The sequence below is a fragment of the Desmodus rotundus genome, chromosome 13 (genome assembly GCF_022682495.2).
Source record: "Desmodus rotundus isolate HL8 chromosome 13, HLdesRot8A.1, whole genome shotgun sequence".
Lineage (NCBI taxonomy): Eukaryota > Metazoa > Chordata > Mammalia > Chiroptera > Phyllostomidae > Desmodus > Desmodus rotundus.
In genome coordinates, this window is record NC_071399.1 from 9,957,227 (window position 1) to 10,085,888 (window position 128,662).

The window sequence follows — 128,662 nt, forward strand, 5'->3', positions numbered from 1 at the left end:
AAAGGGTAATTCTTAAATCTCAAGACTTTTGCTTAAATTTAGACATGCAAAATATTCTCCTGCACTGATACTGTAATGTTCTCTATGTACAATTATGAAATAATTGTGCTCATTCTTATTATAATTTAGTGTTCTTCAATTTAATTTTACATAGAGTTTATTGACTGTAGATTAATGAGTCTTGCTCATTGTTTGGCTTCACATAATTCCTCAACATGCATTGTCTGTAAAACCACTTTTCAATGTAATCCACATCACAAATGTTACAAATCCCCATTATAGCAGTTTGCTCAAGATTCTGCACACGTTTTTCCAGTTTACAGTGAAGCAAAGGTAAATTGAATACTGTACAGTGGATGGATTTGGCATGGAAATCAACCCAAAGACCTTTAGACTGGGTCAAATAGGAACTCACAACATTTCAATGGAGTAAAGATAAATTCCACACAGACAGTTTTTCCCCTTCTTTATATAATAAAATTTTAATGAAAATGTCTGGAATGATTGCATTGGCAGTGCACAGGGTATCAAATAATCTATTGGGAATTAATTGTTCCTAAATATGATATGAAGAAATTTCCTTAGAGCTCCTTCTGTTTTCTAAAGATAGCTGTAACATGCGCTATGCTCGATTACAAGGATGCACAATGATTTTTCCATATTCAACTGCTTCTGAGGCACTACTCCAATTTTAACCAGTAGTGGATTCCAGTGATGAGAAAGGGGATCATATATGAACCGGACTACAATGAATATTTCCACGCATAATCAGAGAGGAGTAGAACAGTGACTACAGAAGTAATTCAATTGATTGATTTTTCACTTAATCAAGTCGTTGAGATATTAAATAAAAAGGTTTGCATAGTACTTCCTAACTTGTATCTTCATTCTCCTTTGTATACTCAGTATATGTTGTTTCTCATCCTCTCTTTCCCATCCAAGGCTCAGATGCACACCATTTGAAATCAGGTCTCCATAAACACATCTAGGAGTGAGCGGAAAAGGCAGGAAAGTGGGAGTTCCTTGAGACTGTTGTCTTGGTTGTTGGATTGAGATAAAATGGCTCCCCCACGTGAATGTGGCTTTTAAGCAGAGAACTAGCATACGAAAGCACAGTGAGAATATAGAGAATGTCTGTAAAGGATTTTTAGCCTATCAGCATGGTTCTAAAACTGTGATCCATGGTCCTTTGTGGGTTTCTGAGAGTAGATTTTAGGCAATCTGAGAGTCAAAACTATTTTCATGGTAATACTAAGACATTATTTTCCTTTTTCACAATCAAAACTATTTTCATGGTAATACTAAGGCATTCTTTTTCTTTTTCACTAATAGTTATAAATAGTTATATTAGAAATACAAAAGCAGCCATGGGTAAAAGGTCTGGCACCTTAGCACAGATGAAGGCAGTAGCAGCAAGCTGTAGAGGTGGCTGTGTATTCTCCACCGACAGCCACTTTCATTAAACACACACACGCCTAGTTTTGCTTAAGAATATTCTTGATGAAGCAATAACAATTATTAATTTTACTCATCCCAATCTCTGAGTATGTGTCTTTTAAATATTTCTGTGGGAAGAAATGGGAAGCACACACAAAACATCTGTACTGCTTATAGAATTATGGTTGTTTGAGTTGCTGGTTGAATTAGCCAATTTTCTCAAGGAACACCATTTTTACTTGAAAGAATAACTTACAGATGGACTATGGTTGATCAGAGTTGAATGTTTGGTACACTGCCTTTTTTTAAGTGAATAAAGTGAGTGTGTCCCCTCAAGGAAAAGAACTAATAATGTTTGTTGCCAGTGAAAATTAGAATTTTGGAAGTCTTGTGTCTGTCTCTGTGAACTTGACTTCTTAATACTTAAAAACTTTTCTGATGAGATCAGTGGTAATATTAAACATGTTATTTTTTTATTTTGACTAATGGAATGTATCAATATTTGGAAGATTATCTCTCTCAATAAGCTAATATTTTCCACATGGCAATGGGCAATATTACAAAATCATGCTTAGGTAAAAAAAGATTCATTAACATTGTAAGATGGAGCAGGGAATTTTAATATAAGAGTATACAAAGATATTGATATGGGTTCAGATTCTACATTGCAACTACCCTTTAACAACTACTAACTGTCAAGTTTTGGTGTAGAAGTAAAAGAGATTATCCATAATTATCTGAAAGGCAATTGAAATACTTGTCCCTTTTCAGATCTGTGTGAGGATGATTTTGTTAATAAACTAAACCAGTTTTTTAACTTTTCTATTAACTCAGACACTGCATAGAGTTTCAAAATGTAAAACAATACCATTCTTCTCACTATTTTTTGAAAACTATGGCTATTTTACATGAGACTAGGAGGCATATTTTATATGTTTAAAGGCAATAGGTTACTATTAACAATAAGTATTTAACTTCTGGCCAAAATAAAGACATAGGTAGACACACTGTGCCTCCTCGCACAACCAAAAGAAGGACAACAGCAAATTTAAAAACAAAAAACAACCAGAATTGACAGGAAATTGAACTGTATGGAAGTCCAACAACCAAGGAGTTAAAGAAGAAACATTCATATAGACCAGTAGGAGGGGTGGAGACGGGCCGTGGGGTGGAGAGGACTTATGGCAAGGCTGCGGCTGGTGGAACAGGTGGTCCCACATTTGTGTGCGGATAAACTGAGAGGAACAACTGGGGAGATAGACAGACTGTGCAACCCAGGGTTCCAGTGCAGGGAAATAAAGCCTCAAAACCTCTGACTGAAAAAATCTGTGGGGGTTGCGGCGGCAGCATGAGAAACTCCCAGCCTCATCAGAGAGTTCATTGGAGAGAACTACAGGGTCCTAGAACATACACAAACCCACCCATCAGGGAATAAGCATCAGAAGGGCCCAATTTGCTTGCGGGCAGTGACAGAAGTGAGCGAAAGCCAGCCGAGAGCTGAGCAAGCTTCATTGTTCCCTCTCAGACCCTCTCCCCATACAGGGTTGCCCCACCCTGGGAAATACCTAAGGCTCTGCCCTTTACTACATAACAGGCACACCTAGACCAAAAAAAAAAAGGTGCAAATGGAAGAATAGATCAAAGCTCCAGAAAAAATACAACCAAGCAATGAAGAGATAGCCAACCTATCAGATGCACAGTTCAAAACACTGGTAATCAGGATGCTCACAGAATTGGTTGAATATGGTCACAAAATAGAGGAAAAAGTGAAATAAAGGAAAATGCATAGGGAAACAACAGTGATGGAAAGGAAACCAGGACTCAAATGGTTTGGAGCAGAAGGAAGAAATAAACATTCAACCAGAATAGAATGAAGAAACAAGAATTAAAAAAAAATGAGGAGAGGCTTAGGAACCTCTGGGACAACTTTAAATGTTCCAACATCTGAATCATAGTGGTGCCAGAAGGAGAAGAGGAAGAACTAGAAATTGAAAACTTATTTGAAAAAATAATGAAGGAGAACTTCCCTAATTTGGCAAAGGAAATAGACTTCCAGGAAGTCCAGGAACTCAGAGAGTCTCAAAGAAGTTGGACCCAAGGAAGCACACACCAAGGCACATCATCATTACATTACCAAAGATTAAAGAAAAGGAGAGAATCTTAAGAGCAGCAAGAGAAAAGGAGACAGTTACCTACAAAGGAGTTCCCATAAGACTCTCAGCTGATTTCTCAAAACAAACCTGCAAGCAAGAAGGGGCTGGAAAGAAGTGTTCAAGTCATGAAAGGCAAGGACCTACATCCAAGATTACTGTATCCAGCAAAGCTATCATTTAGAGTGGAAGGAAAAATAAAGTGCTTCCCAGATAAGGTCAATTAAAAGAGTTCATCATTACCAAGCCCTTATTATATGAAATGTTAAAGGGACTTATCTAAGAAAAAGGTGATCATCAAAAATATGAAGGGTAAAATGAAAACAAACTCACAACTATCAATAACCGAACCTAAAAACACAAAAACAAAAACAAAAACAAACTAAGCAGAGAACTAGAAGAGGAACAGAATCACAGAAATGGAGATCACATGGAGGGTTATCAGCAGGGAGGGGGAGGGGAGAGAATGGGGGAAAAGGTGCAGGGAATAAGGAGCATAAATGGTAGGTACAAAATAGTTCAGAATAGTATAGGAAATGGAGAAGCCAAAGAACTTACAAGTATAACCCATGGACATGAATTAAGGGGGGAGGGGAATGTGGGTGGGAAGGAGGATGCAGGGTGGAGGGGAATAAAGGGGGGGGAAATGGGACAATTGTAATAGCATAATCAATAAGACATATTTAAAGGAAAAAAGCAATAAATATTTAAAATTTTCATGTATTAATTTCTAACACGGTAAATGTGGGTAGATATGATGATCCCTATAAACAAGAGCTTTTGTGATCCTCTAATTTTTAAGAATGTAAAGGAGATATCCTGAGGCTATCAAGTTTAAAAACTGCTACTTTATCCAAATATTTTGGAAAAAATATAGAGAATATTAAAGGAAAAATGCTCTCATTTCAATATTCCACAACATTACCAAACCTAATATGAGAGCAAAAAATAATTTTATAACATTTTCATTCATCAACCAAATTTCATGTTTTTCCACAAAAATGAAGATACATACTTTCTGTTAAGTTCCAAAATTCCTATAATTATGATTCTGTAAGATAAAATATAATTATGTAAATTACAATGAGAAAGATATTATCATAATCAACAGACTAAACAAATTGTCTCTGGAGGTAGATTCCGTTGGTTTGTTTGTTCTCTTGTTAGAGCAAGGCATCTAGGGGAAAGTGTTGGCGCCCCAGACCCCTGTGCTGTACTGGGGCTCCCATCCTCCATCTGTGCGGGTGTTGGGTATGCACTGTGAAGGGACCACGGCTTCAGCCTTTTTGAAGGATTGCCCTTTACCTATGGGAGCTGCCTTGCCCCAGTGGCTGACTGATATGGTATGAGAGGCCAGCCCCCCACCTCCAAGCAGGACGTGCTCTAGGCAGGTCCCACTCTGTAGTGCCAGCTTTTACGTTCCCGGGTTTTCTAGGGTTGGGCTAAAGCTAGATCACAATGACAGCCACTTCCTACTTCGCTCTGTCTCTTTCCCTACTCGGTCCGCTCACTTTCCTCCTGGGATCAATCCCTCAGAGACAGAATCCTTGTCTTAGACACCTCACCTTAGACATCCACTGTAGACATAATTTCATTTGTTCTTTGGGCGAGGGGCTAGGGAGAGCAGGTGGGGTGTTTTGGGGTACCTGAGTTGAAAGCGGTGAAGTGAGGTAGTGCCCATTATAACCATTGTTCTTTCATTTTATCTCCTTAATTGTAACTGTGATTTTATAACTGACATTTCTGTTGTTACGCAGGTGACAAGCATCAGTACCGATAGGTGCCGAGGTGCCAACAGTCTTGCCCATGATTGTTTCTGCATTGTTCGTATGACTGTCAGTGGAAAAGGCAAATCATAGCTCTCAGCGGGAGTGATTTTGTCCCCCAAGAGACATCGGGCAATTTTTAGTTGTCACAAATAGGAGGAAGGTACTATTGGCCTTATTGAGTAGGGTCAGGGATTCTGCTAACCATCCTACAACACACAGAACAGCTCCCCAAAACAAAGAATTAGCTGATTCATAATGTTAACAATGCTGAAAGCTGAGAAACCTGGTTGAAAGTAAAAAAAATTTTCTCATACAGTGTTCATTAATCGAGTAAGGCATTTCCACAAAACTATTTGGTAACTCACATTATAGAAATAGAGACTTCCTTTATAATATTTGTGCCCCTTAGGAGAAGATATGATGATATCTGTTTACTTTTTTCTTGTCTCAGCTTATAGAAATGCGTGGAAGAAAATAATTTCATAGCTCCCTCCCAACCTGCCTCTGAAATTGGCAAACATAATGAAGGCACAAATTCAGTCTGTTAGTTTCAAAGTTCTGGTTTATGTTAAATTAATTTGACTGAGATGGGGAGACCAAAAACTTTAAACAGGTACACTTCCCATATCCCCATGTGTTAAGACGCAGCACTGGAGAAAATGTTGAAAAGGCAGTAGCTTTTATTCTCAGAGTTTTATGGGGCCATTCTCAGAACCGAGCATGCTTATACATTTAGCACAAAGCCTCTGTGCTTATGAGGAGTTCATGAGATAATTGCCTTTGAGACCTTTCTGTTCTGGTTTAAATAAAGACTAATACTTTGAAGTGTTAGAATGTACTTAATTTTTAAAGAATAAAACAGTCATAGAAATCAATTAATGAATTAGCCTTTGCCTTTGACCTTAAATGGCTCATGCTGAGGGCAGTGTATTCATTATGGAAATCATAGACTTTGCATTATTTATGACTGTTAATGGGGCTACTTGTTGCATCCAGATGTTTTTTCCTGTAACTTGTTTTTACGTAGTTATACGTCCACTGTGTGCTGTCCTTTCTGACCCAAGGCATTTTCAGATTCCTTGAAAAGAAAGCTGTTTCTTTTCTTTTTTCTTTTTTCTATAGAAGTTCTACTTTTAATGATTTGTCTTCACCCTGTTCCATCCCTAAATCTGGGAGCAAAAATTCCTTTTGGTTTTCTTGTTAATGAATATAGTGTTTATATATGAACTGTCTCCCTGTTACAATAAAAGGGTAATTGGCAATGGGCTGTTTGGCTCAAAATTTTGTTTTTTGTTCTTCCTCTACTGTCTGTCCTGGCCCAGGTTCAAGCATCTTCTTTACCATCTACTTTTGTGATGTGTCCTGTCTTTGCAAGTAAGAACTCTAGGTGTCTGGTCTTAAGCCAAATATTCTCAGCAAAAGTAGAACTGGCCCCACAAGTGCCTTTGATCCTATTTTTAAAGAAACTCATCTTCACCTTCTCTCGTTTACTGTGGATTAGGTATTGCAAGGGTTTAGGTAATGGATAAAGCATGAATATGTTCCAGGCATTTTGAAAGGAAATATACTCTGTTAGAATTGAATGGTGGTCGTATTTTTTTCCCCTGCAGGAATTACAAGAAATTTCTCGGTCCTTTCAGCAAATTTGAAAAGTAAAGTCAATAAATACAAATGGAATCATGTTTTATTTCATCACTTTGAAATGGCTTTTTAAAAAAATACAGACTTGCAGCTTGAAATGTTGACAATCTAGTATTTTCCTCTTTAATCTCTAAGTATAATGGGCTTTTGTAGCACTTTCTAGTTCACAATTCAGAAATGGATTGCAGACCATTACATTTCCTGTGTTATTTAAAATGTGCATCAGTGATAGTTTACCTGGAGCCGTCACGCTTCTAACTATGGTTTGTGTAGTCATAGATAAAGTACAGGTGTTTGTTAAGGGTAGAGTGAGATATCTGAGATTAGAGAGATTTGTGTACCTCTGACAGTATGTCATTATGGGAATCATCAGTAAGCTGTATTAGAAATAAAGTATGTTTTACATTGATGATTAGCTAAGAGCATTTGAGACAGAGATGGTGTCTTTGGCTTATTGCACATTCTTTTCTTTCACCATATTTAGTAAAGAATAAACTTTACTATGTAACAATTTGTTGATTTAAAAGTAAAAACATGCCTATCTTTTCCAGTTTCTTTTTAAAAACCTGCTTTTCCCGACAGCGTGTTGGTCTGGATATTGCTTACTTTGCAGTTCTTCTCCTTTTCCCTCCCTCTCCCAAGCCCCAGTTTCCAGTTGCTGCTACCTAGGTGTCAAGGGCAAATGATGGATGGTTGCCTAACTTCTTATAAACGCAGCATGTTTTAGTTCCTTTTCATACCCGACTTTCATCGCTAGTGTTGACTGATGTTATTTACCAGACATTCAGGGGCTACTAGTTTCTAACATTCAAGTAAAAGCATTTGAAGCCAAGGAGGAGATTTCCTTCCACTGGGGCAGGTTAATGGCCTATCAAGGATCTGTGAATGCCTCCTATCTTCTGAAGCCAAGATCTACTTTGGGGTAATTGTCATATCCTTTTGATGGTCAAGTTAGCAGAGCCAGAGAACACACCATCCATTTCCATCATGCTCTCAGAGTACTTAATATAATATTGCGTACACGGTGAGAACAGAACACCTAAATGTTCTGTGGTTAAGTGAATGGCAGGCAATGAACGACCTAAATTCTAATTTGCCAGCCCACTTCATCTTTTCATTTCAAGAAAATGAGAGAGGGCATCACACGTTTTGTTCAAATATGATTGACAGACCGTGGATTTAGCGTTATAAATTGCTGGTTAGCTCTGGTTATACCATGGTTACAGCACTATGGCGGGGAGATGTTTGTGAATCAAAGCCAGAACACATAGAAAATATATTATGCAGGTTGAAGTAACGCACAGTCCTTTGATGGGATAAAGGTTGTGAATAAGAGTTCCCTTAGGCTCCGACTAGCTAATCTAGCACTTCAGATTTCTTTGTGTTCATTTTCAGGTCATATTTTAGTTGTATGTTTCTTACAATAACAAATTAATTGAACACTCAAAAGCATCAAGCATTTTTGGATAATACAGCATCTCATGTCATCAAGCTTAGACTCTTGAAAGCAAAGAAGTACAAATAACCAGAATTTCCATAAGAGTGACATTAAATTAGTGAAGTATCATTTGTTGATTTTTACTTTAAAAAATTGTTTTGTTTATTTTTTTATTGTTGTTCAAGTACAGTTGTCTCCATTTCCCGCCACCACTTTGCCCCACTCACTCACCCCCACCGCCTACCCTCACACTTCCCCCCCCATTGGCTTTGTCCCTGGGTGCTTTGTAAGTATTCCTTGACCACCCATTTGTTGACTTTTAAACGAACTTCAGATTGATTTGGGGTTTTGCTGGGGAGAAGACCTTTTTCTATGCAGGCTAGAAGAAGCGGTTGCTGGTATTTCCAGGAGGTTACAACTGAGTGGAATTAATATTGAGTGTGCCATTTAACAGGCACATACAGATTTAGAAGTAGAAAAAATACTGAAACAAACTAAAAAGAATTTATCATCAATTTCATGAACTGAAGAATACAGTTTTTGTTCTGTTCTTCTTTTGTTAAGGAAATCCTATCATAACATAATGAAGCATACAACATTAAAGCATCATTTTGGAAATAAATTGTCAGGAATGTAGTTACAGATTCAAAGAATGACTAAAGACTGAGGAACTTTTATATAGTGCATAAGCATTTATATCAAGTTCTAACAGCATTGTTAACTGATTAAAAATACTTAATAAGGTTGTTAGATTTGTTAATGGGCACTTTAAAGAAAAATTGGCAATAAAACAATAGCATTTGTTTAAACAGAAAAAAAAATCCCCCTGCATTCCTTCTTTTGAAAAGAAACAGCCGCGTTATGGGTGTTCTCATAGTTTTATGTTGAAACAAGGCACCTTTTCAAAAACTGTCAAGTTTAGAGTTTCAAAGACATGTTGAAGAAATAAGACAGTGGGTATGTAAATAAATGTGCTGATTGCATAAAAACTGTTTCTAGTTTTGCTTAAGTGATTTTAGAGCTTCTGAAGGGGTATGGTTTTAAAGGTTAAATATCAAAGTCAAAGTTTTCCTTTACTAATAACGTGTATAAGAAGTGACCTTAAAAAGTCCTTTGTTTAGGGGAGAATTCTGTGCAATTCAGGACAGAATAATGTAGATCAATCTCTACTCTTTAAATTTCTAAACAAGAGTTTAAAAATATTCGAAAATATTATTCATTGACATAGATTCCAGTTTAAGTTTAGTTATGTTCAAAATGGAAGAAAATTATCAATCAAAGTTGATTTTTTTAAAACACCCACCTTTTTTCCAGAATGACATGAGTGAACTGAAGAGAAATAAAAGATACTGTTTTTTGCAGTCACATAACTTGTAATTTAATTGGTAAAATTAGATGAGTATACAAAACCATTAGAGAAATAAATGAGTAAACAATCAAATAGCAGTTAAAGTCTTGAAGACTGTGTCTCAGGTATTTGATTTTGTTGTATGTCCTCCTGGAAGCTCAGAAGATCATTTTATGTTTGGTCGATTCAGTGCCCTGCTGTATCTTGAGCATGACTTAAAAATTAAACAAAAAAATAAAATAGAAAACAATCAGCAATGACAAGTCCCTTCACCCCTAGCTGGAAACAAAACAAACAAAACAAAACAAAACAAAACAAAACCTGACAACAAAAATTACAACGGAAAGCAAAGTGCTCAGACAAATGAGTGGAACGTGTTTAAAAATTGAAAGTTTGATGGCTTGTCATTCAATTTAAATTCATTAAGAAAGAGACAAAATAATCTCGATGGGCAGGATGTTTTTCAATGAGGTTAAATGCACTACTATAAAATTAAGCATTTTAATGTAGACAATTCGGTGACGTTTAGGACATTCACACTGTTGTGCAACCATCAAGTCTGTCTAGTGTAAAACAGTTTTACTGGCTCCAAAAGAGAGCCCGGCCCATGAATCGGTCCCTGTCCATTCTCTCTCTTCACAGCCCTGTCAACAACTGATCTGTGTCACGGCTCTATGGGGTCACCTAGTCCAGACATTTGATCCAAATGGAATCATACATCATATGACATTTTGTGTCTGGCTACTTTCACTTAGTATAATATTTTGAAGATTCATCCATGTTAAGGCATTTATCAGTACTCCATATTTTTAAAGCTGAATAATGTTTCATTGTATAGATAAATCTTTATCAGACAAAGGATTTGCAAATATTCTCTTCTATCCTATACATTGTTTTTCACTTTCTTGATAGTGTTCTTTAATGCGCAAACATTTTAATTGGGTGAAGTCCAATTTATCTATTTTTTTAGTGTTTAGCTGTCATTTATAAGACTCCATGCCAAATCCAAGGTCTTCTGTATTTCTCTGTTTTCAATTTTTGAATTGTTCATTTTTGGTCTATAAAAACACAGCTGGTTTTTGACTGTTGATCTTGTAGTTTTGCTGAATTAATTAGCTCTAACAGATTTTTTTGTGACTTCTTTAGGATTTTCTACATATAAGATCATGTCATTTGTGGGAAGAAATATTAGTTTTACTTCTTTCTTTCCAATCGGGATGCTCTTTTATTTCTTTTTCTTATCTAATTATCCTAGCTAGAACTTTGAGTACAGTGAAGAATAGAATTAGTAAAAGCAGCATCTATCTGATTATTGATCAGAAGGTTTTCAGTTTTTCACTACTGATAAGATGTTAGCTGTGAGTTCTTAATCAATGCCCTTTATCAGGTTGAGGAAGTAGTTCTTGTTGTTTGTTAAATCTGCTGAATGTTTTTTTTATCATGAAAAAGTGCTGGATTTTAAAAAATGCTGCTTTTGATCTGGTGATATGGTCATGTTACTCCCTCACCATTCTATTAATATGGTGTCTTGTGTTGACTGTTTTTTGTATGTTGAACCACCTTTACATTTATAGAATAAATTTCACTTAGTCCTTGTATATAATCCTTTTAATATGCTTCTAGATTTTTCTGGAGGATTTGCATCTATATACATGAAGCATATTAGTTTATAGTTTTCTTTCTTTTGGATGCCTTTGCCTGGCTTGGTAGGAGAGTAATTCTGACCTAACAGACTGATTTAAGAGGTATTTCTTCCTCTTCTACTTTTTTGAAGAATTTGAGAAGGATTGGTGTTAATTCTTCCTTAAATGTTTGGGAGATTTCACCAGTGAAGTCATACTTAGAAATTTACTTTTATAAATGGGTAAATATTGACAATGAAATTGAAGGTATCAAAATTTTAATGGAAATGTTTTGCATTTGGCAATAACAAAAAATTCACAAAATTAAGCATTTCTGCCAAAACAATGGCTGGTGACACTTTCAAAATGATATACAGGGTCTGGCACTAATAACGTCCCTTTTTTATTACAAAATCTTTTACTAAAAAGTCATAAGTATGTAATTCTGTAACATAACAATATCACATTCAGGCACACCGTATGACATTTTCAGTGAAATGTTCAAATTAACACTATAAATTATTACACCCATGTTATTACCTTAACCAACCACACTGATGTAAGTGTTACTTCTGCAGGACCCTCTATTTAGGAATATAGGAGAGGGGGATAAAAATAATTTTATACCATATACAAGATATGGGCAAAACTTAACTTCCATTAAGTAAACTCTATACATACGAAATATATTGAAGATATGAGACAATTATCCAAATAAACAGGAATATAATTGAGAAATGAGTGTTGTAATGTATTCATACTCCAACCTTGATTTCCCATTTCACTTAACCACACACAAATAATCAGGGTTATTCTTAACTGGAAATTTACTTAAATTAGAAAGAGAAAAATGTTTTACAATTTTATCTTCTCACTTAGACTCATTTTTCTGGGATGTCAAGTTAATGTTTTTAAAAAAACCTTCTAAAACTTATATACATACATACATATGTGGAATAGTAACATATAGAATAGTTGGTCATTCAGATAAACAATTAACTAGAGTTGAAAATATGAAGCTATGGTTTATACATCACCTATAAATCTCCTAGATGTCAACATTAAGATTATCCTCATCAGGAATATCATTTTCAGATGGTGTAGATCAGAGAATACATTTGAAAAAGTACATGGAAAGCAATGCCTTTCAAGGTTTTGAGTGAGGATGACGGACAGCCAGCCACCAGAGTAACACAACTGTGTATCACTTTGGTTCTGAGTGGAAGAAATAGTATTAATGGATCTGTCAGCATTAAGGAGATACATAAACACATACCAAACTTTAGAGGCAGGATGTTGGGAATTTTGCCACCTCTGAAAGAGAGTCTACCATACAAAAAGCAGTATATGAGGGGGGACCAAAGAAACACCAGAATTTATATATAATTTATATATTTTTTATAAAAGTGTGTATATTTATTCTTACATGTTTAAACTTTAGTCGCCTTCAAAGTACTCTCCACTCGATGCGATGCACCTATCGAGATGTTTTTTCCACGGCTCAAAACAGTTTTTGAACTTGCAGATTTTGATGCCTTTTAGCGCTTCTGTCGTTTTTTGTTTCACTTCTTCCACATCAATGAAACGTTTCCTTTTGAGGATTTTATTCATCCAGGGAAACAGAACAAAGTCATTTCGGATGGGATTGGGCAAATAGGGAGGAAGGATCATGCTGTTTTGGGTCAAAAACTGCTGAACACTGAATGCGGCGTGGGCAGGTGTGCTCATAAATCACCCATCATGAAATGGGCAAATGTGTTGAAAGAGTCTTCAAAAATAATCCACTGAAGCAGAATGCAGCCTCTCACCACAATGCCAGCCGGTACACTGATCCAGATGGGTTCCTAGAACACTCACCTAGCAGGGGACACCTGTACCAGAAGGGGTCCCCCTTCCGGAAGATCATTCTGGTTTTTATAGGGTCTCCCACTGTATGCCTGCTTGAGATTTCAGAAACGTAAGCACCCTGAATTGGCATAATGTTTAGGTCACTGGCAGACCTTTCAGAGGAAAAAGTTTATAGATAGTTTCTGGGTGAATTATACCAGCTTTTCTCAAGATAAGGGATTTGTATCAGAAGGTTTGACTTACTATGGCATTTTATGTGGTTTTCTATTATTAATTGTGAATATCTTTTGAGCATTCTTTTCTGGGCGTTGCCTAATAGTAACATATGTCAGCCCCCCGACTGTTAGCTACTTATGAGCCAAGATCACATATTATTTTGAATGCTTGGCATACACACACAAGTGTTCAATAAATACTTAATGAATCATTTAATAGTGATGAAGAAGCATGAACTGGAAAGAATGTTATCTTCTACTTCTTAAATTTTAGGGCCATGCTATGAACTATGACCATTTAGATCTGTAATTTTAACTTACTTAGTGTTACATTTTTTTGAATTAAGGAGTTGGATTAGCCAGCATATTTCTTAAGTCCCTTCTAGCTCCTGCTGCTATGGCATGAGTTCAACACTAGATTTGATAGTATCTTTTCAACTGAACTCAATTCTCAATGCCTCCCATCAAATCTTGTAAGAAGTAAGCCATTGAGTGTTCTTACTATATGGATTTACTTTCCTTACTCGAATTGCTATAAATGTAGTTTAAATTAATCACCTAAAATGCAGATACCGTACTCAGACATTTTCTTTTTTTTAATATATTTTATTGATTATGCTATTACAGGTGTCCCAATTTTTTCTCCCCTTTATCCTCCTCTGCCCTATAATCCCCCACTATCCAGCATCCTCCCTCCCTTAGTTCATGTCCATGAGTTGTCCATATAAGTTCTTTGCCTTCTCCATTTCCAACACTATTCTTAACCTCTAAATATGATACCTGGTCTCTAGTCTGAAGCAGCTTATAATCTGGTGTAGAAAGAAGAAACATACAGGCTTGGGCAAAAGTAGGTTTACAGTTGAGATTACATGAAACACAGACTTTACTCCCACATTAACATTTATTAATTATTGAATTATTTTTCCATACAAACAACTGTAAACCTACTTTTGCCCCACCCTGTATATAAAATGATGCAACTTACACAAGGAAATAGGGAGAGATGGACAGTGCCTTATAATTTTTTGTTGTTGTGAGTCTAGATTTAGTTGAGACTGGAAATCAGTGTATGTAGCTATGAAGAAGGAAATAGCAGAAGCTTCGGACAAAAAATACATCCTATGTGAAGAGGAGTAGGGAACCTTGTATTTCTGAATCTATTCTAAACCTCGACTCTTCCTATCTGATCTTTCTGCAGATGAAATATGTGGCCACCTCTATGGCAGTCAGTCCAGATTTTGATATTTATGCTTATATTGAATCAGAGCCGTGATTTTTGTGTTACACCGTTCTCCCTGTGTACTTAATGTTTTCCTAAATACTCTCTTACATACTAGTGTTTTCCCTTCAGTTGATCTACTGTTTGTACTTAAGCAAATGTCTTTCGGAAGCTGTGTGAATGGAAACAGAAATTGTTGTATATAGATGGTTCTTATGAAACTAAGTCCAAAAAAGCAAAACAATATCATCAATTTCTTTCTGTGTCCTGTGGTCTCCCTGAAGCTTCTGCACCTGAGACCTGCTCTTCTTTTCTTCAAATGGATGCTTATCACAAACTTAGGGGGTTTATTAAAAACGTACTGCCCCCGAATGGAGACTTCATCCTGGGAGAATTCAGAAGGAACGAGAAGCATTGGAAAAGAAGGCAAAGGGAACAACTCCGGCAGAGGTCAGGTTGTACAAGCCGGTGGCTTTGTTTACACATATTTCCTCTTAAAGGAAGACACTGCTCCTCTCCAGAGGAAGCATCGCGAATAGTCTTTCCTTGGCTTTTGTCACATGTTAAACTTGCCGAGATAGCTTGTGGGCTACACGACTCACAGACTGAATATAAGTATTAACACTCCTAGCAGTCAGGTTGTGCCAGTGAATATAACTACAGGGGATTCTTTACCGGAAGCTGAGTCCAATCGGAAAATGTACTGTCTAAATTTGTTTTCTTTTTCTCTTGTCATCTGTGGTGAGTTTTTCCAGTGATGAAGTGAATTGATTGTACCTTTTTACTTTACGACAGTAGGAGAAGTCAGGCGATAAATAATAGGAAAACCAGGACTTCTATGTGACTTATAACACTTGGTGTTCACAGGTAGCAGCCAAAGAAATTTGGGATTTAACCAGAAACAATTTTAAGAAAAATTCTCAATTTTTTAAAAGACAAATTATATGCCTGTTAGTAGTTCATAAATAAATAAATAAATAAATAATAAAATGCGCAATAAATAAAAGTGGGTCAGCAAGACCCACTTGCTTAGAAATAGTTGTTATTCTTATTTAACACTATAATCGCCAACTGTGCAGTTGAATTCAAGTCCAACTATAACCAATGTTATCACTATTACAGAATAAATTAAAATATTATCTTACTTATGCAGTTTGCCTTTCAATTCAAATAGGTGCCTCACATACATTATTATATGGTTTAATTTTCACTTAAACTCTGTGACAGAGATATTATCTTCATTTTTTACAGATGAGAAAATACAGTCTGTGCAGCAACTTACAGTTAAGAAGAAGCCATTTATACCAGTCTAGCAGGATCCTTATTTTAGTTTATTACCTAGGTATCTTCGAGAAAGAGTGGGCTCATTAATGTTATGTAGCTACATGCAAAGTCATACAACATCTCCCACATGAGATGCCTAAGCAGTTCTTCCAATCCATAATGTTTGGTAATAAAATGCAAATGGCAAAAGCAATGACAGCAATAAAAGGGCCCAGAGCCATTTAATAACCATTGTTAAAAACAAATTACAAATGTTTTCTATTGGAAGCAGCATATTAAGAATCGCAGTCACACTTGAGAGGGTCATCAGCCATTTTTCAAGATGCCACATTTCAAGTGGAGTTATTAATAATCCCATTTCTTGTGAATTTCGTTCTCATTTCACAATGTGAAATTTGTAAGAGACATACATTTATCAGGTATGTTCCGTAATATCAGTTGTTTGGCATTACTTCTCTCAGTATGTCATATTTTTGTTACATGATCAATACAACAGTCTTCTCTCTAGAGAAGGCAACTAATCTCCCTGCCGGGTTTGAAGTGGGCGACCTCAAGGCATTTAAAAAATTCCTCTCGTTACATTTCTTTCCCCATCTTCCTTTCTCATCATCAGACCCCTTTGTAACCTGTTTACTTCTTCACGGTCTGTGACCTCCAGAACAGGAATGCTTATTGGAACACCCAACTTAGTTAAAATGGCTGTTTATAGTAATGTAACAAGGTGACCTTGGTTTGGTCGGGACTCAGAAATTATTTGAAGCCCGAGATGAGGAGAGACTGGAAACTGTTCATTAAAAATGAGCAGGAGGTAAAATAAAAATCTAATTCTGTTGCTTTCTCCATTGTCCAAGAAGGAAACTTTTTGGCCATTGACCTAACTGAATCTGAGCTGACATGTTCCATAATATCGATCTTCTTATAATTCTGAATTGAGTATTCCAATAGTATGGGACTTTTCCATGTTATTGTTCCTCTAACCACTTCAAGGTTTCTTGATGTGTCCGGCACATGACAGTAAAGACAGAAAAAAAACCCACAAAAAACCCCCAAAATCTCAACACACTCAGAACCAAAAGACAGATTTAGGAAATAATGTACATTTTATCTATTAAAGCCTTTTAACCATGGGAGTTGAGAAAACTTTCTTTTTCTTGTCTTTTAAAGATATGTTAAATAGTTGCTTTGGCCCAGCCAATGAATCTTGAGCATATTATGCTAAGTTAGGTAAGCCAGACAGAGATGTCACTTACATGTGGAATCTAAAAATGCCAAACTTATACAAACAGAAAGTAAAACGGTGGTTTCCAGAGGATGGGGATGGGGAGAAAGGACAGATGTTTAGGAATACAAACTTGCAAAGAGTAGGAAGGAAGCCCTAGAGATCTATGCACAGTGTAGTAGACACAGACAACAATATTGTATTGTAAGCATCGAGCGTGCTAAGAGACTAGACCTTAATGATTCCAATCACTGAAAAGGAAGTTTGAGTGTTGGTACATTCAGGAATAGGAGGTGAAACTTCAAGCCCTAAATTTCTATTGCTGTGTAAGATATCTTCCTTTTGCCCCTCCAGATACATTCTCGCCCTGCTCTGGAGGCTGACCTATGGGTTTCACATTAATGTGTCTCTCTTAACTTCAGGCTTTGAATTGGGTCCAACCTATAAAGGAAGTGGAAGAAAGGCAGCAAGCTGGTTGCATCTCTCTACTAGTTTTCCTTCTTTCTCTCTCTCCTCTCCTCCCCTCTCTCCATCCCCCACCTCAGAGTTCTGCCCTTTCCCAGGACCCCTGCAAACCTAGGAGCGGTAACTGAACCCCACCGTTCCCATCTCCAGAATACTGCTCTCACACCTATGGTTTCCTCTAGTCTTGCCCTCACCTTAGAAATAGCCCCTTTATTACACTTTGGGTAGAGTCATTGTCTCCCCACTGACTGCTTGATGTATCGTTCAATCTCAAAACTCAAACTCATTTGGCTCACAAGTTGATAGCATCTGTTACCCATCCATTGTCTCTGAGGTGCGCCACTTATTTGCAAGATAATCAGAAAATGTATTATTATTGTGGGATAGGGGAGGAAAAACAAACATTTATTTGTTCAAAGACTATAATTCAGGCATAGCTTTAAAAGCTAAATTAATATTTTTCAATAAAAACCTTAATCAAATGGTCTCGGGTACTATTCATTTCCAAATCTGAAAGCACCTTAGGCCCACCCGTATCTCACAGTTCACTTGAGTTCAGGAAAAACAAACATTTGCACGAGAAAACCACTTGAATCAAAGAAGCTAATGGATAGTTCCGAAGAAAGGGAAATTAATATCTCTCCCCCAATACAGATATTGACTGTGCATCTATACTATGTAATTGTGATATGGTGACATTGAACACACGGTCGAAGTAATTCCACTCTGTGATTACGGAACCTTTCTTCACCTATCCATCTGTCTGGAAAAGATTTTGAGACATAGGGCTGGACTTAAGGGTCCCAGACACAGTTCTAGAATTTTAGAGTTTACTAAAAAACCAGATAATATTATGCGCTGAGTTGATTTGATCTGATATTACATACGAGGCAGTTGGGTTTGTTATGTTTGATCCAAGGAAGATTTTCTGATACCACTTAACTGAAAATCTTGAGTTATTTTTTGTTGAATTCCCATTAAAATTGTATAACACTGAAATACAGATTTAAAAATGCTTATCACGTCTCTAGTGTATGTTTTCTAACCTGATGATTGGGAACATGGCTTTAGTCTAGTTTTCATTACACCTTTGTTGTAAAAGTAAGAAGAAATCACATCGCTCTGTGTATTTATAGCACTGTTGTGTCTCTGTCCGCAAATGAAAATTGAACTCCTCATAGGCTCCTTTTTACAGGAAATTCAGCTGCATTTTCTGTTGGAAATGGGACCGTAAGAGAAACAAAGTATTTCTCTCCTACCACAGATGAGGATGAAAGCTGATATTTTCTAGAACTAAAATAAGTAGCAGTATCTGCTCTTGTGTCCATAACTTTACACATTAAGTTTTTTCTTCCGCGGCGTGGAAGCAGACGGTAGGTGCACCCGGCCAGGCCCACTGTCTGGGGTAAGCAGATGGGTGACGGCTGCCCTGGACCCACCCCGTGAAAATGTGCCTGCCTTGCCCGGAATTCCCCATCCTCTTCCTCCACTGCACAGTCAGCTCCAGCATCTCCGTCTGGCAAGCCTGGCCAGATGTCCCTGCAGACAGACTTGTCACTTGGTGCTCTGCCAACGTGTGTGCCAAATATTTCTGCTATGGTATTATCGGTCTGCGTTTCTGCGGCCACTTCCAGACCAGACTGTAAGTTCACTTGTGGGACTAAACCTTGTCTTTGACGATAAGTAAACTCGTTAGCAGGCAATACTGCCAAGCTGGTCAACACTATACGTGCTTCTCATTTATTTGTGGAAGAAATAGAATAAAAGAACTTTTACTGGGTTAGTGCGAATCAGAAATTTGACGTGAGTGTATTTCTCTTGTAAAATAAAAGGTGGAAAAGAGAAACTATGTCTTGTTTGTCCTTGATTCTCCAGACAATTCCGTGGCCATGGAACGTCAGTAAGTATTTGTCAACTAAACTAAGAGGAAACAAACAAAAAACAACCGCAAACCTTTTACCATGTATCTTGATTCATGCTGTAAAAGCCATCAGATTTTCCACTAAAAAAACAGTGTTTAGTTGTTTCCTGACTCGTTTCTTTCCAGATTGTGAACATTTCTCCGGAGACAGGTTCACTTTCCTTTCAATGTATTTACATTTTTAATACTGAAAAAAAGGGGAAGCAGTGTGTGTGTGTATGTGTGTGTGTGTGTGGTCTGTGTGTTGGGTGTGCATGCACTACCGGGAAGGAAACCCGGTTCTTTCCTCGTTCACATTGAGTTCACGGTGGAGCCCCTGGCAGCTGCTCAGCTCACACCTGTTTCATGGAGGCGAAAGGACCAGATTGGCCCCCACCTTTCTTTGCACGTCTTTCCTTCTGAAGACGGCTCCGTGTCGCAGAGAGTGTCCCCGAGTTCCTACGGCCCTTCCAGCCGGTGAGCATCTTTCATCTTCTGGTCCTAACACTTCCTTGGTGGATGCCTCAGGGCTGGAAGAAGGCTGGGTGTGGGGGAGAGGCTTTGCTCCTGAACTTAGGAGCTGGGCAGGAGACGAACTGAAGGGCTGCAGCCCTGTTGCGGGTGAAAAGGAGTTCTCGCGGTGTCACGGGAAAAAAATTTCAAAGGGCGCACACATGGGAGAAGCTTAAGCGTGGTGGCATGATTTATTGGGGTGAGGGGAAATAATGTGTGCTCGGGATGTGGAGGGCGGGGAGGCTCTAGTCGCAACTGCTCTGAGCCCCTGATAATCCTCCGCATATTTTCTTGGTTTTCAGGAACGTGCAGGCTTGTTGTGCTGGGTTCTCCCCGGAAGCAAGCCCTTTCCTGGATCTTCTGGGGTTTATCTAACCTCATTCTTTTCCTAGATTTTCCCAGGCTAGACTGTGCCCCTTTATGTCATCATTTTGGCTCCTACTGCACATGCCCCAAAGTGTTACCTCCTCGTCTGGTTGCTACTGTGCACGTACTGTAGTGGAAGGACCTCCCCCTGCAACGTTTTGGCTTCTGCTGCCTGTGTGCCTAGCAAGGCACTTTCCCAGTTTTATTCTGCCCCCCAGTAATCCCAGCTACGAGGCAGTTTGTGCCCTGGTGAGACTGGAAAGCCAATTCTTTCTGCCCACTGGCCCCAGGGGGGCATGGAGGGACATTAACCCCCTTGGTGGAGCAACATGGCTTTCCCCTGGAGAACCAGGTAATGCCCGCAGCTTCCTGGGAAATCCGGCCTAGTGCCCAACTCACTTCCCTAGTTTATTAAGCTTGATGTCTGATTCCATTTGTTCTCTTCCTTTATTAATACTAACAGTCCCTTAATCAACATTACAGATACGGGCAAAATAATCCTTTGTTACCATCCCACAGTCCGTAAAACAAATGTCTTTTAATGGTGTAGGCATAATTAAAGGAAATATTAAGTTAATTGGACAGACACTCATGCAAGGTCCCAGTTAGTAACTGACCCATGGAGTGTAATGCTTTAACTTCCTCTTACCGTTTGCTGAGAGAACTCCCAAATATATTCTTGGCAAATGTGATTTCTTTCTTTCATTTCTTTTCTTTTCTTTTTTCTTTTTTTCTTTTAAAGCTCGCCACTTCCACTGGGCCTTAACAATTACATTAAAAGAGCTGCTTTGAACCTCCCTATCATTTTTCCTATGGCCTCCCTGAAAAACGTTCGCTCTTTTACAAGATTGCAACACTTGGCACCAGGACGGAGGATTATGGCTACTACATTTCAAATCTTCCTTTATGTACTTGCTTCAAAGCAGACTTGTATTTTCTTAGTGTCTTCTACTAGCAGCTCAGTCTCCAATAAAACCAAAGAGGATAATCCTGACCCAATTAACCGCCATTTTCACGGCGCACCTGATAGTGCCTTTCACAGATACAGAGCACTATGTACTTAATCTCTTAAAACTCTTTCTTCAAAAATAATGTATTTTTTTTTATCAAGTCTTATATTATCTTTCCTTTCTAAGTGTCTGGATTATAAAGGCATCAATTCCCTGCCCAGTGACTGCTATGTTCATGCTTCTCATTTTATTTTATTCCTTCTGTTTTATGTACTTTACAAAGCTGACTTGCAGTTAACCTTATGCCCCTGAGGCTAACCGTTTGATTTAAAATTATTTGATACTGAGGAATGTCTGGATTCTGTACTGCGTGGAGATCCATGTAAGTCTTCAGGTGACTCAGTGCAAGAAGGAGGTGCCTCTTTCAGAGCTGATGCCTGCGACCAGCTGCTGGCCTCACGGGGTGCAAAGAAGGTAGCACTCAATAGTTGGGGGTTTGAGCGTGTTCCCTGAAGCGCTGTGATGGTGCCAGGGAATTCCTCTACAGGATTAATGATGCTTCGAACGCACCTCCAACAGCATGTAGCCCATTTCTCTACCTTAGCGCTCGGCTAAGCTGCTCACGGAAGACCTCACATGAACCCAGCCTCTTGCCGCCCATCCCACAGGATGGGGTGTCAATGTGTTAGGGCAGGTGCACCCTGAACTGTTCACACTCTCGCGCTCTCAAAGCTTACCTCTTTCCGTTTCCCTCAACCTCAACCGTGACGCTTCTTAGGGCTTCCTTCCAGGTTCGGCCTCTTTAAGCAAGCAATATAATTCTCCCCAACTCCTTAGACTTCTTTTCCCCCTGACCATCAATTGTGATCACTGAGCCAATGCTGAAGAATATCCTCCCCCCTGCCCCGCACCTTACCTCCTCATCAATCCTCTCTGCTATTACACCAAGCTTAACAGACTCGAGAAAGTTTTGAATCTCCGTGGATTAATTGGACCCCGTAGCTCTGTCTCCTCTGTCGATAAATAATTTGTAAGTCTACTTCACTGCAAAGACTGATGTCTTCTCCAGGAGCTCTGTTTTCTCAACTTGCCCTGTAATCTATATCTCTGGGCCTTAGATTTATTCTGAGCTTTATTCCTGCTACTGAACGAATGATGTTGTGTTGATGCTCTGTTATCACTTCCAGCCGAAACTCATGTGTAAATTCAAGTTCATCTCCCCTTTTAACACAATGTATATGGCATGATATATAGGTCGAAGGAGCCTATCATTTGAAAGCAGGACAGTTGAATTTGGGACCTGGCTTAACTTCTTGCAAATTCTGTGATATAAGTCATTGAAATGTGAACAGTATGACATGTGTTATTATAGTATTTTTGTAATGTTTTTTCTCTTCTCTTTTACTCTCCTTATCAGCACTCTAGGTCATTTGTTCATAGAAATACCAGACATGTCTTTGTAAAATACTGCTTTGATAAAGTACTTGCCCAAAGTCGAGCTCCTTGGTGGAACGCTTAAGAACTACCTCATACTTATTCTCTCTGCTGTCACCAGAGAGTACTTCCGAATCCAATAAGGAACTGTGATAACTTTTTAGGCACACCTCTGCTACCCTGCCCTTTGCCTGTCTTAATCTAATCTGTTGTTCAAGCCCCATCTTACCTTGGGATCCCAGATATTAACATATTAATTTTATTTAATACTGAATTGAAGCAATCACACTACCTAGCATTTTGCCTTGTTAGTGGTCTAGAGGCCTGAATTATGTTATTATTGTATTTATTTTGTAGCCCACTGGTTACTGCTTCACAATTAACATTTAAGAAAGCCTCGATTTTCTTTATCTTGGTTTTCTGATACATAAAATAAGGCCCATTTTATGACTTTATACAATAGCAATTCTTAGCCTGGTTGGGAAATCAATATTTATAAGAATCTGATAAAAACTATGAACTGTCTTCCCAATAAAATGTACTGTTACTAAATGGTATGTATATGTAAGTAATGATATCATTATGTTAATTATACATATGTTTTTTCTTCAAAGCAGCCCAGTGACTTCTGTTGGGAGAGCCGCCCTTATGCAAGCTTTCATGGCAACGAGCCCCTCCAGCGAGGAACCCCGGATCTGCGAAGGCCCGTCGCGCCCTCTGTGCCGCACAGAGTGAATGCTGGCACAGGGCCGCAGCTCCCCGACTGAGTCATCCTATTTAGGCCTGGGACTTTCAATGGAGGGCCAGTGTTACAAAGAATCAGGGGTCACTTTGCATTTATTCTGGAGGCACATGTGGCAGCAGCATTCAACGTTCTAGACCAGGGAGAGCTGCGTTTTCAGCGGTGAAGTGCTGTCTGTCTGCAGTGGGGTCCTAACCAGGCTCCTCCTGTGGTCTGATTTTTACCATTATTTTGGATGCCCAGTTTCCCTTGGTTTTATTCAGTATAACCAATTCTAGGCTCTACAGTATTTTTCCATTACATTCAGCAATCTATCCAATTCCTTTCCAGTAAATTTCTTTCCTACTCAGGTTCACCAGAATTGGTTTCTATTGTTTGCAAACAATAGCCCATATAGGTAAGAAGCAAATTTAGCCTATAATTTCAGTGTTTTAATGAACTCCCTTAAATCCAACTATGAATGCTGCCTTTCTCATGCAGTCTAGCTTTGGGGGCTATTAGGGAAGGGAAGAGGCAGGGAATGCTGGTTAAAGATGTCTCTCTAAAGGATATCAAGTAAACTCTTAAAAAAATTAGGGGTCTGAAAACCTCAATTTTCTTGTTGTATTAATATAAGGTGAAAAGTCATGAACTTATGCATGTCAATTCCAGAAAGTCAAGTTTATTTAAAAAATACATTTTTAATCCCAACTATTTACTTTAAACTTTGACTGTTCTTATTCTGGAGCTGATGAACAGAATAACTCTCTATTCACTGAACCAAGTAAAGCAAGAAAGGGCCCTCGTAAATTCACCGTTTGTAGTATGTACTGAAGAGATTTTATTAGTGAAGGAAATGAAACAAAAGGCCCGACACGTGGGGCACCAGTGGGCTTGAATTCATCTGACCCAGCAAGTCTCCCACAAAGTCATTCATGGAGAATTTCAGGGGCTCTACTCTGCAAATCAGGACTAACCCAGGATATCCCCCCAAAGACAAGCTATGAAAGTCCACCTCAGAATGCTTACATTCTGAGCAACAGGTACCCGGCTTGCAGCTGAAAGGGCACCAGCATGTAATGAGCCTACGATGTGTGAGTGGGCAGTCACGCACAGGCGTTGTATGGGTTTTGTTACAATGTGAGTGACTGATACTTTGGCTAGGGTGAACACACAGTGCAGCGGGTGCTTGCGTGGGTTCCTTTCTTCCAAGTCATCAAGCTTTTCTAGTAGAACTTCATTTCAACACCCCTTGTGAGGCAATCATTATTTCTAATATTATTCCAGAACAATTATTCCAGAATAATAAAGAAATGAGAAAGTATGGGATCCAGAGAGTAAGTGAGCTGGGCAGGCGACATGACTTGAGAAAATGAAGACCCAGGAAAATCAAGTCTCAGTTTCCTTGAACCCCTTATGTGCATTCTCTTGGTTTGAATATGTAATCTCTTTTTAGACAGTCCAAAAAGAAGTTCAAAAGTAAACTTCCTTTTCTCCCTGTTAGAGGCCAATTTCCTGTGAAACATAGAGACAAAATGTCTGCTGCATTGGTTGCTTATTAAAATCCACCGTTTTCTCTCCTCTTGCATCATAACATCATCTTCTGTGTTTACTGTACACCTTGCCTGTGGCCAGTGAGGTAGCTTGGCAGAGGCAGCCAGAGGGGGATTTTGGTGTGAGCCTTAGAATTAGTCCTTCTGGACAGAATTTATCTTTGTTGCTGGTGTTGTCTCTAAAGTCGAGTCTACTCTCCCGGCAGGCGTCTCTTCTAGCAGAAAAGACATTTCCACTCGGGCTGGAGCTGAACGGTCATCTCCAGCATGAAGTGACCCCTGAGGGAGTTGTTTGTGGCCATTTACACTTTTTGTTTAATGACGACGCCTGTTTGGAATAACTGAGCAGAGGGATCACCACACGGGGTATAATAACAGGGAGATAACGTGAAGAACAGGGCAGATCACGTGTCTACACAAGATAGGTTGTTGCTGTTGGTGCCTTCACAGACCACGGCTTTTCTAATCGCTAAATTGACTTACAGATTTTCTAGTATGTATTGCATTCATTTTAATAAGCAGTTATTATAGTTGAATGAATAATTACTTTATAGCAAGTGTAACAAATACCCCGGGGCTCCATCAATTAAAGTGCGTTTTCACTGGTTCTCCTGAGTCACTATGCAATAATCAAAGGCAGAGCTTAAAAGAAATAAAATGAGTTCCATTAGGGAAGCAAATTACAGTTTCTGTGAGACTTGATATGCTCGAATGCTATGTGAACGAACTGGCGAAGTCCGGAAACAGTAACTCTGTTGACGTGACTTGGGTCGAATGACCGACTAACCCAAAACAGAATATTGGAGTCCACTCAGGGGCATCTTCCACCTGAAAAAGCCCAGTGCTCGGGTGCCTTTCCTCTCTTACTGGTTGTCAGACTCGGTGCTGCACAGGACGTGACTGAGAAATTAAATAGGTTGAGTAGAAAATTTCTCAGACGTTTATGGGTCTATATGGAAGTAGTATTTCAAATTAAAGACTAAGATCAGAATGTGAAGGTATTGATGTTTACAATGCCTGTAACCAGGAATGTTGACTTATATCATTTTCAGAAAACCAGGAAGTCAGACTAACTGTAATAGGAATTTACTAGTTCTCTAGGGATGTTGATGAATATAATTGTTGATGTAAAATATCAAAGGTAAAAGTAACCAAGCAATCAAAGACTGAACTCCCAAATTACCAACTCTGTCTTTGGTTATACATATATATGTAATTATATTCAAATATATAACCATGTATATAAATATACATACAATCATATGTTATATATACAATTATTTGTTTGAGTACATGTATCTTTAAATATATATATACTTAAATACAGTAGACAGAATCATAGAATATTTGAAATATTATAATTATAGGAGGTTTTAAGGATCACATTATCACATTATTTATTTTTTATTTTGTAAAAAAAACCTGAGGCCAGAGAATTGACTTGAAGTTGTTTAGTTTCCATAGTTAATGGCCAGGGATAATGCTTCTCTAAAGTACAATTATGATGTTTGCATATCAATGATAATTTTTCTCTGTCTCTACATTAAAACATCAACTTAACTCACCCTGAAAAACAAATTTTAGTTTGGCCTCAAATTTAATCTCCTTATTACCAATATAGAGGACATGTGCATCGTTACGCAGAGTAAAATGTTAATAGAAATTGCTTTCGAAGTTCATTTACTAGTTCGTATACATATTCGACCTTCATTATCTTGTGAGTAAAAATGTGATCCTATTAACACTGGCACACAAATCTAGTTTGCTCCAAATGCCAACCTACCCAGGCAGAACCTCAGCGCCAGTCCCCTCCCAGGCTACCTCAGGGAGCCCCAATATGGTGATGACTCACCCAGCAACACAGCTCTTAATGTATTTTCTTCCAGATTCTTCTTGGAGGTCTGCTGTTGCTAAGTCCAAAGAAGCTGCTGCTTTAAGATGCTGCCATTGTGTTCGCTGTCCTGGGCCGAAGTAGGGCGACTCTGTGGCTCCTCCCTGTGTGGCCACTCGCTCCCTAGGACAGTCCTTCTTGTGCTCAGAATCTCATAATATCTTCACGTACTTCTACAGAATCCTTGAGATCCAGTACTCGGATGCCATCTAACACCTTCCTTCTTTCTCCTTCTTCCTTTTCCTCCCTCCTAGCTCCCAAAGACTTCCTTTTTTCCGAAGCTATTCTAAGGCAAATGGCTAGTTGAGGAGGAGAGTGCTGTTTGTCTGCCCCCCTGGCAGAAGATGTTCCATCTTTGCCATGATAACTTTTCAGGGATATCTTCAGATGCATTTTACTTCCTGACAACTGGCACGAAGGATGGGTGATCATTACTCTCATCACTTGTGCTTGAGAATAAATAATTAAGAAATGCTGCAAGAAATCCTTTCTCTAGTTATTCAAATTAAAAAAAAAAACCCATTTCTGAAGCAACCTTAACAGGATAACTTTACTTTAGTCTGGGTGTCTAGTGACTTGCTTTCTAGAAATCCCAGATGGACCTCAAGCCTCCTTCTGAGACGGTGACATGCAAAATGATAGTTGGCAGTTGATGGTCATTAAAAAACCTTCTTGGAATGCTGCTGTGGCGTTGGGCAGCCATTACTGTCATGTCGTGAGTGAAAAGAATAGAATCGCAGTGCTTTAAAAATGGAAGGGAACTTAAAAATAATTTTGTTCAACTCCCTTGTCTTATAGATGAAAGCAGTCGTGTAACAATTTGTCATTTTTTACCCAATTTAGAAGCTTGCAATATTCTTCTCCAAAATGAAAGCATACACTCAAACAAGGCAGTATCCCTTGCAGAGGCACTTGAGGGGAGCCTCACGATTCCATTCAGTTTAACCCTCACTCTGGTGTGTGCAGGGGTAATTCACGCCCAGGATTTAGGACAATCGTGGGTGCATTTGAGACTCCATCATAAACTTATTAAACCATCTCAAAGAGAACTCACATTTTAGTAAAGAATTGCACCAAATATTTTCATAGCAAGGGGATACGTTGTAATAAATAAGATTGGGTAGCTATAGCAGCTCCTAAAATAGTGCGATTCTTAGAGTACTGATAAAATTAGTTGAATAACTTGAATGAGTGAAGAGGAGGAGATAAAAATTAGATACTTTATATCTGTATGGATAAATACAATAGCATTTAACTTTCTGAAAATTCTATCAAGATGTCCAAATTCATTTTGAACTTAACTGATAGCCTTGCTTCCCTGGTATCATGTTAAAGCAGCCTTGGATTTTTCATGGCTCCCCAATGAGTTCCCAATTCCTCGCCCTTCCTCAGAACCATCTGTTATATTTAAGTTTCCACCGAATCTGACGTAAACGTGTAAATGGGAGCTCATCTTGAGGAAGGACTTTGCCTAATAAATCCCTGAAACTTAGAACCAACACATAGTTACTAACTTTATTTTTTCTCAAGGTCTCTTCTTTGGCAAAGCTGAAGCTAGCACAATCGTTTTTTAAATTAATTAAAACCTTTAAAATTATTTAAAAGCATTAGTTGTCAGTTGAGAGCTTAAGATTATAGGAGCCTTTTTCTCAGGGGTTAAAAAATCCGTATATAAACAAATGAAAATAGTCACATGACTTGAAAATATTTATACAAATTCTTCCCGTAAGTCATATTCAGATGATGGCGATGCATTAGACCAGTGATTGTGCACCGGTGCACCGCAGGAGTTTTCAAAACATGCACTCCCTGACTACGCAGTCAGGGGCACTGACCTCTTTTCCCTTGGATTGTCACATAAAAAGATGACAACAGCCAACACGGCAATAGCCATCCAGTGTGAATGAATCAAAATTATACCTATTTTTTGTCAGATTGGGAAAATATAACATATTCTTTGGTGAGCTGCAGAATTTTAGTATTTAGTTCCTATGTGCCATGAGCTGAAAAAATCTGAAAATCGCTGCACCAGAGTAATTGCATTGACAGAGCTCCTGGAAGTGCCGTCCAGCCGCTGCCGACTGGAAGCAAAGCGGGACGATTCACTGGGGAATGCCGTGGGCCGGTTTCGTCGTCTTCTGGAGCGACCTCATAAAAGCCAGGCAGAGTCCTCCTGGACACAGTTCGTGATGCATTCGAGCAGGCAATTTGCCACATCCCTTTGAAACAGTATTAAGTAGAAAGATATTTTAAACATTCATTTTGATGAATGGCGTGTAAGTCATGACCTTGCTCAATCCGCAGAGTCTGCCGCATAGCAGAAACAGTGACTCTGAGAAAACGTATTGCTGGAAGATGCGGTTCATCTTTGCTACATCGGGCATTTACTTATTTGCTTCAGTGTGTTACTTCACTTTTAGAGAGTTCTTTTCCCAATTACAAAATTAATACATGTTTGTTGTAAAAAAATTGGGAAAAATACAAAAGAAAAGGGGAAAATAATTTAAAAAATGACTTGGCTCTGAAAAATAACCACTAATTCTATTTTGGTCTAAATCCTTTTAGACAAAATGTGTAGATACATATTTATTTTCATTTTTTATATTTATTCAATTTTATTTTTAAAATTGCATTTATTATTATAAAATTAAATTTAGACAGGATATATACTATTGTGTAATTTTGCATTTTTATGCAATGTATTTAATGGAAGTATGTGCAGTGTTTTAATTATATATAAGAAAGATAATATTTCTCTAACTATAATTGAGCATTTATGTAGTTTCTTTTTTGTTGCTATGATACTTCTTTGATGAACATTTGTGTACTGAAAAATCTTATTAGTCCCTTTTTAAATTATATAAAATTTAAGCATACCAGAACATGATTACACCTCGTCTCAACTTCTTAGAAACAGACACTTGGATAAAAGGGAAAACTGTTCAGTTAAAAGCACTGCACCCGTATGAAATGGACACATTTGTAGGTTTTCTTGGTTTGAATTGCTGTTTTCTCCTCAGGTTTCTCTGCGCTCTAACTCCCGGTCAAGTAACTAATCTCTGTAACTACTGCTCAGACCACTTTTGCACCAAATGAAATGGCCAACTTTGATGTCATTCACTTCAGCCCCTTTGACACGATAATCACATTCTTTCTTCTGGAGCCACTTTCATGTCTCGAAGTTGGCATTTCCTTAGATGTTAAAGCCCCGGTAGTAACTTTACCAGCATGGTGAGTTTAGAGTTGTCCTTTGGGGCTACAGGAGAGTTCCTTCTAATGTCACTTGAAGAACACCGACAAAACTTTAAACCAGTGAAATATACATATAGTTGACAGAGTATGTATTTGTAGGTAAGTTACGGTTCGTGGTGGATCTTCATAATAACATCTCCTTGTATAGCAACTCACAAAGCATTTAGTATGTGATATTTCATTTACTTATGGCAATCATCTTTCAGAGCCAACATAATTTGTATTTTATAAGTAAGTGGAAGCTCAGAGAAATCAAACTATTTGCCTTAATGTACACAGCAGCACAACCAGAGCCAAAATTCTGTAATTTTTTTTTGCAGTAAATCTAATGTTCTTTTTACTACATTTTGGAAATTTTCAGTGTTGACTTCAGATGATAATTACAGTGTATTTAGTTTTAAAAGAAAGTGTTTTAAAGGCTTTTTACAGTTTTTAATAAACTAAAACCTTTGCCTTTCAGAATATAAGAAAAACTCTGAATTATGTACATGTTGATGAGCTAGGTTTGATAATATTGGATCACCGTTCCCATCAACAAAATGTATTAATGCCTTCTAATTCTCTAATTTTGTCTCCCATTTTTACCCACAGACCTGAACCGTGTGATATGGTACACATTCCTCCATGGACTTGATGGCCCATTGGGTTCTGCGCTGGGCACCCAACAACTGCCACCGCCCTCCCACCCACAGAAACAGATGCCTTTGAGTTATCGATTTTTGTATCCCCAAAGTCAATGGCCACATGTCCTTTTGAACTTTAATAATTCAAGAATAATCTGCTACAATTAGAGCAGGACAAATCCACCTTACGTGGCAAAAGAAGTAAAAAGTAGACAAGACTGATTTGGTTTACTCGGGAGTATTCAAGTGAAGATGGAAATTAGAGTTACCAATTTTATTAATCAATATAAACATTGTACTTCTAAGAAAAAAGACAGGTGCCCTGGCTGGTGTAGCTCAGTAGATTGAGCGTGGGCTGCAAACCAAAGGGTCACCAGTTCGATTCCCAGTTAGGGCACACAGCTGGGTTATGGGCCAGGTGGCCAGTGGGGGCTATGAGACTACCACACATTGATATTTTTCTCTCTCTTTTTCTCCCTCCCTTCACCTCTCTAAAAATGAATGAATAAAATCTTAAAAAGACAAAAGACAGGTAAAAGTGACAAGGATTTGCTTGTTTTATTTCCATTAATAGTCAAATATAGACTCTTTTGCAATCCCAAAATCATGTGTTATATATTTACACCACATAAAGTGTCTCTCCGATTATACAATGTTTCATGCAATGGTGATCATTAATTTTATGCATCAGTTTGACTGAGCCAAGGGAAGTCCAGATAGCTGGTTAAACATTAGTTCATTATTATATCTGGGAGGCTGTTTCTAGAAAAGATTAGCATCTCAGTTGGTGGCCTGAGTGAAGCAGCCACCCTGCCCCGGGAGAGTGGGCATCATGCATTCCCCTGAGGGTGGGAATAAGACAAAGAGGCGGAGGATTCGCTCTCTGCCTGACAGTTGGAGCCCAGGGCTCAACCTTCTACTCAGCGCTCCCGGCTCTCAGGCCTTCAGACTCAGACTGGCGTCTACAGAATCGGTTCTCCAGGCATCAGGCCACCGAACGACACCATGGGCTTTCCTGGACCTTCAGCTTCAGAAGGCAGGTCAGGGGACTTCTCAGCCTCCATAACTGCCTGAGCCAATACTGTGTGTGTGTATCATACACACAGTTGTTTGCATGGAAAAGAATATAATAATTACTAATAATGCAGCAAGAGTAAACTCTTGTGTTTTGCATACTCACAAGTGTAAACCTACTTTTGCTCCTCCCTGTATATGTATATGGAGATTTAACAAAAGGTATTAAGCTGTTTAATATAATGTAGTTTTACTAAAATAGTATATATTTGTATTAGTTTTATTTCTTAAAGAATCCTGCCTAATGCAACCCTAAACATCCTTTCTTGGTGGTTGTGCTGGGCTGCATGATGACCCCTCCCAAATCATCCATGTTTCAATACCAGAAACCTGTGAATGACCTTACTGGGCAAAAAGGACTTTGCTGATACGATAAAGTGAAGACTCTCCATCTGGAGAGATTATCCGGGATTATCCTGGTAGGCTTTACGTGTCATCAGTGACAGGGCCCTTGTAAGAGAGAGGGGATAGGGAAGTTTGATCACAGACCAAGACACTGTGGGGACAGAAGCAAGATGCCCTGCTGCTGGCTCTGGTGGAGGAGGGGCCCCCTGCCAAGGAATGTGTGTGCCTCTGCGGTGGGCAAGGCAAGGAAATAGATTCACCCCAAAGGAACCAGCCTCTAGGAGGAACCAGCCCTGCGGACATATTGCCTTCAGTCCAGTGAGCCTGCTTTTGGCCTTCTGACTTCCAGCACCGTAAGAGAATACGTTTGTGTTGTTCGAAGCTGTTCGGTTTGTGGCACTTCGTTACATACAGCAGCACCAGGAAACTGCTGAGTGGTGGAGCCTAGTCTGAACTTAGTTCTCTTCTCCCTTGGTACATTCCCTATACTGTGTCTCTTAGGCAATTGCTTCTGGACTCCCCACCCCATAAGTCTGAGCGGTTGCCCTTATAAAAGGCATGGGGATCAGGTCAGGCATAGGTCCTGGAGCCTGATGAAAGTCTCACTCACAGCTTCTGGGAAGGTTCCAGGGGAAGGCAGTCAACAATCTGCGAGGCTGGCTGGGCTCTAGGCAAGCCCGCCTGGGGGAGCTGGACATAGTGCTCTGCTCAGCACACAGTGGTCAGGGGCCAGTCCGCAGGAGGGCACGGTGCAGCCTGGGTCTTGGCAGCTGGTCTCCTGCTCATTCGTGCATATGTGTACACAGCAGATGATGGACAAACCGAGAGAGGAGCCACATTCTCCGGTGAAATTTCCCTACGAAGTGCAGTGAGTTCCTAAAAGCATCAAAGTAGATAAACATCCAGAATGAGGAAGCCCAGAAATTGCCCAGGGAAGGAATTTACATAATTTAAGAGTGGATTTTGGGGTTGATTTTAAGGTTGGTTCAACATCTTCAGTCTGAAGTTTGGGCATCCGAACTTTATTTATCTTGGGCCGCATCCTTAGGCTTTCCACACATCAGAACTGACGAGACAACGCGACCCTGAGTCTCCTGCTCTTTTTTCAAGCAGGTTGGCCACAAAGAGACTAGATCCTACTGGGGCAGAAACACCAACTCTCACTTCTTTTTTTGGTGGCTTAAGATTTGGTAAGTTGTTCCATAAACCCAAAAAATCTGAAGGACAAGCACAAAGTCTTCATTTCTGTTCACCCGTGGACACTCCGATCTTGGCCTGACTCAGCTCTGCTCTGCCTTGCTTCCCTTTGAGTCATAATGTACCTGAGGGGTTCTTGAGGTCACTCCTCGGTCCTCCAATGATGTACAGAGATTTCCGGGCACAAGGTTTTTACCTTTGACTCACAGTGCTCTTTTGCCTTTGAACCTGGTCTGGAAACAAAGGTAACTGACATAGTACTCAACCATTATTCATTTTTGAATGTCCTAAGAATTGTGGCCAGTCCGCTCCTAAGGCTGTATGTAGAGTTTCCTTCATTTTTGGAAGGCCCCTTGGCTTGTTGTTCAAACCAGCCTTGCAAGAGGCAGTCTGAGCCCCTCCCATACCTGAGATGCAGTGTTTGAATCCTGCATAGGTGAACTGTTTTCCAAGAAGATTCTCAGCTCAGTGGTTGCAGATTTCTACTGGGCCCTGCCGTCACTTTACCGGGTTTGACCCAAAGGGGACACAGGGGGCACATAGTCTGTGCTCAGACTAGATTCCTAGTGCACGAGGAAGAAGGACAGATCACACAACGGGCTTGAGGCAGCAGTGCCTGCGTGAGCTCTGCGTTTAGTCTGTGACTGAGAAAGCTCCAGGGCACGGGGAACAGCTTGGAGAAGGACTTTGAAGTACGAGGCCCACACTGCTGTTTTATCTGTGCAATGTGAGACATCACCAACACTTGTTTGTTTGTTTTTCTTTTCACTCAATTCTCTGATTTTGGGGTCTCTCTGGGTCTCACCTCTTATCACCCTCTCCTGCTCCTTGGCAGAAAAAGGGGGCAGGCACGTGACAGAGAGTTTGGGCAGAAAAGGAATGAAGGTGTAAGGCTAAGCCTGACTCCTGGAAAAAATTCCTTTTGTGAAGTAAGGTGCAGATAATTCAGGCGGTGCACACAGTGAAGGGGGCAAGGCCACGGGTGGGTGTACGAGACGTTCCTAGTCTGTGGACCTCAGGCCCTGGACATTTGGAATTACTAATAATCGTTATCAGTCCAGACATGCCAAGAACATTGTCATTGTCTATAGACTGAATAAATAATATATGTCATTTCCTTGTGCTACTAACATGCAAGTATAACAAAATACAAATTCAACTTTAAATGCTAATAAATTCATATGAACTTCTTACTATTCTGGTTTTTTATTTATTCCCCAATTTACCATAGTAAAAGGAATAGTACCATCATGTGGACATCTGGAAAACAGAGTAGGTTTTTGTTTTTGTGAATTTTGTAGAAATAGGAGTAGGCAAACCCTGATACCTTGGACGCAGTAAGTGTTCTGTTGAATAACTGGAGCCGTAACTTTCCTACAATGGATTTTCTGTCCACACAGTGTAAACCAGTCACTGGATGAATTTTGTTCATTCATGATGAGGTGCATTTGAGAGTTAGCCTATTTTGGTTTCTTCAGGGCTGTTTGTTTGTATTAGGTACGGGTGTCTTTTAAAATTAAAACAAAATTTTTTTTTTCGCTCAGAAAAACTGTCCATGTATTTTTTATTATTTTTCAATTACAGTTGTCCCCATTTCTCCCTCATTACTCTTCCCCGCCCCAACCACCTGCACCTCCCACTTCAATCCTGCCTCCCATGGTCTCTGTCCGTGGGTCCTTCGTACATGTTCCTTGATGACCCTTCCCCTTCTTTTCCCCCTTATCCCCTCCCCCACCCCTCTGGTTACTAGAAAAACTGTACGGATTTTAAAAATATATATACACAAGAAAAGAGGAGGGATCCTCACCATTATACCACCAAAGATATTTACTATTAATAACTAGGTGTATATATTCTAGAACTTTTACATAATAAACATGCTTATATGCATTATTTTAAAAGAGAGATCTTTTTTATAGATTCTAGTTAAAGCCTGTTGTCTTTTTACTTTCACTTACCAACTTAGGATATACATTTTCCCATGAGAAGACATGCTGTAAAATTTGGAATTCCCTACTAAATCATTTTCAAAGGGATCTGTGATGGAGGTAAATCTAGGGTTCTAAGGAGCAGGGAGGAATTCTTATGCTTCCCTTTGAACTCATGCCTGGAAGGTGACAAGTTAATGTCACCTAAAAATCCACAGATTTTTTTTCCAACTCAGCTCCCTCCCAACTAAATGATTATGATTTCTTTCCTTATGCCGCATCTACTTTTATGTGTTTTACTCTTTGTGATTAAAACCTCTTTAGTTAGGAGCTAGAGAATTCACTCTAATTTAGGATTCACTTAAAATTCACTGGCCTGGGCTTTAATTCTAATCTTTCACTGCTTGTGGCCATGCACTCGAGTGCTTTTAAGAACACACAGCTCCCTATTTCTAAAAATAAAAAGTTCCTTAAAAGCCCATTGAAAAAGCCCTAAGGAATGCATAGATATTAAATAGCACTCTAGCATTTTATAGATTTTGGTTTAAATGAGATAGGACCATGTAAACCAAATTTCCTTTAATAAAAACACAAGCTTACAAATTACAGACTCTAATGTTTCTATGGGCTATAACCACAGAAGGGCAAACTACATCTTCACAGGATAAGTTTTAGACAGAAAGAACAATGAAATGGACTCAGAGGAGAGTAACAAAATAATTAAAGACTTAGAAAATAATATCTATAGCACAACTGACAGAATTGTATTTATTGCCTTTGGCAAAGTGGCTATTAAGTGATTACCGACAGTGTTTACAATGGTGAATATGTTTTGTGTTGGAGAGTGGCTGACTGTTAACCAATGGGGTGAACAAAACAAGAACTGAAAGCCTTAAAATACAGACTTAGGTAATATCATTAAAAGGGGATTTAAAAAAGTCATTTATTACAATGAAGCTGAGTTCTATCTGGACACTGTCATTAACTCACTTGCAATCCTTCATCCAGCTTATTACCTCCCAGGATGAGAGCTCACTCATCTTCAGAATGAGTGATGGAATTAAGAGAGCGCTCATGTTCATACTCCATCAGTCCCGGCGTGCTGCGATCAAGGTAATATCGTTCTTATCCAGAGTGGCAGAGACTGTTGTCTTCTCTAATATCCAGCTTTCCCTTCCTTCTTAGAAAAAAATCCTGGTATTTTTATCTGGGCTTAATTTTTCCAAGGAAAAAAGACTGCGCTTCTGAGTTTTCTTGTTGCATGCCTAGTGCAGTGACATAACTAAGATCAGGTAAACGAAATAGAAGCAGATGAGATGCAGGGACTTGGGACTTTGAAAAGGTACATTAAAGGGAGCTGACTTAGTTTCAACGAGTCCCTTTTTTGTCTTTCTTTCCTATTTTTTTTTTTTGTCCAAGTCTCAGATGTGCTAGTTTAAGCTATAGAAGCCACCTTGGACCAAGAGGTGACCTTGGCAATGCAAGTTTTTGTCTAGATGAATGAACAAAGATAACATCCTGGGTTTCCCTTAATGATACCTAAACAGTTCCCATATCTGTCTTGGAGGCCTGCTCTGTGCTGCTTTTAAATGGAGAGAAATTCATATCTGTCAACTTTAAGCACTGCTAATTTTTTTCTTCTGTTAAGAGCAGCTATATCAAATCCTAAGAGATGCAGTTGATAACATGTGATTACTTGTTTTAAAATAACAGCTACCAATTATTTCACACTTAAATAGATGCTGGACACTGTGCTTAGTGTCCCATGGACACTGTCTGACTTGATTTGCACAGTAAGAGTACTTAGGAGTTAGGTATCATTATCTATAACTTACAAATGAGAAAGTGGGAGGTGAGAGAGATTAAATAGCACCGGCAGGGTCAGGTAGCTCATAGCAGCAGAGGCTGGGTTCTGCACCAGGTGGGGGTCCCCAATGCTTGTCCTCTCAGCCACCATCATCCAACACAGCCATCATTCCCTACGGAGAAAAGATGCTCACAGAGCACAGTGTTGGCTAATATTTCTGGGGAGCCTCATAGAATTGTCAAGATGTAAACAGCATTAAATCCAAACTAGCCCCTGAACAAAATAAGGAAGCAAAGGAATGGCAAGGATGCATCATGCCTACTGAACAAAGACATGGTAATTATCCCCATACCTAAGTTATCGGACAGAAACGGTAATGGAAAAATATATATGAAAGATTATATATTTAAAAAACAATAATTTGTAGAATGGAAATAATACTACCTAGCATCAAAGATTGTGTTGGGGGTTGAGGATGATGGTATATGTAAAGTGCATCGTAGAATACGAGGTTTGTAACAGGTGCTCAATGAATGGGATCTGACAGCATTATTATTTAAAGGCTCTGTAGTAAAACTGTGACAGTTTGGAGGACTCAGAAATATTAGTTTCCAATATAACTTCTGCAAACTTGATAATTATGTATACACAGTTCAGTCGTTTCATGTTTGGCATTTAATTATCTGAGAAATGGGCTACTTATTTTACAGAGTAATAATCGGAAATAATGTCTTTCAAGTGGCATCTCAATGATTGACATGTTGTAGAGTCCCAGCAAATGGGAAGTATTAATATGACCATGATGATTACTCCTGCAGGATTCTAATAGACCGTCATTTTCTCATTGGTCCATCAACACACACGGGAAGAGAGTTCTCTGTGGGGTGTGGCTGAGCTAAGGCGATGTGTGCCTGTCCTTAAGAGGAGACTGTGGGTGGTTTTCATCAGAAGCAGATGGTTGCATTATATGCTGTGGCAGCTGGTACATTGGACCATTCTGCTGGTCCTGCCAGATTGCGTTGGAGTTCAAGTTTGTCTCCACCAACTTTTGTTTCTGTGCTCACCTTGGTCTCCTTTCCATCTGCACTGTAGCCAAGGCCATTCCAACATCAGGAGGGGAAGAGAAGGCTGTTTGATGCTTCCTGGAAACACAGAGCATAACTACCGTGGGAGAGACGGTCCAGGTGAGATGTTGCTCTACAAAGTGGATACTCGTGCAAGCTTGTTCTCATAGATTTCTGTCAATCATTCTTTGGCAAATTTTCACTCTTTGAAAACTTTGTTTCATAGGAACCAAAAAAATAAAATGGTACAGAATGAACAAGGGTGTTCTTATATAGTTATCACTTATTTAATTGATTCTGTCATGAATAATTTACTTAGAATTCTATTAGAAAGTTGTCCTCAACTTTTAAGAGGGCACAACTTTGAAAGCCTCATAAAATTTTTTAAACTAGTAGAAACATTTCTCCAGCTTTCCTATTTCCTTCCTTTTCATGTCAAGTTTTATCTGAGGACAAAAATACTCATATACCACATTTTTCCATTTTAAAGTCCCCAAATCTTCCCCCATCTTGGGTGGAAAAAGGACGACTCAACCTTCCTGCTCTTAGGTTACAGGTGATGAAGGAATCTGCTAGAAGCCTTGGAGGACAGGTGCTCACGATCTCTAACCTTACACACCACACCTGTCTTGCCTGGTGGGAGGGAACTTAGGAAGTCTGAGCAATCCACAGCAGACCACTTGAGACAATTTTCCCAGGTGGTAGAATAAACAGGTAGAGAGACATGACACCAGTTTTTCAAAGATGTGAGTCCTTTCTTGTTTACTAACTGCCATTTTAAAAAACACCAAGCAAAAATCAAGCAGTTGATGTATGCAAGAAAGCCTAAGCAAGAAAGAACTCTTCTTCTTCTTTTTTTTTTTTTTAAGATAGCTATTTGGGGGGTGGGGAGAGAGTTGGGTATGTGTGGGTGAGTCCTTAAATTGTGGTTGTGAAATCAAGGTCAATTCTCTTTCAAAAGGAGGCACGTGTAAATCAGAAAGCCTGAGGTTATTACAACAGAAAAGAGTATAAAGGATTTGATGGTTTAATTGTGCTTATGTCCTTTTTTTTTTTCTTTTATAACTGTTCTTGGAAGGAAAATGCCAAGTTCTGTTTAGGTTTTGTAGAAAATAACTTCCAAAGACCTAGCACCTGACTTGAGTATTTCTCCCCCTCTGCTTTTTCTGTGGCCTTTACCCTGGAATTGTCCCTGCTGTCCTGCAAGGAGGGCACCATACACAGCAGTGGCTTTAGCTCAAGCTAGTAGGCAGGGCTCTAGAATACAGGGCCCACGTATCCCAGCTGTAGTCCCTGCATCCGGTTCCACACCTGCCACCACTTCCAAGTCTGCTATTGTCAGGCCTCCTGACTTACTTCTTCCTTTGGGCTCCTATAACAATTTGTACATAACTCTATTGTAGAGTTTATCAAATTGTTTAATAACTAGGTATGTCTTCAATGGACATAAGTTTTGGTGTTAGGGAGCACTATTGCCATCAAATTTTTGTCCCTAGTGACTAAAATAGTGCTTGGCACATAGTAGGTGCCTAATAAATTTTTATTGAATGAATATAAGCTCTCCAGCCCACGGCCATCACTTGAAGCCAAAGCATCTTAGGGTGTAATTGGTTTTAACATCTGACCTTTTGGAAAGTAGTTAGTGACAGCAGTCCAACAGTAAGGGAGTGCAATGCTCAGCCCTCAAAACAAAGTGTGAAAACACTTAGTGTGACATACAGGAGTGTGTTCAACCCAGACAGTCGCATCCTTTTTAACAACATTGTCTGGATGTGATGCCCTAGCTCACTCTGGGTCGATCCCACATTCTTTGCCTTTATTTCTCCCCTTCTCAGATGCTCTTCTCTTAAGCACAGGACCAAAGAAAGGCCTAGTTGTAGTGTTCTCCTTTCACAGAGCTTCTCTAATTTGAACATGGACCAGCAACTGCCATTGATTCTGTTAATGTGCACAGTTAAATCCTTGCTGGTGACTTTATCTCTGTTGCCACCTCTGGGTTTTTAAGAAATGCAGCGCTTCACAGGTGTGGCATTGCTTCCTGGAAAAATGACTCTGAGTAAGTGAGGGCTGCTTCTTGGCACTGTAGGCAGCTGAGAGAGTTTCGTGCTTGTTGAATTAGTCATGTCTCTGTTTGGCTGAGTCAAGGTGTTCTCTGGGAATGCCCAGAAGGCAGAGTGGTTGTGGAAGCTGTGAGTGCCACTTACCCACTCACCCCCATTAGAACAGAGAGGTATTTATTCCACCAGCTTCTGGGAGTGCTGGCAGCTGAAGGGTTGGTGAGCTTGTGCTGCAACTCACAATTCAACTCTTCCCTCCACCAGATCTGACTTCCTTCAATTGTCTATGGGTATTGATCTTGCAGGAACCTTCCAATAAATTTCCTACCTGCAAATATCCATCTCAGACCTATTTTCCAGAGAACTCCACCTAAGACAGAGAGCCACTAGAACTTTCCCACATATCGAGACCCAGTGATTACGGAGTAAGGGAGGGAGAAAAGGAATGTAGCCAATCCCATCTAGACTCCAGAAAATTAGTTCTGCAGGCTCTGGGGAAGTGACCTCCCCAGCCTCTAGTGAGAGAACTTTGAGCTCAGCTACAGCCAAACTCCCTGCCTCTCATAGACCAAGACTGTTTAGTCGTGATCACTGGAAGTGTCCTGAGCTGAGGTCGATGAAGCATTTATCAAAATACAAATATTTAGAAATTACAGAGAAAAGTAAAAAAAGCAAAATTTTTAACATCAAGGAAATTTGCGTTCAAATCCATGCTCTTGTAATCATGGAATGAAATACACTAGCTTACTTATTGCACCTTTCTAATTTTCAGTGTCTTTGTCCATAAAAAACAACAATAAAAACCACCTCAAATTATCCTTGTATGTTAGAGACAGAAATTTTATGCAAAGCATGTATCACAGTGTCTGACACAGGAGAGCACACAGGATCTTTTTAATTAAGAGAGTCTAACTCCTGACTTAAATATACCATCTACTTTTTGTTTAAAGACTTTGTGGATTATGCTTAGTAATCCTCATCCGAAATTAGTTAAGTTCTCCTAACTTTTATTACAGAGAACTCTTTTCAGGCTTTATGATGGAATTCATGTAAATGAATTATTTATCTTTGGCTTTGAATGTTGTATTACTTTTAAGGCCATCAGAGATTTCTAAGCCAGACTTTTGATAGAACTCTGTAGCTTCCTTTGTGATATCTCAAGACTGGCCTGGGCACATTATTTTTGTGGCCATGCCAAAGGCGTGTGAGTGCCAAGTCCACATACCAGTGCCCTGATGCCTGTCATTTCAAGATGACTTCGGTCCAGCACACTGAGCAGGCGACAGCTCTGCTTTCTCTTGCTCTTGGGCACAATTCGGTTGTAGTCACAGTCATCCTTGCTGGGGTCCCATATCTCTCTAGGACCACATCTCCATGTTTCCCCATTGCCTCTTTTTTTTAAAGTAAATTTTTATTATGTGTTGGTTTCAGGTGTACAGCTAAGTGGTTAGACGAGCATGTGCTTCACAATTGTTCCTCTCGGTATTTCCAGTACCCCGACTGGCACCATACATAGTCATCACAATGTATTGACTGTATTTCCTGTGCTTTACTTCCTGTCCCATGACACTTTTGTAACTACTAATTTGTACTGCTTAGTCCCTTCACCTCTTTCACCCAGGGCCCCAATACCCCCTCTCCTCTGGAGAACTATCGGTTCTCTTTCGGTGCCTACGAGTGTGTTTGAATTTTGTTTGTTTATTTTGTTCTTTAGATTCTACATATTAGTGAAATCATATGCTATTTGTCTGTCTCTGACTGACTGGTTTCACTGAGCATAATACCCTTGAAGTCCATCCATGCTTTTGCAAATGATAGAATTCCATTCTTTTTTATGGCCAAGTAATATTCCATTGTGTGTGTGTGTGTGTGTGTGTGTGTGTGTCACACCTTTTTATCCACTCATCTATTTATGGGCACTTGAGTTGCTTCCATCACTTGGCAGTGGCGATCGTCAATAAATCTACGAATGACAAGGGTTGACAGGGATGTGGAGAACAGGGAGCCCTTGTGCCCTGCAGGCAAGAATGCAGATTGGTGCAGCCACAAAGGAAAATAATATGGAGTTTTCTCAAAAAATTAAAAATGTATCTGCCTTACGACTTAGGGACTCCGCTTCCGGGGATTTATGCAAAGAAACCCAGAACACTAATTCAGAAGTACGTATGTGCCCCTGTGTCCCTCAGTCCCTCTTCCTGGTAGATTCGTCTGGGCTGCTTCCTGACCTCGAGTATGGTGAACAGGAGACACTGGCATTGACTCAGGGCCCTGTGACGGAGGCCTCTGCTTTCCACCCACCGCAGCACTGCGCACTGGCTGACGTCTCCCCTTTCAGCATTCTCCTTTTCTTCTTTAAAGAGACCGCATATATGACTTACAAGGAAGTCAAATGACTGATTTGTAGGCTACTATCTTTCTGGTGAAATAGCAAATGTAGGAGAGATAAGGGTTAATGTTTACCTTAGACAGAATTCGACTTTGGAGTTTTCATACATTAACTGTTGTCCACGTGGGTGGGGCTGGGGGAGAGGAAGGGTGGGGTGGTGGCGGGGAGAGCCCGGTGAGGGAGTCCTGTGGTACCGCCTCCTGCTGGAGCTCAGAGGCGCTGCTCTGGGCCAAGCCGGGCAGCAAGCTTCCTGGGGGTTGTTCCTCTGCCCCTGACCTCATGGCACACGTGGCAGAGAAAGCTTTCCTCTTGCTGCCAGTGGGCACTTAGTAAGCTGGCTCTTTCTCCATGCCTCCTTCACCCATGGTTGGTTTGTTTCTTTTAAAGTCACAAACGGAAGTGGGGGAAATCTTCCTTTTTAGGCGATCACAAGGTCAGTTTGTGCCCCTCACCCACTGAGAGGAGGACGCTCTGAGCAGATGATCACATTTCATTAGAAAAAGAGTGAGACTTAACTCATAATGACAATGGACATTTTGAGGAATTAAAATTATTTTAGACAAGCATTGATTACTTTTAAATTAAAATATGCCCAGAGCTTATTTATATTTTATATATATTCAAATCACCTTTTTGTTATTCAGTCTTTCTCATTTTAAACCACTTGTGAGCTAACTTTTCCATTTATGCTGGAGGATGTTCTATATCTCAGAATAATAATTGCGAATGCCCATAAACGCTTTAAAGTTACAAGACTATCTCTCGCTAGCTAAACCACACTTCCTTCTGTGTAATACCTGGGGGAAGCACAGTAGAATTCTAGAGGAGACAGTTCTTGGCTTTCACTTCTTTATGTTCAGCAGCCTTATTATTGTCGAAATTCTCCAAATTAAAATGCAAAACCAGGCTTGGCTGGGCTTGCTTACTTCACCTTCATAAAATATGAGGGTCCATTTCATTAATCTGAAACACACCCGGCACGGTGCATGAATTTTATTTTCCACTTTGTCCTTTGTATTTCGGAATGATGATAATAATAATAAAATCCTTGGATTTGGCAGCCAGAGGACCGTGTTCTCTTTGTTTCTATCATGTTCCTATATACAGTGAATTTCTCAGACAGACTAAATGCCATAAGGGGCAAAAATTCCTATGATCTCCCCTGGAAATCTTTAAAAATAGAATAAACTTTCACTTGTCTGGGTGTGTTTAAGCACAGTCTGTCTGTCTTTGGCAGAGGGATGGTTTAGTTGACCTATTAATGTGGCTTTAAGTGTGAAGCATGATCACTTAGGGGGAGAAATTTTCCCTTACTCCTCGCCAGATTGAATGTATCACAACAATTCACGTTCTTATAGATGGAGTAAAATGAAAAGGGGGCGCAGTCTTCTTTTTCATTGCAAAGAAGTAAAACCGTTCATTTCTCAAATTTGAGAAAGCAAGATTAAATCAGAAACATGTCTGATGTTTTTTCCGCTCTTCAAACTTCTACTGAAAGATAGTGAAACATGTTAAGTAGCGTGTTACTGAAAACAATATGTTTTCAAACAACTGGACCAAATCAGCAACATGGAACCACATGTTGTATCAGGACCACCTTTATGTTCCTCATGTGACTCTGGAGCTGGGCATCTAGACAGATGAGGGGACTGAGGGTAGAGCTTTCACAGGAAAGGTCACAGCCTATGTCAGCCTAGACCCCCTCTCTTCCTGCTGGCCTCCCAGACACGCTGTCCGACGCCCTCTTGTAAGAGTTTTCAGTTTCTTAAGAGATGCCAAGAGAAAAGAACGGTGTTATCATGGCAGGACATCGGTCATTAAGGCACATACACAGAGAGGTGTAACCATGAGTCCATGTTTTAAAGCTATATTTTATCTATAGTCGAGTTCCAAAAATCATATTTATTCAGGCATTTGCCAATTCCGCTTTCCCCCTTCTCTCTTTCAAGAGGGAACCCGAAGTTTGTTTGTTTGTAACAATGGAGCTTTACTGAAGTGTTATTTGCTTACCCACAGATGCAAGTATGCGTGCAAATCATTGTTTTGTGGTGGTTAATGAACTGTAATCTTCATACGGCCCAGTTCAAGAACGTTCCCACCACCCCAGTAAGTTCTCTGTGCCCATTTGCTGTCCCCTCTCATGTCCCCAGACCCAGACAAGAAATGACTGCTTTTTGTTCTATAGATTTTCTTTTTCTAAAAGTTTTAGATAAATAAAATAATACAATATGGGGTATTTTTTGAATGCTTCTTTCACTTAGCATAATGCTTTTGAGGTTCATCTGTGTTATAGCATGTATCAGTCGTTTGTGTCTTTTATTGCTGAATAAATATTATTCCAATGTACGGTATACCATATTGTTTTTTTATTAATTCACCACATGATGGATATTTGGGCATTTTTTACTTTGGGCTCTCATGAATACAATGCTGTGAACATTCAGGTAGAAGTCTTTGTGGAAATGTCAGGTTTCATTTCTCTTGGGTATATGTCCAAGGACGGATGTTCTGTATCATATGCTAAGTTTATGTTTAACTTTTTCTAGGAAACGGAAATAGTTTTCCAAATTGAATGCATCCTTTTACATTCCCTTCTGCAGTATATGAGGATTCCAGGTTTTCCTTGCTGATGCTTGTTATTGTCTGGATTCTGATGATAGCCAGCGTGGAGGGTAGAAAGAGGTGTGTCCTTGTAGCGCTGATTTGCATTTACCTAATGATTTATCGTGGGCACTTTCATGTGTGGGTCGGGCACGTGCATATCTCACTGGGACAAAGGTCTGTTCAAATCCTTTGCCCGTTTTTAAGTTGTGTTGTTCGTTTTTTTGATGATTGCATTGTAGAAGCTCTTTGTATATTCTGGATATCAGTCCTTTATGATACATATCATTTGAAAATATTTTCCATCATCTGTGACTTATCTTTTAATTTTCATGTTGTCTATTGAAAAACAAAAGTTTAAAAATTTAAAGTCCAATTTATTAATTTTGTTTTATAGATCATTACTTTGCTGTCACATCTAAGAAATATTGGTCCAAACCAACTTCAAAAATATTTTCTCTCATGTTTTCACTAGAATTTTTATAGTTTTTTTTTACATTTAACTTTATACTCCATAGATAGTTGACTTTGATATGTGGTGTGCTACAAAGATTTAAGATTATTATTATTGCTGTCTTTTTTTAACATATGGATAGACCATTATTCCAGTAGCATTTGTTAAAAAAATTATCCTTTCCCCTGAATTTCTTTGGCTCTTTGTCGAAAAATCAATTGACTATAAATATAAGGGTTTATTTCTGAACTTTCTATTTGGTTTCATTGACTTACATGTCTGTCTTTATGCTAATTACACTGCCTTGATTACTATAGCTCTACAGCAAGTTTTGAAATTGAATAGTGGAGGCCCTAATACTTTATTATTCTTTTGTAAATGAAGCCAAATCATTAGCCTACTTCCATTCGTCCCAGTGTAGGCAACGGTTTAATTTCCACTCCTGAAAAAAAAAAATTAAAAAATGGAGATCATCTTTGCTTCTGTAAATGTTAGGCTCTTTTTATTGACTCTCGTGTAAGTTGGCTTTTGCAGCGTAAGAGACCTAAAAGTAATGACTTAAGAAGAACAACCATTTATTTAGCTCACCATCCTATGAGTCAGCAATCTGGGACGCGCTTAGCTGAGCAGTTGTTTCTTCTGCTCTCTGTGATGTGTCTATGGTCAGCTGCCAGTCACCCTGGTAGTTCTGCTTCTAGGGGTTAACTGGACGTCAACTGGGGCGATGGTGGGTGACTGGCTATGTGTTTCTCATTACCTGTCTGACTGGCTTGAGCTTGTTCCCATGGCAGCAGGCCACCAATAACATCAACAGGGGGAACTTTTCGAGTGTCTGCTGTATCTGCTTTGCTAATATTCCATTGCTCAACACCAGTGACAATGCCATGAGCAGAGCTGACTGAGAGGAGCTCTATCTACCAAAGCTGACTACAGGGAGGTGTGAACGAGTGGAAGGCATTGCTTGGGTCAGTCTGCTACAGTTTTTACCGACTGGCAGGAATGAGCTGACTTGAAGGTGAAGGAACCAAGTTTCTGGATGTGAGCCAAACCGAAGTTCAACAGTTACTGTATTTTGGAGCAACAGTGTTTGGTCTTTAGAACTTACTTTATACTCCACCACTGATCCCCAGTTCACGGAGCCCCGTGCCTTGTTCAGTAGCTAACACTAAAGACTAAGGATAAAGAGAGAGAAAATGATTCCTTACTGTTTTCCTTAGGGTCACAAAACTTTGGGAACACCAAAAGAACCCAAAATATTACCTCAGTAAAAACACTTAGAAACCCCAACTCCATCCCTTCCTGACTCAACATGGTTTGCATTGAGAACAGGGTAATCTTAGAAATCTTAGTAGTCAGGTAAATGGATTCTGAAGGCACGGTGCTCTTTACTAGACCAAGTCCAAGCATCAGAGCATCTTGACATTAGAATACAGTACTCCTATGTAAATCCCCAAATCACACAGGTGTTGTCCAGTCCTTTTCTGGAAAAAATACACACAGTTGCCACGTTTTTAGTGGAAGACAAATCTTTATTTCCAAATCCATTATAGGCAAAATTAATTCATTACTGTCTCTCTCTCCCATGTGATGTGGGTCACCATCTGCATTAGGGTGTCTGCTACCACAGTTGTTACTAAAACCTTCAAAATATTTTAGTAAATGTGTGGGCTTAAAAGAAGAGGAGATGCCCTGACCCGTGTGGCTCGGTTGATTGGGGGTCCTCTCACAAAGTAAAGAGTCGCCGGTTTGATTCCAGATCAGGGCACATGCCTGGGTTGGGGGTTCGGTCCCCAGCTGGGGTGCTTGTGAGAGGCAACTGATTGATGTTTTCTTGCACATCGATGCTTCTCTCCTTCTCTTTCTCCTTCCCTTCCCCTCTCTCTAAAAATAAATTAAAAATTAAAATCTTTTAAAAAGAGGGAGAGAGGAGAGGAAGGAAGCTGAATCGTCTGGGCACAAAACACTGAGTATAGTTGACCTGTTCCCAGTTGTAGGGTTTTATGAGTAGTTTTAATGTTAGTTATGGATTAAATATACTCTTTGAGCCAACCGGGAAAACCAATTATTAATGACATTGTATTAGAAAAAAAAATTGAACAAATAGTTTTACAAATACAATCCATTTGTAAATTGAGGTTAATCTGAATTGTGTTTATTTCAGAATATATTGATAAAAGCTGGATTTATATGAGAATTTGGATACCTTTTTAGCTAAACTAACCAATTAATACAATTTCATTCCGGCAACGCAAACAAGGCTTCTTAATTTTCCCCTTACGTGACAAGTTTTCGGTTAAAATGATTATTTTGGTATTACTGTGTTGGGATCGTGGATGTGAAGTTTGACCCAAGAAATTTAAGTTATTGTAAGTCCTTTAGGTGCCGAATAAGAGACTAGCTTTTTAGTGTTGATGGTCGTAGCTGTCCTTCTCTAAAGAAGCTTCTGCAGAAACGAAGGCTGCTCCCTGGTCAGAGATAGGTCTAATTGCCGCCTTCTAAAATGATGATTTCATTGAACCACCTGCAGGCTTCAGACGGGGTTTAAATATGTGTATGAAGCAAGAAAGATGTTGCCTGACAAAGATGAGTGACTCCATTAATTAAATTAGCAGTGGACATTTCACCAGCTTTAATTAGTGTAAAATAAGCCACAGAAATAAAGATAGTAATGAACTCATGCTAATCTGATTAGAATCACAATGTGTATTGTAGGCTACTTGATAATGGAGAATCAGCAGAGTGAGGCTGGGAAGAAGCAGAGACCTGTCTGAAAGAAGAGGGTGGCTGCATACCGCACTCAAGCCTGGACCTGCTGCTGTGGGGTGGCCAAATCGCTTGGGGCATTATGCCCGATGAACCCAGGAAAATAGTGGGGCATTGTTGAACGGGTCAACACCTCCTTTCTAGGAGAAGGGCTTTAAAATACAGGACCCTCTGCAGTGAAGGGCAACTACATCTAATTCAGGGCTTTCACTTGCTGAGCAAGACTTCAGCTGATATTGGCCCAGCCTCTCAAAGTTTCAGAGGTATGGCAAGTCCGCAGAGTCGAGAGAGTGTAATCTGTCTGTGCTTTCTTTCTGCAGGTCCACACAATGAAAACAGTGTCCATCTGAGACATTGAGACAAGAATGTCCAAGAGAAATCTCACCAGCTTTCGTTAGTGTAAAATAAGCCTCAGAAATAAAGACAGTAATTAATGCGTGCTAAATGTACACTGAGAGAAATGCTGTCTGGTTAATATCAAGGAGGTACTAACCACAGCAAATAAGTTATCATGCAAATCCTCTCCAATTTTCAGTTCCTTGGTCTGACTCAGCATAGAACTCATTTTGGTTTATGAGTGTGGAGAGATGGAAATGGCCCATTTTTTTCCCCACCAATTCCCAGTCCTACCCCCATTTTCTCCTTTGTAAAATTTCTAATCCCCTTGAAGGCTGAATGCTAAAAAAGCTCATCTGTCTTCATTATTTTCTAGGTGTGCATGCAGTGCATTGTTTAGAAGTTTTTAAATAATATTTAGATAAGTGATAAACCCACAGAAACCATAACAAAACTTTACCACCCAAACCAGTCATAACCAAAGTTTTTAGAAGATAGTCAATTGTAAATTAAATTAAAATGTTATAGTTTATATTGACTCAGGCGTCTAATATTTGGCATTGACTATTTCAAATTTTTATTCCTTCAGTGTGGGCTTATTATAAGAATAGATTTTCCTTCAGTTTTGCAAATGCTAAGGCATAAGAAGAAATTCATTTTAAGTGGCCAGTATTATGACAGAAGGTTATGGCTATTTCAAATCAAATCATTTTTTAAAAAATAGACATTTTATTGTCAATTTGATGGCAAAGATTTAAGCCACAATTGTGTCACTCTGCCTATTGAAATGATTTAGTTCAAAATAAAATAACATTATTCACTATAGATTTTTCATTAAAAATATCTACTGAGCGAAAAGAATTTTTTTTGGTTCTCATGGCTGGAATACAGAAAGGTAAAGTGAACAATTGCAGAAATATACTTGGATTAAATTTATTAATTCAGTTACTTATATACATTTAATTCATTAATAATAATTTATAATACTTCATCTACGGCTCTCACAAAATATAATGTGAAGTTCAGTTTCAATTGAACTACTACGTATTTGGTAACAAAAATACTTTTTCTCAATCTATTAATATTTTTTTGGAGAATCCAGAAGATGTGTTATTCCATCCTGTTTATTGGTACCTTTTTCAAGGAATATATATGATCTAGTGACAGGTAGGATACTTGTTGTTCTTAGATTTTGAATAGTTACACTGATAATACATATTCAATACAGACACTTAAATATACAAACAGTTGCTAGGTGGGACACTGACTCTCCTTTAAGTGCCACATCTGCTCTTTTCCGTTCCTCCCTTCCTGCGCAGTGTGAGTGAGCGCCTCTGGGCGGGGCTGGGAGTGGGGCGGGCACTGACACAGCGCCGGAGCTGTGGCTTGTGCAGGTTGAAGATGGTGTCTGTGTCGACAGAAGTGGATTAGTGAAGCCCGTTCAGAGGAGCAGGGTTTCTACACACGATGGGGCGTGTGGGATGCTTGTGAAGCCCCAGCGGGATGGTGGGGTCAGGGAGGACTTGGTGCAGAGTGCCTCCTTACACGGAGGCAAAGGTGTCGGTGGCCCAGTGACGGGTGCAGACGGCCAGCTGGAGGAGGAGGAGAGAGTCTATCTGTAAGATTGGAGAGAGACTGCGTGTGGGCTGGGGAGTTGAAGTTCCAGTGGGTGCAAAGGGCAGGTGCACAGCCTTTGGCTAAAACACATATTCTTGGCCAATTGGTGAAACTTGCACATGGATTAAATGCTACTAATAAATTAATACTAAGTTCTTCATATTGATTATTATATGGGGGCTTTGTAGGGAAAGATATTATTTGTAGGAAGTACATTATAAAATATTTGGAGGTAAGGGAGCACCAAGACAGCAAAACTATTTTGAAAGTTGAAAACCAATTTAAAAGAAAAAGAAAAAAACATATCAGGATTCTAAAATAATGGATTTTCTGGGACTGGCTATACTGTGGTCTGGCTGTTTCCATTTCTTGCTGTTTCTGGGTCTGGCTATACCTCATCTCTTAAATGAGGGATACATTTCCTTAACTCCTATAAAGATCTAATACCTAAGGTTTCCAGGTGTCAATCAAAAACATCGTGCTTACGGGGTAGGCAAGACTGAGATAAATGGTGAAAACTCTGTGGTTGCATTTTGTGAGAATTGGGTGAAGGGGTGTGAGGATGGAAAACGTTCCAAGCAAATAATTTGAGGGATGTTATGCAACAGGAAGTGACAAGGAAATTTCCTTTTACATTGGCAGGTTTCTTGACCCTCCCTCCCTCCCTCTCTTCCTTCCTTCCTTCTTCTTTTTCTTCCTTCCTTTATCTAGCAAACAGCCATTAAGCATTTCCCACATTCAAGGTATGAAGTGAAACACTGTGGGGAGTAGAGGGAAAAAACTTTCTGCCCTTGAATTGCTTACAGTCCAGCAGAGGAGGAGAGACACACAGATAAAAAGAAAAGAAAACGAAAACTCTGTTTAAACTACATCTGCCCTGGCAGGTGTGGCTCAGTGGATCGAGTGCTGACCTGCGAACCAAAGGGTGACTGGTTCAATTCCCAGTCATGCCTGGGTTGCGAGCCAGGTCCCCTCGGTGGAGGGTGCGCGAGAGGCAACCACACATTGATGTTTTTCTCCCTCTCTTTCTCCATACCTTCCACTCTCTCTAAATATAGATAAATAAAATTTAAAAAAACCTACATTGTACTTCTGCCACACTGATAGTCAGAACTGAATCAGCCTCTTGATCAACAGTCTTCCTCCCATCCCTCCCTCAACACATTCCTTCCCCTCTCTCTGACTCTTCTATGGATAAGGTGACCTGGGCCCATTTTTTTCATGGATAGCTGTACATTTAATCAGGGAAAGGAACTGCCTTAGTCAAGTGAGCAATACTCTCTAGACTTTAACTGACTAATGATTATAAAAATAAAATTGAATTTATCTCTTTGATTCTTAAATCTTCAAGAAATTTTGTTTTCCCTTTCTTATTGCAGGGAAAGCTGCGATTTAGTAATTTTTGTATGAAACGAATAATTTTATTAGCATAAAATTGTAAAATACAATACAAATTGGGCTCCTCTTAAGAATGCAAAGCACCTTTTTAAGCTGGTAAAATGATGATGTGTATTAATATATAACATTGTTCTGTTATAATATTATACTGTGACGTTATATTATAGTGTCAGGGAATTTATATGTGTGCCAGGGAAAATCAGTAAGGGAGTTAGTTAGTCCTTAAACTCCGTATTACTCTCTTCATGAGTAATTTTGGAAGAGATGCAGAAAATATATTGCTTGAATAAAATATGTTTTCTTAAATGAATTTCCAAATAAATTTTCCCTAATGTTCACCCTTGTTCATTAGCCTACATAAAAGGAACTGAAGCAACCATTAAGTAGTGGTTCAATGGCTCTCTGTTCAAAGTGTATGCTGCTGTTCTAACCAATAATGTGTCTATTGTCCTGGAAAATGCTAATTGTTAAATTGATTGTGATATTCACGTTCCGACACTCCAGTTGCACACTGCGCGGTGCCCCACGTGATGAGGGGAAAGAGCTTGCTGTGTGATGCTCTGCGAGAGCAGGTCCACATCCATCTCACTGGCGAAGGGCCGTTCCAGGGCCGTGACTGTTTTTCTAAAGGTGAATGGCTCGAACCGGAGAAAGCTAGTGCAGGGTATTAAATTACGGTTATTCCTTTCATTAGTGAAGTTGCCCAGATTCATAGGTGCTGAACAAGGAAATTACAGTTTGCCCGTTTGCAATGGATTCCGAGAGTGGTTGAGAAAGGCAGCGTGCCATTACAGAGCCCGACTCCGAAGCTCTTTGGCTTTGTGATATTGGCAAGTTACTCTCTGGGATCTCATCTAAGGAGTAAGGATGTAGGTGAAATAAATTCTGAGTCCCTTCCAGCATTTTTAAATATAAAATATCACTATGGATCACTAAAATATCACTATCAAATTTGCTATTAATATAAATATCAACTTTCTTACTTGGTACTTACGCTAATAGGGTAAAAAGTGACAGATAATTTTCAATTAGTCTTTCATCACATACTTATCATGTGCCTTTTTTGTGCTAATACATGTGCTTATACCAGAAGTACACCCATTAATAAAATATAGCATGTGTTATCAGGAGTTTATTTCCTAGTATAATACTGGGGGACTAATGACAAAATTAGTAAAGCAGTGTTAAAATAAATAACATAATATAACTAAACGTAATGCAAGATCCTGAATTTGATGCGCAATCAAAAAAATATTGCTATGATTGAGCATTTTTGGAAAATTGTATTGAATTAATGTTAAATTTAGTGAATGTGATCATTGTTACTGTGGTTATTTAAGAGAGTATCCTTGTCCTTAGGAGGCATGCTGGAGTATTTGGGGCCGTGATATCTGCAACTTAGTCTCAAATGATACAGCAAAATAACATATGCACAAATATACACGTACACATACTTGTATTTGAGAAAGAGAAAGCAAATGTGGCAAAATATTTATAACTGGGGAAGTCATATGAGTATTCCTTTATGATCTTTACAACTATTCTGAAATTTTGAAAAATTTTAAATTTAAATAAAAAATGTGATCTACTGTTACAAGAATGCAAGGTACACTCAAGATAAATAGAATAGCTAGTCCAATGAAACAGGATGTCAAATTATATTATTTTATAAGTCTGAGGCTTTAAGATGAGACATAATGGTGACAAGTGCCCGAAGATTCTGGAGAGTAGCATTAATCATACACCTGCGCAGGACCAGGGACGAGGTGCCACGATCATGGCCAGCTCACCAGCCTCTCCCAGCTTGTGGAGAGAAGAGGAAGAGGCACACAGTGTTTATGGAGCCTGCTGGAGGTCACACATTAGAGAGCAGAGCCCTGGAGTCAAAAATCACATTTTTGCCAAGCAACTTCCTGCCTCACCTCTTCTCTATACTACCTCTGACAAAATTGTGTCAATTCAGTTTGGATGTTTCATGTTCCTTTCTTCAAGTTTCTTTGGGAATGAAACTGTCCAGAGGAGCCCAAATTATGGTTGCATGATTACAAGTGAATTCGTCAAACTGGAACTTTGCCAATCTGTTTACCGCCACAGCCTCAGTTGCTGTGATTTGTCCCATCGTAATGATTATAACGGGTTATAAATCATGTTTCTGGTTATTGATTTTGAAGACTTTCAGGGCAATCAGATCTGCTAGGCTGCAACTTGGATCTTTAAAACTATTACATATTTTAATATATGCACCTTAAAGGAAACAGTGACCATCCAATTCATAAGACTCTCGTTGAAATACGGAAAGAGTGATATTGAGCAAACCTTCTTCACGCCCACGTCCAAGCTGCTGTCCTCACGGGAACAACGTCACAGGAAAGGCGCTCGGTCTACCTGGGGTGAGACAAGACTGCTCATTTGAGTTTAGGAGAATCTAAGTCTTTTAGAAGATATTCGGGAATACAATCATGAAAATTTCCTTTCAAGGTTCAAAAAAATAGATAAGGCACAGTTACCTTGTTAAATAAAGACACTTTGGAGAGAAAACCATGCATACCATAGTACCTTTAGAAACATTCTCGAGAAAAGTGCTTTGCTATCAAAAAAAGAGGCGACAGTATAGGAAGAGAGAGGCTACTAGACGTTACAGTGATGGCAATCTTTGGATGCAGCAATTTGGGGTAAACCAGTCTTGCCTTTTATTCCTCTGATGTTTTTGTTGTTGTTGTTGCTGTTTGCTGTGAAGATTCAGCCTTCAAAGCCGACTCTGGCAGGTTGCGCTCTGTTAATCTAGCCCCTGGGAAACTGTCTTCAGTTGAAAAATAGCAACGAGTCTCTGAGCTCACTCCTGCTCTCCACGCTCATTCATCTCCACCGAGTGGCAGCGGAGAATCAAATGAGCCATACAGAAGAGCGTCTCACCGATAACTTCAACTTGGAGTCTGGAATAATGTGACTTTAGGTTCTTTTTTTTTTTTTTTTAAAGTTTTGTTATGTTCATCATGGTAGAAAGTATTTTGCATTTTGAGAGGAGGAATTATAAAGTGAACATTTTCCAGGATCTAAATGACTTACATGGTAATTCAAAGAAGTTCCTTCTCAGAAGTAATATGATGTTATACACTGCACAGAAGAGGATCAATCGTGCACCATCCCAAACATTATGTACATAATGCAGTTGTCCAATTAATGCTTTGCAGGTCATAGATTCCTTTTGATATTCTCCCATGACACATGCAGGCTATAACATGATTTAGCCTTGGTTGTATTGAACCGGCCATTTACTATATAGTGTTTACTTTCTACTTGTTTTACACATGCAAGTACTGTTTCTTTTAAGTAGCGAGATACGCTGGATCCTCGACAGAGAGGGGGGAGACCACGGTCTGGACAGAATCCAGGCTGAGGGGATTCCCACTGTGGAGAGCTGGACTCCACATGGGGAAAGCTGGTGTTTGATGTAACGATAATAGTGCCTGGTGAACACTGGTGACTCTGGTGACAGCCAGGGTAGGGTTGCTGTCCCAGATGTTTGATCTGTTGAATAGGAAATCACGCAGGAAAGTCTTGAAACAGGAGTGAGGATGTAGTGAGGGGAATGTCATTGCCTTAATGTCAGGGAGTTCCAGCCTTAAGGAAGGCTCTGGCTCCCAGTATAAGGGCAGAGGGAGTGGCCTCCGAGGTTGGAGGATTGGTAAAAGCTTCATGGGTTCAGAGTTCAGCCAAAAGGGCTAAATTTCAGGGCAGAACTCCAGCCTCAGTGGCAGGAGTAACAGGTTTTCTCAGGAAGGCAGAGGCTAGTTCAGGACCCGCGGAGGTCTTATTCTAAACCTAGTGGACACTGGATTGTGGATACCGGGTTTGGGGCAGAGAAATAAATTCGTCCTTCTCTGCTCATAGTCCTGGGGCTCATTGTCAGCTGGGATTCTTTTAGGTGTTTGGTGAGGCTACATTTTCAGATAAAGGATCGTTGGTACTGGGTAGCACTTCAGCAAACATGAAACAATCGATTTTAAGAGTTCAGGGATAAATGTGTCTAGTTCTATCTCCACTCCCAGAGCCTAGCACGGCATTAGTATAAGACAGGTGCTCAGAGGAGTATCGAGTTGGTGATTTTGAATTGTACAATGTGGTTCCCTAGGCATACCTAGGTGAAGAGTGCTAAGCAATGTCTAGAATGCCCGTCTTCTCTATTAAGGACGGTTTTAGGACAAATTGAGACTAAACACCTAGTTTCCCCTCTTAATTTTTAAAGAGGTCTTTGAAAATATTTCATTTTAATATTCCATTTACTGCTCTCAAAAAACAATATTAATCTTCTTTAAAATTGAATTAACCCCCATACTCATTTCTCTACACCTGTGGATTGGTTATTAAGAATTCAATTGTGCAGCCCTGGCTGGCGTAGCTCAGTGGATTGAGTGCGGGCTGCAAACCAAAGGGTTGCTGGTTCGATCCCCAGTCAGGGCACATGCCTGGGTTGCAGGCCAGGTCCCCAGTGGGGGCCACATGAGAGGCAACCACACATTGATATTTCTCTCTCTTTCTCCCTCCATTCCCCTCTCTCTAAAAATAAATAAATAAAACCCTTAAAAAAAAGAATTCAATTGTGGTGAGGTTTGCCATGTGGAAAAATTAACATTACTGAGACTATAGTTCTGCCAATTTCAAAGTTAAGATGTTGCTTTTTTATTATTTTTATTTTTTATTAATTTTTTAAAGATGTTATTTATTTTTAGAGAGAGGGGAAGGGAGGGAGAAAGAGAGAGAAACCAATATGTGGTTGCCTCTCATGGGCCCCCTACTGGGTACCTGGCCCACAACCCAGGCATGTGCCCTGATTGGGAATCAAACCAGTGACCCTTTGGTTCGAAGGCCACTGCTCAATCCATTGAGCTACACCAGCCAGGGCAGATGTTGCTATTTTTATTACCATGAGGTGTTTTTCATAAATCCAAATGATGTTACTAAAAACTAGTGAGACAAGTGCCCCTTGAACATTAACAGGGGTGGTTTGTCCCATGCTATTCACATTCCCTCTACTTGTCTGTCTTATGAATGTTGGGTGGACTTACGGCTAGTGGTTAGTTTTGTCATCAGAGATAGTACAGGGTGGGGAAAAATAGCTTTACAGTTGTTTGTATGGAGAATAATGCAGTAATTAAAAATAATAATGCAAGAATAAACTCTGTGTTTTGTGTACTCACAACTGAAAACCTACTTCTGCTCTACCCTGTTTTTTTTCACTTGCTCACATATAACAATTTACAAATCAGTACCATCAAGCATAGATATTTTCTATTGTCTTCCTTTCTTCTTCCCTTCCTCCCTTCCTTTCTCCCTCGCCCACCCCCCCCTGCATATGGGGCCATGTTAGCCAGAGTTTCCTGTGTAAAATGTTCCCTTTCTGAGAATTCCTTTACACATGTGAAACCAATACTTTTGGCTAAGGACCAACAGTTGCCATTGCATGAATCCAGACTTCCTAATTTTCAAACTAGCTTTTTTTAATTTAATATCATTTACCTCTGATTTGCAAACCATTGATAAAGTACTTGTTTGAAATATTTTTTTTGTCATCTGTAACCAATAGATTTTCACCATCGCTACTGCATGCATCTCATCTTTTAAACTTTATTATTATCTAATTAAGTCCATTGTCAATCTGTATAATAATAAATTGTTTGTTCTTGTTTTGTGGGAAGCATCAAAAATTATACCAGAGACTGGTTTCTATCTTTGTCAACAATTTATTGACCACAGGTTTGCTATGCAAATGATAATAATTTCACAAGGTAATTGCGGACAGCATAATCTCTCTTAATATATAAAACAGAGGAACAACATACTCCAAACAAATGACAGATTAACCACACTATTGTTTCAGGTGAGTGGAGATGAGAGGAATAAAGTCCAAATTTTAACTGAGGTGTACCTTTTTATATGAGGAAACACCCAGGAGAAATGGCAACTAACCTAGAAATGATATTCTGCCAGCACTAAAGTAAAAGTCCCCTGTTGCTAGAGCACATTGCTAGGGAACGAAGACACCAATGTTGGTAGGCGGGCTCTTATCTTTCACCTGCCCTGAGGTGTTTATCATCATTGTCTACAAGAATGCCTCTCTGAGACAGAAGCAAATGCCCCAGGGACCTTCAGAGAGTTTTCAGGTGAGCAACGAGTTTCCTCACCCCCACAGAAACTCTCTCCTAGGCCTCTCCGTATTTATAGTCTAAACGTCCCCTTGCTACAGTTACTTCTCCACCTGTTCTCATGGATAAGCCCCCAGCAGGGTCCTCAATAGCCTTGTGAGTTCGCTGAGATGCTTAACAAGGATAACAGATAAAGAATGACGACATTCTGGCATCACTTAATTCATTTTTGAACCAAACAAGTTCACATCTAAAAAAAATCACAACTTTTTTCTTTGTCCTTGTTATATTCAAATGGATTTGAAATCATATTAAACCTATACACAACAAATCTAGATATCTGAAATACTCTGTAACATGTTTTCTACATACCAACATATAATAACGTATTTTCGTGAAATTAAATATATTCAACTGAAAACTTTTTTTAAAAAAAACAGGCAAATATCCAAATGTCTTCTAAATTCCCACATGCATGGCATTTTTGTGGAGAAGCTCTCTCCAATGCTTAAAGTTTTTAACCTTCACATGAAGGTGTCATCTCTGTAGATCCTTCCTCAAGTCTTCCTGATCTTATTCTGCGTAAGAAACTGAAAGACTAGCTGCTTCTCTAGAAGTACCATTTAATTAATGTTTTAAAGCTGGCCTTTCTCGTTACCTCCTCTCCTGCAATGTAACTACATTTACATTTATATGGGCATTGTTTTCTCAATGGTATCTTCAGATCTGTATCATCAATTACTTAAACATTGCCATTAAGCCCATTATTAATTTAATAGCAGCAAATAGAAGATGAATAATTACTAAGCATTATCAATTCATGGGTACCTAAGGCCACAAAATTATCTATTTATTTATCTCTGACTACCTGTCACTTCTTTTCATAGATGATATTGCATCGACATACTAAACATCCTGAAAACTCAAGTTACCTTTATTTAAAATCATATTTTGTGTGGCAACACAGCCAGCAAGTGGTCTATAAGCATCTCTTTCAAAGGGATATTGAATTGTCATCAGAGTAGAATTCAGATTTATATCTTTGCTAATTCCTTAGGGTTTTATAAACTACTCTTATAAAGGTAAGAAACAATTAGTTGAACATAGTTGAACTTATACAAAAGCATTAATATTTAACTTACTAAAAGGTGAATTTCTGCATATAAAATTAATTTATAAATATTATGTATTTGATTCATATAACTAAATACGTATACAGCCCATCATGTATGTACATGGACAGACTCTGGCTTATACATTCTTTCCCCTGGGCACACATCACTAACCCCCAGGGCATTCTGGCTCCTGAGCTTAGATCTCCCCCACTTAGTGCTTTTCAGCAGCCACTATGCCTGGATCGGTACTGGCATGGAAGTTAAAACCTGTTTCCCATCCCTGGCTGTATATTTACATGGATATGTAGCAGGCTAGTAAGTTGGATGACTCGCCCTAGAGATCCAGGCACAATAGATAACAAGAACTAAAGTCAAGTTTGACACAGGTTGCCAAGATGAAAATTATTAATTCATACTTGAACTTTTGATGTGACAACTGGCTACAAGATTTTGGGTCTCTTTCCAGGGGTTCTTCACCAAGATCAAGAATCAAAAGGGTGAGCTAAGCTGGGAGAGACTTTTGTGAGCACAGGTTCTACGTAGAGATGAAAAGCCACACTCCCCTTACCAAGCCATATCCCCTTCACTCTAGGCTACTGAGTGGTTTTCATAGACAGCTTGGTGAGTTTGCCATTGAAGGGCCACAAGGCGGGCGCTGGTCCCACAATCCCACTGGAAAGCTTTAGTGGCTTGTATGGAAGAGGAGAACTCTGCACCTGGAAAGCAAATTCATTCGCCATCAATGCAAGTCAATAGAGGTGTGAAGGCTGGGTCAAAAGGCATGATACTGATGCTGTTTAAAGGTAAATCTTGCCCAAGGGGTATTCCTTCCAGGCTAAGGAGACCCAAGTGGTGACAAGGTTAAAAGGCATAGAAGCTGAAGTGGGATTAGAAGCTACAAACTCAAGGAGAAGCACCGCCCATGTCCCACAGTTGCAGCTGATGGGACCTAGCAGAGAGAACTCCGAAGAACTCACAAGACCACTGGCACAGGGAGGTCAGCTTTCAGCCGTCTTCAAGGCCCGGGAAGCACGACTCCCACCTGTGACAGTGATGGTCACGTAAGAAGTATGAATATTCCTGTTACTCTTATATCCAACCTCCTCCATCCCTGGATCATCCCTGCTCCCCCCCATTCATTCCAGATTTCAGCTCAAAAAGGAACTGAGATTTAACTTTAAATCAAGTCAAAACTTGATTTAAATTTATCTGGGAAATGTAATTTATATTACTTGAAATCACATTTGTTACTTAAAGTTATCACAGACTTTCTATTATCTGAGAATGACTGAAAGGCTTGTAGAAAACTCTTCATTGTCACTGAAGGGTGGGAGTGGACTACTAGTAACTGAATGGGTTTCATGGGACAGGGGAAACAAAGACAAAACTCTATATAATTCATTCATCCATCCACTTATCCAGCATGTATTTCTTGAACACCTGCTATGTGCCAGGCACTGTTCTAGGCACATATATATGTCAGTGAAAACAACATGTTACAAAAATATCCTGCTTCCCAGAGGTTTGTAGTTGGGGTGTGTTTGTTCAATGTTCTAGTGGTACATACACAAAAGCGCACATACATGGCTAGATGACAGAGGTTCGAGTAATTTACGCAGGCATTGCATTTATTTTCCATCACCTCTTTCCAGTTTCGGTGGGACTGTCTAAGCTAGGATAGCGAAGGCACATGTTGTGATTCTGGCCCTCTCTGTTGACTTATGGGCGGTTGTCTTCTCACGTTTTATCTCAGTCTCCATTCTGACTGTCATATCCCTGTTTAATGGTCACTAAATCGATTATAGAACTTTTCTAGTCTGTCTGCAGATGTCAACTTTAGCAGCAACTTACGTGCTGCTTTTCTTCAATTACAGATATAACTCAATTTGTTTTTGAGGGTATTTTTGCAGTGGTGCAAATTTCTGCTTAAAATTGTTTCTGCATGATCTGTTACATAAAAGGCCATTTTCTTGCTCTTTAGTGGGCAAGATCATTGAGAAAAACATTTGGATTCTAGTGACAATGTTTTGTGAGTTTCTCAGCAGGGATGATGAGCAGGGTTTGTATTACATGCAATATAGGCAGGTTCTGGGATGCTAATTTACTCTGACCACTCTTATATCCCCTGCCCAGTCATCCCTGCACCCCCCCCAATACATACATACACAGCCTGCCTTGTGGGTCCTATTTGTACAGGACTGCAAAAAAGCTCACTTTGACTTATGATGGAAAGAGAAAAATGTTCACGTCAAATGCTCTTTTCCTGTGTAAAATCTTTTCACAATGCAGCTGTCTGTCTGAAAAATTAGCTCTATAATTCTTTTATGCTCATTTATGTGTGTTGGAACAAATGCAAGACCAAGGAAGTCCAAAATTTTAAAATGGAAAGACTTTGACCATTTAGTGGAAGGGAAATGAAGGCAACTTTTACAAAAATATTGAAATAATTACAGTTCCCTTTTCTCCACAACCTCGCCAGAACTTGTTTGTTGGTTTGGTTATCATGGCCATTCCGACTGGTATGAAGTGGTATCTCTTTGTGATTTTAATTTGCATCTCTCTGATGGCTAGTGATGCTGAGCATCCTTTCCTAAGTTTATGGGCCCTCTGTATGTCCTCCTTGGAGAAGTGTCTGTTCAGGTCCTTTGCCCATTTTTTAATTGGATTGTTTGTCTTCCTGGAGTGGAGTTGTGTGAGTTCTTTAAATATTTTGGAGTTGCTGGGAACGCAGACTGGTGCAGCCACTGTAGAAAACAGTATGGAATTTCCTCAGAAAACTAAAAATGGAACTGCCTTTTGACCTGGCAATTCCACTGCTCGGGCTATACCCTAAGAATCCTAAAGCACCAATTCAAAACCTCTGCACCCCAATGTTCACAGCAGCACAATTTACAATAGCCAAGTGCTGGAACCAACCTAAGTGCCCATCAGTAAATGAGTGGATCAAAAAACCATGGTACATTTACTCAATGGAATACTATGCAGCAGAAAGAAAGAAGGAGCTCCTACCCTTTGTGACAGCATGGATGGAACTGGAGAACATTATGCTAAGTGAAATAAATCAGGCAGTGAAAGACTAATAACATATGATTTCACCTTTAAGTGTAATCTAATCAACAGAACAAACAAGCAAGCAAAATATAACCAGAGACATCGGAATTAAGAACAAACTAATAGTAACCAGAGGGGAGGTGGGAGGGGATAATGGGGGGGAAAGGAGAAGGGTTTCAGGAACATGTATAAAGGACACATGGACAAAACTAAAGGGAGGTAGAATTGAAGGTGGGGGGTGGGGGGAATGTGGGGGTGGGGGGAAATGGAGATAGCTATACTTGAACAACAATAAAAATATATTAAAAACATAAAAACATTAAAATACCTATTACTTGCTATTTAAAATAATAAATTTAGAGCACATATAATGTTTTAAGTTCTACTGTTAGGTATTTACTAACTAAAAAACCCTTTGAAAAATATCATGCCAATGGACTCACAACAGTGCAGCTGTTGCCCAGTGTCAATTCCATAAGCTTCTGTGCCACGTTGATGTCCTTCCTATTGTCACTTGACATTTTTAAGATTCAGTTGTCTGTGTAAAGTAAAATCAGTCGATGTTTTGGTTAACAGAGTTTAGCCATTGTTAAAAACTAATTTGGTGGCGCCGTGTTTACCATATACAGAACCACTACTACTTGAGAGTATGGAGAAATAACCTCTTTCCAACAATTTAAGTTAGTTCAAGAAAAACATTCTAGCTTCCTTACTACGTAGACACATTACTAGTTTCCGCGTCAGCTAAAATAGAGCAACCTGCATTCTAGGAGTTTATCATCTGACGTGTGGTGAGAAAAGAGATGTGTAAATTTATAATGCACACTTTCCAATGCATAGGATGTAAATTTATCTTTTCAATACGTTTTCAGAGCTGTGGTAAAAATGTGCAGATTATGACCCGTTTTTTTCTAATGTCTAATCTCTGCTTAATTCCTTTTAATATCAAAGTGAGCACTTTGACATGATAAAAGAATTTATAAGGAAAGGGTACCTATAAAATTGATAGTGGGGTATCAGAAAGATTGTACATGCTGATGTTGTACGTGTGAACTGTGAAGTGTGGATGTTCGCCCTCAAGAAATATGTGTTAATAAACAACATATATTAAATATACTGATTAAAACTGTCTGATTAATCTAACAGTAAATTCTCTGAAGGCATTACATTGAACTTTTAAAGAATTACTCTCTGCTTGAATCTTCTTAATTTCTCAACTGCTCCTAATTTATTACTTACTGCTCACTAGGTTTTGAAATCACAAGAACAATTTGGACATTTAAAGAGACATAATTAGAGATAAACTAACAAAATAATAAATCTTTCTCCTTGCAACAATGTAACCTACCTTTCTACTCTAGCCTCATAGAATAACAGTTCATAGTTAACAGTTATGCACAAGTAAATCTCTGGAGACACAGTAATAAGGCAGTGCCTAGTTTCAAAGTGTGTATTCACACAAAATTCCCTTTGATACCACTTGGAACTAGAATTCTGAGAATTATATACATCAAAAGTTATTTCAGAAAAAGAGGGTATGGCAGCCTGCTACCATAGAAGATTCTTACGTAGTAAATGGAATCTGTGCCTTCAAGGCTGGAGAACTTGGGCCATAGAAACCTATTTGTGACGGGGCCAGGGGATTTAAGAACATAAAATACCTGCAGAACTTGGCTTCATCTAAACATCCACATTTTATAAACTCCAATAATACATGTGATCAGTTTCACAAGTAAAGGGGAGAGATTTTGGATGGGGTGAGCCCACAGTGATCGAAGTTAACATCATCCACAGACTTCTGAAGCTCCCCCTATTCCTCTATTCACAGAGTATATATAAATGGAAATTTGCAATTGTTGTGCGGGGGTGAACATTTCAAAACAAACAATGCTAAATTAAATAAGGCCACTTTACTATGTATTGTCCTATCTTTGTTCTACGCACTTTCCATTTTCTATTTCTTTTTTTTTTCCCTCATGGAAATAAAAGAAGCAGAGAAACTGAGAGAGCTGTATATCTGCGCGGGGGTGGAGACAGGGAAGGGAGTGAAATGTTAGAGCGGCCATAGGAGAGAATAGAGTCTAGCATAAACCATGGGAAGGTGGAATCATATTCTTTATAGACATCGTATTTCATGGTTGTTTTGAGTTCTATTTTTTGGAAGCTTTTGTGGCATTTTTTAGATCTGACCATAGTTGGTCTTCTGGACCAATGGAGCAAACGTTTTGAGGGATGTTCTATGTATAGTTTTAATGTGTGTGTGAATTTCAACCTTGTACAGAGATTTCTAAAATCTCTAGCTAGTTGACTGTCTGTGGATCTCAGTCAGTCACTTTCCCAATGATGTCACTTATTACCTGTCATCGGACCTTCATGCCTCCTTTCTCTGGGAGATATTTAAAAATACAATTTATTAATCTAAAGCTGAACAAATATTAATAAGGAGCTCCTAAATAGATTATAGGCAATGCATATTGTGATGGTCCAATACTGTTTTTTTTTTCTTTACCCAACCCTAAAACACCTTCTTTTAGTCTGTTGTTGCCAACAAGTCCTTACTCTATACAATATTTAGGGGAAGGAAATATGAAATTAGTTGTAGAGATAAAGTTCATTAATGTAGACCTTGCTGGTTTGGGAAGTTTGATGTTCCGGGCACATTCTATAGGTAGAATTCTGTTAGATGGAATCCGCTATCTCACAAATAAACTATCCTTAAAAATATGCCAGTTTTATACAGAAAATGGCTAGTTTTTGTGGAGATTCAGCTCTTAGTGCATTTCGACAGACTCTTTCAAGCACGCATATGCATGCACACAGAAATAAACTTGTCATCTGAATGAAGTTCTAATAATAAAACTATGGAAATATCTTTGGAACATATAAACATTCTTTGCGGAGGAAGTATTCATTTTCCATGTCTATTTAAATTGCTCTTTTGGAAAACATGTGGTAGACTTTCTGAATGTGTAGGATGTTGGACAGGAACCTAAACTGTGTTCTAGCATCTTCAGAATGTACCTGTCTTGAATATACCACACACACTTCTAAGAGGTTCTGTGAGTTGCCTGCCTTGCAGTTCTGTGATGTAAATTCCGAAGTTTCACAAATTGACCGTGATGGTTATTACAGTATCAAAACCACTGTACATCTCTTCGGTTAGTTTACATGCTTAATTAATCATGTTTCATTTTCTTTCTGGCTTTCGTAGCAGGTTCTGTGATTTTTAAATTAAATGATTTTTGAAAGAGAACATCCTCTGAGGCTTCACGAATTCTCCTATCATGACAGAAATTCCTTCTCGGAAGAGGCAAATTGGCTCCACATTGAAATCAAGACCGGCGCGAGTGGTGCTGGATGTGAAAAGTCAATGCTGACAGGAACTTCAAGATCAAAACTTTTGAAGTATGTTTCTGACACTTACCGTGTGGCCTGTGGGACTGGACTTCACCTTTCTTGCTTGATTTCACCTGTCAGTTAAAAAAGGGCATAATATTTATATCCACAGTGTCTTGTAAGTCACTCACTTTTCGATTTTAATGAACACTTTGTTCATATTAGAGCAAGCCTCTATTATTAACAAATGGTACAGGCACAGGGAAAAACTCCCTTCCTCTTCAAAGAACCCGAGGGACAGCTCCCTCTCCTATCACTCAGTTTCACACAGTTGCCAAAATTCGTCAGCCTTGCGCCTGCTGCCTAAAGGTCACTACTCAAAGGATTTGCTGACTAAGACTGAAAGGATAAAGTCTTAGATTTCAATCTACCTATTTAAAACACCTTCTCTCTAGCCCTTAAAAGAAATAAAACCTGGAAACACTCAGGGAAGAATAAAATCGTATTTTTACCGAGAGCCAAAATGCTATTCCTACTATCTGTTTCCTAGGTCACTATAATTCAATAGCCATTCAAGAGAAATGCAAGTTCAGAAGCACCTCACCAGGTTCTCAAAGTTCTGAGAACCAGTCTTCACCACTGGGAACGACTCGAGAACCAGTCTTTCTCCCGAAGCTGTTTCTTCATATAGAATGGCGTGATAGACGTACAGTCCTGATTAATTAGAATATCTAACATTTGAAAGTATCTGGCCATTGGTTCTCTTTCTTATCCCCTGCCTAGTGTTACCACTTTAATGGAGAATACCAAAAAGAAAGATCTTCAACCCGGATCAGTCAATTCTAATTATCATTCATAATAACATTTTTGGGGGGAGGCAAAAGCTGTAACGAAGACTAAAATTAGATTTGGGGACTATTGCACTTATAATCATGAATTTCCTTCACATTCATATTAGCCTTTATTAGAATGTAATTATTATTATGTTCTTTAGTAATAATGAGTATTATTAAGACTATTGTTGGCAATTCTATGACTTCAAATTTATTTACTCCTTCCCATGTAGCGCCAAACATTGAAACTCAGATTTCACATGCTGACCAATCCTATCACGTGGTCATTATTATTACAGTCATTTAATAGCTGAGACGTATAGGTTAAAGAATACATCTCTGGCCTCATTCCTGGAAACTGGAGGTAATAACATTGAAATCCAGATTTCTAACTTCACAATTGTGCTCTCTCTCAATTACTATGCAACATCCTGTCTGCTAAGTCACATGATGCTGCATTTATTAAATACCTTTCATGTGAATGTTTGCGGGTTGAGGATTAAAATCCATTTTACAAAACGGATTTTTGTGTAATAAAAATTACTAATGTATTCTGTAAATTTTATTGTCTAAACAATAAAAGAAATTATTCCTCCTCTATGAGCGTGAGTGAGAGTCGCTTTGCTTTCTGCAGCCTTCTTGTGCCCAGTTTCCCCAAATCTGCAGCTTCTGTGGTTAAATTCTCTACAGAATTCTCTAGTTTCATGCAGGGACAGGAGGAAGAACTGGGAAGAAAGGCACATTGATTATGTGAGAAAGAGGATTGAAATGATAAATGCAACCTGTCAAATTTTCTATTATTATGAATACCCAAACATTAATCATATGCTCTTTTGTGTGTTTCTCCAAGTGTAACTTTTTACTGATTTACTTTTAAGACAAACTGTTATTTTCAATTAAGTAATACATGCGTATAGTAAAGACTTAAATAGTAAAAAGTAAAGGATATGTAGTAGGGATACTGTAGGTAGTTAACTAGTTATTAATAAAAAAGGAAGCAAAGGAAATTAGACATTGAGCTTAATAAACTGGGGAGTGTGAGCCTGCTTGTTTGACCAGAAAGCTGTAACATTTACAGACTCATTCCCACACTCCAGGGGATGCTGCCTAGGAGACTCAATAGTAAGAGCACAGAAAATCTCCCCAGGAGCACCGTTTGCCCTCCAGTACTGGGTTGTTGGGGGAAGCATGGAGCAGGGGGAGGTGCCTGACCGTAGAGGCCTGCCAGTCTAACTACCGGGTGACCCAATGAAAAGTCCATAAAAGCTTGGGGAAGTTGATTGATCATTGTGAGAAAACACCTGGTCTGTCCTGAACACAAGCCAGGGGAAGAAAAAAACGTTCCCTCTCTGTCTGTGTCTTTGTCTCTCTTTTTGTCTCTCTTTCTTGCTCAGTAACATGCTTGTCCCATGAATTCATGCATTCTCTCTTGCCAGGGAGCACACAACCTTTTCAGGCCAGCAGCTACCAGGCCCTGTGGAAGATGGCACGGGCTCCAAAGGACTGAGCTTTAATATGAAGCAGCAACTCTAGACCTTGGCTTTTGTTTTGGCCTTGCTGAGGATGTGATTGGACTTTTTCTGTGGTGGATGGAGGGAGATGGGAAATTGAAAACCCTGGGGTATTTTTTCCCCCAAATAAATCATCTTGCAACACCACAGTCTCCTGTGCGTGGGTCCTTGGAACGCTTTCTTCATGATCTTGTGGAAGAGCCTGATTTCCACTGACAACAGTAGAAAATGTCTATCTTCTTTCTGCTTCATCATTACTGTCTAGAATAAAAGACACTTATTCCTCTAGCTCATCCTGTTGGTGGTAAGTCTTCATATCTCTCAATAATATGCTTATAAGCCTGGTACTTGACTTTTTAACTGCTGACATTATCTATTTCCATCTTATTAGAAGAAGCATGATATGAATATAGTTATTTCACAATTTTGGCTAAGTCGATATAATATAATATTGGTCATTGATGAATTACTTGGTGTTCTAGAAAACTAGCACATCCTTTGTATAAATATGTTTTCTAATACAGCATTTTCTTCTTCATTTTCTTTTTCTGTCTCTGGGGTGCCTGCCTATTCTTCTGATTTCCTTAGTCATTTCTCAAATTTTTAAAAATCATTTTATCTTTTTAATATGTCTTCTTGGAACTAATTTTTTCATCCTATTTTTTATATTTATTAATTTTACATGTTAATTTTCAAGTACCATTTCTCAGTGGTTTTCCCATGGTGGTGTCCTGATCAGCAGCATCAGCATCACATGGTGGGATGTTAGAATGACAGACTCTTGGATGCTACCCCGTACCTACTACAGAAGTGTAAACTCCAGGAGTGGGGATCAGCAGTATGATGCACTCTGAAGTTCAAGAACAGCTGACCTTGAGAGTTCACAGTACAGATGGTGAAAAAAATACTATGAAAATTGGTATTTTATATGTATGTTATGAAGTATAGTAACATATAGGAAAGGGAATTAGGAGCAATAGAGGATGTAACCAAATACATGCATACTAGGTACCAGTAATTTATTCAGGTACTTAATAAGTTATGTTAAAAGTGATGGCTGGAATCATTTTTTTCCCCAGTGGCTGTGATGATCCTGCATTCTTGACTATAATTCCAGGAGATCAGAGTGTTAGACGATGCTCAGAAAGACAACACAATGTTTGCTGTCTCCTGGAAAATTAGAAAGGTGAATAATTTTCATTACAGGTCAATGAATAAAGATAAATGCCAAACTGAGATCTTAGTTTAATCCTGGTATTCTTGTACATTTCAGGGAAGAGGAAATACTTAGGCTCCTCCCTTTGCCTCACCCTCCTCAAAACTCTTAGGAAGCCTCAGTAGCCCTGGTATCACAGCGATATTCTTTAGTGCTTAGTACGTGCTGGACAGATGCAAACACTTTCCATCACAATCTATTACCTTTGATAGGCTAAAATCACTTTTCTGGCTGTTATACATCAAGATTATATTTCCCTCTGTGAACTGGTAAAAACCTCAGACTAAGAATTTGGAGAATTGAATACTTTAGACATTGTGCTATTTCTTAAGAAGCTGTGTATTGCTGGGAAAAATTACTGCTCCCTTGTCCTCATATTTTCTCATCAGCAAGAGAGAGATTGCATTGTGTGGTCCTCCAACATCTAAGATCCTGGATATTAGTGATGAAATACAGAAGGAACCTTAAAACAAGGAGATGCCTGCAGGAACTTGGCTCCTCACTCAAACTGCAGAAACTCCAGTGCCTGCAAAATTCTCTGTTTATCCCACTTTGGAGGAACTCATGACTCAAAATTTGTCTTATCTTTTCTTCTTTCTTTTACAGTCAGGTCACATCGCTTGGGCTGCACTCATCTGAAACAGCCTTGTGAATAGAACACCTGGAAGAGCAGTGGTGGGCTGGGTGGTCCTCACCAGTGGAGGAGTGACCAGATCGCCAGAGGGCTCTGCTATGGGCCTCTGATGAATGAGGAGGGAAGCAGCTAGAAGGTGCTGGCCTGACCAAAAGAATATTCTTTTACTTCTAGCTAATCCTTAGCATTCTCCACAGGGTGAGATTTTAAAACCAACTGCGCCATGCTGCCTGAAAGTAGCGGGGTAGACAACATGGCCCCCTGCTCACTTCTATCTCCTAATTTCAAAACCCCAGGACTGTAGAGGGGAAATGTGGCATGGTGGTATTTCTCATTAAGCCACACGCAGTTTAACACTCATAATTTGAATGAGAGGCATGGGATTATTTTATGACCCAATGAGATCCAAATTGTTATTCTACTCAGATCTTTGTTGTTTGGTCCTTATTAATTTAATAAGTGATGTGTCTTGTGAGCATAGAAGACAAATAAGATTTCTAAGTGAAAATCTAAAAACTGAGGTGATAATGAAAAAACTGAGAACATAGTTTGATTTATTTTGTCAGTGGTAGATTGTGCTTTCTGTCACTTCTGTGCAAATAAGAGAGTCGTCCTTCTTCTGAAGGCCAGAATTGGTGTAACAAAACTGGGGAGTCTTCATCGACTGTTCTCCTAGGAAACAGATTGGGGGCATGGTAACTTCATTTTACCAAGAATCACTATTGGAAAAGGTAACAAACATGAGGAACATCTGCAATATTTTTCTTACATACTTGGCCCTAAAGCATTGCTTCTGCTATGGAAAAACCACTTTCCTAAAATAGCATTTAATTAAAAAACATCTGTCCCATTAAAAAACTGTGCATTGAACAATAACTACATTAATAAGAGTAAAGCCTCTAAAGAATAATTCTTTGGCATCATTTTCTTTGAAAAGGTCTCTGGGAGCCATGCCAGGAAAATATAATAAAATTTACTAGCTTAAAAGTTGTGTCCTTTCTTCCCCTCTTGGCATATCCATTGTCTATGCACTTCTTCTTCTTTTTTTAATCCTTATTATTTTATCAGAAATTTGAGAGCCTTGTTTTAGTCAATTTGAAAACTGCCTTATATTTTCAGTGTTATTGTTCTGTTCCAATGCTATGATATTATTGTCTCTTTGTAAAACCATCATCTTCCTTTGAAGTCGATTCCACACATTTCCAATGATCTATATTTTCCAGATAGTGATGCAAAGCCTTCATCACTACACTTCACAGGGCTCTCACCCCCACCCTGCTGCACTTCTTCGCATGGTCTCTTCCTCCGTTTGAACAAAAGTCAAGAGAAGGCAGGGCCATTTCCAAAATCAATTCCTGGCAGAAGAGAAAGGGCCGCCATGCATCAGGAAACCATTTCAAAGGTTAACAGTTTATCCAAGGGCATTAATTAAACTTCTTTCATAAATAACGGCTCCGTGCTGTCAAAAGGTAGAGTGCATGAGGAGACAATTCCACGGCTATTGCTTCCTTTGCAAAAAAGGAGTGAAGCTCTTCACAGACAAAGCCTATTAAGCACATTCATTTCCAGATTGTTAGATGTAACAAATGAGGAGGGAAGACAGGCAGCGGAAGAGCCCTTAATTCAAGGAACAAAGGGCGCCTTCTGTATTCTCTGGCATTGTTGTCTCTGAAAAATTCAAAGAGCACTGAAGACGGGGATAATTAAGCAAATGATTGATACCAAACCAAAGATGACTTTTTAGGTTCATTTGATATCAATTTCCTTCAAGGGGAGTATCTATTTATTCCTTCTAGCATTGATCCCCACCTATGAGATTAAAAATGACACAGCCTTTGTTAAACCGTTTAAAAGAATTGGAGACTTTTCTTTCCTAGGCATTGACTGATGAGATTCTTTGCCCATCTATGAAAGGAGAAAAGTGGAAAAATTATAGAAGAAATTATCATAGTCACCTTAGTGAGGGAATTTTCATGTTTAGGTCTGTTCCCAGGGTTTGATAAAATAACATCAAGGGCAGGGAAATCAGCGGCCTGATTTGGTTGTCGCATGGGTACTAAGCCATATCAAGATGAAGTGCAGGCATTAGAAAATTGTGGGAAAGTGTTGGGCAGGGACCTGGTGCAGTTTATCCACTTATTAGTCTGTACACAGTCACGTACTTCTTAGAGGTGAGTGAGGGACGTGTCATAGGAAGTACATGATGCAGAATGAAAAATCAGCTTGAAATGTATTTAATAAAACTTCAAGGACAATTTTTACTTTGGGTTTGTTTACAAACCCAAATACCCTTAAAACAGGAATCTTTATTCCATGTGGTGTTAACGACTAGGTAATTGTTTTCCAATTACAAAGTTTTACTAAGTCTATTCTGTTTTCCTTTGAATTCTCTTTAATTTTCTGCAAATATTTTTTTTCTGTCATACCCATCTCCTTGATGTATTGATCTTCTGCAGTACTTCAGAAACAAACTTTCTTGTTCTGTAGCCTCTCGGCAGAGCAAACCTCATTTTCTGCTCTGCCATTGTCCCAATATAACTGAAAGGAACAAGGAATTGTGGGGATTTGTGGAGGAGGATTGTCAGTCTTTTCTTATTTACCTGGAGTGTGAGACATAAATTGAATTTGGGGCCTTGTCTTCAAGAATAAATTGTTTGTTATCAAATAAGTTCATGTTAGTGGATCAGACATGGATAAGGCGTTTCTATTCCAACGCTGTTAAGTGTGTGAGGGTGTTCTGAGCCCTGGAATAATGGTTTGCTTTCTTGTGCAAACTTGGCTTTCATTTCTGACTACCTCATTTCAACACCCTTGGTTTAGTGGATAGTAAATGCCTTTTCTTATAAAACTGAACAGTCTGAAGAGAGCCGAACTATGTATTGCAGCCGTTTTAACAGACAGCAGATTATTACATGATTGCCTCAGCTGTTTTCATCATTATTGATTGAAAATACAGTCTTTGTGAGCCAATTAATAATGCTGTAGCTGCTTTGTGGTTGGCTGAGCTCATGTGACCTTAGCGGTAATTGCGGCACTCTGGCTGATAATAAAAACTACCTTAAAATATGAATATGGCAAATGTGCACATGTATCAGTCATCCAGATCCCTTAGTTGATTTGTTCGGCATTTAGGTAATAATTCTAGTCAAAAATGGAAATGGTGAAGCATCTGATATTACTTTAAATGTGTTGAAGAACGTTCACCTATGGGTAATAAAGGATTATCCATATTAATTAAAATTCAGCAGCAATTACAGAATGAGCATATTGTCTCCTATATCTCAGCACCATTGGGTTTCTTTTTTTAGGAGACTGACTAATTTAGTGACTAATCTGGGGTATGCAGTAATCTACAGCGGAGCTCCCCATCGGGTGAATTAACAAAATGGTTCTCGGTCTTTAGTAATTAGTCTGAGTAGAAAAAGAGGAAAAGACAAGATGTTTTGAGGGCTGCTTGGTACTACCTTTGTCTTTCATCAACATCTGTTAGCTAAATAGGGAATTGAAATTTCCTCCCTAAATCTCAAGTAGTCTTTTGCTAAATGGGCATCTCTCCCTGGCCCAATTGCTTATTTACACTTTCTATACTTTCATCTCACTTTTTTGAAATGTGTTATTTATGAACTTGCACAGTAGTTCACAAGCATTTCTATGGGGGGGTGAAGAAAAACTAATATTAAACAGCAACTGAAGTTATTAAGCCTTTTGCTGGGCATCTTTAATGATGTTCTCTCATTTGGTCTTCCCAGTAGCCCTTCAAAAATGGACATAAGGGATGTGTTTTGCCCAGAGGAGACAGCCTTGTTGACGTTGTTGCCTCCTTAGCACCCTACGTTCAGGTGGGCACACTGAGTTTGGAACTTAGGTCCTGTTCGAAAGCCCACAGTTACTGTGACAAAGCAGCACATTCTCTCATTTACCCTGAATCAGCTGAGATGGGCCATCACATCCTCATTTCCTCTCAGCTACCACTTGGGACATGATGGTTAATAGTTTTCTTGTCACGGAAGATCAGAAATATTGAAGCTCATGTGCTTCTATCTCCCCTAGATTCCATGACAATTAGTTCCATAGCAATCAGAATGCTCCTTATGTTAGTATCAATGGGCACTTCCAGCTCAAATTGAATTTCTGAAATTTGAGTTAAAACAGAGGGGAGAGGGGAGGAAGCCTGGGTGAAAAAGCTGAAGGGATTAAACAAACAAATGAAAACCCTCACAGACAACGGTATAGTGATTACTGCGGGGAGAGGTAGGAGAGGGTAAAGAGGGGATAAATGATGATAGAAAGAGATTTAACTTGGGGTGGTGAACACACATACAATATACAGATAATGTATTGTAGAATCACACCTGAAACCTATATAATTTTATTAACCAATGTCACCCCAATAAATTCAGTTTAAAAATATCTGTTCCTACAGTGCGTATCTATACTCCAAATGTTCTAACAAACTGGTGAATACTTGTCTTTTTGGGCGAAGTCTGTGTTGCCAACATAATAATGGCGTTGACAGGAACAATAGCAGCTACACTTTACTGATTGTGAAAAATGTTCTAGACTCTCATCACACAAAAACATTGCCCAGTAGGTTATGATTATCTAAGTTTGTCCAATGAGAAAAGTGGTGTGGGGCATGGGGAAGAAATTCACCCACAATCTTATATAGCTGGTAAGGGGCAGTATTAAACTAATATTTTATACATGACTATCGTTTTTTAACATTTTCTATTTTCCTGGTATATTATAGGCAATATTCTCTCCTAATAGTGCCTTTGGCATTGCATTTATCATGTTGAGATTTATTTTTGGCCCACCAATAATTACAATGGTGACCAGTAAAATGATTTTGAAATCAGCAGTAATTTTTTATGCAAGAAGAATGTTAAAAATCTACAAACATATAACTAAGAAATTAAAGATCTCAGTTTTGCTATTCACATGAAGGGAAAATAGAGCCTTATGCTTAATAACGCACTCTCCCATGTGATTTCTACTGTATACCTGGAGAGAGTTATCTCAGGATTTCCAGACCAGTATTGTTCAGAACATGCTGTTTAGTTAGTGGTGGATCTTGCACAAGTTCCACAGACTGAAGTTGCGGTTCCACTCATGTGGATAACCAGCAACGAGGAGAAATGGATGTGAGCTTAGATTACTACAAATGAAAATGTCATCTGCTTTGTGGTTAAATTATTAATCTTACTATGATCAATAGTCACACACGGGGATCTATCTATAGTTTCAGAAGGGGGATTATGACTAAGCCCAAATATTGATAATGGCAAGTCTGTAAATAGTCAAAGCTTACACAAATTACTATTTACCACTCAAAATCTTGAACATTATCGGATTTCTTTAATGTGATTAAAAATAACATTTTTGGTACAGAAGACACTCTTATACAATGGCCTTCCAAAACTTCAAATATATAATACTAATGTATACATATATTTATGTTTTATCATTCATGCATATTAAATGTGTTATTAAAGATAAACTAATAGAAAGTAAAAATTATGAAGTAAAATATAATCTTCCTGCACTCCCAATGGATTGTTTTATGACCTCCTTCTCCTTGGATTTTTATACTCCAATATGGAGACCATCGCTTAATCCAAAGTTTCATCTTCACTAATTAGCTCACAGTTTAAATACAGAGCTTAAATGCAGAAGGTATAGTTTGGTATTTTTAGGCCTAATCTTATCATGTTAGGCAAATAGTGGGTTTTCCCTAGGGAAGTAACAGGAAACAGGCCTCTTGTTTTTACAAATCCCCCAAACTGTGATATAAACTCCACCGTAGCATAATTGTTCCTATAAACACTGTATGCCATTTGTACACCTTCTGTCACATGTGTATTACACCTTCTTCAAAGAGATGGTCCAGTCAGAAGCAGGAAAAAGAAAGGCATTTGAGTGGTATTTCTTTGCCAATTCATAGTCACCACTTCTAAATCATATTCTCTTATCTTTTGCTGCAAGAATGAAAGGTGAGTGATAAATGCAGGGAGAAAGCAAGCTACAAAAATGGGAGGAAAGGAACAGAGAAAGAGGAGAGGAGTGAAAACAGCTGAAGACATCATGAAGACATTATTTACTCCTGAGAAGGGCAAAGAGGAAAGCAATCAAGCGACCAAAGACAGGTTCTGCCCCTTCCCTTTAGAAACCTTCAGTGAGCGATGGTTTTCCCCGCTGAGTGGGGAAGCCAGTTGCATGAATTGCCCAAAATACTATTCAAATCCATCTCCTGGTGGATTCTGGAACATGTCTCTATTTGAAGGGCCTCGTAACTGTGACAATGACAAATACCCTTTGAAAGACATTGAGAGATGGTGGAAAACTAGAAACGCAGGGTTTCAAGATTCCTGTACTACAGAATGTATACCTATTGATTTTTCTTTTCTGCTGAGAAAATGTCCCTTTGTTACCTTGTGGCTGCAAAGTTGGAATCGCGCCGTTTGTTTTGTTTTGTTTTGAATTGATTTGACTGATTTTCACAACGGAGACCTGATTTATGGATTGCACTGAGGATGGGTAGTTGTCACATCCAGTGTGACGTTTTTAAAAGTTAGCTGAGCCTAAGACTATTGGCATCTTTCACACTTGAGTGATGTATACATCCTATAAAGGATTTACTATTTTCTTCTCCCCAGGTTTCAGAGGGATAAAAATTACCAAGAGACATGAAATGGTAATAATAAATTTCATTATATTTCTAACATCAATATTATTCTCACTTTCATTAAAGGAGACTAAAACTCATGAAAATAATCCACATATTGATGCAAGTCACATCTTTATTCTTGAGGCAAATTGATCTTGTTCTCTCTCTCTATCTCTTTATCTCCATTTCTATGCCCACATCTGATACTCTTAGTCATGTTTTTAGTGGGTAAAAAAATAAACAATTGTCAGATTTTTTAAAATGTGGGATTTCAATGCAACATAAATACTAGTTTTATATGTGTGATTTATGGCATATGAAAATCTATTTTTGCTAGCTGTTTTTCAAAGTATGTTCTCATAATGTTAATTAAAATCTAAAATAGGAAATAAACCAAAAAATTGAGAATAGGTATCTTAAGACAAGTATTTGCAGCTCTTTAAATCATTACCTACATGACAAATTGCACAGAAAGGAGCAGCCACCACTGAATGTAAATTAAGAGGTTTCTGCAATAGTTACATTTTATAATTCCCCTTTGACACCTAATTCCTAGTGTGAAATAACTTTTGGCTCTTTATTAGCTAACTTGAATATATTTTGAGGTCTATAGGAAGTGAATTCTCCTAGGAGTTTATAATCCAGACAGTATTCTTGGTACTTTAAAACCTCTTTGGAGTGATGGATGGTTTTTTCATCCAGGGCTACACTTTTGAAAAGGAAATTATTACCAAGTTAACTATTCTACCAGTGCCAGAGAGAGAATGAAAGCTAATTTGGTGATGTGACCAGAAACTTAAAATAAGAGAATTTCTTTTAATCTCAGGTCTTCTTAAATAACTTTTAGAACAACCTTGGGAAAAAATCACTTAACATCCTTTCCCTGATCATGAAAAAGAGTAGGATTGCACCTAATTTACAGCACAAGAATTTGGTGAGGCCCGTAATTATTGATAATACAAATCAGGATAAAAATAAAAGCTGGCTTACATCTTACACCTTAAAAAGTTAGAATTTGTTGACAATTATGTAGGAAATTAATTTCTTTTGTTTTTTCCCCTTTGTATTACATGAAGATTTGTGGTTACAAAAGAATCACAAACTTTTATGACTGGGATCACCTTAGAAATAATCTATTTTACAAGTGAGGAAGTTAAATAAAAACAATTAAAATGGGACGCTCAAATCCATAGAGATAGTCGAAAGGAACTCAGCATAAGGTTGTCGTCTTCCCGCGGAATTGACTGACCCTGTTTAGCATTCAAATGGGGTTGAAAATCACCATCAGGTGTCACCATGCCTTTGCGCAAATCCCATGCAAACCTCATGATTCCAGTTTGGCACGGCAGAATCTTCTGCGTTCTTTTGTGCGATGCCCTCCTGGCAGTGATTGGTTGATCTGAAGATGATGATGATGATGATGATGATGATGATGATGATGATAATTGCCATCACTTGTTCAGGGCTCACCCCAAGCCATTCACTCCTTGAAGACTTTAAGAAGCATACGTTTGTTTAATCCTCACAACACGTTGGGATAGCTGCTACGTTTCTACATTTCCCAAATGAAGAGAGTACAATAGAGAAGTGAAGTACTTTATCACAGACCTCACCTCTGGTGAAGGGCCCGGCTGCGATTCAGTGAGCCTCCAGAATTTGTGCGCCGTCTATGTGAAGGCACCGGTTTGGGGCAGTCACAGCACCAGCTCCTCAAGGCAGTATTGAGAAGAAAAAAATGTTGTGTTTGTAAGTGTTCAGCACTGTATTATTTTTTCCTCTTGATTTCACTCATTCAATGTATTCACGGCCACCTCCTCTGCACCAGGCTCTAGGTTCTGAGACTGCTAGCAGTGAACAGAAAGTAAACAAGGGTCACAATCCAGCAGATCTTACAAACCCCTGGAGAGAAGCAGAAAATAAAGCAATGAGCACACCAGTAAGCATACGGTAGCTGTAAGGGCTCTGATGGAAAAGGCGGTGCACAGTGCCAGCGACCTCCCCTTGGGAGAAGACGTGGAGGCTGAGGCTTGAATGGTGAAACAAGCCAGCCACCTGAAGAGCTAGGGCAGGAGTGTTCTTGGCCCACAGAAGAGCTATGGCAAAGGGACAGTGTCGGAAAGGCACATGTCACATTGGAGGAACAGGAAGCAGGGCTTCAAAGTGGTGGATGAATGAGCTGGCTGGGAAGGAAAGTTGGAGCGATGAGGATAGAGAGGTAGGCTGGGCTAACAAACTTGGATTTTATTGTGCTTGAACGTTAGCGGAGGATTTGAAATAGGGAGCAACATGACTTGATTTATTTCTAGGATAGAGATGCACAAACATTTCCTTTCAAGGGCCAGAAAGTAGATATTTCAGACTTTGTGGCATCTATTCTGTGGACTTCATCGTGACTACACAGTTCTGCAGCTATGGTGCGAAAGTAGTCATAGGCAATATGTACATATGAATGGGTATGGCTGTGTTCCAGTAGAATTTCATGTGCAAAGTAATTTGCTGATCCTTCTTCTAAAAGGTCATCCTGGCTGCTATGTAGGTCTGATGAAGGTCTGATCATTAAAAAGGATCAGAATCCCCTATGTAGTGCAGCAGGCATACTCTCAGTGTACGTGGTGTTCAAAGAACTGTGTCAGTCCTCTGAAATGTACTTGTAAATCTTGGCAGAGGGGTGTCAAAAAGGGCCAAGGAAGATTTCCATTCATAATAAATAAGCTCTCCCATTCCTACTTGGGTCTCTGAATTTAGAGACTCATACTCCACATCACCATCATCACAGCATGGAATGCAAAAACTTCCTAACGGGTGCTCCTGATTCCACCTGCTCCCCAATTAATCATTAAGAATAAGATAGTATGAGTTTTTAGTAATCTAAAGAAGATCACATTTAGTTCCCACTCAAAATCTTTCAATGGCTTCTATTACCTTTAGATTCCAATTAATTGAATTGAAATCCTTCGTCATAACCCACAAGGCCCATTTTCTTTCCATCTTCCTCTCTATAGCTCTCCTTCTCTCCTACTACATTCTCACTAATAGTACTGACTGCTTCATATCATTGTCTTATCGCCTTCTTGCCAAGGCCTCTCAGAGGTCATTTTTAATATTATTACCCTGTATTATTTTTATAGTAAGTTTTGACCATGCTGAAATTATTTTGTTTATACAAGTACACAAAGTGGGGACCTCACCTGTTTAGTCTCACCTCTGTTTCCCAGCACCTAGCACAAAGTAGGGGCTCAATAAACATTTGTTCAATACATAATCCCTATTACTTTTCTCGGTTCTCCAATGCTGCTGCATCCCTTGTCTTGTCTTTAATGGCACAATAAAGGCCCAGGGATTGATTAGGAAGAGACTGACTTCTCCTCTGTAATAGTAGTCTATGATTACATTCCTATTTTATTCCAATAATTAAAAATAAAGCCACTTCTATTGAACTCTCTGAAGTCCTTTTCTTTATAAATCATCTAATTTACTCTTCCACCCACCTTGAAGTGTGTGTTGTTATAATGGAAACTGTTTTTTGCCTATTATCCTCTCCTTAAGGGAGCACCCCTCCCTTATTCTGCAGTAATCCTGCTGGGACCTTGTGGTCAGGTGGAATTGATCCTGACTTCCTGGGCCAAATGCTGGACCGGTCACATAAAAAATCAGAGTTCCTCTTCTCCCTGGAAACCAGGATTGGCTCAGGAATGGTCACATGATCAAAGCATCACTAATGGGTCCTTCCTGGGAGTTAAGAGTAGAAAGTTGCTATATTTTCCTCTGACAGTTACAGAATTACATAGAATATCACAATGTATGGTACAAAAAAAAAAGAAAAGAAAAGAAAAGAAAAAAATAAGTCAGCAACTTTCCCACCATATGTTTAGGCCTTGGCTCTTGGCTGGGAATGAAGCCAACCTGGGAACAGTCACGAGTGATGGAAAGAGAGAGGGAAAGAGAGAGAGAAAGGACCTTTGTCTGAGCCCATGGATACTGCTTGAGTAAGTTAGCACTTACCATCTTTGGCACTTTTCAAAAACCCACGGTAGTAAGTTCCTTCTCACACTTACACTAATTTGAATTGCCTTTCTGAGACTTGCATCTTATCAAGTCTTAACCAACTCAGTCATTTTTCTGCTTGTGCATATCTGAGAAAAGGAAGCTCAGAGAAATTAAGAAACTTGCCAGAAAGGCGCTATTTCAGCAAGCTCCTCTGCCTTCAGGTCTTGGGCTCTTCCCCCTCACACTGTGTCTCACTACATGGGCACACTCAGGAGGTCTTCAATGATCGCAGCCTGAAATTTTGTCCTCATGAAACACTCCTTTGAACATTTGATTCTAATGATAAGTGGAATTGATCTAACATGGACTAGCATTTCAACTGTTTTGATGATTTTTGAGATTGTCTTCCACTTTAAATAAAATATTTTATTACATTTTTTCTCTGCTATGTATTGAAGTTTCTACACAAGAGAAAACGTATTACATCAGCATAATGCTTTGAATTTTATATATTTTTATTCTGATTTTCTCAAAACTCATTTTTTAGTCACCGGAATGAAGCTCAACTAAATGATGGAATTGAATGCAATTGGAAATTATGTAGAATTATATGATGTCAAGAGAAGGGTTCATAAAATTTGAAAATCAATACTCTCAATTGAAGTAAATGTGTAAAATTGATTATTTTTACTAAGAGAATGGACTGTTTTTTAGGAAAGTAAAATATAAAAAATTATACTCTCCTATATTGGTCACATTCCAAATTACACAGAATGAACATGAAAGACTAATAGACTTGTAGGTAGAAAGAAATGAAAGGTATTTAAATTCTCATTTCACGCTGCTGGAAAGTATGTCAGAATACACAAGTAAGAAAAATCAACTTTAGCTAATTCAGGGATGAGAATGCCCACGCAGACTAAAATATTCTTTGAATTCCAGGAAAGGTTGCTGGGACTGTGAATACCGAATTGCACCACATTGGCGGCCCCGCCATATCTCATTTTATGTTTATAGATGGATGTACTGAGACTGTTCACTCAGTCAATCAAACCAGAAAACGTGGCCTTCTTAGATTCCTCCCTTTTTTGGTTCCTCTTCCCTGTCTTTTCCTTTTAAACCTGACCCTCCAGTCTTATGGACTCCTTTTTCTCAGGTCTATTGAAGTACAATCGACAAAATTATTGTAAAATATTTAATGTATACTATGTGATTTGATAATACATTGTGAAAGGAGTCTCCTGTTTAATAATTTAACATCCATTACCTCACATGTTTACCACTCTCCTTTTTATTTTATTTCAATTGCACAATACAGCAATATCAACTATAGTCTTCAGGTTACATATCAGATCCTCAGACCTTATCCAACTGAAAGTTTGTATACTTTTACTGACCTGTCCTTATTAACTGCTTCTCCCCACACTCCACTGCTCTAATTCAGCATCTCTTGCTGGATGGATTGTAGTGTTTCATCATCTTATTACACTTTAGTAGGCTCTGCCTATCATAATCCAGCTGATAAATGATTATTTAGAATTGCACAGAACTGACCATGCTACTTTCATGTTTAATACTCTTGAAATTCCTGTTACCTGAAGGATAAAGTTCAAAAATAAGGTCTTCCAACAAGTGTCTACTTATTATACATCTTACTTGGAGATGGGACACAATGTGGAGTAAGAGGGTATGGGCCTCCCCCTTAAGGCAGATGAACATAGATGTGTAGTGGGGAGGTGGACAGTAGGTCAAAAAGAGATCATTTCAACATAACATGGGAAGTGTTTTTGCTGAGGGAACTTCAGGTGCAATGCAGCTCAATGGAGGCAGACTTGGCTGAGCCTAGATCTTCAGGAAGCTTTCTTGGCTGAGTCGTGCCTGAGCTGAGGCCTAAGAAGTCATCCAGGCTCAAAAGGAAGGGGAGCATAGATGGTTATCCAGGCAGATACAAAAACAGATGAGAATGTATCAAAGGGTGTGTACCAAAGAGGTTCTCAATAATGCAAGCAATTGAACATTCTGAAACTATAACACATAAGGTAGGAAGCAGAGGTTCAGAAGGATGGAGAAGGAAGTAGAAATGAGCTTCCGTGAAGATCACATACACCGCACAGCCATTCAACAAGTACTGACTGGTTGCTTACTCTATGCCAGATTCTACTGAGGACACAGAGTGAACCTGCGAGAAAGCTCTCCCAGCTCACTCAGAGGTCACCATCTACAGGCTGAGTCAATAGATAAAACTGAAGAGATAGGGAAGAATGTCACATGCAAGGTCTTGTCGGGCTTAGTGAACTACATGGATTTTATCTCTATGAGGAACCTTCGGTTGGTCTTAAACAAGCAAGCATAAGCATGACATGGAGTTTGGATGTATCTCTTGAGTAATCGGGAAACAAAACCAGGTTTTAATCAGGAAGTTTACAGTCATATGTTAGATGATTCACTTTAACGGTTTGCTGACGAGTGGAATAAAGGTCGGGGAGTGAAGACATCAACTGGGGGGAGTTGTGCAATACACAGATAATGAGGTTGGTATCTGCATAGAGAAAAGAATAAAATTAAGAAATATTTATGGGTAAACTCACCAGAATTTGGGGATGAATTTTCTGAGGGACAGTGTACTGAAGAAGATGAAGCTGTCTAGCACAATAGTGGGTTTTGTTATGACAGCGCGAGTAGTACTTCCGTGAGCTCATATTAGAGAATGCATGTGAAAGAGCAGGTTGGTGGGCGAGTACTATATTATCTCTTAGATTTTTGGAGTTTAATATATTGTGGGTATCCAAGTAGATATGTATAGATCAACACACATTTGTTTGGTGGAGGAATATACAACTCAAAGAAGACCAGCCAGAGAGACAGATTTCAAATACGTATTTGCCAGTTCAAACCACAAGTGAATATGAAATTTCTCATGAAAAGTATAGAATGAGAAGAAAAGTGAAACAGGGCATGAGTCCTGAAGATCATCAACATTACATGATGGGCGGAGGAGTACTCTACTTTGGAACTGAGAATAAATGGTAAAAAAGCTAAATGAACTCAAATGATACCAAGGTAGGAGACAGTATAAAGAGCATTTGTGATACTAACACATGCAACAGAAGACCCCACTGAGACAAGAATATGAAAGTGGCCCCTAGAATTGGCAACAGCAGGTTCAGTGATGGTGTTTTCACAGAGAAGGTGTGACGGTGGAGCAGGGTTTCACCTGCAATGGAATTAGGAGTGAGGAGACAGGAAAACATGGGTCAATCTTCATGAAGTAAAGGGGAAAAAAAGAGGGCATGGTGATTGGTGAGAGTCACCCAAATGTTTTAATTTTTTAATATTACAGGATATTTGGCTGTTCATACACTAAAGAGAAAACACAAGAAAAAAAATCGATGATAAAGGAGATTACTCGTTAAACATGATCCCAGAGAGGAAGCAAAGGGTTGGGAACAAGGTCCTCGGGAAGGATGGCCAAGAACACTGACCTGGAAGTAGAAATTATTCATAGATCTAGTATTGAGGGGCTGGCAGTCTGAACCCCGTCAACATGGTAGCCAAGAACATTTACATTGGTTCCCAGTCTAATGTAAAGTCTCACTTTCCACCACCCTGTCCTCTGCAAATTTCACACTCCTTTCCTTACCAGTGTGCAATCTGCTTTAACCACCAGAGAGCAAAGTTTCCAGAAAGCATCATGCGTTTTCATGCTTCCATTATGCTATGTTCTTTGCCTTGATTTCCCTTGACTGTTCCACACTGATTCCCTTGACTGCTCTACACCTACCCAGGTTTGCTTAATACCCAACCCCCTCCCAATCAAATGTCACATGGAGAAAAATCCTGATCATCCTTTATCACTTATAAAAACGTTCCCTGAAAGTGCTCATCTCTATGTGTATAAAAGTGAGCACCTTTTCCCACTAAATTCCATAGATTCCTAGACTGTTTTGTCTGATATTTGCACACCTTGCTAGAAGTGGAATTTCCATAAGGCCCAGGATATACTTTCTCTATCTCTGAACTCTTGATGTCTAGTACCACGTCCGGAACAAAGAATTTGCATTTTGTTGAATGACTAAATGAATATCAGCAGTATCCGTGTTAAAGATGGAAGCCTTTACAATTAGGCTGTCCTCTTACAATTATTCCTCTAATTACTGTATGTAGACATATTCTATAGCTTGGAAACTTTTCAAAAATCTTAAGGGATTTTTTATTGATATTCAAATCCCTTTGGAATTCTACTTGATGAATGCCACTCTTTTGCATCTTCTCATATTGAGTTGAAAAACAGACATGTATGTATAATTAATAAAATATGCAAATAGTTGTGCCATTATCTTTCAATTACCAATCAGAATGAATAATTGTTATGTTTAATGTGTTTGGTTGTATATCTTTCTTCAAATGACTCTTACCTCAAAAATTAATTGTATACCTCACTGCTCCATTCACTCATCAAACATTTATTGCCAGGCATACAAACATCAGTAAGAACAGACTTTCTTTGTCATAGCTTAGATGCACAGAATTGTTTATTTTACAGCTGAAAGTTTGTACCTTGTTCCTACCTCTCCCTATTTTCTCTACCACCCCCGCCCCACTCCTGGCAACCAGCTTTCTACTCTCTGTTTCTATGAGTTTGACTTTTCTTTTTAGATTCCACATATAAATGATACCAAGCAATGTTTGTCTTTCTCCATCTGGCTTATTTCACTTAGCATAATGACCTTAAGGTCCATCCATGCTGTCACAAATGTCAGGATTTCATTCGTTCCCATGGCTGAGTAATATTCAGTCATATGTATATACCACGTCTTTGTCAATTCATGTGTTGATGGACACATGATGACTATAATTATAACACTGTATAATTAAAATTTGCTAAGAGATTGAAACTTCAACGTTCTCACCAAAAAAGAGATAAATATGTGAGGTGATGGGTGAGATAACTAAGCAGATGGCAGCAATTCTTTCCCAATGTATATGAATATCAAATCGTCATGGTGTACACCCTAAATGTGTTACACTTTCATTTGTCAATTACACTTCAGTAAAGGTGGGGAAAAACTGAAAAAATAGACCCCGTTTTTCAGTGAAAATGCACCTCAGTAAATAACACTAGGGTGATGTTGAAGTTGTTCCGTTAAGTAAAGTTTCTGCCTTAAGATCCCAGTTCTAGGTGGTTGCCTTGGAGATTCTTTGCTGGGGTGGGAACCCTTGTCTGGAGTTTCCTGATTTCCCCTTCAGCTGTTTCAGAGAAGACACGTGAAACTGGGGCTGTGGCAGGCCCCTCAGGGGGTCAGCTGGTGCTCTGTCTGTCTTTGCAGGGTCGGAGAATAGGCCTGAACTTTCCAACACCCTGTAATCCTACAAGAGAGGAGGTAAGGCTCCTGCTCCTGAGTCCACTCCTTCCTTTGTTCAACAAGTGGATAATATACTAACCTGATTGGCTTAGACTGGAGAAACACCTTATTGGCCACATTCACCTGTAAATAATTGTGTCTCATTGGCTTCCTACTGTGTGGATCTTTCTGGGCAAGAAAGTTAGCAGAAAAGCTACCTTTTTTCTTTTTTCTTTACCTAGGAACACTGGCTGCTTTCATTTCTTGTTGCCATCTGGTGGGGGAAGGATAAATTCCCCTTGAATCTAGTTTAAGCCACCTGCTCAGTTCACTTTACCAAACTTTGGGGGTCTGTGGTTTAGTCTAGTTAATAATAACATGCCATTTTGACTTTCCTTTTGACATACCCAAGTGGTATGCCATGCCAGAGAAGGGATGGCTGGACCATGACAAGAGTCAGGTGTCCCTTGGAACTCTGGGCATATTTTGCAATAAGATTCTATTTGCTATTTGCATCTTATTGCCGCGGAAAGCTTTAAGCACTCCCCTATTAATAGGGAGTGAAAAAAATTGGTTATAATTCTGTATACATTGGTGTAATTACATCATCAAAACAACCAGACTGATACACAGTCCATTTTTCACCTGACAAAGTGTTTCATGTTACATATGTGACTGGTTCGATGGTGATGAGCTATTCACATAGGATTCTTCTCCCTTCCTCACTGCAATAAACTAACAAACATGGGCCATTTGAACTGACAGAGACCAGGCCATGGCCACAGACTATCCGCACACTTGTCACGAGACAGGAACATTTATCTTTAAAGGCACTCAAAAAAATGGGAATCAATTATTTCTCTCTGGGAGATACTGGTAAAAACTGGAGTAACTGTTTTATTACATGTAACAAAAGCTCTTCAATTGAGCGATTGTTAGATTTTAGGGATAATTATCAAGGGAAATGTTAAGGTTCCTTCATTAAAAAGTTGTAGAAATGATCTTGGCGAGAGCTCTTTCTGAAATAAACAGAACTACTTTTATGAATTTCTGGGTTTCCTTCCAATCCCGGAATACTGTGTCACATTAATACTGTTATGATTACATTTGATACTACATTTTCCAAAAAAATTATAACTTAAAAACCTGTCTTTCTCAAATATATACACAATCTAGATACTCTAATGTGAGTCTGTAATCTTTGAACTGCTTCCCCTGCGCAGTTAATGATGGCTCCATTACCCGAAGTGCTCAATAAACCAACTGTTTCGTTAGGCTGACGACTTGGTTAACAAAACTGCTAACTTCACAAAATGTAATGGTTTACACATTAATGGAGAGAGACTATGGATTCTAGATGTTTTATTTTTTTCACATCAATTAAGAAAACTCTTCACAGCTCCGTGCATTTCCTGAGGAAGTGTGTGTGTGTGTGTGTGTGTTTGTGTGTGTGTGTGTGAGAGAGAGAGAGAGAGAGAGAGGCTGGGGGGTGGGGTGGGGGAAGAGTGTCCAGAGAATAATGGCCATTAACTTCCGCAAGCTGTTTACGTCATATCGAATATAAGAGGTCAGTCGGATGCTGCAACACAAATATATATCTCAACTTCAAATATTATATTGTAATAATCAATATGACTAACAAATAAATAAAAACAATTCATGTGCATGCATATATAAGTATACATGTGATAAATTTACAGACTGATAGGAAAAATATGAGATTCTCTGTGCCAATCCGATGAGTAGGCACACAGACAGAAAAATCCTTTAAGATACTGTCTTTCAGAACACAATAGAAATTCAAAAATTTCCCACATCCTGATGAAATAGTCAAAATGTTGAAAGGAAAAAATGGCCATTTATTTTCTTATACTTGTACTCCATCCAGTTCAAGATTGGAAGCAAAAATTATAAACTACCAAGAAATTGCTATGTTGGGTCATGAAGTCTAACCCCAAATTATGGACTCTCTTTTTCTTGATCCTCATCCCCTATTTACTGACTAAATTACTTCCAGAAGCCAAGTCATTCTTCAGTAGTAAAGCAAGCACTTAGGAAGACACACACATTGTTTAAAGTCCTTAAAATAATTCTATGCCCTGTGTGTTATGTATGCGGTGGGGGGAGTGTTTTACATGGTGAGCATTTGCGGCAAATGCTCAAAGACCCCTCTCTGCTCTGCTCTGCTCTTGGTCCTGTCCAGACTTCCTGCATTTAATGACCTGGGCTGAGCAGCTGTCATGATGCTATGCCTTGTGGACATGATACACCCAATAATACAGTGTCTCCAATTTTTAGTCTTGTGATGCTGGAGAATCTTATTCTTCTTAGGGCATATGATGAGGTCTGTCCAAAAAATGTCCAGCCATTTTTATTATTACGAGAACAGTTTGTGTGACATCGACATAACCTGGCAGCCAAGGAGAGTGGACTGGAATGCGCACATGTGAACAATGATGACTTCACTGTACTAGTCGCTGGGAGAGGTAGACGCCATTGAGTGAGCATGTACACTGTGTGGTTGTCACATTCAAAATGACTGAGCGAGTAGAGCAACGAATCTGCATCCGATTTTGCATTAAGCTTGAACATTCCTCTATGGAAAGTATTTGGGTGATTCAGAAGGCTGCAGCTCCGGGCAACTGGTGATTGGCAGCTTTGTCACAACAACACGCCCGCTCATGTATCACATTTCGTGCAGAGTTTTTCTGGCAAAACGTCAAATCACCCAGGTGACTCACCACCCTTGCAGCCCAGATCTGGTGCCCTGCAACTTCTGGCTTTTCCCAAAACTAAAATCACCTTTGAAAGGGAAGAGGTTTCAGGCCATTGATGAGATTCAGGAAAATATAATGAGGCAGCTGATAGCGGTTGGGAGAACTGTGTGAGGTCCCAAGGTGCCTACTTTGAAGGGGACTGAGGCGTCATTATCCTATGTACAACGTTTCTTGTATGTTGTATCTTTTTCAATAAATATCTCTGCTTTTCATCGTACATGGCTGGAGACCTTCTGGACAGACCTCGTTGTCTCACGTTGTGCTTTGTGCCAGACCTGGTTGCAGTGGGAAGACTCTCGGTGAGCTTTTCTAGGTCATGATAACAAACCAGCTCTGCAGCCGGTACCTCTAGAAATACAGAGAAAGATGACAAAGAAGCACTAATGCGGTCTGTGCTGAAGAGTTTCTGTCAGTGTGTGCTTTCGGTTGACAGCAGGATGCCATGGATTTGGGCTATAATAAGAAATATTTATTTCATCCCTGGATTCCTGATATCTGTATATTTATTGTCATGAACTCTTCTCTAAAAGTGGGGTTTTAAAAAGGAAGCTAATTTTTAGGTAGCACCTTCATTTTCCTCCATTATTTTTCTCTCTACCCTATGGTCTCATGGCTCTCGGGGTACAGGGATCTGGGAAGCTCTACAAAGCTTTTTGACGGTGGTGCCATATGATAACATATTTTAGCTTTCGAATATTATGTTTTACTTTGAAAAATTACAGTCTGACATCTCTATGGTGTCTGCTTTTTCTCCTGTTTCCTTCAACACTTCACTCTCCCCTAACCTGGGACTTCCCTAAAGTAGAGTAAATGAAAGATTTTATTTGGTTCCCAAAAAGCCTTCTTTTCTTTATCTCTCTTCATTTTAATATTCACAGGAGTGGAAAACAAATTCTTCTTACCGTCTATGGAATTCACATTTTCAAATGTGCTTGGGAAATAAATTGAACTTCTAAGGGTTAAACAAAGTTCAATTTGAGCTTTTAAAATGTGTGAAAATGAAGAGCGCTAACGAATTCTGTTGAGATGTGTGCACACATGTGTGTGTGTAAAGCCTTATTTTTGGATCCATTTGCTGTTTGTGTGTATGTGTTTCTTGCACATCAGAGTGGTGTTTCCAACAGGTCTTTCGCATCGGTCAGTAACAGGCCACAGCAGAAAAATATACCTTTTGTCCACCCCGTCTGATTCCGCCCCATTTGCCCTCCTTCCAAACCCATCAACACAAGCAAAGCACAGCCAGAACTGAGGTGGACTCACAGAAGCAGTCCTTCCTGTGGCAGAGAGAACCGTTCAACACGCAGTTGGGTTTCTCTCACTCCTCACTTCTCCCGACACTCCAGCATTTTCTACTGATGCAGAGGCAGTTCTTACTACGTTCTCATCACGGGTCCCTGCACAGCTAAGAGGAACAGGGAACAGATTTTGTCTGCCTCCTGAGTAGTGCAGTGTTGGAATACGTTTGCAGGTGACCAGGAACCTGCGTTCCACATCTTTCTTTAGCCTCCTCAAAAAAATGCTCTCTTTACCCAGCTGGAGGGTTAGGTCCTCAGGGCAGCCAGCTGGGGCCCCTGGGTTCAGCAAAGGTCAGGAAGGGGTGAGTGCTGCATAGGGAAACTGTTAAATACATATTTTATAAGACCTCAGATCAGTAATGGGAGCTACACAAACACATGAATTTTCATATTTACCCCTGGGGCTATATTTCTGTCTTAAGTGTTCTGGTAAGAGCAGGGATCAAAGGACTGTGACTGTGTTTGTTTAAACACACCTGACTGCCTGGCTGAAAGAAAAAGCTTAAGTATTCTGCACTGATTGTGTTAGACAAAAAGAAAACTTGACCTTGGTTCCGTGTGTGTCATCAAAAGAGTAAAAAAAATCTAAGCAACAGGAAAATATTATCTAAAAGGAAAAGAAATGCCATTTATAAAGATAATCTGCCATTAACTTTATCTTTGTAAAACATGTCTTTATGGCATCATTTTGAAACTGTTCAGATGAGGTCAAAATGGCCATATTTAAATAAAAAAATAAAAAAAAAATCTCAACATGGCCACTTTAAAAAACCTTAATATTCTGATGCACAATAAAATCTCCAAACTTTACTATGTCCCCCAAGTTTTTATACATATTATTTTGTGTAATTATTATACTGCCGCTCTCCCTTTTACATTGGGTTATGGTCACAAAGTTAGTAAACAGTAGACCCAGGACTAAGGAGGTTCTGTTCATATCCCTGAAACTCTTTTGTATGTTTGGAATTTATTGATAAATTAAATCATTCCTTTTTTCTCTGTGATGTGGCATTGCCACGTTGACCACAAAAGAAACAGATTGACTCCAGACAGTTTCTTCTAAGACTTTCTCCTTGGACGTGACCGCAGAAGTACGTGCACGTCTCTGAGCTCTCTTCACGCGGAGACTGAATGAGCCCTAGCAGCTCATGGAATTGGAAGGACTGTAAAGTGCTGCATCAGAAAAGGAACAAAACATTCAAGAAGCATCTATGAGCTGCAACATGGTGATAAAAAGGGATCCAGTTCTTTCCGGACTCTGCCAGCATCTGCAGCCTCTCACACCCACAGAGGTGGGTTGGGCGCTCTGAACTGGTCTCAGCCCAGCTACTTGGTTGGAAGCAAATTGTAAGAGAGAAGTGCAAACCCTGAGAAACATAACCCTCCACAGCAAGGGGGGTTAAGTTTAAAGGAGTGAAGGACTCCAGGCAACTCGTGCTTTGCAAATGAGAAGGAAGATGCTTATATATAGAAGGAGTGCACAGGTATTCAACCACGTGAGAAAACACAGCACAAAACAAAAATTAAGAATCCTTGCGAGTTCTTCAATTCAGATTTACTCTGGTGAAAACTGATTGCCATATTAACTGGTAATGGAGCTGAGACGGAAACCCGTGACTTGTTTGGTGCATTTGCTCAGTTCAACAAAAAGCCGCGGCGCTTCGGATCACACTATTTTCTCTCTCCTGCTGCAAATTCTTAAACTGCAAAAATTCTGGCTTTTCTTTTTTTTTTTTCCCTCTGTGCTACATAGCCGTGCCAGAAATAGTAAGAAGCAACATGACAGAAAATGACGATAATTACAAATCCGAATGAAGTTCCAAAAAAGTAGAAGCAAGAGAGACATTTCTTTCCACTGTGTTCATATTTGTGCATAGTATTTAGTTAAAACACACTAAAACTGGCATATACTACTTTTAAGAAGAAGAATACAGAAACGCCAATGTGAATGGTTTAAAAAAGCGGACTTGTCCCCTAGGAAAACCACACTTACTTGAGAAGTAAAGTGTTATAACACGAGAGGCAAGTATCTTACCATCTTAAGCCACGGGCTCTGTTAGCTCTGGCTCTTTCTAAGTGATTTGGAGAAAATCACTAAATCTCTGAGCCTTGTTCCCAATATACATTAAAAAGAGGAAAATAATACATGTGAGAGTGTAGACTGGGGGGCACATACTTTTGTGTGGTTCTTATTATTCCTCAATAGGTATCTGAGCTGCTGTATTGCAATGACCTGAAAAATCTAAAAGAAAATTAATCCCCAGCATGGGGATTAGAGTTTTTAAACCACTAGTGACGGCATTCTTGCCCAGTGACAATGTGACATCTTGCTCCATTCCTGTAGGTCAGTGACTGAAGTGGGGAGTTATCCTTGGCCCTTCCTTGGAGGCGTTTCTCCAAAGTCACTGCGTCTCAAAAGGGCTCCGAGGAAACCTCTCATCCTCAGCCCATGACCCTTGGCCCACAGCCCTGTCTGTCCCACTCACACCCTCCTCACCCATGCCCACGTCACGGTGGCCACCAGGGAAGGCTCTGCTTCCTGGGCCACCTGAGACTCCCTGCCACACTACTCACTGCACTATGTGGTGTAATGTGACATTTTAATGTAGCTCCTTTTCCACAATCCAGACTCTAGATAATAGAGATTTCCCAGGAGCCACTCTGTGGTACATGCTCCAAATGGCAAAATCATTTCAGTGCAAATACGAGACATTCTTTCAATGTGAGTGTGTGTGCAACACATGAAATCCAAGACATGAATAGTCATACTTTTAAAAAAAAGCAACTAAAATGAGAAACCAATTAACAATGAAAACATGGTTAGAATTATAAAATAGATCTACAGAGGAAGTTCTAATTTAAAGGGCCACCAGCACCATCTTCGAGCCCTGGAAATGATGCCTTCACAGGTGCCGAGCTCTCCCTGTCTGAGTGAGCTTGATTGGCAGCTGGAGGCTCAACCCTGCCCCGGTTACTCATGGTTAGAGGCATGTTAATTATTGCCTGTAATCTGCAGAGCATCCTGCAGAAAATAACAAGGTAGCCATCCTCATCGGAGAAAGACAGACATTTTGAGACATAAGTGCCACACTCAAGAGTAGGGGAGTTTCGTGCGCACATATTGAGCAGGAATGTGGACCCTCCCGTCCTACTTCATCAGGGTGGCACCTGAGTCATAGGTTCACCTGGCCGGAGAATGTCCGTGCTGAAGCTCTAATGCTGAAGGAATCGAAGCAGGTGTCTGTTCTTTGACAGGGAAGGAATCTTAGGCTCGGAGAGGCTGGCAGCGTTTGCCTCGTTTAACAGAGATAGTAGGTTGAACACAGGATTAAAAGGAAAAAAAGTTCTGAATTTTTCCTTTAAGGAGAGTTCTTCTGTAAACACTTAATTCGTTTTCATGCTTTGTTGCCATTAAAATGTATTCATCCTTTTCTCCTGTTTCTTTGGAGCCTGGAACATCAGTACCGTTCTTTTCCTTGTACGTCACAGATACTGAAATACAGTTCTCTGCGTGCGTTGTCCCCTTTCAGGCATGCTGGCAGCCTGAATGTTTTAGCTTTCTTTAGGACCTGGTAAATGAGGAACTCCCTCTACATAACAGCAGCACTTGAGGGAGGCTGAGCATGTACCTCTGAGTCCAGATTGTAATTACAGGAAAAACAGAACAGGAAGGAAGAAGGTTTTCACTTCCTACTGTTGAAGAGAGTTTGTCGGGACAAGAGACAGACACACAGGACGTGTACAGACCTGCAGTTCTGTTCAGCGGTGAATGGGGTAAGGGTTTCGCCTTTGCTGCCTTCCAAGCCTTGTCTGGAATACAAACTGACATGGCTTTTCTGGCATATGATTCTGTTTGAAAGGCCAAGAAAAGGTGATAGGTTTTTAATGCACTTTGGGGCATCTTCAAGGTATCCTGTAACGAGAATGGAGGTGTTCTTGAAAAGCTGTCTGTGGAGAAAAACAGCAATGTGGTTAAAATTCCATTATGTTTTCTTTGGCCTGCATTGGATAATGGAAGATGTCTTCAAAACAGAAACTGACCATTGCTTCGAGGTGGGGAGCAGGGGGGGCATCTGGCAGATGTCAGACGGCAGAGAGAGAGGAAAAGGAGAGTGTGGTCACTGCCTAGTTAAGGAATAAAGCACTTTCGCCACACAGCTCCCGCTGCCTGTGTCCCCTCCATGAAGCCAGTCCTCTTCCCTTGCTATCAACAGAGACATCTTCCTAAATTGTTCTGAAATTGTTCTGAAATTGTTCCCTTTCTCAAAATCCTCTGGTTCTTCTTTCAGTAGAAAATTCAAAATTAGTCCTACTCTCTCCCCTGCCTGATTGTCAGATCACTTTGCCCTTGTAAGTCTGTCTCCACTAAAAACCATTAAAACAAAATTAAGGGGGCTCGACACAAGTTTTCTTTTTCACTTCAACTGATCTAACCATTCTTTCAAAGTTCTTTCCATCCTTCAAGGTCTAATTCAGTTCCTAGATCTTCCAACAGTAACAATTCTCCAGTTGTCTTGCATGAAATGAATAGGCCCATCCAATCAGGGCCAAGTGCATGGGTGTGTGACTCTGGAGTCACACCGGGCCCAGTGCTCAGAAATAGCCAGTGCTTGGTTTAATGCTCGGCTGTTGCCATCTTGAAATTTGAAAAGGGGCTCACTTTGCACTGGCCTTGCAAATGCTACAGCCGGGTTTCCTCCAGTATTCCTGAAGTTAATAATTTCACATCTGCTCCAATAATTATCATCCACACTGTTGTTTTAAAGTACTTTTTGTTCATACCTACCCCACAGCGGAGAGGGAGCTCTAGGAATCATAGGTCTCATTTGCTGGGTTTCCTTAAGTACCTGGAAGAGCAGATTACAGACTGAAGGTGTCGCTGAGAAGGCAGGAATACCCCTCAGCGTTCTTCAGGAGAGAACTAAGTAAAACCGACATGTATGAGAATCAGAGTAAAAAGAGCTAAAATGTTTTGCACACTGAATATGCACCAATCACTGCTGTGCACCGCACAAACAAATCTAATCCTTGCAACAGGAGGGGCAGCTACAGTTGTGACCTTGTTTTCCAGACGAGCAAACTAGGGTTTAGAGGGGAAAGACCCAGAGGTGAGGTAGGAAGTGGCAGAACCAAGAGTTACAGTCAGGCGTGGCTCATATAAAATCAATGAATCCATATTCTTAACACGTAGAAAATTGTGAAATTTTCAAGCAATAAAAAACCTAAGTATATGCTTATTGGCACCCAGGCCAAGGCAACAAAATTGGCCTCTCTAGAAATCCTAATCCCGAGTCCATAAAATCTGCCTACGTGCACCCAGACTTTTAAATTGTTCAACCAGTTTCCAAAAAGAAACCATTTTTTTAGTTTATGTAAACATTATGCTAAGTCTGCCTGCCGCCCCTCAAAGCCATTCCTTCGAGAAATGTACTATCTTTGTCCTTTAAAGTTATTTTTAGTCATAAAATTTTATCTGTAGAGAGAAAAAGTGTTTCCGACCATAAAAGATGGCAAAATCTAAGGAGAAAGGGGTATTGTGGCATCAGCTGAGCAAGCGAATCTGGTGGAAAATCAAACCCATGCCAGCTTTCCACACCAGGGTCCTCAGACAGACCCCTGGGGGAGGCCATGCCCCCAGCCTCTCCAGTTCTCACACACACCAAATTCCGGGAGACCGACTACCAAGGGCCAACGTTAAAGGACGTTTTTCTGAGTTGAGTCCATTAGCAGTGTTTACTCATTTATTGTTAAAATTGTTTCAGATAATGAACAAAGCAGGCCTTCTGTTTTGCTGCTTAAATCCAAAAATACGCCATGAATGAGATGCGTACAATACTTTGAATATGTTTCACTTTAAGAATCTGCATTAAACACAGGAAGATTATTTAAAACCCAACATATATATGCCATAGGCTTGACTATGTTCTATTTTCTTTAACACCAGAGAGATGTTTTAATACAAAACAGCAGTGGGTCTGTCTTTCCTGTTTTTAAGCTAATTAAGTGTTGAGAAGCTCGAGTCTTTCTACAACTGTTATCCACCTTAATAGTTCTCAGTAAAGTAGTCCATTTTCCCCCATTGTACTGAAGCGAATGTTATTACCACATTCCTGAGCTTCCTGGAGCATTGAGTCTTTTCAGCATTATTTTTTTAAATTCTTGAATAAATGTCTTCTCTTCCTCCCACCCGTGAAAGAGCAGAATATGAAGATAGAAGAGGTTTGGTTTCCTACTCGGGCGAAAGGGCGCCGATACCGCACGTGCTCACTTCTGCAGTGTTGCTCAGCGACCTAGACGGCTGCTTATTCTCAGCCCCCGAAAGTGAGAGTTCCCTTCCGACAGTGGCTATCAGAGTTTGATCCTTGTTGGGTACCTTTCCAATCCTGGTTGGGGAAACTTAAAACCATGTACATAATGACTGGTAATGGCTAACAATTAGACATGATTCATATATTGCATAAATGTTGTTTTTGTTTAAAATAGGGAATTGATAAGAAGCATCCAATCACTTTCTTACTGAAAGTTTGCATTTAGTGGTTTCTAGTTTTTCTGGCTGTAATCCTTTTGGAAACAGACTTTCTTCCTCATAAGGAGAAATTTACCTGGACTCCCACTTGCGATAGTAAACAGGTCATAAGGCACCCAGGAAAAAATCTGCCATGAAAATACACCTATGATTGTTATAGATATTTTTATTAATGCCAATCAGTTCTAATCCAATTTATACCCACAGTTTAAGATCACAATAAAAAGTTCAGAGATGTATTTCCCAACCAGACCTTGGATGACTTATTTGTCACCTTCCCCGTGCATTATTTGAAGGCACTCTGTTGTAGACGAGAACAATCAAAACCTGGGATGCTTTAGACCCAGAAATGAAAAATATAAATAAAACTCTACTTTTGTTGTAAAAACCATTCAGAGAAAGAAGAGACCACACATTTTATTCAACATCTATCTAATATTCTTCTAGGTGCTGTGGATGTTCATGAATTTAAACTTTGCACAACTAAAGGGCAGGAATTTTGGGGTTTTTTGTTTGTTTGTTTGTTTTTTCAGAAAAAATAACTGAGGCTGAAATGAAATTACTTCCCCAAGACAGAAGAGTAAATCTGGTTTATTTAATTCCACAACTTGAGTTCTTTTTACCACACGATGGCAAGAATAATTTGATCTTAAAATTGTTTCAGGATTTTTGAGCACGTGATTTAACCTTCATACGTAAATGAGAAATATATTCTGTGTTAATCCTTACATGGCAAATGATAAAAGGTTTTTATTTATTTATCTATGAATTTCTTAGTGGCAACATGTGTAACAATAATCTGGACACAACAAAGGATAATGCCTTTTCTTCTTCCTTGCAGACCTTCAGACAACGACTTCTGTTTTACATCTCTATCCTTCATCTGCAGGTGATATTTAATTTGAAGTTATCAGCAGTTCATACTGGGAATCAGTCTGTGCCACAAGGCAAGATAAATCAACCATATTAGAAGAAAGGTTAATAGTCACTTTCGCTAACCCCAGTTTTCACTAGGTTTATTATCACTGTTGAAATAGAACCTGCACGATCAATTCAAAATATCAGAGCATAACATGCACTCTATAGGGAACTCATTAAAAAAAAGCAGAGGAGGCAATAGCTCTACAGTTAGGAAAACCACAATTTTGATCGTGCGTGGAAATCATCATATTAAACCTGGCACTTGGTATTGACTCAGAAAACCAGCTTCTCCCAACCTTCAGCTGAAGTTTAATCTTCTGCTCGCTCCCTGGGGTGAGGCCTTTCTTTACCGCTGTGGCACCTCCACTGGCAACCCAGAATTGAACAGATGCCGGCTTCAGGGAAAGCTTCTGATTAGTTTCTTCAGATGTGCAAAATAATTCTTATAAGGAAGTGCATCATAAACAACTTATGATTTGGAAAAAAATCAAGAGAAATAGTTTACAATTTTTTTTTTACAAAGTAAACTTGGGTTTGATACAATTTCATTTTAGAAGCATTTTTTTTCTATGTTCCTAGCTTGGTCTTTAGTCTTCTGTCAAAGTCTTGCTCACATCAGCTTCCTTCTCCCTTTTATTTCTACACAGCTCTGTGTTGGCCACGCCCAGGTGGCTTCCCTGTGGGTCACCTGCGTGGTCTGATGCTCGCTGCTTCCATGACACCCTAGCTGAGGGTATGATTGGTTTCTCTCTGTGGGTAGCAAGGCTGAAGGTGAGGTTCAAAGGGTGAAGGCAGTCAGAGCAGGTCAGAGAAGGTGGCTAACTGACCACTGCCAGCCCCTAGATATGCTCTGGGAATCCAGGAGGTGATGTTGTTGCACGGGCACCAAGAAATAGTGCACTTTGCATCTGCAGGGGCAGCCAGCCTTGAGGGGGCATTACTTCGGTAACGTGGGAATGGTGCCAGGAAGTTCTATTTTAGGTGGATTAGGTTGTCATAGTTCCACAGTACCCGAGGGAAACAGACTTGCTGGATGAAGGAATGAATGGGAAAGAGATATGAGTTCCATAGATAAACGCAGACTTTGACAGACAGTGCTGAGAAATAATCTAAAAAAGCCCAACAAATCCTGAGCAACCAACAGAGCTGACATTTCCTGATCGCCTACTGTGTGTTGGGCATCAGGCCAGGTACTCTGCATATGATTTATTCAAATACCGACAACTATCTTATGAAGTTATCTTTCTGATAGCCAACCTGGAAGGTGATGATGCCCAGGAACCCTTACCTCCTGGTATTTGTGCCTTTGTGTGGTCTCCTCTCCCAGTGACTAAGGATGGATGATCAGTGTAACTAGAGGATACTGTAGAAATGATGTGTGTGACTTCTGTTTGCTTACCCTGGAGTCACTCTCCGATGGAAGCCAGCTGCCATGGCACCAGGACACTCAGGGGATCTTGTGAAGAGGACCGCACACTGAGAAAACTGAGGGACTGAGCCTTGCAACCTGCACCAACTTGCCAAGCATGTGAGTGGGTCACCTGGAAGCCGCCCTCTAGCCCCAGGTAAACCTTCAGATGACGGCAGCTCGAACCAATTTCCTGGCTGCAACTTCATGACAGACCTTGACTAGAAGACCCATGTTCTAGGAACCCAGCTAAGTCAGTCCCAGTATCCTGATCCAGAAAAATTATAATGCACTAAGTATTGGGATCATTTATGACCCGACAATAGATTACTAATAAAACCTTCATTACATCTTTGCTGTTTGGATGTGGATGAAGAAATCAAAGCTTTGAGAGCTATAGGTATAAAATATTGACACTTCCATTTACTGAGAACCTGCCAGTGAAGACTTAGTCCACAGAAGCTGGCTAAAGTGTGGTGCAGGGGCCGAGGAGGAGAGCAGTCCATAGTGGATGAAGAGGCAGAGTTCATTTACTCACTCATTCAACAAATAATTCTTGAGAATCTACTGTGTGCCAGGCACTGCTCTTAGCCACGAGGATGCAGAGGCAACTGGCACTGATAAAATTCCCTGCTATCTAGGAGCTTACATTCTAGTGATGGACAATTGATGATTTTTTTAAAAAGCACAAAAAGGTAAATTAGAAAATGTAATAGACATTGAAGAAGCAGGGACAAGAAAGAGCAGGAGCTTGAGAAAGGCAGCCGGCTGTCGCCTCCTTCCTGCACAGCACATTCTTGTGACAAAGCCCTTCAGCCGAGGTTGCCTGAGTGCTCAGCTTCACCCCAAACCATGTCTTACGGGAACAACTTTTCTCTTTGGTACCCTCTCATATCCTAGGTGCCCAGAGCTAAGCCTGGTGCATACTCTGGCATCTGGCACAAATAATGTCCCTTTTTATTACAAAAGCTTTTATTACAAAATCATACGCATGTAATCCTATAACATATCACACTCAAGGATGCCATATGACATTTTAGGTGAAATGTTCAACTTAAAACTATACATTATTACAGCCATATTATTACCCCACCAACCACACACAAGCAGGTGTTACTTCTGCCAGACCATGGATGTATTTAGTGAATATTTATTGCAGTGACTAAAATTCTCAGAGTAGAATTTGTAGTGATCTTAACTGCCTAGAATGTCCAACTTTCTTCCTCTGTTTTAGGGTAAGCATGTTAATCGAGAAAGAGTGAATTCTGCCACTGGAACTCCTTTTCTATTACCAGTAGAACAGTACTCATCGTGCCATAAATATGATTGTATTCTCAATAGCCATGCTGGAGATTAGGGGTACTCAGGTCTTATGTTCTAAACCCAGTGTGCTCAGCATGCAGTAAGGGTACTACGATCCTCCTAGAATCAAAATATGAGCTTTGGTTACGAGATTCCAAAACAGAACGATCAGAATCAGGCACCCTGGCCATGGGAATGGTGTCAGCCCAGGGAAGAACACGGGAGTGGGTTGAGCAACAGCAACTAGGAGCCAAACCCCTGGAAGTCAGGATGGGAAAGATTTCCTTCCGCAGCTGAATTCAGAAGCCTGATGCGGTGGACTGGTATGTGTCCAGAAGTGGATTTGTTTGTGCACAAATGTCATACTACGATAATATGCCTTTATTTTTTGTGGAGGAGTTGCTGGTCAACCCCTCATTAGAAAAAGTAGATTGAGGGAAGGGAGAAGCCAGGGCAGTGAAGCGGGAGGGCTTATGCTTACTCCTGCCTATATAACGCGACTTGCTCTATTAAAGCTCACTATCCACACAGATCTACTATAAACACAAATGTGCATCATTAATAGATCTTTCAGTGTCTACGTTTATGAGTGAAAATGCTTGGCTACTAAATATTTACATCTGCACTCGTATTGGAGTGGGGTATAGATTTATGTTTGTGGTTGGCAGGACAATGGCCCAGAAAATACCTCCCTGCCCTAATCCCCGCAGCCTTTGAATGTGTTAAATTACATGGCAAAAGGGAATTAGTGTTGCAGATGAAATTAAATGTGGGATCACCAATTTTAAGGTAGAGAGATTGTTTGGGATTATTCAGGTGGACCCAATGGGACCACCGAGGTCCTCAAGTATAGCCGATGAAGGCAGAAGGATTGGTGGCAGAGCAGCAGGAAGGGAGCATGACCCAACTGGCCCTTGCTGGCCTTGACGATGGAAGGAAGCTCTGAGCCAAGGAAGAAGGGCAGGTTCTGGAAGCTGGAAAAGGCAAAAGAACAGATTGCTCTCGAGAGCATCCAGAAAGGAACAGAATCCTTCTGACACCTTGACTTGAGCCCAGAGACCCGTGTCGGACTCCTGATCTCTAGAACACTATATACATTTATAGTGTTTAAGCCCCTGAGTTTGCGGCAATTGGTTACAGCAGCAATAGAAAACCAAACCGACATTATACACATTTTTACATTTTATGAAGACACCATTGATTTCAAAAAGTGAAAAATGCCGCAGACGCTTCTAGCCCATGGTCTGAGAAGTTTCATCTGGGAGTCAGCTCCCAGGAGCCGTCTTTCCCACTGTATCCCACACCACAATAAATAATACTTGTGTCAGCTCATGTATACCGTTTGACGCCTGGCAAAGCTGCGCCATGCCATATATTTCCTAAACAGAACGTTTAGAGCAATCGTTTCCATTTAAGTGCTACTTTCTACAACCATTTGTTTCTTTTTTCCTTTCTTTAATGCATTTTAATTAAAGGTAAGAAGAGAATAAAAAAGACATAGGACAACTAAGGCAGCTGTAATGCGTGGGTGGAAAATATTGCAGTCTGAAGCCTTCTGCTCAGTTTGAAGATAGAAAAACAGTGATTATAGATAGATTTCTAAGTGAAATTCGACATAAATCCTAGCTTTGAACATGAGACTTTATGGAATTAAAAAATATACTGATTCTTTGAGGGTGCACGCTGGGATTTTTTTTTGATGTTTAATTCTAATGATGGAAAATTATATCGTAAGTGCTCATTCAACAGAGAGACCTCTTATTCAAAAAAATATAAATAATTACACAAATAATTGTTGGGCAAATCCTTGCAATTATTAATAACAGTGCCAATCTTGAACATAATATTTTAATGCACAGAATTAACTGTCCTCGCTGAGCGGTGAGAACAATTGCAAAATCAAACAACCAATGTGAGAATTTAAAACGATGCATGCAAAGGAGAGTCAGTTTAATACTGGCTTCCTTCAGGGACTCTCTCCTGCATTTAGACCAGCTGGAATGTGCTCAAAGAAAACAAACTCATTTTAACATTAGCATAAACAAAACAAGTCTACCTCAAAAACATTCTGCTAGAAAGCGTCTGAGTCACCCACTGCTTCAGGAAGATGCTGGTATCTTTTAGTTACCACCAGTGATCACAGAACCTGTCAGACAACACTACCAGTCAAATGGAGAAGTCGATAGTAAAATCAGAATAAATACTATTTTCTTTCCTACGTCATTAGGCTAACAGAAAAGGGCTATTTGTGGGACCTGCAGTCACTGCTGCTGTATTATTGTCATTCATTATTAACGGTAATAATCTTCTTGCCAGGGAAGTGGTAGCTAGGCTTGCGTTCTGAAATACAGTAAGTCTCGCTGCTCCTCACCTAGCATTCCACTATTTCCTGCCGTTTCATTCCTTCCTGTTGTAAATTCTACTTAAGCCTTTCAATATCTTTATGGAAATTAATGTCTTACTGAATGGAGTCAAGGGAGTTATTTTTAAATGTATACAGTAAATAGGTATATGTGTGCAGGTGAAGCAAACATACCCACTTTAGTAATTTAAACGGTCAAAAGGGGAAATGATACACGGACTTATTATAAAGGGTGAAATGACGTGGAGTGACAGAAGCTTGATTTTCACTCTTGTTCCACTCCTATCTCATTGCAGGGTCTAGGGCAAGTTACTCCTTATACTTGAACCTCAGGTTTTTCCTTTTGTCGAAAGGACCTCATGGGTTCATTCTATTACACATGCCCATGCAGGTTACACATGGTATACTACCTACCCCCATGCTCTTCTTTCTCACAGGCCTCTGACTCGGCCCAGATGCTTTGATCTCAGGGTAAGGGTGAGGCAGGGAATGTAGCACAGGGAGCAGAGGTTGGGGGCTCTACCCCTCTTGCCCCTTTCTAGGTTGGAACACTGAGGGTGTGACTTGTGGCTAGATGCCTGCCTCGTCGCTGCCCCCTCCCGATTTCCTGGGGTAAGAAATAGTTGAGAAAAATAAAATCTGGTCTCAGCCAGAGTGGGAGGCCTTGTCGACCTACATGGCAGTTTTGAAGCTACTCCACCCTCCAGATCGGTCACCAGGCCACCATTCGGAAAGGAGGGACTGAGTGAACTGTGCCAAGGACCACCCTCCCCAGGCCACCTGCATACCCTCCCCTTGCCCATAGCTGATAAAACCTCCACCCAGACAGAGCCCCTCTGCGTGGCTCACTCTCTGAGCTCACCCGCACTCCCTTCCTTCTGGAGTGTGCACTTTCACTTTAACAAATCTGCTGCGCTTTGCTGAATCTCTCCGTTTCACACTTGAATGCTTTTCTTGCGCAGTGACGAGAACCTGGACACTGTCACTAGGTTGAGGCTTCCCTTAGCCTCTACATGAGCCTTCTGGCATCGAGTGAACCCAGCACCTGTTTTAGAAGTACTTTCTAGAGGCGAGCATGATCTCCAATGGGCAATGAGATGTCAGGAGAAGACTTCCATGGCCTCCCTACATAGAAGGAGGGAACAAGGAGACCCTGGCTTTCCGTTCTGTTGCCTTTTCACGCTGTTGCATGAGAACACGGTGCTTAGCATTGCTCCCCCTTGGAGTGACTATAAGGTGAGAGGCCCCAGCAACTGCTCACTCCCAGAACTATGGTGTGGTGGGGGAAGGCCCTTTTGTTGTCAGCCTGTTGGTATGGCAGCTGATCTTTGCAGCTGAACCCCACCTACTAGGGATTCATGCATTGTTAATACACCAGGGATGGTTAATAGTGTTTTAAAACAATATTAAGTATGCCACAAGATGTAAGTACTTACAAGACATACTGATAATATGCTTTGGTAAGTTCCCATACGGGACAGAGAATCCCAGTTGAGAAAATCATCGAAGATTTCATGGGGAGAGATCAATCCCCTTGGACTGGGACGGGCTTTCTGTCTCTGAGCTCGGAGGTCAGAAAGGGCAGGAGACAGAGTTCCATTTGGAGGGAGTGGATCCTTCCCTGTGTGTGCTGTGTGCTTCACATTTCAGTGCAACTAGAGGAAAGGGCGAAACGGGAAAATTTGGAGCTTCTCTCGCAAGACTGCAGGCTTGCCTTCGCTCCGGAAGCTCTACCAAATATATTATCATCGGGTTACTAGGGACTCTGACCCAATGAAGCATAGGTTATTTTGGTTCCATTTTGAACAATTTTGATAACTGACTCTTAATAGATTTAAAGCATATGTTATTTTGCTTCTATGTGAATGAAATTATGATTTCATTATTTTTTAAAGAAAAAACAGTTAATTTAGTTTTTAAATCGGTAAAACATACATATAGGCTAGGGCCTATTTTTTTTTTTTGTCCAGCAAAATATTCAAAGTATTATGATTTGTGTCAGGGTGCACAGTTTTTTAAAAATTAACAATTCTTAGGGCTTTCACAACCTAATTTCAACATCACCACTAAACAACACATGGTGTGGATGTAACACAGGGCATGGGCAGAGAAGTATTGGAGTGCGTGCGCCCCCATCTCTGATCACTCACAGCATTGGCGGGGCATGGCTGCTGTGAAGCCCCCGGACCCCAGGTCCAGCACAGATTGTCTTCCCAGACTGGCAGGCTGATTGACGTCAGAAGCCAGGGCGCGCTGTTACCAGCACGAGCCCCTCCCCACACCATGTTGCAGGTTAGCCTAAAATTGACGAGGGCACGCCTTGTTTCTCTGATTAACAAGGGACACACCAAAGGATCTTCAGGCCTAGCAACAGAGCTGGAGTGCATGAGATGGCGTTCCTGTGGATTTTCTCGTCTTCACTGGCTGGGCCTGAACAAAATCGGAAATAGAAACGTGGGGCCTTCTCACTATCAGGCAGTACCTCATTATCGCGTCATCTATTTTGGAACATTTCACCTGTCTTTCAACTTGTAAAAAAATCTTTATATTTTTAGGTTTTGCCAGTGAACATTTTTAGAATTTTTTCTCTATGTTGTGCAAGTCTATTTTTGAAAATAATCTTTGATTATCTTGAATAATTAGAAATAAAAATAGTGCTGAAAATAAATTGCACAGTACCTAAGAATACATAGGACTGTGGCAGTTACTAAATACTGTTTTGCTAGGTAGTCTGATTTTGTCAGAGGGTGTGATGAGGTGGAAACACTGGGTCCTCTGATTTTTACAAATAGGTAGTGTGCTCAGCGTTACCTGTTAGTAAGAAGTAAAGTTAGAATGTAGCATAAGCTCTGCCCTTTCTATGCATCCTGCAACTCTGCGATGGCACAGTGCTTAAGACTTTGGGTAGGAACAAAGAAACTAAAAAAAGAGAGAAAAAAAAACCCTACAGTTTAGATTCAAGCAAATATCTGATTTTTAATCACAAAGGTCAAAAGAGGTCAGATACAGTGGGCTCATTTGATTGTTTTCAGAATAATTAATCTTCTTTTGTTTTTCTTAATGCTATATATCTTAAACACTGAGTGAGAGAAATTCAGTCACACACAAGCATGAAAACAAAAAAAATTCCCAATCTAATGTATTTATGTTTAAATAGAAAATATACACAAGAACGACCAGTTGTGTGTCTACTAACAACCGGAAACATCATTACATATGAGGATAAAGAAGTAGTGCTTGTCTTTACTTGAATATTTTTGTCTCTATATTATAAAGCATAGTTCTTCACAGTATTTTGAAATAGGTAAAATAGGCATTAATTTAATACCAGAAAATATACATTTGGGATCAATTTTCACTTTGTAACACTGACAATTAAGGCATGAGATAATGAATGACTTTAGAGAGTAATCAATGTTTAGTTTAAAAGGATTTTCATGTAAAGACTACTTTAGGCTTTAAAAATGACTGTTTAATTTTAAAAAATTTAAATAAATATGAAATTTAAAAACTGTGATTTTTCTTTTAGTTTTGAATTATTTTATTTTTCAATAGCACCGATTAACTAAAAATCAATGTTAAGTGATCTCAAATATTTGCCATAATTTTAAGAGCAGCCCGTGAAATGGAAGTCATCCACTGTGAATAGCATTGCTGGGGAGAGGCAACGCACGCCTAGGCTGTACCCACCCAGGATTTACTGCGCAAGTGGGATGAACTTAAATGCATAGTAAGCACTTTGTTAACATAAGGGGAATAAATTAGCATTCTAAAATGAAGAGGAAGTAGTATTAGAGGAAGCAACACAGATATCTTTATCCGGGCTGCTTTTAAATGCTTTGTTTCTTCTCTATAATTGAATAAAAATGGTTATACTTGAATGACTTAATTTCCCTCAATATGTAAGTTTTGTTGGACTATATAAACACTCAGTATAACATATACTGCATGCAAGTCTTTTAGTACAAGTAGAGTTTTATGCTTTTAATTCCCTCCCTGACCCCATCTGATTTATCACAATAGGAAAGTAGAATTTCAAATTACTCTCATTTATTTCCACTGTGCCCTTTCTACTTCCAGGGGCTGGGATTATGTAATTTGCTCTTTCTTTTCTTTTCTTCTCTTTTGTACTCCCTGAACTTTTTAAACATCAAAATATACACACTGATTATAATCAGAAAATATAAAGCACTTTAATTTTGAAAACAGTCATTGTATTACGAAAACGTTATCAGAATGAGGGAGGTTGCTTACCAGTTCTAATGAGTAAACCCATTATTCATTGAGGATGACTTCTTAGGAAAAATTAAGTACATTATCCTCTGAGGTTAACCACGTATTGTTCTGAGTGGGTTCTGAATAAGCTCACAGGCCCTTCCATGGGAGCTCTGGAGCTGAGATGAATCTCTGCGGCTTGTTAGCTGCTTTACCTTGGGCGAAGCAGACGCTCCAGGTCTTTTCTCCTCACCCCTGCTCTGTACACGGTTATAAAAATAGAGGCAACCTTGGTGGGAGGTTTCAGTGCGCTAATCTCTACGCAGCCCTTAGAACAATGCCTGACACACCACAAGCGCTCGATGCTGCTGCTGTAGGCATTGCTATGAGTCGCCTAGTATGAACCACTCCAGAAAAATTAAGTTCAAATAAAGAAAATCATAGAAATCTTAAAAATAACCCAAAACTCGCAGGGGCGCCGGCCCCAGGCCCTTCTCTGGCTGGGATTACACTGCTCCAGACCGGAGGGCGGTGCGCGTCTGCGCCGTGGACAGGGAAAGATGACGCCAGCCTGCCCCTGTGCACCGGCACACACTGGTCACTTAGAGAAAAGAAAATGCGAATCGTCACTGAGCAATAAAAAGTTTTCAACCTTATGTAGAATCCAGCAATTGCAAATTAAAATGATGTGATTCACTTATCAAATTAGCCAGGATTATCATATAAAGGCTAACATCCCAGACAGACTTAAGGGTCAGAAGCACGTTTCTATACGTTACTAATGGCAGTGGAGATTAGTCAAAGCTTTTGAAAAACGATTTAGCAATATACAGAGGAAACATTTAAATGTGCATGACCTTGGAGTTGGCAACCCTCTTCTGGGGGAGTTACGCTAAGGAAATAAAGAGAAAGACATGCGTGGCAGCAATATTTATAACACTGAAAATGTGAAATAATCCACATTTCTAATAAGAAGTGATTCGTTTAATAAGTTACAGTACAACCACACTCTGGAGATGGTGCACCCGTGAGAGCGGCATTCATGGGTGGTTTGTAATGACTCAGGTCAGACAGGAAGTCCTACTTAATCGGTACTGGTTAAGTCCACTCCAGGTGCAGGAACCTGCCTTCATGCGCGCGGCCTCCCAGTACTCATGCTGCTCCTGGTGCCACGGGTAAATCTGGGGTGAGAACTGGACATGACATGCTCTCTCCTTCTTCTCCTTCGGGAACCTTGGTTGCTTGCAGGGAGCTTCTGCTCTCTGCTTCTCCCCAGAGACAGAATCTTTCTCCCAGACGCATGTTCTTTCCAGCCTCATGGAAAAGCCTGTCCCAGCAAGTGCTGCCTGAGACAGGGTCTTAGTCTGCCTACCTCTGAGAGTCGGTTAGAAAGATTATTTGTTAAAGCGAGGTATTGGTTTTTCACCTCCCAGTCCTGTTTTATATCTTTTTCAAAAACTTGGGGGAAAGAAAAGTACTAAACCCATCAAGATGCTCCAGATACTGCAACGTGCGAAACTGCCCATTAGAAAAAGCTGCCTAGTATCTTCCTCCAAAAATAAAGACTTTATTTTAAATCAACAAACATTTATTTTTCTCCTAGTGGCTGTGGGTCAGGAATCCAGGCGGGGCTCTGCTGAGTGTCGTGGCCTTGAAGTCTCTCACAAGGTTGTGATCCATTTTGGGCCCAGGGTGTGGACTCATCTGATGGCTTCATGGGGAGAATTCATTTGTCTCTTCTTAGGACAGCTCGCCACAAGGCAGCTGGCTTCCCTCAGAGTCAGCAAGAGAGTAAGACTGGGTATGCGAGACAGAAGCCCTGGCGTCTATGTCACCAATTCCCAGGACATTCCTATTCCTTTCACCGTGTTTTGTTCTCTAGCAGTGAGTCACAGGATGCAAATCTACTCAAAGGGAGGCTGAGCTGCAGGCTTCACTGATGAGAGCAGCTAGAGAGGGAGGAAGAAAGCCTATCAGGTATTAGGAGAAAGAGATTTCCAGAGAAAAGAGCAGGCAGCAGTGTGGACTGAAGGTGAGAGGTCAGGTGAGTTGGGTGACAATTACCGTCAGTATTTTGTGACAAGGGTATTAATAAACCTTGGATAGGGATGATGGCCTTTCCAGATTGGAGTGGATTGACAGATAAATGGAAGAGGAAACAGAGACCATGTGTATAAATAAATTTTAAAAGGTGTTTGGCTGAAAAGGAGAAAGAAAATATAATAGGTTAGTAGTTGAAAAGTGAAGCCAAAGAAGGGTTTTGGATGCTCCAAAAAAAAAAAAAAAAAAAAGAGAGAGAAACTACAGATGTTGACAATGATTTTGGTCTCGTAGAGAGAAAGGAGGTTGGCCGAAAGTGGGGAGCATTGGGCAAACAGCGGGGCAGTGCCCAAGAGGCAGGTGGAGAAGAGTCCACAGACGGTTACTCAACACCAAGCTTCCTTTAAGATCCCAACGAAAGGCCTGTTCCTGTGGCCCCTCCCTGTCTTTCAAGAGGCAAAAGGGAACTTTTAAAATGTTTTAAAATGTAGATACTTAGAATTTAGGATCCGTGAAATGCAAACATCATGCCTAGAGATATTTTCATTGCTCATCTCACTTTTTAAAACACTTTTATAGGAATTGATCATTTTTATCCCCACGACAGTCTGGTGAGGTTGCCAGGACATATGCTAATCACTCATGTGACTTGTCTGTGACAACACATCGTCAGTCTTGCTATTTATAAAGTATCAAGGGACCCAGATCTTTTGACTGTCATGCCAGTGCGTTTTTTTAAACCACGCTACATCTCCCTCGTCCCCGAAATCCATGAAGTATAATCACAGAGTTCAAAGCTGGAAAATACAAGTTGAAGGCAGTGAAGGAAACACCAGAGAGAAGGTTGGGCTCCTTGAGATATTGAGATCCAGTTAAATGTTTTCTTCGTTCTCATCTGAAGGAAATTACTTTAAGTATGCTCATGGAACGCACATGCGTGTCTTCCACATGAATTGAAGCTCGCTGTAAATACTTGTCTGCTCTTGTACTTTTTCAAAGACTTGCCTCCTTAGTACTGTTCCTCTAACCCAGCCCTAGGAGACAAGTTCCTGGAGAAACATTCTGTCAGGGTCTGAATTAATCTCTGAGCCCCCGTGTGCCTCTTGTTTCTTAATATAAGCTATTCAGAGGTGGACAGGCTTTGTGGTTTGATAAGCCTGTATATTTTTTCACTAGATTTGTGTGTCTGGGTTTGTGTGTGAGAGAGAGAGTATTCTGAGCTGGAGCTGAGCCTTATGGAGGTAAGTAATAACATGAATGAAATTAAATAAATGATGTCAATACTTACTGAGTACCCACTATTTTTTCTTTTCAAAAGGTTGAGACCATCAAACCCTAGTGTTTTTAAAATTATTATTCTATTTTTAATGCTTCATCAAGAACACAGAATTAATCTACTATTAAACAAATACCAAGGCTGGTCCACATACATAGACCGGGATTTTCTTGGGAGCACAGGTAATGTACAGCATAGCCAACTTTTTGGAGACAAACTAGCTTTTTTCAACACGGGATGAGGATCCTGGAAAATAACATCTTATTTCCAGCTCATCACTTTGCTCCAAGACATTCAAATGTGCAGTCAGTTCTTCCTCATCTTCTTCTTTGCTGAATTGAGCTATGTTCTTTTTTAACTCCTGGTATTTGTAAATCCTGCTTCTTCTCCTCAGAACGCCCTTTCTCTCTGCTCTCACCTCCAACCCCCACCTTGACCTTCATTAGTCTCCCAAATTCCAATTCACCCCTCAGGTCTTTTTCTGGGAAGTTTCCTCCGAACAGGTATCGTCTTAACTGCAAGGCTGCATGCAGAGTCATGATGCCTTCCTAAGGCGCGATCTTCATACCAGCCCCTTAGCCAGATGCCAAATCATTAGAAGCTTCTCGAAGACAAAAATTATGTCTTGGTCACTGTTGAACATTCAGAGCCTAGCACAGGGCAGGTGCATTTAGCATTTGAATCTGGCTATTGGGCCTTGTGCCATTTTCTGCTCCTTCTTAGACTAATTCTATTTCCCTTTAAGATGAACTAATAGTATCTACTTTGCAAAGCACTGTAAAAAATTAGTTAATGTTCACTGAGCAGCAATTTATCATCATTTCATATGAAAATTATTCTACTTTAGACCAGTGGTTCTCAACCCAGACAGGGGCCATTTGGCAATGCCCAGAGACATTTTTGATTGTCCCAGCTGGGGACTCCTGGCACCTAGTGACTGAAGGTCAGGAACCCGGTTAAACACCCCACAATGCACAGGACTGCCGTCCAGAGCGAAAATGATCTGACCCAAGATGTTAATATTGTTGAGGCTGAGAGACTCTGCTTGGAAACTATTCCAGTTTTTTAATGTGAGCCCATTATTTCTTTTCTGCTGTAACGCGCCAGCTCTTCCTCGCGTGTGGCGTGTGCTGTCCTTATTTCACACCGCACCTGCGCTGCTTGCTGGGGTGACAGGCCTGGTGCGCTGGCAGCGGGCTCGAGTGCATAAAAATAATCCTTTTGCAACTTTGAACTGAGGCTGTAGATTCAGGTTTTCGTTATGGATGGAGTAATTGCCGAACTCAAATACTTAAAAATAATCACATAGACCCTGACCAGTGTGGCTCAGTTGGTTGAGTAACGGCCCACAAAGAAAAAGGTTCCTGGTCAGGGCTGGACTGTGGGGTTGGTCTCCCGTCGGGGTGCATATGAGAGGCAACCGATTGATGTTTCTCTCTCACATCAATGTTTCTCGCCCTCTCTGTCTCCCTTCCTTCCTCACTCTCTAAAAATAAATAAATAAAACCTTTAACAAATTAAATAAAATAATCACATACAAAATGTCCTAGGCATTTATTGAAATACATAATTAGTAAGAGTTAAAGTAATTTCATTCTTTTTAGTTACCCTGCTAGCACAGGGAACAGAGAAAGAGCAGCAGTCATGAGGTACAGTTTAATCCTCCTTTCTACGCAGGTTTGGGGCTGGAATTTGCTTCTGAATGTTGCTGCTACACTGAATTTTCTAAACAAGCACGAGGATAGGTACTCAGAACTCTCGAGGACTTTGAAAATATATTTTATTTGATCTCAAGTCATGAAAGGAGTTCAACTAAATGTCATGCATTGAGGAAAAGCCATTCTGTAGTAGGTATGTTTGAATCCTATGTTACAATGGTTTGGCTCCTAATCATCTTGCAGTGATTTTACAGTCATTCTTACATTTGTTGTGCTCCACGGTGACATGTTGCCTATAAGAGTTGGTTATTCCATTACAGTCTCTTCCTCAAGATGCATATGGTATCATTTCTCTTTCCCCATTGATTCCTTCTTCTTCTACAACTTATCTTAAAGGAGTGCCCAGTTCAAACCAGGTTGAATGTTTACTGTGGTTTGGTTAATTCTACTAAACAACTCTCACATCTGTGTGTACTTATTACATTTATCTAATTGAACTGACTGGCTGTATTGGTCAAAACAGCAGCTTAATTAGGGCATATAGAAGAATAAATGAAATACAATTCTGGTAGTCTGGATTCCATGTCCTATTTTCGCACCTGTAATTAATTGCTTTCAGATATAAATCATTGAGAATGGGGAGAAAACTGAGATAAAGGACAGTTTGATCACAATGGAAAGCCTATGGAAGGCCCAGCTGCAGGGTTGCTTTGATTCAGCTGCTCATCCTTGTACGCGAAGGAATTGGTTCTTTCTCTCTCTCTTTGCTTTGCACGGTGTTAGATTTGTCCTAAGACTGGCTGCTTCCAGGGCAGCAAAATGCTGTATTTCCAGGCTTTGATCTGTACCTCACACAGACCACAAGAGAAAATGTTTCTTTTGGTAGCTCGAAACTACTGAGAAAGTTTCTTTTCCAGAAATCCCAAAACTTCCCTTGTGTCTCATTGGTCCTTAAACATGTCACGTGCCCTTTTCTAAAATCAATGTCTGACCAGGAAAATGTAAAACTGATTGACTTAGTCCTGGATAAGGGAGTAAATTTTAAGAACGAGAGGGTGATATTACCCTGATGAACTGGCCAGTCAGTTTTTACCCTTGGATGGTGGGGTGCACGTCTTTATCCATGTTCTGTTACAATTGCTTGTGTTGTGCATTTATGTAACTAAGTAGAATGTGAATGCGTAAGATCAGGGCCTCAGACTCATTTCCCTTCACATTTCCAGATCATAGCACATTTCTGTCACATCATGCAGAGGCACTCACGATGTTTGTGCAACGTGAATAAAATAGCAGCTTTCCAATACAAGCTGCTATTAGGTTTGTTCCCGTTCACCAATCCCAAGACCACTCATTTAGCACCTACTTTTTACCAGGTGTACAGCAGTCCCTGGGAAGAATGACATGAACAATGACCCGGTGCCTGCTCTTAAGGATCCTACAATCTTGTAAGAGAGCTAAAGATAAGAATATACACAATTTTAATAAAATGCAGCAACGCTATGGCAGAATGTTCCAGAGCTCATGGTCCAGGCACTTACTAGACTTTGTTGGAGATGACGAGGTATCCCAGAGAAAGTAACATCTAAATTGAGATCTGGCACACTTACGGAAGTTCTCCAGGAGAAGAGGGGTTGGGGGAGGGGCAGGAGAAGACCGGCTCACTTTGGAGAAGGATATGACAAGGCCCCTTACAAGGCTGTAACTTACAGAGCTGGAGACAGTGTGCTGTTATCTGCATTGGACCCGGGTGGTCAGTTGCTCTCATCAGAAACTCGCACCTCAGCGAGTGTGCAGTAAGGAAGATCGGTCTGCGGAAGCAGCTCGTGCCAGTAATCCAGCGTTGTTATCTCGCATCCACACCAGAGAGGCTCGTTACTTAGCATAATTTACCTTGGAAAGGCGTCACCATAGGTGAAATTAGAGGGGTGCAGGTTAACATAGTGGGTGTTAGAAATAGGCTTGCATTATTCAAATTAGGGATGTCTAGGACATGTGGCTTGGCAAAAATGTTTTGCACATTGGCATCCTTGACATTTCCATCCTCATAAAAAGTGTATGACAAAACCCCATAACCTGATCCTTTAAGGATGGTGCCTGATGCCTGGCCCATTCATGATTCTTTGTCCAATCATCGTTTAAGAGGGTACCAAGTATAATATGAAGTGGGTCAGACCTATGTGTTCACCTTGCCTCCAGTGAACATGTTGTGAGTGTTCTGAGTGTCGTTACTACACCAAGCAGGATGGGAGACTGGGACTTCATATTAGCTTATGCGACGCACAGTAAAGATAGTTTTGAATCTGTTGTCTAACTCTCACTCACCTGTTTTTGTTTATTGTCAATAATTATCATGACTTTTAAAAAGCCCTCATTTTTTTGGTGAACCAATTGACTTAAGACATTTTGAAGGAGCCAAGAGTCACGGAAGAACGAGGCATGATGAGATACACCATCAGTTTAGAATGGGGAGAACATAATGAACATATGAGGTCAGAAGAAAATAAAGATGGCCTGACATGGAGGTGAAGCAAAGGAGGCATTCAGACCATGTGGGGCTGGGTGGTAGAGGCTGTCAAATGATGCAGGAAGGTTTGGTAACACAAAGACTGAAATATGCATGTTAGAGTTAGCAACATGAGAGTCCCTGATGACCTGGGTAGTGGAGGGCAGTGAGATAAACAGAAATAACAGTTCACAGTGTGTGGCCAATAATTGCTGTTTGCAGTGCATCTGGCACTTATCTAAGGGTTTAGCTGCATCGGCTCCTTTATAAAGATAAGTAAGATTATATTCCTCAGTGGTCTGATGAGGAGACAGAGGCACTGAGGGCTTGAGTCCCTTGAGGCCACAGAGCTAACACTAGATCTCAAGCCCAGTTGTCTGACTCCAGAGCTACCACAAGAGAGGTGGTAGGTGGGAAGGTATCTTTCTGAAAGACTAGCTTGGTCCTAAGGAAAAGAAACAGAGTATGGTAGCTGGAGGGACACAGGGGGCCAAGAAACTTGTTTCTTCTTAATTAGAGAAATTTGAGAATGTTTACAAGCTAATGAGAAGAAACCAGAATGTATACAAGAAGGAAAATAGAGAGTTGAGTAGAAGATTCTCTGAAGCAGAGAGGGTGAAATACAGGTGAGACGAGAAAACTTTGTAATGAGAGGGAAGGAGGAAAGGACTAAAATGGAGGAATGTGGGAAAACTGCAGTGCAGGAGGAATGGCAGGATGCTGAGGGGGTTTTTACTGATACATATATTTTCTTTATGACATATAAGAGTGAAAAAAGGACTGGAATAAGAGGTTTGAGGAGGATGAATTTTTGAAAAGTAAGTACACTATAGAATAGAGTAAAAGATGAAGAATGAAACTTAAGAAGGATTTTTCTGGTAGAAATGAGGACCCAAGTGGATTGGAGAACAACATAGTGCAAGTTGTATGCTGGTAAATTGTCTCTTTGGGAAAAAAAATCAAATGCCTTGACTTGTTGCATTGGCCAATTTTGTTGGTTATAATCACTCCCAATATGGCGGATGTCAATGGTTTAACAACTGGCTCACAAAGTTCTTGAATATATAATCATTTGCTCTCAGGAACAGAATACTGTGTTCTGGTGCAACACTATACTGTATCTGTTCGGTGGTATGAATCCCTCCCAGCACAGTGTAGGAGCAGAGTAAAGTTCTTGGGTTGGCCCAAGGTTGTCATTTGGCCCCACTGAATGGTAAAGGAAAAAGGAACAAGAAAAATAAGAATATTACTAAAAGTGTTTGATGTGATGTGATCACATGGGATTTAAACTGGGTAAAGATAGCAGAAGTGCTAAGAGATGAAATTGAAGAACAAATGTACTGGAAATAATGGATATTAAACAGCATCCTTATGGGGTAGAGAAGATTACTTCCTGAATAAAAGATATTTTAGGTGATCAAGATCAAGCGAGGACAAAAATCACTACAAATCTTCTCGTGATGTTCCCACCTAGTAAAAGCAACATTACTGGTCAGTTCGTGCCCTGGAGTAATTAATGGTCACCTGGGGATACGGGTGAGGCGTGTGACTACAGTGCACAAATGACAGCTCGGGGTTCTATACCCAAGAGGCTGACAGGTGCTCATCTCCCTGGGTGCTAAGAAAGCCAACGCCCGGAGTTAAGACTCTAAGGGAATGCATGATCTCAAAATTTCATATCCCCGTTTGAGAAAGACTAAACTCCATAGCAGAAAACAGGCCTTTCACAGTCTGAAGCAATCTGTTTTTTCTGGCTTATTTCTCTTTCTTCCCTTATCTATCCAACCTACCTTTCCCACCCACCCTCACAACTGCCAGAGAAAAACATTCTGTATTCTTTAGCACCTCCAGACTTTTACACATGCAATCTCTTTCTAGTTTATATGTGAAATGCCTTCTTTCACCATTTATCGTCTTTGACCACCTGGAAAATATCGACTTATTCTCTTAGCGTCATTTCTAAAGTTCTCCTTTTAAAATAATTCCACCCCTTCTTTTTTTAACAGGATCTGTTGCCCTGCATTGTGATAACATAAATTCTGTGCAGCATAAATGGAAATATTTCTCACATTTCATTCTTTTTATTTATTTATTTTCTCTAGCGTTAGACCGCCACCTTTTTTAGAACAAGAATTGAGTTTTATTTATCCTGATACCCCATTACTTAGCACAGTGCCAGATACATAGGTTCAATGCTTTTGCTTTCTTTTGTTTAATGGATGAGGTCCAGGTTGCCTACCAACTACCCTCAGGACACTGAAACCGTTATGAAAAAAATGATATATAGACAATATACATATGTTTCCAATGTTAGCCTCTAATTATGTTAGCAACAAGCTTTACATGAGGATATGTAGGGACTTGTAAGGACGGAGTATATCAAGATGACCAAAGGCAAGGCAGGCAGTACGTGCAGTTGTTTCCTATTCTATAATACAAGGGAGAAATTGTAACCGAGGATGACTCTTTCTCACGGAGCCAAGACTAAACTTCAAAATCTTTTCCAGCAAAGCTTTCTAAACTGTCACAGATAATAGTCTGGAGTTGGCATGTGCAATGAAATTTATATGCTATTCTCAACTGAATGTACCTCTTCCTAATATATGGGCCCTCGTGCTGAAGAACACCTATTTCCATTGCTCTTGGTTAACTAACGTTGTTCTAAAGAATATACTCCATTTCACTAACAAGTAAAAAGGGACAGATTGAATTTGTTCCCAAGCCTCAAGTATAAATAATTTTATCTTTCATTAGGAGTATGTTTTGATTTTTGGAAGGAATTGAAACTGTTCTGTGTATTAATGAAAATTACAGAAAAGAGTTCTAAATCTTGTGTAAATTGATTTTGTCTAAAATTACTGCAGTTCGTTGTATAATACAATTTATCCCTGGATTTTAGACAGTCTATCTACTATAAAATAAAACATGAAACATCCTGTTTTATGTCATGTTATGTCATAGTTCTTTGTGTCTAGCTGTTCAATAACTGGGTGAAAATAAAAGTTCGTAAATCAATCAAGTGCTCTTTTGAGTTCTTTTCTTCTAAATCAACTGTTCAAAATGTCATAGCGAATCTGAACAGACCTATTACTAGTGAGGAGATTGAATCAATAGTCAAAAGCCTCCCAAAAAGCAAAATTCCAGGACTGGCCATCTTCACTGGTGACTTTCAACAAACATTAAAACAACAACAACAACAAAAAAAAACAATCTTTCTCAAACTTTTCCAAAAAATAGAAGAGGAGGAAACTTTTCCAAACTCATTTTATGATACCAACATTACCCTGATATCAAAACCAGACAAAGAAACCAGAATAAAAGGAAATTACAGGTGAATACCTCTGATAAACATATATGTGAAAATCCTTACCAAAATATTAGCAAACTGAATTCAACAAAATATTGAATGTATCATACATCATGATATCAAGTGGGATTAATTCCAGGATGCCAGGATTATTCAACAATTGTATTAGCCGATGTAATATACCACATTAACAAAACAGAAAAAAATCACAGGATCATCTTAATAGAGGAAGAAAAAGCATTGGACAAAAATTCCATCTTTTGTGATAAAAACTCTCAACAAACTGGGCATAGAGGGAACTTACTTCAACAAGATAAAGACCATATATGACAAACCCATAGCAAAGATCACACTCAACTATAGAAAGCTAAAAGCTTTTTCTCTAAGATAACGAACAAACAGGGATATCTACTATCACCACTTTTATTCAGCATAGTACTGGAAGTCCTATCCAGAGCAATTAGAGTAATAGTAATAACAATAACAATAATAGACATCCTAATTAAAAAAAATTGTCACTATTTGCAGATTAAATGATATTATATATAGGAAACCCTAAAGACTCCATCAAAAGAATGTTAGAACTAATGAACTAGGTAAAGTTGTAAGATAAAAATTCACACACAAAAATCTGTAATATTTCTGTACACTAATAACAAACTATCAGAAATAAGAATAAAAAACAATTTCATTTATACTTGTTTCAAAAAAGAATAAAATACTTACAAATAAATTTAATCAAGGGAGTGAAAGACATATATATTGAAAAACACAAGACATTAATGAAAATAATTGTAGAAGACACAAATAAATGGACAGATATTTTGTACTCATGGATTTGAAAAATCAATAATGTTAAAATGTTCATACTATCCAAACAATCTATAGATTCAATGTAATCCCTATCAAAATTCCAATCACATTTTTCAAATAAACAGAGCAAATAATCCTAAAATTTATATGGAACCACAAAAAAAGACTTGAACAGCTGAATCACTCTTAAGAAAGATGGACAAAGTTGGAGTTCTCATGATTCCTGATTTTAAACTATACTACAAAGCTATAATAGTTAAAACAGTATAGTATTGGCATCAAAACAGACACATGAATGAATGGATCAAATACAGAGCCCAGAAATAAACCCATGCACATGTAGTCAATTAATTTACAACAAAGGAGCGAAGAATATACAATAGGTACAGGACAAATCTTCACTAAATTATGTTGGTAAAACTGGATGGCCACATGCAAAAGAAAAAAACTCAGCCAACTATTTTACACCATACACAAAAATTAGCTCAAAATGGATTAGAGGCTTAAATGTAAAACTTGAAACTGTAAAACTCCTTGAAGAAAACATAGACAGTAAGGTCTTGGCAATGATTTTTTGAATTTGATGCCACAAGCAAAACCAACAAAAGCAAAAATAAATAAGTGGGGCTACATTGTATTAAAAAAGGTTTTTCATGACAAAGAAAACCATGAACAAAATGAAAAGGCAGCCTGCTGAATGGAGAAAATACTTGAAAATCATATATCTAATAAGGGGTTAATATCCAAAATATATAAAGAACTCATAGGACTCAATGGCAAAAAGAATTGCAAACATTCTGATTAAAAAAAAAAAAGCAGAATATGTGAATAGACATTTAAAAAAAAAAGATACTGATGATCACCATGTACATGAAAAGATGCTCCACATCACTAGTCATGAAGAAAATGCAAGTCAAGACCACAGTGAGATGTCATCTCACAGCCGCTAGAATGGCCATTGTCTGAAAGAAGTGTGGGAGAGGTTGTGGAGGAAAGGACCCCCTGTGCATTGTTGGTGGGGATACAAACTGGTGCAGTCATTAGGGAAAACAGTATGGGGGTTCCTCAAAATATCGAAAATGGAACTACTATCTGATCCAGCAATTCCCCTTCTGGGTACTTATCTGGAGAAAATACAAACACTAACTTGAGAAGATATGTGCACCCCATGTTCAGTGCAGTATTATTTACATTAGTCAAGATGTGGAGACAACCTAAGTGCCCTTAATGGATGAATGAAGCAATGTTGTATGTACACGATGGAATATTACTCAGCCATAAAAAAGAACGAAATCTTGCCATTGTGACCACGTGAAAGGAGCTAAAGGCCATAGTGCTATATGAAATAAGTAAGTCTGAAAGAAAAATACCATATTATCTCTTTTACATGTGGACTAAACAACAACAGTATCAACAGAGAACAAACTGATGATTGAAAGGGGGAGGGGGTAGTGGATAGGAGGCATGAGTGAAGGGGGTCCAAAGGCTAGAAAAAAAATTAAGTTGCCTTTCTGAATTAAAAAGAAAATCAAGTGGTGATTTTTTGTCTTTATTTATTGTGTTGGAAAATCAGTTTTCTATCCCAAAGTAAATACTTTTATACTTCCTTAGTCCTTAGACATTCTTTTATCATTTCTTTGATAATTTTATTTCTTTATTTTTTACTGCTTTCTTTTATATCTTCCAATCTTGCTACTTTAAATTTTTGTTTTAGATTTCACATTCATTTTTTGAATCCTTCAATAAAGTCATTTACTTCAGATATTAAATTTAAATGCTCTTTATTCATTTATTTTCTATACTATTTTGTTTCATGGATGTCCTATATTTTAAAATTGGTCTATGAATACTCATCCAAATGTTTAGCCATTTTTTAATCTTTTTTTCTTCTTTTCGCTCCAGTGCCTGCTATTCTTTTATGTTGATTTTTTAAAATTTGTTTTTCTTTTATTTGTTGAGACTCTTTATAGATCTCTGAATATGTCAAGTTTCATTCTGGGAGAGAAAAAAAACTGTATATTTCTTTACAGGAAGTAATTGAGCACAGGAATCAGAAGTTTACAAAACCATCGGAAGCCCTGGGGCTGTGTTTTCCGTCCAGGAAATTGTCCCTGGCCTTCAGGAAATCAGCCTGGGCCGGGACCATAGCGGTGAGTGAGTCCCAGGAGGACCCGTGCAAGTGGTGCTAGCCAACGCTCACTTGCGCTGTCTGCTGAAGCGACTGCCTCCCCGCAACGCAAGAGTGAGAGTGGCTCCTTATTCTCTGCCCTCTAGATCTCGTTCAGCTGCTTCCCACTGAGTCAGTCTAGGAAATGGAGTTTCCAGGTTTCCGGTCCAGTGCACAAAAAGCAGCAGAAACGTTGCTGAGACGCAGAGACAATCCTGCTGATTAATTCACATTCAGGCGGGCTGGAGTCCGGTGTGAATGTCATCATTTGCTGCTCTGTAAGTCTGGCTTTTTTTATTCCCTCCTGGCCTGGTCTCCTACCGAGCTAAACAATATGAAGTGGCTGCATATGAAGGGATGCAGGCCTTGCCCTGCCAACTAGCAGGTCCTCCAACCGGGAAATGGACAAGGAGCGAGCTGTTAAGACTGCAAATCCCCCAAACAGCGGAGCAAAGAAGCTTTATTCTGGAATGTCAGCATCTAGGTTGGGAGCATGGGCTTTTCCCAACCATTAGAGAAGAACTTCTGGGGTTTGGCACGGGAGTAACATCAGGTTTTATTCGCTTTTCTCTTGGATAAGGATTGAAGGCTATCAGTGTTGATTCAATTAACCTCTTTGTCTGTTCAGGAGCGTGTTGCAACTTGAGCCCCAGCAGTAGCTCAAGACCAGAGCCCCGAGCCCCTTCGGGGCTTTGTGGGTGGACAGACCTCAACGTGCCCCCCAGCCTCTCAGCCACAGAGCAGGCTTTGCACGACCCCGCCCCTCGTCGGCTTCAGAAAGCTGTTGAGATGATCCGTCCTGCTTCTGCCTCATCTGCCATCATTGTTTTTCATAGTTGAGGTTTATTCCTCTTTGTAAACATGGGCCCTTATTTCATTGAGGCCCTAGTGCAACAGTGGACAAATGCACATGTCTAATCTGACATTTAATTTAACAAGTTCTACCAGCTTTTAGGTCCTTGATAAGGGCCTTTATCAGATGTTCGTAACCTGATTTTCCACAACTGCCCAGCACACCTGCAGAACCTGGATTCTCCAAATGAGCCTGAACTGCCTCCTTAGCCCAGACACCCATATTTAACTCAGTTTCTTTGTAGTCCTGGAGGATGCTTCTTCCATTTTTCTGTATCTATGTATATGAACAATACAAGGCCAAATAAATTCCTATTTCCTTCAAGGTGAATCCAGCTTATTGTGACTTTCTTTCTTCTGTGCACTGTAATTGAATTATTATTACATGTTAAAGACATGTGTCTGTACTGGAAAATATTAAGTATACTCTATTATATAGTCATGTGGTCTAATTAATTAGCTAATGCCCTACTTGATTCCAGATATTATATAAGACATAGCATACATATCCTTACTGCTGTCAGATTTAATATACTAAAATCAGTGTCTTTTTTAAGACACAGCATGGTGCTGGAGGTGTGGTAAAATATCAGTACACATATGTACAATTTATTGATTACATAAAATTTACACTGCCACCAACTCTGCTCTCTCTCTTACACACTTTCTTTTTAATTATCTTGTTCATCTTTTTTTTTTTCCTGACTCTTCCAGGAGAAATAGCTGAAGTTAAACAAAATCAGAAGAGATTAAAAAGAAGGTAGAAACAGAATTTAAAAGGTATTGGTAATTGACACCCAGCTAGACCCTCTCCTCTTCTTTCTGATTTTCAGGAACTATGTTTATTTTTACTTGTATAACAATGAGCATTAGCATTTTTCTATGGTTGTTCGGTGGGAGATAGTTGAATAAGCATTATTATAATATTTAGGAACTTTCATAGCATGCCTGTTGAATTAGCATAACTTCAATGAACTTTACAGTTTGGACTTGTTCTATTTTTTAGTTTATATATAAAAAAAAACTGTCTCCTGAAAAATAGTGAAGTGAAGCTGTAACAGGGTGCAGCCAAGAGGGGGGACCCCAAATAGGGATTTGTAATGGGGTCCAGAACTCAAGGTATCCAGGAAATATTAGAAAAATATATATAGGATGTCCTCACCCCCACAAGTCTGAGCTTGGGGGATGGGACACCTGGAGCAGGGCCATTGAGAGCTGTTTTGTATAGCAACAGCTGTGCAGCTAACCCCTGGCATGGTCATTTAACATATCTATAACCTTTAACTGGTTTCATTGATATGTTAAGTAGCTGTGGCCAAGCTTTGAGCCAGGGGGGTGGAAGTGACTTCCACCCAAGACGTAACTGGGAGGCAACGCCCCTTGGTTACAGCACCTGCTAGAGAGCTTGGAGAAGATTGGCTCCATGCCATGGGGCCACACCTGTGCAGACTTACTATGGCAGCCCTGAAAAGCTGGAAGAATATGGGAATGCTGGCAAGTGTAACTGATTGTAGGAGGAGTAGGAAATGGGGCTGCAGAGAAAGACTGGCGCTGGGATTTAAACCCAGGAGCGGCAGCCATGCAAGAGAGGACCACATGGCTTTGGCAGAATAGGAGGGGAGAACCACTTGGCTTTGGCAGAATGGGGACCCCTTGGCGGCGACACTGCTGATGGTGCCGGGAGCCTGAATCACAGACTTCTACTTCTTTTTCTGAGATGGTACCCTGGACTGGGCAGAGGGAGAAGGAAGGACTATGGGTGTCTGTGGGTATTCTAAAGGACTTTAGTATTTTAATGAAGACATTAAGTCATTACTCTAAGCCTGTATAACTTTTAAATAAATAATTCCTTTCCTTTTCACCAATCTCTGGCATTGAGAGATGTCTTTCCTCTGGCAGTGGGTAAGGTGAACCTAGTAGGTGGTGGGGAGGACCCCCACAGAGAAAGGGGGGTCCTTTCAGTAATTGTCTGTCGTTTACCGCCCGCCCCCCGGGTCTGTTCTGTAACAAAACTTTTCATTGTAAGAGAAGAGAGATGGGGTCCGTATCTCCACTATTACAGTGTATCTCTCTGGTCAGACACTGTAAGGCATTGCTGTGGGTTTTTAGCAGACTTGTTGAATTGCTAAAGTCCAACTCTATCCTAAGAACCAACGGCACTACAACAATCATCTCCGTAGGAAACCCTTCTTCCTGTTTTTGGCCGGAGGCGCCCTTGCAACTTTGAAACTATTATTTTGTTTGTAAGTCAGAAGTTCCCTGGACAGCCAGCAGCTTTCCCCTCCGGTGTTTGAGCACTGACCCTGAGCAATCTTGTGACATGTTACTTAAGGATCGGGAAAGCTTGCTTTTTGATCGTTTTTCTTAGCTCACATTCATACTGAAACTAGAAGCTGGAAATTACAAATGACAAGAAAAGGAAGTTTAAATAGAACCTGTATCTTTTCACTCTGTTTCAATAATTTTCTCTTCAGGAGGTGTTATATTGCATGAATTTTCTTAGTCTTCCCTTTCTGTGTAGATTCCAACTTTATATAAAAATTAATGTATATCTTGAATTAACATACCATCATGGCAAAGCATTATTATAAATTTTTATATGTGATTTTTTAAAACAGGTAATACTACCATGTTAATTATGTACATTTAACTCATATATCCACCCAGAATTTATGCATAATGAAAATAGACTGTATATAATGTTCACATGTTACTCTTTTATGTACCATGCAACTTAGAATTATGTCTGGATGTTTGCAGAAAGCTGGATAAATCCCTAATGAAATGAACACTCTTGGCACTATGACTGAAGATTATCACACTATGGTTGGGTATGTGGCAGAGACCATGCAAATTATTGAAACAAGTGGAAAAGGCCATGGAAAGCATAACTACTAATTGTACACGAGCTTAGAGGAAAATTTAGTAAACTAGAACTGAGGAAACAGATGGCATAAGACATCTGGATATTTAGTATTGTATACAGAATTTTAGATTCTTTATTTTCTCTTTTATTTGGGCCTTTGTTGTAGTGACTCTTAAAATATATTCTTTGTAATACATAAGAGGGACACACTCCTATTCTTCTTTAAAAATCTATCTTCAACTTTAAATCCTAACAGTTAATGCTGTGGACCAGCACTGTCCAATACAACTGTCCGCAAAGACAGCCATCCTCTGTCTCTGCACTGTCTGACCAGTTAGCCACTACTCACATGTGGTTATGGAGCACCAGGAGTACGGCCAGTATGACCGAGGCACTGAATTTTCATTTTTATTTAGTTTCAATTCCTTTAATAGCCTCATGTGGTTAATGGCTACCATATTAGAGGAGCTTTAGACTGGTCAGTGTATCAATTGGTCAGTTTTAAAGACTAGCTGAAGAGTAAGATGTTTCTTAATTATACAAGACAATTTTTTGAAAAAAAAATTAAGTGCTTTTTATAATACATGCATTGAATTAATTTTAAAGTAATTTTGAAGCAAAGTAGCTTCTATAAATGTATTTGCCTGGAGCAGCGGTGCAGTATGCCCTAATTCAGGGTTCGCAGTAGCTGTATAAAACGTAACTACCATGGTAATGACAATCAACGGGATACATATCCACATGCAAAAGAATGAAGTTGGATCCTTTGCTTAAACCATATGCAAAAATGAATCAAAATGGATCAAAAACCTAACGTAAGATCTAAAACTGTAAAAATACTTGGAAGAAAACTTAGGGGAAAGCATAACATTGGACTTAACAGTGATTTCTTGGATATGACATCAGAAGCACAGACAACAAAAAGATAGAAAATTGAACTACATAAAGAGGATACAATCAACATAGTTTAAAGGCAACCCAATGAACTGGGGAATATACCTGCAAATCATATATTTATTAAGGGGTTTATGGCTGGAATATAAATAAATAATTGCTAAAACTCAACAACTAAAAACAACCTAAAACATGGGCAAAAACTTGAGTAGACATTTTTCCAAGAAAGATATACAAACGGCTATTAGGCACATGAAAAGATGCTCAACATGACTAACCCAGAGAGAAGTGGAAATTGGAACCACAATAATGTGCTACCTTATGCTCATTAGGATGGATACTATAGAAGGAAGGAAGGAAGGGAGGGAGGGAGGGAGGGAGGGAGGGAGGGAGGGAGGGAGGGAGGAAGGAAGGAAGACAAAAGACAAAAATAACAAGTGTGGGTGAGGATACAGAGAAATTTGAACACTGCACTGTTGGTGAGAACGTAAAATGGTTCAGCTGTAATAGAAAACAGTATGTCAATTTCTCAAAAAAAAAAAACCACACACACACAGAGAGTTCCCATATGATCCAGCACCTCCACATCCATACTTCTGGGAAGAGATCAAAAGAACTGAAAGTGAATTCTAAAAAAGGCACGTGTACACCCTTGTTTACAGCAGCACCATACACAATAGCCAAAAGGTGGAAGCAGTCCAAGAGTCCGCTGAAGGCTGAATGGAAAAAATGTGATATATACATACAGGGAATATTATTCAGCCTTAAACAGAAAGGAAATTCTGACGCATGCTACATCTTGAGAACATTATGCCAAGTGAAATGAGCTAGTCACCAAAAAGACAAATATTGTGTGATTCCACTTCCATGAAGTACCTAGAGTAGTGCAATTCACAGGGACAGAAAGTGGGATGGTGGTTTCCAGGGACTGGAGGAGGGGAAGTGGGGAGTTACCATCTACTGGAGAAAGGAGTTTCATTTTTGCAAGATAGAAAGAGTTCTGGAAACGGACAGTGGTGATTAAGTACACCATGACTGTACTTTATACTATTCAACTGTACACTTAAGAATGGCTAAGATGGAAAATGTATGTTATATATATTTTGCCAAAATTAAAAAATATTATTATACATTCTTCCCTGGAGTTGGATCCTTTGGTTATACCATATACAAAAATTAATCAAAATGGATCAAAATATTCTAAATAATATTTAACATTATTATACATTCTTCCCTGTCATTTTAACCAATAAAACCACCCACCAGTTTCAATATCATGGAACTGATGAGAGTGTAGAAAAAAAACTCAGAAAAATCTAATGTGTCATATAAATGTTTTCTGAACCCAATAAAATTATTTTAAAGAAAACAAATGACACTGTTAAGAAATGACACTGGATTACCTCATTCCTAACACACTGTGTTCTGAGAATAAGGTTCAGTATTTCAGGAAAGTTCACGTGTTTGAGGAAAAAGATGCTGCTGCCAATTGCCATTCATAGAGAATTTGAAGAAAGGCAACACGCTGCCTCGCAAAGAGCACACGGTAAGAGCAGCTGTAAAACTCTTGGAACTGAAGAGATGAAACATGAATATGTCCTATCACTTCATTTGCACAGTTCATGCCTGTATGGCCTCGATTTGCATTTGAATTTGCAAATGACTATAAAAACAGTTTGTATGTTCAGCTCTTTATTTTGCATATTTCAATTCATATTGAGCATGCATAGCTGCCGGTTCGCGGTGCGTGACTGTTACTCAGGCTGGTATTTGCAAGTCTTATTGGTTAGCATAAGTGTCCCTTTGGTCCACTGGTTACCATTCTGCTCAGCCATGAAACCCTGGAGAGGTGACGGGCTGGCATCTGAGGGCCTAGTTAAGAGCAGGCTGTGGGGGATGAAATGCTTTCTTTTCTCCAGTTGATTGCAGGTGAAGTGCTTCTGGGACCTTTTCTCAGATTTCAGAGTAAGCTTAAGTATTTCAGGGAATGATTTGAGGTGTGGAAGAAGAAAGCAAGCCAGGGCCTCTCTCACTGTGTCTGGTCTAAGTACTACTTCACAGCCTCAATGGGAAGCCCTGCCTGGAGGCGCTTTTTCGGGTGAGTGCCATTGTGTGGAAAGAGGATGGTTTTGAGGGCAGACAGCTTGGGGTTTGAATTTGGCTCCTTTGTTTAAGAACTCTGTGACCTTAGACTTCAGTTAATCAACCTCACTGATCTTCAGGCCCTTTAAGTTGGAAATAACAAGGCCTCTGCTGATGAGATGATAGTGTGAGTTAAAGGAGGTGATGGATGGAAAGCTGCTGAAGTGCTTGACGTGTAGTATGTGCTCAATAAACGAGAGCTGATCCTGCTGTTGAGTTTGAGAAGGACCTCTAAGGAAGGGGAGATGTTCTTTTAGAGTTCACACCACTCGCCTCGCCCTTGAGGGGTGATACATCACAAAGGACACTGGCGTCTGATCCCCTGCAGCAGTGAGCAGCAGAACAGAGCTTTTGATTGATCTGAATTTTTTCATTACAACCTGGCTGTTTCAAAGCATGCATTAAACAACATGGAAAAATTCAGAGACCACTCCCTGAAAATAGGTTTATCTTAGGGATTAAATACCAGTGCCGGGAGGGCAGACCCAAAGTTGCTGGTAGCACTTCATTCTTCTTTTTCGCAGCTTTCCTACGCCAGTCAAGTACGCCCTGTTAATTGAGTGGAATTGAGTTCCTGGGAAACATAAGATTGAATTACTCGTGTTTTTGCTGCTAGAACTGCATGGAGATAAAAACTTACTGCTTTACATGAAATCTGCTAGAGAGATTTAAATTTATCAATCCTCTTAGTTTTGCTGCTTTTAAAAGCACAAAAAAATGGCCTGTCTCGGGGAAATCTTGCATATTACAATTCAGTTTTTAGTCAAGGCAGGAGCTCATTCATGGTGGAATTTATTTCATATTACATTTGAGGCACGCATGAGATTTAAAAGCAATGCTTTTTCTCTAAAGTACTCACTACAAAAGATATATCACACATACTCAGGCTATTTAAAACTCAGCGAGGGGAATATCAACAGATTTTTCTCCAAGTGTGCTCTCTGATCAACTAGGGAAATAAAATCTTTCTTATGAAAAGGAACGAATTGAAACAATTCTCATGTATTAAAGCCTTGGGGGTACCTGCTATACGAGGTTGGATTTTTTGGCAGCTTCAAATACAGAAGCAGTGTTTATATAGGTGTCTATGTACATGAATGTTATTTTTGCCCTCGTGAGTGGTTTTCTGACTTAGAAACCTTCAGTGCTTTCCAGAGTATTTCTGAAAGAACAAAAATAGCATTAGTGACTTTGTTTTTTGGCTTGGGTTATTATGTATTAATCAAAAACCCCTCAATTGTATAAGTAACAAATCAAACAAATGTTATTTTTCTTAGAAAGGAAGTGTATAGGTTCTCCAACTGGGATATTCAAGGGATAGTTAAGCTTCAGAATGGTATGATTTGACTCAAAATTATCATCAAGAATGCCATTTCTCCAGGGAACCCTTATGCACTTTGGTGGGGGTATAAATTGGCTCAGCCTCTATGGAAAAAAGTATGAAGTTTCCTGAAAAAATAAAAACTAGAACTACCCTATGATACAGCAATCCCATTTCTGGGTATTTATCTAAAGGAAATAGAATGGGATCTCAAACAGATATCTTCACGCCCATATTCATTGCAGCATTATTCAAAATGGGCAAGATATGGAAACAACATAAGCGTCTACCAGCTGA

At 39.5% G+C, this 128,662-nt stretch overlaps 1 long non-coding RNA gene across 2 annotated transcripts; it reads left to right on the top strand.

The window, feature by feature from the left end:
- Nucleotides 1-32,440: 32,440 nt before the first annotated feature.
- Nucleotides 32,441-70,875, top strand: LOC123479972 (uncharacterized). Of its 2 annotated transcripts, none has more exons than XR_006655806.2 (7): nucleotides 32,441-32,630; nucleotides 36,411-36,515; nucleotides 38,302-38,393; nucleotides 65,486-65,599; nucleotides 67,800-68,178; nucleotides 68,954-69,060; nucleotides 69,697-70,875. It is a non-coding gene; the product is annotated as an uncharacterized lncRNA (long non-coding RNA). The 2 variants fall into 2 exon arrangements; XR_006655807.2 differs by lacking the exon at nucleotides 32,441-32,630 and adding an exon at nucleotides 32,639-33,467.
- The last annotated feature ends 57,787 nt before the right edge of the window (nucleotides 70,876-128,662 follow it).